Raw genomic sequence first — 129,930 nt, 5'->3', positions numbered from 1 at the left:
ATCGACCAATTTCCAGTTGAGGTGAAACTCAGAGAGCAAAGCAGTGGAAACACCCAGACTGGATCTGAGGGAAATAAACAGAAAATGCTCAGCAGTCAGGCAGCATCTGCAGAAATAGAAACAAGAGTAAAATTTCATGGTGAAGATCCTTCCCCAGAACTCAATTTCTACCATTTTGTTGAAAGGTTTTATAAAGTGAAACATAAACGCTATTTCTCCTTACACAGATGCTTCCTGCCCTGTTGTTTCCAGCATTTTCTGTTTTCAAAGTTCAAAGTTATTATCAAATGTTACCATATACTACCCTGAGATATATTTTCTTGTGGGCATTTTAGATTATTTTGGATTTCCAGCATCTGCAGGTTTTTTTTTGATTTTCATGTGGAACAAAGAATAAATCTTATTAATTTTGCTATATCTGTGTATAAAAGGTGATACATTACTGAAGGAGAGTTTTATTACTGGTACCATTTGTGCTATACTGACTTTGATTGACAATGTAAATAACTGGGTGAGCCTTTGGCTTCAGCAGTAAGTCAAGAATGTTCAAACCTCACTCTGGCCAGTCGCAGTGAGTGAAGTGATGGATGAATTTTAAGGTTTTTAAAGTCTGTCCCGAGCCTTGTGGCCCATCAGGCCGGTGCTTATGCCGGTTTCTGTGGTGTGAAGCGACTGAGAGTACAAGACTCCCTCCCGGATAGGACGCCAGTCTATCGCGAGGTTAACCCCCAGCATTTGCCAGTACCCATTTTCAGCTGAGTGAGCTGGAGCAGTGTGTGGTTAAGTGCCTTGCTCAAACACACAACCAGCTGCCTCGGCCGAGACTCAAACCCACGACCTTCAGATCATGAGCCCAACGCTCTAAGCACTTGGCCACGTGCCACACGATGGATGAATTCGCCAGCTGATTAATAATCTGTTAGGCCACACTTTGAACACAATGATCAATGGTCAACAGTATGTTGGTAGGGAAACAACAACCTTGCACTCAACATCAGTAAGACCAAGGAACTGATTATGGACCAGGAAGAGGACGTTGATGGAGCACACACCAGTCCTCATCAAGGGATCAGCAGTGGAAAATGTGAGCAGCTTCAAATTCCTGGGTGCCATCATCTCCGAAGATCTATCTTGGCCCCAACGTATTGGTGTAATTACTAAGAAGGTAGAACAGAGGTTATATTTCATTAGGAGTTTGAGGAGAGTTGGTATGTCACCAAAGACTTGCAAATATCTACAGATGTACTGTGGAGAGCATTCTAACTCGTTGCATCACTGTTTGGCATGGAGGGGCCACTGCACAGGATCAGAAAAAGCTGCAGAAAGTTTATATTTGCCAGCTCCAACACGAGCACTCGCCTTCCCAGAATCAAGGACACCTTCAAAATGCATTGCCTGACAAAAGCGGTATCCATCATTAAGCATCCCCTACCTCTGACATCCGAATACTCATTGCTACCATCAAGGAGGAGGTGCAGGATCCTGAAGACACACGCTCAATGTTTTAGGAACAGCTTCTTCCCCTCCACCATCAGCTTTCTGAATGGACAACGAACACATGTACACTGTCACTACTTTTTTCTTTCTTTTTTGCACTATTCATTTAATTTAAATGAGTAGTATACATGCATATATGTGTGTGTGTTCTATTGTAATTTATAGTTTTTTTAAAAATGTTTTGCATGGTACTGCTGCTGCAGAACAACAAATTGCACAATATATGCAGTGATATTAAGCCTGATTCTGATTTGTGTGATATGGTGGGAGGATTTTATAGACTACAGAGGATAAAGATCCATAAAATGAGAAAAGTTTGGGAGTGTTTATTCACATTTCAATGTCTGACTGGATAATCAACATTCAGAGTCTGAAGTCCAGTCTCCACTCACTGTGACTGATCAGAGTATAGGATGACATTTAAGAAGTATCATCATGAGCATTTGAACCGAAAAAGCAAAAGAAACTATGGACAGAGTAGTAAAAAATGGTTGTAGTATAGATTAGTCATTCAGAAGTCAGCCGATTAATACAGAGATGAGGTAAAATCTTTTACCACAAGGTGGGCGTGAATCTTTAAATCTTCTTCCTCAAAGGGCAACACAAAGTTTTTCTGAGTATTTTTAAGACAGAATTGAACAGATTCTTGATAAGAAAGCAGATGATAAACTGAAATGCAGGGTTGAGGTTGCAATCGGATGAGACAAGGCAGACCAGGCTTGGGGATTACTCCTAATCCTAGTTTGTATGGTCACTTATTCATCTACAAAGTGCACTGCAGTTGGCTAGTTAGGCTTCTCCAATAGCCTCTTCAAAGCCTGGGATCTTTACCAGCAAGGATGTTGGAAGCAACCCAAGTCAAATTCTTCCTGATGAACTGTGTTATCTTTGGCTCACTAGCTTTGTCCCAATGCTCTTCCATTTTTCAGTAGAGTCACAATTATTAGTTTGGATATCAAGTATGTACAACTGGCATTGAGTTTGATTCATCCCTTCATACCCAAGCACATGAGACTAGATATTCCTTGCACCAATGGGTTGTGAGCATTAGAACCCCTTCGACTGACTTTTAACCCCTACCTGCAGCATGCTAATATCCACCGGCCCTCAACACCTTGTGAACTCAAGTGATCACAAAGCTGTTTCCATAGAGGATGTGACTATTCAGCCCATTGAGCCTATGCCAGCTCGCTCCAATCCCTTTCCAACACTAATTTTCACTTTAACCTATTCTCACATTTCTATCAGTTTTAACTTCAGATTCTACCACATAACCTGAACACAGGGCAAATCTAGAGGGCAATTAAACTAACAACCCATGTGTCTTTGGGACATGGGAGGAAAATGGAACACCCAGATGAAACCTACGTGCTCACATAGAACAATGACAATATAGCACAGTACAGACCGTTTGTCCCACATTTTAACCCACTCCAGGATCAATCTAACCCTTCGCTCCCAGATAGCCCTCCATTATTCTTTCATCCATAAGAGTTTCTTAAATGTCCCTAATGTATCTACCACTACCCCTGTCAGCGTGTTCCACACACTTACACTCTCCATGTAAAACCTACTTTCAACTTCTTGCCCTATATTTACTCCTATCACTTTAAAGTTATGTCCTTTCGTATTAGCCATTGCTACTGGGGAAAAGGCTGTCCACTCTATCTATACCTCTTATCATCTTATAAATCTCTATCAAGTTGCTCTCACCCTCTTTCACTCCAAGGAAAAAAGCCCTAGCTCGCTCAACCCTTCCTCAGGCTCTCTAATCCAGGCAAATCTCAAGTCAAGTCACTTTTTATTGTCATTTCAACCATAACTGCTGGTACAATACACAGTGAAAATGAGACAACGTTTTTCAGGACCATGGTGTTCCATGAAACAACACAAAACCTACACTGAACTACATAAAACAACACAAAAACTACACTAGACTACAGACCTACCCAGGACTGCATAAAGTGCACAAAACAGTTCAGGCATTACAATAAATAATAAACAAGACAATAGGCACAGTAGAGGGCAGTAGGTTGGTGTCAGTCCAGGTTCTGGGTATTGAGGAGTCTGATGGCTTGGGGGAAGAAACTGTTACATAGTCTCTGAAGTCTCTGAAAATTATACATCCATCCTGTAATGAGGTGACCAGAACTGAACACGATACTCCAAGTGTGGTCTAACCAGAGTTTTATAGAATTGCAACATTACCTTGAAACTCTTGAACCCAATCCCCGACTAATGAAGGCAACACACAACACGCCTTCTTAACCACACCATCAACACGCATGGCAACTTTGAGGGTCTGTGTATATGAACCTCAAGGTCCCTCTGTGCCTCCGCTCTATTAAGAATCCTGCCATTAACCTTCTACTTTGCCTTCAAGTTTGTGGAAACATGTGCAAACTCCATACAACGCTGGAGGTCCTGACCGAACCTGGATCTCTACCCCTCTGTGCTATCCATTTGCCAATTAACTCCATAGTTTGGGAGACGTATGAATCTAATCAGTCTTGCAGAATGTTGAAATAGGTGGGCATAATACTTCTTTGCACCACTGATTGGGAAAGGTCCGACAACAAGAAAAGCTGGTAGAATTGCCATCACTTTCCCAGTATAGGAGGTGATAGGAGTCACCAATAACCTTCTCAACCCGCGATTCTCAGTCCTTATATATCAAAGTATTTCTGAAGTGTCTGACCTTTCAGATGCATCGTCCCTCCAATACAGGAGTTCCAAACTTTTTTATACCATGGATCCTTACCATTAACCAAGGGGTCCTCGGACCCCAGTTTGGGAACCCCCGGTCTAATAGTTTAACTACAGTTCTATAAATAACTAAAAGTGATTTGTGATACAACATAAATAATAAAGTGTGCATATCAATTCAAAGGCAATAGTTGTGAGAGCATGTCTGGCTTGTTTGTTTTGATGGACAACAGATTATGTAGCTGTTAAGTGATTTACACTGCATGTAGTAACAGTTTGTGATTAATAAACTTGAAACACAAGCACAGTTTCAGAATTGCAAAAGCTTTAAATTGCTGAGAGAATCTGTTAATCCTAGGGCATGTGACCTTGTCCAATGCAGTAAACCAAGTTTCCACAAAAACATACCCAGGTAACATTGTAAAATTGAAACCAATATAATCTACAACTGATGGTTAAGCTTCAGAAACCAATTTACAGGTGGCTAATCAGGTATAAAGAGCATCTCAATGACATCACAGAGATAATTAGAAATATAATGTTATGACATGAATCAGCATGATGTGTCTCCTTATGCTTGTTTAACACTTTTAATTCATTTCCCAGATATATCCAGAAAGACGGTTATTGTGTTCGTCTTGTAGACCGTATCAGGTACAGTATGTGATGGGTTCTGTACAAGATTTTAACCCAAAGCTCCTTCACTCTGTTACAGATGTGAAATGCAAAAAGCCGCATTTGCTAAGTGATCGATGTGTGCAATTTCCATTCCCAGAAACCTGAGTATCATCATCTCTTCCCGTTCTTTCAAGGAAAGTGTTGAAGGAATCTTTGTATTCTGACATTATCTAATTTGTTTGCCATTATTAATAAACAGATGAAAGTCAGATGTTTCATTCTGTAAATTGATTTCACTTTATTATATGAACAAATTTAACTCCAATTTTGGGATTGTGATGTCTAATTAGTATCAAACGTGTTAACAAACTCTTTTCCATAATTTTTTATTATCTATCATATGTCAAAGCCAAAACTACTTTTATAATAGAATTGCCCTTGGACTTATTAATCATTATTGGGCATGTAATTTTAATTAAAATGCATTTGCTGCTAATATCACACAACTAGAATCTGGTCTCTAAAAATTATAACCAAAGGTACGCCATCCTATTTGTGCACTATTCTTTGTCTTCTATATCCATGCTATTTGCAGAAATTTCCTAGAAATTCTAGGAATATCTGAGACACAAGATATTTTGACAATTTTAAATGATCTTCTTTAACTTCGCAGTGCCATATTAAATCCCATTTACTCAGAGATTTTCTGTAGCTTGTTAACATCAGAAGCAGAATCAGGTTTATTGTCATTGATATACAGTATGTCATGAAATTTGTTGTTCTGTTGTAGCAGTACAGTGCAAGGCATAAAGGTAACTATAAATCACAGTAAAAATAAATAATGCTGAAGGGGGATAGCGAGGTAGTGTTCATGGGTTCAGGGACCATTCCGAAGTCTGATGGCAGAAGGGAAGAAGCTGTTCCTAAATCGTTGAATGTGGGACATTCCAAACCAATTTAAATCCTTTTTTACCATACACTTTTTTAGCAATAGATTAATTATTAGCATTAGCAATGCTTTGGCCAGTGGACAGTGAGCTGACAGGAATAATTCGGAAGCAATTTAGGGCTGAGTGGACTATTCTAGGTTAGGGGCTAAGCTCGGATATTTTACTTAATGTGAATTTCTGTGGATAACTCCCTTTTTGGGAATGACACCCACTGCCTTCACTACTTGGCATGTTCATCTGCATTGTGCCTTTCCTGCTCACAGATGGGAAATAGTGGTCCGATATACATGGAAGGTGTATAAAGTCACTGGAGCATTGAATATACATGAATATACATGGAAGGTGTATAAAGTCACTGGAGCATTGTACATGGAACTGGGATTGTTAAGTGCCAGGTCGGCTTGGTAAAACTAAGATATGAGCTCATGTGATTGGCTCATTGCTCCAAGGATCAGGTATTTCATCTGTTTTCCATGGGCCTGTTTAAAGGACACGCAGTTGAATTTTCTAATCTCACGCAGTCTTCACAAACCCCCCAGCTCTAAAGCATGACTGTAAGAATTCTTGTCAGATATTAGATTTTGAACTTAGGAACTTTGGTAATAAATGTACCTTGAACCTTGAATCTTCAGGACACGTCACAATCTTCATCCGCTCACCAACTTATCCCTCATCCTGGCAACTGTTTGAAGGCAGACAGCTCATGCCCAAGTTGTCATACTTAACACTCGATAAGTTTTGGAGAATAGATCAATGGACAACCAATTTCTATCTCTGTAAGATTTTCTGCACCCACCTCTCTACTCTCAGCTCATCCTTGGTTTCATGCCTCTGAAGCCAAGATCTTCAGCTCACTCCAGGGCAGCAGTTCTCTTCCTCTGAAAAGCTGCTTATCACAAACTCGAGTGGATGTGACCTTGTTCTCACTAAGTTCAGTTGACCCATTACAACCAGGGTCTACTGACCCCTAACCACAACTCCTTGATAAGTACTGCCTTTATTTTAAAATTCTGATCCCTTCATACCATAGGAGTAGAATTAGGCCATTTGGCCCATCAAGTCTGCTTCACCATTCTATCATGGTTGATTTATTATCCCTTTCAACCCCATTCTCCTGCCCTTTCTCCCCATAAACTTTGGTGCCCTCACTGATCAAGAATATATCAGTCTCTGCTTTAAATGTGCCCCATGACTTGGCCTCCACAGCCGAATGTGGCAAGGAATTCCACAGATTTGCCACCCTCTGGCTAGAGAGATTCCTGCCCATCTCTGTTCTAAAGAGTCATCCTTCTAATCCAGGAATTCCCAACCTTTTAATGCCATGGATCTATACCATTAAGCAAGGGCCTTGGGGGCCCCATGTTGGGAACACCTGCTCTAATCTGTTCAGACAGAGCCTGTGCCCTCTGGTCACAGACTCTCCCACTATTGGAAAGATCTTCAACGTCCACTCCATCCAGGCCTTTCAATATTTATTGAGGTTTCATTGAGATACCCCACTCATTCTTCTTATGCCTCCATGTTTCCATAACTGTCTTTGCAGCTCAAAAATCATCGTAGTTCAAATTCAATTTATTATCAAAGTACTGCGTGTGCTATGTACTGGAATATGCACTGTATTGTATATACAACCTTGAGATTCATCTTCTTGCAGGCAACCACAGAAAGATAAAGAAATACACTAGAATCCTTGAAAAAAACACACATAGCAAAGGCAGAGTCCCTGAGAGCTGGTCTACAGGCTGTGGAGCTGTTCAGCATTGAGGCTAGTGAAGCCATCCATGCCAACCCAGGGGCCCCGACAGTCGTAGGGCAACAACTATTCCTGAACCTAAGACTTCTGTGTACCTCCAGCACAGAATTACTAATATTCTCCAATTTTCTTTAATTCCCCCAGTGGCAGCGGTGGCTACAGCAGGCAAATCTGTCTTTTTTTTATTCTCTCTTCCCTGTAAAGTAAAATCTACCTCAAGACCTAGCTGTAAGCCATCTGTCCACATATCTCCGTATGTGCCTCACTTTTGTTTGATAATGCCTGTGAAGTGCCCTGGGGCTTCGTGTGCTATTTAAATACAAATGATTGTCGTCATTAGTGACTAGTGGCATTCGGCCACACTCAGTAGCATTTTAAAAGATGTTTTTCCTTTTTTTTGTGTCTTCAGCTGTCTTCACTAACAAAGTCATTTTAGAATTCTGGCCCAGAACTGTGTTAGGAAGTCCTGAAAGATTGTGGCCATGTTACTTGATCTCAAACAGTCAATAAATTGTATTTATTTTTTTTATTCAGAGATACAGCAAGGAACAGGCTCTTCCGCAGCACTTCCCCCAGTTTAACCCCAGCCTAATCACAGGACAATTTACAATGACCATTAACCTACTAACCGGTATGTCTTTGGACTGTGGGAGGAAAACTGAGCACCCGGAGGAAACCCACGCGATAATGGGGAGAAAGTAAGAACTCCTTCCAGATGGCGCTGGAATTGAACTCTGAACACCGATGCCCTGAGACTCAATACCGCTGCACTAACCACTACGCTGGCATGGTGCCCCAATATCAAAAGGGGATGGGTTCCACTGGCAGCCGGTATCAGGTTATCCACAAATGAGCAGAACAAAGGAGACACCACAGTGAACGAGGGGTGATTGATAAGTTTGTGGCCCTAAGGTAGAAGGAGATGAGTTATACAGCTCTCATTACATGCACATGCAGTTCAACTCTTTGAGTGGTTATGCAGAAAGATTGAAGTTAATAACTCATCAGGGGTGATTGATAAGTTCGTGGCCTAAGGTAGAAGGAGATGAGTTATTAACTTCAAACTTTCTGAATAATCAAAGAGTTGAACTGCATGTGCATGTAACGAGAGCTGTATAACTCATCTCCTTCTACCTTAGGCCACAAACTTATCAATCACCCCTGCTGTGGACACTTTCTGGAGGTCCAAGATCCGTATGCTCCACGACCGCTGGACTAAGTGTGTAAATGTAGGAGGCGACTATGTTGAAAGATAAATGTGCTAGGTTTTCTAAAATTGACCCCTTCTACCTTAGGCCACAAACTTATTAATCACCCCTCGTACAAAGAAATCCAAAGGTCCAGATATTCAGCAAAATTAAATTCAAGCTATTAACTTTTAAAATGTGATTGCAGTAAAACAAATATCTCACAAGAAAATTTAAAACATTTTTATTGAAATTGGTATTCTGCTTTCGATCAACAAGGGGAGGCATTGCCTGAAACATTTATACATACACCTGTGTTATAGAATTCTCCACAAAATTGTTTAATCCAGGGGGGAAAATAATCACTTTATTCTAAGTGACATTTACCAGACTTAGCGGATTTTGGCTACTTTTTATTCCCCCTTTACTGCTTTCTCGTTTTAGAGACCCAGATCTGACTCCAGACTTTGTGAAGCATTAGAACTTTTAATATCATTCAGCACTAACTTAAGTCAATATTCTAAGCTGGGGATCAGGATTGTCCATTGTCACATACCCAGTTTTGTAAGGACAAAGTCACAAACTAGTGCTGAATAACTGCTTATGGTGTCAAATATATCCACTGTCTTGTTCATAGAGTTAAATCCATTGGCTTCAACCTGTCGAGAAACATGAATTATAATACTTCACTGGAAATTAGTAAAGCAAAGATTATTTAGTTACTTGAATTCCAACAAATGGATTAAAAAAACTTTTTAAGAATAGAAACTTTTATTACCATTGTATACCAAACTATATCAATGATTCTTACAAATGTGGATCTTTGTAACTTTACAAGAGAGAAAGATTAGTACTGGAAAATTGTTATCTACTCTGGGTACTCAATGTAAGTTTAAAATAAAAGAGGAATTTTGGCATGGATAAAAAAGAAAGCATTGATGCTGTTCATTGATCTTTTTTTTCATTTCTGACATCAGAACAGTTGTCTTTACTGAATTTACGCCGGATACTTTCATTTCCCGTATCATTCTGCCACATATTCTAAATAAATTACTAAATGCTCTCACTTGAGAGAGCATTTAAGGCTCATTCCTACCACTGATAGCTTTATATTGAGACATTTCAATCAACTGGCAGAAGGAAGCTTTAATCCTATTAATCTGATTCCGTTTCAAAGCCAAGAACCAGAGAAGAAAGGATAGTGTGGTCACCTTCTTTGGCCCATCAGTATTGTAAAATCAAGGAGAGGACACAGAGGGCGACCCAAGTTATACCCATGCCTCTTTGCACAAGATTCTGACTGGAGGAAGGGATAAAATTGACACAGAGAGACTGCATCAAAATTCTTCACCCTGCCAGTTCAAAGTTAGTTTATTATGAAAGAAAGATTTGGTGCCTTAGCTCCACAGTTATATAATATTGTTTTTAGTTAATAAAAAGGAACTAAATCTGAAAATGTCCCAAATTGTTTTCCAAAGATATTTCTTTAAATTATTAAAATATTTAATTGGATAACAAAACTAAATTCATTATAGAATAGAAATTAAATAGCAATGATAAGAAAATTAAATAGAATTGATAAGAAACCAAAGCACAAATTTCCCTTTATTTTTATTATAAGATTTAAAGAAAGAGGTCTTTGACTTAACAACAATAAAGAGCAAACCATCTACCTTGGTGAGACCCAACACAGATTGGGGGACCACTTTGTTCAACACCTAAGCTCTGTCCTTCACCAAAGGCAGGCTCTCCCAGTGGCCACCCTTTCAATTCGTCTTCCCATTCCCATTCTAACATGTCTGTCCATAGCTTCCTCCAATGCAATAGTGAGCAATACCTCATATTCCATCTGGGTAGCCTCCAACCTGATGGCATGAACACTGATTCCTCCAACTTCCAGTAATTTCTCCCCCTTTCTCTTTTTTCCACTCTCCATTTAGGTCACCCTCTCATTCTTTTTCTTCTCCTCACTTCCCCATCACCTGCCTCTGGTTCCCTTCTTCCTTTCCAGTTTTCCATGGTCCACTATTCTTTCCTATTAGATTCCTTCTTCAGACCTCTACCTCTTCCACCTATCACCTGCTAGCTTGTACTCTTTCCCTTCCCCCCACTATGTATGTTGGTGCCTCGATCTACATATAAAGTGTGCTCAGTCATCTGCCTGTGAGTTTGTGCGTGTGAATGCATGCATCCGTGCACCACAGACTGGTTTCCAATCATCTAGGAGCATTTTGTAACTGGGCCACTGTCTTTGCATGATCAAGACTGCAAGTTAGCTTGCATGCAAAGACTGTCACATCTTTCACCCTCCACTGCAGTGGAAGTAAGTCGCCCTTAAATCCAAGGGATTGCCTAAAGAGAGATGAAGAAGAATCCACAAAAATGCTGGGAGATCTCAGCAGGTCAGGCAGCATCTATGAAGAGGAATAAACAGTTGTTATTTTGGGCTCAGACCCTTCAAACAGTCCTGACGAAGGGTCTCGGCCCAAAATGACTGCTACTTATTCCTCTCCATAGATGCCGCCTGACCTGCTGAGTTTCCCCAGCATTTTTGTGTGTATTTCTCTGCATTTCCAGCATCTGCATAATCTCTCATATTTAGGAAGAAGAATCCATCTATCTTCCACAGCCTCGATTAGTGAAAAAAATCTGTCATAAACAAATCTTATTTTTTTTAAAAATGGATCAGTGACAATTTTCTAATTAAATCTGTACCCCACCCTCCAACAGCTCTAGGTTCTTGGGTAAAAATGTTAACATACTTACCATAAGTGTGTACTCCCCAGGTACCAGAAGTCTATAATATTCTCCAAGGTTATTAGTTTGGAAAGGGATGAGATTCTTCCTGCCAAATACATTTACAATTGCTTTGGAAACAGGATTTCCGGCTTCATCAAAAACTCTGCCCTTTACTCCTGGAAGGTAAGAGTGAACAAAATTACTTTTTATATATTGCAACACCCTAATCATGCACCAGTAAAATTTGAATGCCATTGGGTAAACCACCAAAATGAGAGGTTTCTGCTTTCAGATTCTTACTGCATATTCTGAACCAAATCTTCCAAACTTATAAAAAAAAAGATGATTATGGTACAAATAGAACTGTTATTCTTTGCTGAAAGTCACCAATTCTCTATAACAGATTATCATTACTATGATGTCCAAATTCAGCAACATATTACAAATTTGGGTTGGTATTTTTATTCTCTAAATACTAGGACAGAGAATCATAGAGTCAAGTAGCAGGGAAACAGAAGACCGTTCAGCCCAGCTCATCCATGCCAACCAGATGCCCCATCTAAGCTAGTCCCATTTGTCCGTGTTTGGCCTATATCTCTCTACCAGGGGTTCCCAACCTGGGATTCCCAACCTGGGATCTACGGAGCCTTTGCTGAACAATATTGATCCATGGCATAAATAAGGTTGGGAGCCTCAGCTCTAAGCCTTTCCTATGTATGTGCACATCCAACTAAAAGCATTAACCTCTGTAAAATAGCCCTAATTCTTCAGGCCAATAATTTTTCCAAAGAAAATTTTTTGAACTGAAACATTAACTCTAATTTTATTTTCTCCACAGATATTTCCTGAGATCCAAAGTATTTCCATAATTTCTGTTTCTATTTTAGATTTCCAGCTTTTGACATTGTTTGGTTATTTAATTCCAATAACAGCAACACACATTTATGATTATGAGGACACGCAGTCCCCTTTTATTGTCATTTAGTAATGCATGCATTAAGAAATGATAAAAATGTTTTACACACACAAAATGCTGGAGGAACTCAGCAGGTCAGACAGCATTTATGGAGAGGAATAAACTGTTGACGTTTTGAGCCGAGACCTTCGCCAGGACTGGGAAGGAAGGGGCAAGGAGTCAGAACAAGAAGGTGTGGGGAGGGGAGGAGTGCAAGCCGGATAGGTGAAGCCAGGTGAGGTGGAAGGTGGTTGGGTGGAGAAGGGAGGGAGGGGAATGAAGTGAGAAGCTGGGAGTTGATAGGTGGAAGAGGTAAAGAGCTGAAGAAGGAATCTGATACAAGAGGACAGTGGACCAGGAGAGAAAGGGAAGGAGGAGGGGCAGCAGAAGGAAGTGAGGAGAAGAGGAAAGGTTACAGGGGAGCCAGAATGAGGAACGGAAAAAGAGAGAAAGTAGAAATCAAAGTTCATGCTGTCCGGTTGGAGGCTACCCAGACAGAATTCATAAATTTATGAGCCTACCAATTATTTCAGCAATTTGATCTAATGAAAGATGTCACACCTTGAGAGTTCCTTCAAACTAAAACATTCGGTACTGACCAAGGAGACATGATGTCAGAATTTATGCAACCCACCAATCAATCCCCAGATCTCTCTGTGTTTATTTCTTCTGCACGCTATTTAATTATGGTAGCTGGATTGTTGTATCATTGTCATAAACTTTCTGCTAGGCAACTGGGAGGTCTTGTGTTTTGATCATAGTCCCTAATTTATTGTTACACCAACAATTAACCATCACCAGTTAAAGACTGTTCAATGGGCAGATGCAGTCAAGTTACATTCTGATGCATTAAACTCCACAGTAGTTCCTCCGAGCGACATCTTGCAGAGCGGGAACCATTTGAAAACTACAAGTCTCGTCAGAAGTGAGTCACTGTTTGAGCCGATGAAACAAAAGGATGTGTAAGCTGAGCGGTCATTGTTGGAGTGGGGCATTGTTAGAGTGATCCAGCTTTGGCTCAACAGGCTTGGGTGAGAACAAGCTTGCACAAGCACAGATGCAGGCTCTAAGTAAGTTTCCAATATGTTTTCTTTTCTGTAAGTACTTAGCTAGTGAGCTGAGAATGGGTCCAAAGTTAGTGGTATGTTCCTTGTGTGGGATCTGGGAACATTGGGAGACCTCCAGACTCCCTGATAACTACATCAGCAGGAAGTGCACAAAGCTGCAGCTCCTTAGAGACCGTGTGAACGAACTGGAGTTGTAGCTCGATGACCTCTTGATACAGGAGAATGAGGAGGTGATAGATAGCAGCTACAGAGAGGTAGCCATCCCTAAGTTGCAGGAGGAGGTAGCTGGGTGACTGTCAGGAGAGGAAAAGGGAATAGGCAGCCAGTGCTGAGTACCCCTGTGGCCGTTCCCCTCAATAATAAGTATACTACTTTGAATACTGTTTGGGGGTGGGGGGGGAAGCAGCTTACCAGGGAGACACCGCAGCAATCAGGTCTCTGACAGTGAGGATGGCTCTGTGGCTCAGAAAGGAAGGGAAGAGCAGGCAAGTTGTAGTGATGGGGATTCTTTGGTTAGTGGAACAGAAAAGAGATTCTGCGGACAAAAACAAGATTCAGGATGGTTTGTTGCCTCCTGGGTGCCAGAGTCAGGAACATCTCGGATCGAGTCCACGGCATTCTTAAGTGGGAGGATGAGCAGTAGAGGTTGCAGTCCACAACAGTACCAATGACATGGGCAGGATGGGCAACAAGATCCTGCAAAGTGAGCTCAGAGAGTTCAATACTAAGGTAAAGGGCAGGACCCCCAGGACCGCTCCCCATGCCACATGCTAGTGAGGACTGAAATAGTGAAGATCATATAGTTTAACAAGAAGCTAAATTGTGGGCTAAATTATTATTTAAAGATAATAGGAAAACATCCTACAGGATTATATGACTGTGGTGGTCCAGAGACAGTCCAGCATGTTTTGCTGAGCTGTAATCGATACAAAATTGAAAGAAGCATATTGTTCAAGAGGCTATCTGGCTTAAATTTATTTTGGTTTTCTACTAAATCTTTGTTTGGCCATCAAGAGAATCAACATCTGATTGAAGAGTCTATCATTCAGTTTATACGTGAGACTAGGTTGTATTGGAGAATTTGAGTTCCTTGAAGTTCTATAATTAATTATACATCCTGCAGAGGGCTGTAATATGCCTAGATGCATCTAAACAGGAAGAAGAGGAAGAAGAGGAAGAAGAGGAAGAGGAGGAAGAGGAAGAGGAAGAGGAAGAGGAAGAGGAAGAAGAAGAAGAAGAAGAAGAAGAAGAAGCAGCAGCTGCGGAGTTGGTGCAGGAGGGAGGACTTCAGATTTTCAGATCATTGGGCTCTCTTGCAGGGAAGGTGGGACCTGTACATAGGAGACGGTTTGCACCTGCATGGTTGGGGTGGGATGTTAAACTAGAGTTACAAGGGGATGGGGACCAGAGTGCAAGAACGGATAGTGGAGCGGTTGTGGAGAAAGGTGTTCTTAAGACTACATACAAGGTCAGGGATCAAAAGGCTCAGTATGGTGGGACTAATGTCTCAAGTTGCGTATATTTCAATGCAAAGACTATTGTAGGAAGGCAGATGAGCTTAGGGCTTGGATCAACACCTGCAATTATGACATTGTAGTCATTAATGCGATTTGGTTGCAGGAGGGGCAGGACTGGCAGCTCAGTGTTCCAGAGTTCTGTTGCTTTAGATGTGATAGAGTGAGATTGATAGAGGGAAAATGTCACTGCAGTGTGCAGTCAGGACAGTCTTGGAGAGCTCGTCTAGTGAGACTTTATGGGTAGAACTGAGGAACAAGAAAGGTATGACCACATTAATAGGATTATATTATAGGCCACCCAACAGTCTGCAGGATTTAGAGGAGCCAATTTGTACAGAGGTCACAGACTGTTGCAAGAAACATAAGGTTGTAATAGTAGGTGATTTTAACTTTACACATATTGACTGGGACTCCCATACTGTAAAAGGACTAGATGGGAAAGAATTTGCCAAATGTGTTCAGGAAAGTTTCCTTAATCAGTACATAGAAGTCCCAACTAGAGAGAGTGCGATACTTGATCTCCTATTAGACAATGAGACAGGGCAGGTGACAAAAGTTTGTGTAGGGGTACACTTTGCATCTGGTGATCATAATACCATTAGTTTCAAGGTAGTTATGGAAAAGGATAGGTCTGGTCCGCAGATTGAGATTCTAAATTGGAATAAAAGCCTATTTTGATGGTATCAGAAAGGATCTTGCAAGAGTGGATCTGAACAGGTTGTTTTCCAGCAAAGGCGTACTTGGTAAGTGGGTTGCCTTCAAAAGTGAAAATTTGAGAGTACGGAGTTTGTATGTTCCTGTCAGAATGGATAACAGAACAAGGGAATCTTGGTTTTTGAAAGCTACTGAGGCCCTGGTTAAGAAAAAGAAGGAGCTGCTTAGTAGATATAGGCAGGTAGGAACAAATGAGATAGTTGAGCACTAAGAGAAATGCAAGAGAACACTTAAAGTGGAACATCTTCTGGTCAAGATGGCGCCTGTGTACAACGCTCCTTTGGTCAACAACTTCTGGGTAGATCATGAAACCTTATATTTCACTTCTTTTATATCTTTTACGTTTGCTTTTTGTCATGAATGTGATTCTGGAATTGTTGGAGCTTATGATTTGCAGTTTGGCAATCGTTTGGGTATTTCAGAGCTCTGCAGTCTCCGAGGGTATTCCAGGAGGCAGAGGCAGCGTGCAGGAACCTTGAGGTGAGAAGGTTGATGTTCAACCTTCGTTCAATGGAGCTGATGTTCAACTCCCATTTCACTGATTAAAGCTTCCATTGTTCACCAATTAAAGCAACAAGGGAGATTGAAGCATCAGCTGTCTGCCTTTTTATCGCCAGTGAAATCACTCTACTATGGAGAGGGGAGACTGCCTTTTTATCATTGGTGAGATTGCTCTGCTACAGAGAGGGAGAATGTTGTCCAGCTTTTCTGCATTTTGGATGTGGACTTGGACGGTGAACTTTTTTTTTTGGTCTTTTTTTTCGTATTCTGTGTTTTTCACCCAATCTTTCTTGATTTTTTTGTGTGCAGGGGAGGGGGAATTGGGGGGTCGATGTGCCTGTTCCATTTTTGTTCATTTTTCTGTACGGGGAAGAGGGATTTAAGGGGTTGACGATCGTGCTGCCATTCTTTTCTATCTTGGTTTCATTGCTATCTGGAGAAGAAAAAATTCAGAGATATACAGTATACTTTGAAAATAAATGAACCCCTTGATCTTTGACCTTTGAGAAGGAAATCCACAGCCATCTGTCACAATGAATTTCACTGGATCACCAGCCTCCTGCTAAAGCAGTTCCTCCTCATCTCTGTTCCAAAGGGGCATCCTTGTATTCTAAGGCTGTGCCCTCTGGTCCTAAACTCCCCCACTATAAGAAATGTCCTCTCCATGTCCACCCTCTCTAGGCCTTTCAATATTCAATAGGTTTCAGAGCAAATCTGATTGACTTTTTAACTAACATAGCATTAGTGGGAGGCCAAGTGATAAACCCCTCGACAGCTTCATAATGGTGCCATTGTAATTGAAGTTGTGCCTTTGCATTTTCACCCAAGTTCACCTGCCAGCAGATTGGCCACAATTTCACACTCATTATTATCCCTGAACACAAAAAAAAACAGGAGAATTTTCCCATTGGGAGACATTAACAAAAGCCTTTTTTTTCAATCACCTACTCCCTCTCTCCTCCCCATCCTTTGAGAATTGTAACAATCTGAATGAACATGTACCTAGATGGGCTTGCCTGACAAAGACGATGAGTGCGACTTTGTTCTGTTCCCAGAAGCGAGGCAGTTGTGAAGCTGGTGGGTACTTGCAACATGACACTTCAATTGTCACCTCAAAGCACTGGCCCCACACATAATTGTAGTCTTGCATTCCACCTAGTGATAAATATTGAAAACTATCAGCCCGGCATATCTGAAGTCAGCACAAATAAATCTTCACACACTCATTGCTTTGAACTGTAATCTTATTAAAATCAGGTAGTAGCTTATGAGATGCGATCTGCAGCCAGGTTAAGTGAATATTGAAAAATCAGGGAGTTGGCGAGCTCAGAGATTGAACCTATTTTGAAATACTTTTTCACAGTGCCACTGAAATTGGGAATCACCTTTATCTCTCTTTAGACTGAACCAATGCGTCAGGTACAATTGTGCGATCTTGAACTCCTCAGCTCTCTGAGAACCAGCTCTTTGTGGTCCACGCTCATTACTGCCGTGCTCTTTTGTGAAAGACTGCAGTTGGCGGCAATCGCTTCCCTGTTTAATGGATTGTTTTGATGGCATTGTGCACTGGCTCCCTAAATTGTCCAAAAGTTGAGGCCTGATGGCCTAAACAATCAGTCTGTGAGTCTAGGGAGTCCACTGGAAGCAGGAGGCCCAGGGGTGTCTTGTCGTGGGTTTGGAGGGCTGTCAGTGTATGAGTGGGGAAAGGGACCTGTTTTTACTGTTGTTGATATGTTGCTGTTGTCCTACCAAGCATTGTGGGCACGCTAAGTTGGTGCCGGAATGTGTGGTGACACTCGCGGGCTGCCCCCAGCACACCCTTAGGTTGCACAGGCAACACACATCAAAGTTGCTGGTGAATGCAGCAGGCCAGGCAGCATCTCTAGGAAGAGGTACAGTCGACGTTTCAGGCCGAGACCCTTCGCCAGTTTGGACAGTTTTAGTGCAAACTCAATTTGGAATTCATAAATGCCAGAGCAGACCATCTTCCTGAAAAAAACTCAAATGACCCAATGAGGGTCAACGAGAATCCAGTCATTTTAGGATCAAGGATCAAAGGTCAAGGGTCAAACATAAAGGATCAGCTTTATTCTCCAAATACAAATTATGGTTACCACAAATAATAAACACAAGAGCTTCTGCAAATGCTGGAAATCCAGAGCAACACACACAAAAAGCTGGAGGAACACAGCAGGTCAGGCAGCATTCATGGAAAGGAATAAACAGCTGACACATTTTGGGCCGAGACCCTTCTTCAGGACTGGAAAGGAAAGGAGAAGATGCCAGAATAAAAAGTGGGGGAGGGGAAGAAGGACTTGCTAGAAGGTGATAGGTGAAGTCAGGTGGGTGGGTGGGAAAGGTAAAGGGCTGAAGATGAAGGACCATAGGACAGAGAGAAGGAGGAAGGAGGAGGGACATCAGGGGGAGTTTTAGGCAGGCGAGGTGGAGGGGTGAAAAGGCAAATTGGGGAATAGAAGAAGAGGAAAGGGGTGCGGAAAAATTACAGGAAGGAGAACTAGATATTCATGCCATCAAGTTAGAGGCTACCTAGGCAGAATATTTGTTGCTCCTCCACTCTGAGAGGGGCGTCATGACAACAGAGGAGGCTTTGGACAGACAGCTTGAGTGCGAATGGGGATAGAGATTAAAATAGTTGGCCGCTGGGAAATTCTGATTTTGGTGGATGGACTGAAGGTGCACGACAAAGCAGTCCTCCATTTTATGTTGGGCCTCACCAGTGTGGAGGAGGCCGCGCCTGGAGCACCAGATACAATAGACAACCCCAACAGATTTGCAGGTGAGGTGTTGCCTCACTCTGGAAGGACTGTTTGGGGTCCTGAATGGATATAAGGGAGCAGGAGTAGTACTTTTGTCACTTGTAGGGATAGCTGTCAGGTGGGTGATTAGCGGGGATCGGACGAATCAACAAGGGAATCACAGAGCAAAAGGTCCCTGTGGAAAGTGGAGAGCTGGGGTGGTGGGGAGGGAGGTAAAGATGTGTTTGATGGTGGGAACCCATTGAAGATGGCGGGAGTTGTGGAGAATGATGTGCTGGATGTGGAGGCCCATGGGGTGGTAGGTGAAGACAGGAGGAACTCTGTCCCTGTTAAGACGGTAGGAAGATGGAGTAAGTGTGGATGTCCAGGAAATGGAGGGGATGCTGGTGAGGAAGGTGGAGGAAGGGAATCCCCGTTCTTTGAAAAAGGAGGACATCTCTGATGTCCTGGAAAAGAAAGCCTCATCCTGGGAACAGATGAGGCGGAGATGAAGGAACTGAGAAAAGGGAATAGCATTTTTACAGGAGACATGGTGGGAAGAGGCATCGTCAAGATAGTGTGGGAATCAGTAGGTAGAATCATGGGAATTGATTGATATTGGCTTTCTAAATCTCTCGATTCCTTAACCCTATCATTCTGAAGTATGATACAAGAGATGTGCTAATTCATCATACTGACAAAACTGTAAAATTTTAAAATGTCATGACTGAAAATCTTCAAGAACTTGTAATAAACAGATGTGTTCCACAACGGTGGCTATGATCAGGTGTTCTACATAAATTACAAACGTTTGTACATAGTGTCTGTGCAAAGTGAGAGTGGGCTCACTTTCATAAACTTTAGTTCTGAGGATTATTTGTTTGATTTGTTTGAAATTGTTTGCACAATTTGTTCTTTTTTTTCTCAAATCGGGTGTTTGATGGTCTTTTTAATGGGTTCTAATGGGTTTCGTTGTTTTTGTGGGTGCCTGTAAGAAGACGAACTTCAAGGTTATATATAATATACATACTTTGATAATAAATGTACTTTGAACTTTGAATAACTTGCCTGCGATGCTGTACCACTTGGCTCCATTTGTTACTCCGTCCATGAAATGCATCTTACATAGATTTCCTTTATACATCGTATAGTGGTTGAAGGAATATACTTTGGCCAAGTATTTAAACACATCATCATCAGGACTTCGAGTGTAGCTATTGTTACCTGTGAAGAATAATGAAAAGAAGTATTTCATATTAATTACTGGTCTTATGGACATGACTATTTGTCCCACTCCTTTCAGGGAAGAGGTTATGCAGCACCCTCGCCGGGACAACTAGAGTTACTTTCTCCAAGCCATTAACACCTCCACCCATTAACCTGCCCCACCAATCCCCACCACCACTACATGCACATCACCTAGCATCACTTTATGTGCATACAATCAGTGTATGTATGTAACAGTAACAGTTACATTGTGTTTTTTTAGGATTGCTTTTATGGTTATATTTATTGTGTTTCTTTAATTGTGTTCTTTATGTTTATTCTGTTTTTTTTATGCTGCATCGTATCTGGAGTAACAATCATTTTGTTCTCCTTTACACTCGTGTACTGAAGAATGACAATAATCTTGAATTTTGAAGTTTTTGTCCTAGAGAAAATTAAATAGAATAGAAGCAGATTGGATTTTGGCAAGAGAACAAGAGACACGCACTTTCACCCAAAGTAAATAACACTGCAGCGCAGTCAAATTTGACTCAGCTGAACAAAAGGGCTTCACTGATAAAACAATAAACACAAGAGATTCTGTAGACGCTGGAAATCTCGAGCAACACACATACACACTGCTGCAGGAGTTCTGCAAGTCAGCCAGCATCTATAGGGGGCACTAAACAACTAATGTTTTGGGTCAAGACCTTTCAATGGGACTGGTCCAGACTGTTTATTCCTCTCCATAAATGCTGCCTGACCTGCTGAGTTCCTCCAGCATTTTGTGGGTGGTACACTGACAAAATCACACCAGTGTAGGACCAGCCGGTCAGTTTATTTACACCAGATAGTATTTATCAAAGAAAATGTATGGACCAGAAATAGACCATTCAGCCCATTTTATCAGTGTTGGCCATAATTATCATCTGGAACGTGATAATTGCTACATTATGAGAGCGTCATGTGAATCTCCAAAGGTTACAACATCCAATCAATAAATATGCTTGACCATCGGATGGAGGACAAATCGGGTTCCATTTCTCAATAAGGAAGTAATTTATCAACATTCCATTCAATGCTCACATTTCATGACGAGCCTTTATTTACAGATAGACTAAAATAATTCCTATCTATAATTACTGGGTCACCATTGTAAATGCAGCAGCAAATTTGCACATAGCAGTGTGCCTCAGACATGGAGGTGTGCGAACAAATAATTATAATGAGTAATGAATAAATATTAGTACATGTAACGGACTTGACCGTCTTCCTTGGATCTTCCGAAGAAGAAGAGGCGGCCGAGGTATATTGTCTCATCCAAAATAAATAACCCCTGCAGCAGTACTGGCTCAGTCAGACTGTGTGCATTGTGTACTCCAGAATGCTTCTCAAACACAAAGAGACAACTCTCTGCTCCTTCTCAAGGATGTGAGGGATATTTGAGGAATGAGTGGCAGTCCCTCAAGGTTGGAGATGGTCTTTGTCTACTAAAGCTAAGAGTGGAAAATGCATGTACAACATTTCTTTTAACATGAAGTGTCCTTTGCACATGGCTACAACAACAGCCTTGAGGTCTTTATCCCTATGGCAATGAATTCCAAGACAATGGAGATGCACAGACTGTCACCACGCAAAGACATTCTTCTCACATACACACGTACTTCTGCCTACACCCTCTTTGAGCCTTCTGCTCCCTCAACTCCACCTCCTACATTCCCTTCCTTGCCCTCTATCCACTTGCCTCAGCCTCCTCCCTTTGTTTTCTCCTCTCTTTCACAACACATGTCAAGCTGGTAGGCATGAAGTTTATTACCACAAATGCGTAAACCACAGACCCTGTGGCTTCTCTGTTTACCGATCAGACTCTCTTGTGACAGGGACAGAGGGATTCACGTTACAGATCAGGGCATGGAGTTCAGGCAAGTAAATTGGTTTGAGGTGCAAATCAGCCAGATTCTTTCGAATTTCAAGGTTGTATAAAGTATACATACTTTGATAATAAATGTACTTTGAACTTTGAGTGTATGCCCTCAGGTTTCTGTACTTCCTCCCTGGTGGTAGTAACGAGAAGAGGGCATGTTCTCGATAATGAGGATTCTTAATAATGGATGCTGTCTTTTTGAAGCATCACCTTTCAATGACGTCCTTGATGCTGGGGAGGCTAGTGCCCATGATGGAGCTGGCTGCGTCTACAAACCTCTGCAGCTTTTTCTGATCATAAGACACAGGAGCAGAATTAGGCCATTTGGCCCATCGAGTCTGCCCCACCATTTCATCATGGCTGACTCAATTTTCCTCTCAGTTCCAACAAATTCCACAGATTCACCATTCTCTGGCTAAAGAAGTTCCTCCTCATCTCCATTCTAAAAGGACGCCCCTCTATTCTGAGGCTGTGTCCTATAGTCTTCAACTCCTCCACCACAGAAAACATCCTCTGCACATCAACTCTATCAAGGCCTTTTACCATTCAATAGGTTTCAATGAGGTCACCCCACATTCTTCTGAATTTTAGGTAATACAGGCCCAGAGCTACCAAATGCTCTTCATATGACAAACCGTTCAATCCTGGAATCATTTTCGTGAACCTCCTTTGAACCATCTCCAGTTTCAGTACATCCTTTCTAAGATAAGGGGCCCAAAACTGCTGAAGTGAGGCCTCACCAGTGCTTTAAAAAGTCTCAACATTACATCCCTGCTTTTATATTCCAGTCCTCTTCAAAGAATTCCAACAGATTTGTCAGGCGGGATTTTCCCTTGAGGAAACCATGCTGACTACAGCCTATTTTATCATGTGCCTCCAAGTACCCTGAAACGGTATCTTTAACAATTGACCCCAACATCTTCCCAACCACTGAGGTCAGACCAACTGTCCTATAGTTTCCTTCTGCCTCTTCCTCTTCTTGAAGAGTGGAGTGATATTTACAATTTTCCAGTTTTCCAGGACCGTTCCAGAATCTAGTGATTTTTGAAAGATCATTACTAATGCCTCCATAATCTTTTCAGCCACCTCTTTCAGACCCTGGGGTGTACACCATCTGGTCCAGGTGACCTATCTACCTTCAGTTTTTTCAGTTTCCCAAGGACCTTCTCTCTAGCAATGGTAGCTTCACACACTTCATTACCCCTGACATCTGAAACTTCCTCCATACTGCTAGTGTCTTCCACACTGAAGACTGATGCAAAATACTTGTTCAGTTCATCCGTCATTTCCTTGTCCCCCTTTACTACCTCTCCAGCATCTTTTTTCCAGTGGTCCGATATCCACCCTCGCCTCTCTTTTACACTTAATGTATCTGAAGAAACTTTTGGTATCCTCTTTAACATCACTGGCTAGCTTACTTTCATATTCCATCTGTACCTTCTTGATGACTTTTTTAGCTGCCTTCTGTTGGTTTTTAAAATCTTCCCAATTCTCAAACTTTCCACTAATTTTTGCTCTATTATATGCCCTCTCCTGGGCTTTTATGTTGGCTTTGACTTCTCGTGTGAAGACGTGGATGTGCCACCTTGCTTTTAAAATATCCCGTGTATTGGAGTCTCTTCACACAACCTGTCAGAATGCTCTCTGTGGTATATCTGTAGAAATTTGTTAGATTCTTTGGTGACATACCAAATCTCCTCAAACTCCTAATGAAGTATAGCCACTGGTGTGCTTTCTTCGTGATTGCATCAACATGTTGGGCCTCGGATAGATCCTCTGAGACGTTGATGCCCAGGAACTTAAAGCTGTTCACTCTTTTCATGGATGACTCCTCAATTAGGACTGGTGTGTGTGTGTGTGTGTGTGTGTGTGTGTGTGTGTGTGTGTGTGTGTGTGTGTGTGTGTGTTCCCTCAACTTCCCCTTCCTGAAGTCCACAATCAATTCCTTGGTCTTACTGACATTAAGTGCCAGGTGGTTGATGCGACACCACTCAGCTAGCTGATCTATCTCACTCCTGTACGCCTCCTCATCACCATAAAAGACTGTGTCATTGGTGAATTTATAGGTGGCCTTTGAGCTCTGCCTAGCCACACAGCCATGGGTGTAAAGAGAGTAGAGCAGTGGGCTTGAGGTGTGCCTGTGTTTATTGTCAGTGAAGAAGAGATGTAAATTTCTGATCCACTCTGATTGTCATTTCATGATGAGGAAGTCAAGAATCCAGATTCACAGTTAGGTACATAGGTCCAGGTTTTGAAACTTGTGGATTACCTGCAGCATTATGAGCATTGTTGCTTTTTAACTCTAAAACATAAAACTAATTGAAAGCAAAAAGACAGGAGCCCAGGAGAACTTGTCCTAGCTTAGTTTTCACTTCAAGCAAGGCAAAGGACATGCTGGCATAATGTTAAATGCCATTCAAGTACTATTACAATTAACCTGTAACAAATTAAACAAAGAATGCTTAATCAAACAATATATTTACAATATTACTCAAATAGTACCGAAATATTAAATACACAACACTCCTCCCTGCTCAGCTGTAAACTTGAACTCAACATAGAATACATCTCAATATATGTATATTTTTTCTCACTCTTTATGAGTGGTGTGTCTGTGTATTTTCCCTCAATCTCAGGTCCTCTACCAGAGGCCGGGGAGCTTGAGCGTTTGGCACAATATCCCTGCAGTTCCTAGTAGCGCACTCTCCTGGACGGAGATCTCAGGTGTTCTTCCCAGGATTTGTTGAAGCCATTCTCCAAGTCCAGGAGTCACAGCTCCAAGTGCTTCTCTTGCCACTGGGATTACTCTGGCTTTAACCTTCCGCATCCTTTCTATCTGCTCTTTCAAACCCTGGTATTTCTCCAGCTTCTCATATTCCTTCTTCCTGATGTTGCTGTCATTCGGGATTGCCACATCTATTACTATTGCTTTCTTCTGTACCCTGTCCAATATTACTATGTCCAGTTGGTTGGCCAGTACCTGCATATCAGTCTGCATTCAGAAGTCCCACAGGATCTTAGCTCTGACATTCTCCGCCACCTTCTTGGGTGTTTCCCACTTGTATTTGGGAGCGTCCAGTCCAAACTCAGCGTAGATGTTCCTGTACACGGTTCCTGTAACTTGGTTGTGCCGTTCAGTGTATGCTAATTCCTCCCTGATACTATGTGCTGGATGGTTTCAGAGGATTCCTTGCACAGTCTGCATCTCGGGTCTTGTCTGGTGTGGTAGTCCCCTGCTTCTACTGCTCTTGTGCTCAGCGCCTGTTCTTGTGCAGCCATGAGCAGTGCCTCTTGTGCTGTCCCTCAGCCCTGCCATTTCCAGCCATTACTTATGTCAGCCACCTCTGATATCTGGCGATGGTGCATCCCATGCAGTGGCTTGTCCTGCCATGGCCTCTGGTCCTCTGGCTCTGCTTCACCCACTTCCACTTCCATGTCCCCTGCCTGCTGTCTGAGGTATTCTCCTAGCAGGTCACCCTTAGGGGCCATCTTACTGACAGACTCATGAATGTTTCACATCTGTTCCAGGACTGTGGCTTTGACATTTCCAAGTCCCTGTCCTCCTTTATTTCGGCAGGTGTACAGTTGCTCGACATTGGATTTTAGATGGAATTCTCCATGTATTGTTAGTAGCTTCCAGATCTTTGTGGACCATTTTAATTAATTTGTCATTCACTACTGGTGTAAGCCTTATTTCTTGTGTCATGTTAGTTTTCACATTGTAATTCTCAAGGCTAGCTCATCCTGCATCACCCTCATCATAATCAGATTTTTTAATCAGCAGCATGCAGATTAGCACTCCTTTTGAAACAGCAACTTGACTTCTTATCTTTATCTCTTCCCTTTACAGTCCATTTATTTTTATCTCCCTGACATGCTCTTTCTATGTGTCCTACTTTGTTGCATTTACTGCAAGTGTTGCCTTTAAACCCGCATTGGTCTGGAGCATGTGAGCCCCTGCCACAACAGTAACATAATTTGCTTGGCAAGGCCAGTTGCTGCTTAGGCACAGCAATTTTGCTCACACTCACTTTCATTCCTGACAGCAACTCAATTGCATCTCTGTCTGCTGTTTCCATTGATACAGGTATTTCAACTGCTCTTTTAAATGTAAATTGTGCTTCAGTTAGGAGTCATTTTGAATGTTTTCTTGTAAGATTCCACAAACTAAACCATCTGTCAGTGCATTATTAAGCTCACCTCTGAACTGACAATGCTCAAACAACTTCTTCAATTCAGCCACATATGCTGAAATGGACTCCCTTTCCTTGTGGTTCTACCTATGAAACCTAAGGCATTCTGCAATCGACAATAGTTTCAGTTCTAAATGTTCCCACAGTTCTTTCATGATATCAGCAAAGCTCATTTCAACTGGTTTGGTTGGAGCAGTCGAGCTTCTAAGCAAGCAGTATGCCTTTATACCCAATGTACTCAGCAAAATTAGCATATACTTCTCATTGGCTATTTAATTTGCTTCAAAATACTGCTCAATTTGCTCAGTATATATGAGCCAGTTATCCATTGTGCAATTGAATGCATCTATTTTTCTGATGTAGCCAGCCATTTCTGCCTTTTTTAAACTCAATCATCTTTTCTTTAGTGATGAAAATGTACTCCTCTGAAGATAAAAAACGCGCTGTGCTTTTTTTAAACTCGAACGTCTCACTGCAGTTCAACAGGTAGGCAGTCGTCTCAGGTTCATTTAAAACCTTCTCATCATCGCTGTTAGTTTTGTGACTCCAATACATAAAACTAATTGAAAGCAAAGAGATGGTAGCCCAGGAGAACTTGTCTTAGTTTAATTTTTACTTTAAGCTAAGTGATAGACATATCACTTTGTCTATCAAAGTGATAGACATATACATATGACGTGGTGGTGTGATGACAGATGTCATTTACATACAATTACGTATAATGTTAATGATTTATTTAACCAAACAAAGAATGCTTAATCAAACAATATATTGACAATATTACTCAAATATTAAAACACAATAGGCATGTGGTATATAAGCAGCCTTCACAAGAAAAAATTAAATTTTTGACAATTTTTACAAGAAAGCATACAACTGGGCAAAACAATGTTCCATTTAGTACAAAGCGACCAAAGTGGTTGTGTTGCTAAACTGTAGTGATTAGGCTCAAGAACCAAATGGTTGAAGGGAAGTAGCTCAAGTTAGACCATGTTAGACTAAGGAATTCCAGGAGAATTGGTGAAGGAACAATAAAGGACAAAGAATTAGAATTTACTGTAATTCTAATAGACACTATGATCAAAGAGGCAACACAGGTACTACGGGCAGGAAGCTCTCATTCTGAGCGATGTCGTTCCACCAGTTTAGAGTTGCCACTGAAAACAAAATTGGATACTTATTGGCACCCTCAGAGCAAAAGTCATGCACAAATCAGCAAATGTTTACGGCTGGACAAATCTTCTTTTTTCTAGCTTTTAGAATTTGAGAAATCAGGTTCCTTTGTGAAGTGTCACTGTTACTTTCACAATGGCTCCGGCACTTGCTTTTCTCGTCTCTTGCTGGCTTGTTAACATGAGGATATATTTTTCTCAACACGCTTTGCCAGCCACTATGGCATCTTCAGAAGGACTGTCAGCTCCGAGTCAGGCAAAACTTCAAGCAGTCCGGCTACATTGTGATCACTGGCACGTCAGCAGCAAATGAAAATGATGTTCATTTTGGACATTCTGCTGTGTGTGTCACTGGGGTCCAGGCTTAGTTAGACGTGAGACAGACTCTCAACAGGAATTCAAAATTACCCGAACTGTTCCGAATTGACACACGATCAAGCCTTTCATTCAGGCTCCTGATCAGCACATCCACATAATCTTACAATCGTCTCTTGACACTGTCAGCTTTTCCTTCCGTATACAGAAGGTTGTTATCTCTGGCTTCCTCCGCTGGGTATCCCGTGGTGATTCATCACCGTCTGCACGCTTTTCACTGCCAAGATATGCATGGCTTCAACATCAGACAAACTGACAGGCTCCTTTTTCAAATGCCCATGTTAAAGTATTCATCTCTGCCATGGGAGTTTGGGCAGTGGGTTGGTGTTTGGATCTGTACTCTTACCCATAGGGCGCCTCAGGTTATTAAAAGTGCTTCTTATAGAATCCCACAACTTGTCACTGCTCACAGCTAACTCGCCTCAGGTGCAAAAGTTGTCTTGTTTGCTTTATCATTCAGGTTCTTTAAATGAGCTTCTAGACTTGGCCTTTCATGCGGCAATGGGGCAAGTCATTTGAATCCCATTGTAATCATTTCATTCACGATATACAATGCCACACAATAGGCTTAAACTTTTCTCGTGGCAGGGCAATAATTTGGAGATCATTACATGGAGCCTACTGTTTGCTATGCACACAGTAACCTCCTGCCTACATCCGAAGGGGAAATTAACCCATTCAGCTTTAACCATTTGTGTGGTCAAATTTATATTGCTTTGGCTATTGCACCTTATGATTGACTGACTGATTGTCCATCGTATCCAACAGTAACAGGCATAAAGAAACCTGTGCAGGAGAGTTTTTAAAGTGGAAAAGCCCTTGCACTGTGGCAGTTCTGCTGCTTTGCACCCTGTAAAATGTCACTAAAAGTAGGCACTGTTATATGGAAGTTTGCTTCACTCCCCTGATAATTCAGTTTGGTGGCATCTGAAACCATGTCCTCTAAGCAAGATTTTAAACGGCTGGCTTTATCAATTGGTACTAACAGAAGGAGATTCCACGTCTGACATCTTGAAAGTGTAACTGTTTCAAGCTAACCCACAGTTAACTTAGTCAAATAAACTTGTGCAAAACTACATCAGTAATCTGTTCCATCTTGAAAAGGAATTGCAGTATGATGGTGGGGTGGAGGCGTACAGGAGTGTGATAGGTCAGCTGGTAGAGTGGAGTTGCAGCTGCCTCCTTGCACTCAATGTCAGTAAGACCGAGGAACTGATTGTGGACTTCAGGAACAGGAAGTCGAGGGATCACACTCCAGTCCTCAAGGAGGGGTCAGCAGTGGAAAGGGTGAGCCGCTTCAAGTTCCTGGGCGTCAACATCTCTGAAGATCTATCCTGGGCCCAATATATTAATGCAATTACAAAGAAGGCATGCCAGTGGCTATATTTCACTAGGAGTTTGAGGAGAGTTGGTACGTCACCAAAGACTCTAGCAAGTTGCTACAGATGTTCTATAGAGAACATTTTGACTGGATATATCCCTGCCTGTGACGGAGGCGCTAATGCACAGGACTGGAAAATGCTGCAGAGGGTTTTAAACTCAGCCATCTCCATCATGGGTGCTAGCCTTCCCACCATCAAGGACATCTTCACAAGGCAATGCCTCGTGTTGGCAGCATCCATCCTTAAGGACCCTCCCCATCCAGTACATGTCCTCCTCTTATTACCTCAGGGAGGGGGGCATGGGGGGGGGTGGGGGAAACAGGAGCCTAAAGACACAGACTCGAAGTTTTAGAAACAACTCCTTCTCCTTTGCCATCAAATTTCCGGATGCTCCATGAACCCACGAACACCATTTCATTATTCTGCTCTCTTTTTGCACTAGTTATTGCTTCTTAAGTATTTCTTATTGTAATGTTTAGTAATTTATGTATTTTACTGTACAGCTGCCACAGAACAGCTATTTTACAACACACTGTATGTCAGTGAGAATAAACCAGATTCTGAATCTGAGCAATGATCCAAGGGTTCTGAAGCTGAATTTCTTAAAAAAGGGGACTATGGGACTCCTAAATGGCACCCCTCCCTTCACCTGGAATGGTGGGAACACCATTAACATACTACATGCAGAAATACTGTATATCACTGTTCATCGCTGCTTGATCATAACCTCGGAACTCCCCACCTAAGAGAAGCACAAAAGCACGTTCAAGAAATGGATTGCAATGGTCTCAAGAAGCTAGCTCACCACCTCAGCGCCTTCTCCAGAGTAACCAATACCAGTGAAGCCCACGTTTCATTAATGGTTAAAAACAGAGTTCATTGAGTACAAACACACTCAACACAAAGAACAAGTGAGTTAACTTTTGCAATAGTAGGAACCTTATTAATTTTTACAAGTCAGTCAAAATCAAGTCATGTGTCTGAGTTAAATCGCATTCTGTGCATTAGACGCACCTTAAACCAACTCAAATACTAAATCTGTAAACCGTACCTTGATTGTTATTATCATAGGGGTAAGCTGTCACTATAGCTCCTCCATGTAAACTGGCTGACAACACAAATGGCTCACTGTGTATCCATCGTGTCACTGCCTCTGTTTCTGGCTCAAGGGGTGAAGTACTTTTTCCAAAAATGTCAGGAAAATTTCTGTTTAAGTCCATGTTATTGCTGTTGTATCTGAAAAATAAACAAAAGAAGGGGATACTTTTGCATTTCTTTTCCACACTGGTCGACATACACTCAGTAGCCGCTTTATTAGGTACACCTGTCGTTAATGCAAGTATCTAATCAGATAATAATGTGGCAGCAACTCAATGCATAAAAGCATGCAGACATGGTCAAGAGGTTCAGTTGCTGTTCAGAGTGAACATCAGAATGGAGAAGAAATGTGATCTAAGTGACTTTGACCATGGAATAATTGTTGGTGCTAGATGGGATGGTTTGAATGTCTCAGGTACTGCTGATCTCCTGGGATTTTCACGCACAACTGTCTCTAGACTTCACAGAGAATGGTACAAGAAACAACAACATCCAATGAGTGGCAGACTGTGGGCAAAAATGCCTTGTTCATGATAGAGGTCAGAGGAGAATGGCCTGACTGGTTTGAGCTGACAGGAAGGTGACAGTAACTCAAATAATCACACGTTACAACAGTGGTGTGCAGAACAGCATCTCTGAACGCACAACACGTCAAAAGTGGACGGGTTCCAGGAGGTACCTAATAAAGGGGCCACAGAGTGTATCCTCTTATATTTACAGATAATTTTGTGTAGTTGCATGGGGGGGGGGGGGGGGGGAAGATAGTGAAAGAATATGCAACATAAAATTAATTTTACATTCAGACCTGGTTATTCTATTGAATTGTAAAGTTCAATTTTCTTCCAGAATTAAACTAAGTAGAATAATGAATCCAAGCTCATTACATTATTTTATCTCCTCATAGTAACGGGACTAATAATGGAACTCCATCTTTTATCTCGTGACCAATGACATTGGTGATGCCTAATTTGGAGTATTGTGTGCAGTTTTGGTCTCCTACTTATGGGAAAGATGTAAATCAGGTTGAAATAGCACAGGGAATACATATAAGGATGTTGCCGGGTCTGGAGGACCTGAATTACAAGGAAAGACTGAATAGGTTAGGATTTTATTCCTGAGGACATAGAAGATTGAGAGGGAAGATGAAAAGTTTAAGGGGAACATGAGAGGAAACTTCGTTACTCAGAGGGTTGTGAGAGTGTGGCAAAAACTGCCAGTACAAGAGGTGCATGCAAACTCGATTTCAATGTTTAAGGGAAGTTTGGATAGATACATGGGAAGGGAGGGGTGGTGGGCTATGGTTCCGGTGCAGGTTGATGGGGAGGCAGACAGTTTAATAGTTAAATAGTTTTGGCATGGACTAGATGGGCCAAAGGGCCTGTTTCTGTGCTATACTTTTCTATGACTCTATAACTAATTTAACATGCTACAGAGTGAAGAAGCACATTAGTAACTCACAGCTTGTTGAAGGTAACAGAAGTTGCTCACTGAACTATGTAGACTTCCTTCAAATAGTAAAACACCAACCTTAGGTCATCATTATAAGGGTGAAACATTCAATACAGCAGCATATCAGGACGTTGTGCAGCTAATCAGTGCATTAGGATTATTGGCAGTGTGAAAGAACAGAGGGATCGTGGGTTCCAAGTCTATAGGTTCCTCAAAATTGCTGTGCAAATTGATAGGGTTGTGAAGAGGTCTATGGTGTGTTGGCCTTCATTAGTCAGGGAAGTGAGGTGAAGAGCAGTGAGGTAATGTTGCAGCTGTATAAAACTCTGGTGAGACCACACTTGGAATATCGTGTTCAGTTCTGTTGCCTCTTTATAGCAAGGATGTGGAAGCTTTAGAGAGGGTGCAGAGATTTACAAAGATGCAACCTGAACTAGAGGGCATGTCTTATGAAGATAGGTTGAGTGAGCTAAGGCTGCTTTTTCCCTTTGGAGTGAAAGAGAATGAGAGGTGACCTGATAGAGGTATACAATATGATAAGAGGCATAGATAGAGTGGACAGGCAGAGACCTTTCTCCCAGGGCAGAACTGGCTCATACCAGTAAGCATAATTTCTGGAACTTCTGGTAATGGTCCCCTCCCCGCCCCCACCCACTCCACTTTTCTTCTCTCACGTTATCTCCTTTCCTGCTCATCACCTCCCTCTGGTGCTTCTCTCCCCTTTCCTTTCTTCCATGGCCTTCTGTCCCCACTTATCAGATTCCCCCTTTTCCAGCCCTGTATCTCTTTCACCAATCAGCTTCCCAGCTCTTTACTTCATCCCTCCCTCTCCCAGTTTCACCTATCATCTTGTGTTTCTCCCTCCTCTCCCCCACCTTTTAAATCTACTCATCTTTTTTTTTTCCTCCAGTCCTGCCGAAGGGTCTCGGCCTGAAACGTCGACTGTACTCTTTTCCAGGGATGCTGTGATGCTGCCTGGCCTGCTGAGTTCCTCCAGCATTTTGTGTGTGTTGCTATAATTTTAAGGTGATATGAGGAAAGTATGGGGGGGGGATGTCAGAGAGAGGTTCTTTACACAGAGAGTGGTGGGTGTGTGGAATGCCCTGGGGGTGGGCTGGTAGAGGCAAGTACATTAGGGGCATTTAGAAAGCTCTTAGTTGGGCACATTGATTATAGAAAATGGAGGTTTATGGAGGAGGAAAGGGTTAGATTGATTTTAGGGTAGGTTAGACGTCCAGCATATCATCATGGGCTGAAAAGCCTGTGCTGTGCTGTAATCTCCTATGTTCTCTGTTCCAGGAGGACTGAATTTGTAAAACATTCATCCAGTTGATGATGCATGGTTCTTAGAGGACTTAAGGGTCAAAGACAAACCAACTCTCATGATTTATGTTTACCTCCGAATCAGACACAAGCAGATTAATCATAAAATTCAATAGATCCTGGTAGCGTGGGAGAAAAGTGTACCCGGTTCCCCAGACGCACAAACCAACAGAATAAGAGCTAAATGTCCTCACTGCAATCCTAAATGTGGTACTCTGTATTCTTGCCTGCAGCTCTCTGTCACACAGAACAGAAAGAGAGAAGCAGCCCCTTGAGATTCCTCCACCATTCAGTTCGGCCATGGCTGATCTGATCCTGGTCTTTCTGCTTGTTTCTCACAACCCCCCGTTCCACTAAAGCCCAGAGTTTTCCATCTATTTCAGCCTTATCTAGACTTAGTGATTCAATCACTGCAGCTGTCTGGAGTAGGTAAATCCAAGGATTTACAATCCTTCTGAAAGAAAAAATTCTCCTCATCTCTGAAATAGATGGGTATCCTCTTATCCCAACATTATGGCCCATTGTTCTCGACTCCCCACAATTCCCTCAGTATTTACCTTCACCCTCATTTATGTTTTCAATAAAATCACCCGTAATTCTTCAAGATCATTGACTTTTAAGGGGCACATAAACAGGCAGGGAATTGAGGGGCCTGGACCATTTGCAGGCGAGTGTGCTGTTTAATTGACATCATGATTGGCACAAATACCGTGGGTCAAAGCTTCTGTCCCATGTTGGACTGTTCTGTGTCCTAATTTTTTTCCCCGCACTAGATATCTGGAATCAATCAATGAAACCATCCCTGCATGGCCTCCGTCAAACCTTAACCTTTCTCCAACCCATTTAACTATTTAGTCAAAGACACATCCATCTAAAACTTTAAGCTCAGCATGACATCTAAAACTTCAAACTTTGACAAACTTCTATAGTTGTGTGATGGAGAATATATTGACTGGCTGCATCATGACCTGGTACGGAAACACCACTGCCCTTGAATGCAAAATCCTACAAAAAGTAATGGATGCAGCCCAGTCCATCATGGATAAAGCCCTCCCAACCACTGAGCACATCTGCATGAAACGTTGCCGTAGGAAAGCAGCATCCATCATCAGGGATTCCCACCACCCAGAACATGCTCTCTTCCCACTGCTGCCAGCAGGAAGGTGGTACAGGAACCTCAGAACTCACACCACCAGGGTCAGGAACAGTTATTACCCCTCAACCATCGGGTTCTCGGATCAAAGGAACCTCAACGTTACTTGCCACATCACTGAAGTATTCCCACAACCTATGGACACACTTTCAAGGACTCATCTCATGTTCTTGATATTTATTGTTTACTGATTTATTATTATTTCTTTCTTTTTGTACCTGCACAGTTTGTTATCTTTTGCATACTGGTTGAACACCCAAGTTGGGGCGGTCTTTCAGATTCTGTTATGGTTATTATTCTATGGATTTATTGCAAGTCAATGAATCTCAGGGTTGTATATGGTGACATATACAGTATATGTACTTTGAACACGCTGGAGGAACTCAGCAGGTTGGGCAGCATCCGTGGAAATGATCAGTCGACATTTCGGGCCGGAACCCTTCGTCAGGACTGAAGAGGGAAGGGGCAGAGGCCCTATAAAGAAGGTGGGGGGAGGGTGGGAAGGAGAAGGCTGGTAGGTTCCAGGTGAAAAACCAGAAAGGGGAAAGAGAAAGGGTTGGGGGAGGGGAAGCAGGGAGGTGATAGGCCGGAAAGGTGAAGAAGGAATAGGGGAAAACACAATGGGTAGTAGAAGGAGGAGGAACCATGAGGGAGGTGATAGGCAGCTGGAGGAGGGGGCAGAGTGAAATAGGGATAGGGGAAGGGAGGGGGAGGGAATTACCGGAAGTTGGAGAATTTTATGTTCATACCAAGGGGCTGGAGACTACCTAGACGGTATATGAGGTGTTGCTCTTCCAACCTGAGTTTAGCCTCATCATGGCAGTAGAGGAGGCCATGTATGGACATATCCAAATGGGAATGTGAAGCAGAGTTGAAGTTATGACCCCAGCATCTGCAGAGTATTTGAACTTTGACCTTTGAGCACATCCACTTAGTCATATGCCAATGGTTGCTAAACTTTCTCTGAAAAAGATGGACAGGTTACCAACAATCATGGGCGATACCAACAAACCTGCAGCAGCTAATACTGAAGAAGACACAGAATATTTGTGCAGCAAAACTGTTTAATTAAAATCTCACTGAGTCAAAAATTCATGAAACAGAACAAATCAAAAATCAAGCAGGAAAACATCGTTGACCTTGTTGATTATTGGAGTTTAAACATAAAAAATAGACAAAGAAAAAAATACTATTAAATAAATTATAAGAATCAAGATGCTGGAATATTTAAGAAAACATTACCGTCCATGTGTGCCTGAGCACTTGCCAACATGCGAAATTTCAAACCCATCTGGGTTCATTGAGGGAAGAATGTGGATCCTCATACTGTTGATCAGGTCGGTGATGTTTGGGTCGTGTCCATAACTTGTAACCAGGTAATCAATCAAATGGAGCAGAATCTCCCTGCCAACAGGCTACACAAATCAGAACATTAAACATGAGAAAAACAATATTTCCCCTGAGTTCCACTGTCAGTTTCAATGCAGACAACGTTTTCATTAAAGTGATTATTGAGTTAGCCCCCCACCCGTTACACCTCTAACCATAAGTTCTTCTCACAATAAACCTGCAATACGTTACATCAATATTAGATATGAAAGAATAACCTGGGGTAAGGTTCAAGGAGTAACTGACCATAAATTCGATTTGCTTTTCCTCTAAAAATACCAAAGGCGAAGATCGTCATACAATTTAGGAGCACCTACACTCAGTGGCCACTTAATTAAGTACAACAGTACACCCGCTCATTAATGCAAATATCTAATCAGATAATCATGTAGCAGTGACTCAATAAATAAAAGCATGCAGACATGGTCAAGAGGTTCAGTTGTTGTTCAGACCAAACATCAGAATGGGGAAGAAATGTGATCTAAGTGAGTTATACTATGGAATGATTTTTGGTGCCAGACGGGGTGGTTTGAGTATCTTAGAAACTGCTGATCTCCTGGAATTTTCATGCACACCAGCCTCTAGAGTTTACAAAGAATTGTGCAAGAAACAAAGAAAAAACACCCAGATGGCATCAGTTCTGTTGGCAAAAATGCCTTGTTAATGAGAGAGATCAGAGGAGAATGGCCAGATTGGTTCATGCTGAGAGGCTGAACCAGTTGGGGTTGCCCATGGTTGCCCAATAGCTGTCTATTTGAGACAGAAGCCAGCACACAGGCCTGGGCAGTACAATATGGAGAGCAAGCTGTTGCTCATGCAGCAAGCTCCCCTCCTCACACAGCTGATGACTCCGAAGGAATGGCAGAGACCGATACAGCTTGGTACCAGTGGCACCGTAGGAGTTGCCAGTCAGTGTTGAACTCAACGTTAGAAGTCCAGCTCTGTACTTTTCCTTGGGGTTTACTCCCGAAGCCTTCCCCATGAGTGGGTAGAGCCTCAAGGCAGCAGAGACTTGAGATCAGAGTTTTCCTTCTCCTAGATTACTATTATTATGATCATGAGGACATGCAGTCCCCTTTTATTGTCATTTAGTAATGTATGCATTAAGAAATGATAAAAATGTTTTTCCAGAATGATATCACAAAAACATATGACAAACCGACTTAAAAGCTAACAAAAACCACATAATTATAACATATAGTTACAACAGTGCAAAGCAATACAGTAATTCAATAAGAACAGACCATGGCACAGTAAAAGTCTCAGAGTCTCTCGAAAGACCCATCATTTCATGTAGACGGTGAACCTCCAGCGCCACCAACTTGCCGATGCAGCATCCCGGAAGCATCCGACCTCAGTCCGACTCCAAGTCCGTCTGAAAAACTTCAAGCCTCCGACCACCTATTCGACACAGAGCACCATTTCCGCCGATCAATTCGACCCCGGCCCCGGCAACAGGTGATACGCAAAGCCGAGGATTTGGGGCCTTCTTCTCCGGAGACTCTTGATTGCACAGTAGCAGCGGCAGCGAAGCAGGCATTTCAGAAGTTTCTCCAGATGTTCCTCTGCGCAACCACAGCAGACAAGCCCATCTGCCCAAAACAACTGGTTTTAAGGTGCCAGTCACCCACCTTTGCCCCTTCTCCTGCTAGCAGAAACAGTTCTGCCAGGTTTAGTAGCTAAGCCACACATAAAGGCCAGGAGCTGGACTTAGTTGTCAGTAGCTATTTGTGACATACACCATTGGGAGCATTTAATAGGTAATGGGAGTTTATCCTCACTTGTTTCCCCAGCTAGGACAACCTGACAAGCTGACAGGAAGGCAACAGTCAAATAACCACAGATTACAACAGTGGTGTGCAGAAGAGCATCTCTGAATGAACAGCACATCGAACCTTGAAGTGCACGGGCTACAGCAGCAGAAGACTAAGAATATAGATTCAGTGGCCATCGCTAGGTCCAGGAGGTATTTAATAAAGTAGCTACTGAGTGTAAAAGGCAACATTTCCCCTGAGTTCCAGTGCCAGTTTCAATGCAGACAATGTTTTCATGAAAGCGATTACTGATTAATGGTAAAGTTGTTCTCACAGTAGAGCGGCGACATGTTACATCAATATTAGACACAACAGTATAACCAGGGAGAAGGCTGAAGGGGTGACTGACCAGCCACCCCTTTTGCTTTTCCTTTGAAAACACCAGTAACAAAACTCACCTTGCAACTTAAGAGCACATACATAGATGCGCACGTGAATGTGTGTGTTTAACATATGCATTGAAAAGGAATCATCCATGAGCAAGCCCTGGCTTTCCCAAACACAAGAGATACTGCAAATGCTGGGAATCCAGAGCAACACACACAAAATGCTGGAGGAACTCAGTAAGTCAGGCATCATCTATGGAAAGGAGGAGTGAGGAGGAGAAGATGGCAGCGCGAGGGCAGCGCGCGCGGCCTCTCCGGTGATGGATATCTGTTATCTGTCAAGTAGGGGACCGTGCACAATTCTGATTTGATAGAGACGGACATGAGAGTACGGAGGAACATCTGGAAAACTTCTGAAATGCCCGCTTCGCTGCCACTCTCACTGTGTGGTAACCGGAATCTCCGGAGCTGAAGGCCCCGAAATCCACGGCTTTGCTTGTTTCAGTGGCCGGGGCGAGGTCGAAGGCGCTCGGCAGAGGATGGCGCTCGGGAGGCTGTATCGGAAGGGCTGGTTGGAGGCTCGAAGTTTTCGGACAGATGGACTCAGTGTCAGCTGTGGTCGGCTGCTTCCAAGGCATCGGCAAGTTTACGGTGCCTGGAGGTTTATGGCAGGGAGTTTCTCCCTTTTGCCGCCTGCTATCGGGGACTCAGGAGTCGATCGACTTGGGGACTTTTGAGACTTTTTTTACCGTGCCCTTGGCCTGTTCTTCATCAAATTATGGTATTGCTTTGCAATGCTGTAACTATATGTTATAATTATGTGGATCTGTCAGTGTTAGTCTTTGGTTTGTCCTGTTTTCTATAATATCACTCTGGAAAAACATTGTATCATTTCATAATGCATGTATGCATTTCTAAATGACAATAAAAGAGGACTGAGTGTTCTCATAATCTAAAAAAAAAAGAGTAAACAGTCGAAATCCTGTATCAGGACTTCCTTTTTGGTGTAAAGTGTACAAGTTTGAGATTAAACGATAAAGGATTTAAAGGATAAAGCAAAACAGAGGAAGATCCAGGGGATCTGATCTTAACATTCAGAGAGTGAAAAGATGCTGTGTTTTCCCCATGCAGACCATTGGAAGCCAGAACTCTCTTCTCTATAAGGTTTTTCCTGAGAGGGTATGGTGGTTGATTTACTGCCCAGACCCCTGCTCATGATGCATGCATTTGAGTCCGGCTTTGGCAGCTGTACAACAGTATTCTACTGGATAAGGATTGCCCATCTAGTTCAATACAACTTTCTGGGAGGGAAATCTGGCCTGGCTTTCATGTGACTTCCCTCTGAAACAACTGGCATGTTATTTAGTTCTGACACATTCAATGATCACTATCTCTTAGCAGCAGTGTCTAAATGTCATTGGGTTAAAACAAATTAAAGAGTTAGACTCATAGATTTTTATTAACTAATGGCATCAAAGAAAATTTGCTCCTTCTTGTTACAGATTCTGCATCAGAGGAACAATATTGTAATTTTCAGTCCTTTAGGAAAACTGGCAGAATGGGTAAAAATTAGATAGCGAACATTTTGGGCTGAGACCCTTCATCGGGGCATTCAACTGTATACACGTATGCAGCCAAATGAAACAACGTTTCTCCAGACCAAGGTGCACAACTCAGTACATATAACTCACACACAAAGTAAAGTAAAGGCATTCATTAGTCTTGGTAGACCATGGATCTGCACCTGGAAAGTCTTCACTCTCCAGGGTGCAGGCCTGAGCAAGGTTGTATGGAAGACCAGCAGTTGCCCATGCTGCAAGTCTCCCCTCTCCACGACACCAATGTTGTCCAAGGGAAGGGCATTAGGACCCATACAGCTTGGCACCAGTGTCGTCACAGAGCAATGTGTGATTAAGTGCCTTGCTCAAGGACACAACACGTTCCTTCGGCTGGAGCTCAAACTCACGACCTTCAGGTCGCTAGTCCAATGCCTTAACCACCTGGCCACGTGCCCACAACTCACACACAACACAGAGAATAATATTTCCACAAATAAATAATAAAATATGTTCCAGAAGACTGACATTTAGCAGTTATGCCACTGGCACTTCATGAGTGATGTCACCTGGGCGGTGCAGGGAGATCAGTAGTCTAACGGCCTGGGGTAGAAGCTGTTTCAAATCTTAACAGTCCTTATCCTAATGCTACAGTGCCTCCTGTTTGATGGTAGGAGGTCAAAAAGATAGCAGAATGGATGAGAGGAATCCTTGACAATGCTACAGGCCAAAGTATGAAAGCAAGAAGCAGATATGAGAATTGGGTTTTAGGCTGATGGTGACACAATGAGATTAACAACTACAGTGATGAATATCACTTATAAGAAAGTTTTCTATGAATCAAAGTTCCATTGAATTCAAGGGTTCCCAATCTGGAGTCCATGGACCCCTCGGTTAATAATAGGGGTCCATGGTATAAAAAAGGTTGGAAACCCCTGATTCAATCGGTCTTCACCGTATCAAAATACTTTGTTAGTATTTCAATATTTTAATTCAAAAACGAAGAATGTGGAATAACATTAATCGCCCTAGTGTGTGTGTCCTGGGCATGTTTAAAGTGAAGTACTGGGGAAAAGAGGAAGAAGGTGGAGTGGAGAACATTGCCCAATTGTTGAACTCATTTTTTAAACAATTAGTGGGTAAAGACAGTGAAGAACTGATCCTCAGGAATTCCAGCATTAGGAAGATAAAACTCAGAAAGAGTCTCCTTCTGGACAGAAGATCTTTTCCTTTCTGCTATTGTGGACATTTCTGGTCACCGAACTTTATCATGTATTTGAGAGCCTTAACGAAGGTAGGGGGAAATTTAATGGGTATGCTTACAGGGTTGAGACTCCATCGTGGACGGTCCCAAACCCAGCTGCAAAAGGAGGAGGGTGGGGCATGGGGCTAGCACCCCCATCCCATAAGAAGCAGTGCCTCAGAAATGCCAACCGAAGCTTCAGAGACCTCATCCCTGGGTGAGGAAGGATCTTTGAAGCTGGGCTACACCTGCGGACAATTTGAATGACTAGCCCAGTAAAGACAACTCCATAGAGCTGCTGTTCGTGGCCCATGCCTCAGTAGGGGTGATGGATCTAACCTGCAGGGTTGAGATATTCAGTTGCCAAGATAAGCTGGAGAAGTTTCATCACAAAGAAGGTTGACAAGAGATTTGGAACAAAAATCATGAACAGATCAGATGGGAAAAAAAAAATAGAAGCCAGTACAGTAACAAAGGTCGAAGAATATAGATTTAACATACAAGAAGAACATAGCAAGAGATGTAACAAGAAACATTTTAAGCTGAGAAATATTTAATTAGGAACAGGATCTCACCATCTGTAAGGGCGATGGTAACAGAATCAATGACCACTTTCAGTGTGGAATTAGGAACACGTTTGAGAAGGAATTGTTTATAAGCTGGACGGGAAAGAATGGGGGAATGGCGACTGATTCAATTTTTCATGTTTGGAGCCAATAATATCAACAGACTGAATGGTGCATTTTGTGCCATAAACATCCCTTGATTCTACAGCAATATATTTAAAGTGCTGTTAATGTACTCATCTATTAATAATCAGGTGTATTATCTATCTATTTATTGAGATTCATTCATTGATTGAGACAGAGCCCAAATAGAACCTTCCGGCCCTTTGAGCAACACCACCCAGCAATCCCCCGAACTAACTCTAGCCTAATTCGGGAAAATTTACAATGACCAACTAACCCACCAACCCATAGGTCTTTGGACTGTGGGAGGAAACCGGAACACCAGGAGAAAATCCACACAGTCACAGAGAGAATGTACAAACTCCTTCCATTGAACCGGATTACTGGTACTGTAAAGCGTTGTGCTAACCACTACACTATCCTACCGCCCTGATAGCTTTGAAGTCTACGTGGAAATCAAAATCCCTCCAAATAGACTTCCTTGTTCTCCAAAAAAACATTTAAACTTCACTGCAGACCAATTTTTTTTTCTTTAAAAGGCACAGATGTGACCAAAAGTCATTAAAAAAAAGCTTCAAATTAGTAGAAGAAACTCAGAGTCAATTCATCTACCATAGTTAGCAGAAACACTTTCTCATTCATTACAAATTAGTCTACCTCGTTTCCATGGATATTTCCGATGTATTTAAATTCAGGAATGCCAACTCGATGTTGGTTCGGGTGTCCTCCGATTGCAATAACCAACAGTTCCCGTCCTGATGGACAAGAATTTATACAGACAAATTAAAAAAACGTGATTCCACACTACTCATCTAGCAGGAGGACGTTAATTAACACTGAACTCCAAAAACAAAGTACGATTTAAAATATAATATGAAAATAAGAATAGGTTGGTTGCTGCGTTGTCCCTGTCCCTGTATGAAATAATATTTTGTCATATAACATGAATGTCTAGTTGTATGATACATCACCACCTTAACAGTGTAAATTTTTTTTATTTTATTGAGGTAAGCTTGGAGTAGGCCCCACCGGCCCTTCGAGCCGTGTCGCCCATTAACTCCCGATTTAACGCCAGACTAATCACGGAACAATATGTAATGACCAATTAGCCTAGCAACCGGGAGGTCTTTGGAAACTCGAGCACCCGGGGGAGAACGTACCAATTCCTAACAGGCAGCGGCGGGAATTGAACCCGCACCGCCTCAGCTGTAAAGCGTCGTGCCGACCGCCACGCTACCGCGCAGCCCGAGATAATATCCTGAAACCCCGTTTCGACTTATCAATTACCCAAGTCGTACGTTTTTCAGGTGTACAGCCTTCAGCATTACCCACTCAAACCCAAACATAATACATCTCTCTAGGTATAATGAAGGCTTCACCTTGCGCAGTTTTTCCAATGCTGTAAAGATGAGTAATTCTTGAGAAATTTATATGCACGTCGTGAAGAAACTTCTCTAGCAAAGACGTGTGATGGTATCTGAAGTCCAAACTAGCGTAAGAATAATGGTGAAGTATAAATGAAAGACAACAGACTGCACACATCCAGAATGCTCCCGGTCTCGGAGTCATAAGTACACAGCCAGGAGCGAGTACCGCCTGTAACAGAAAGAGAGGGCGCGTTTTAATTCCATTTTTTTTCTATTTCCTTGTAGCTTCCTACAATACTTCAAATATCCATAATTCACCTGTCTATAATTCAATGTCATCGCATTTAAATGGACTTTACATGTGAAATGTCACATTATTCTAATCATCTTCGGCCAAGTAGTTGGATTTGCGTTGACATCGTATGACTCTCATTTTTCTCCCCTCTAAAGGTATTGGTTAGAGACTAGCCGGTCACAAATGTCCCGCAATGGATCTTTCGGTAAAACTATTCCAGGCGCTCTGATATTTACAGTAAACATGACATTGCCCGTCAGGCAGGCCCGGCGTTTCGAAGCTCGTGTGCGGCGGCGTAGCAAGGATCCAAAGCTACAATGATCCATTGTCCACGACCACAATGTCATTAAAGAGGAATATCTCAATGTCACTGAGGGAGAGGTTCTACGCGAAAAGAAGGCAAGTTTGGGGGCCGTCTGGCCCGACGCAAATAATGAATAGAGAGAACGAAAATAATGGGAATATTAAAGTTAGTGAAATCTTTGAACTAGTAGGGCTTGGCCTATAACGCCACAAATTACCATTGGCGAGGTGGGGGCGGATATGCCGAGAACAACTGACTTCTGAAATAAAAGCTCAAGCAGGGTCTGAGGAAGGGCGTACACAGTTAACGTGTCAGATCGTCAGAACTGGGAAAACTCTAAAGCAACCACAAAGTGCTGGGGAACTCGCCGGCATCCATAGAGGAAAATAGCAGCCGCTTCAAAGTATTGGAAAGAAAGCGGAGTTTTAAAAAAGTATATATAAAAACAGTCAGTATATAAAAAGTGAGTTGGGAGCTGTAAGAGAGGGTGACAGATGGATCCAGGTGAAAGTGAGGTGAAGGAGGTGTATTTAAGATGGTTTAATACTCGATGATCTTTTTCTCCCCAAGTAAGATGCGATTCATAGGTTAAGCCATTTCTTGATCCGAAGAGAGATCCAAAGACCGAGAGATCCAAGACAAGCCTATACTGGGCTGCCCCATTTCCACTGACACCACCTCCCCCAATAACCAGCAGCACCACAACCCCAGACCCCGACTCGGTACGGTGATCGCCCAATTTCACTATGATACCGTACTGGGTCTGCCACCTTATTGGACAGTCGGGACAACCAATCGCAGCTATGTAGTTGCTACACGGGGAGGGGGAGCGGGAAAATAACAATGATTGACAGCGGTATTAAGCAATCCGAAACGCGAAAATTAGGATTTCTTGGTTAAAACGACCAATCGTATTTAGCATTTCTAGTTACCAATGGAGCAACTGTGATCACTCGTTGAGTTCATTTATTTGGCAAATAAATTTCTTCCCACGTAAAACAACACGTATTCAACACAATAGATGAAACACTGCGCTAAAAGCTCCAATATATTATTCTAATATTGTGTTACTTTTAATGAATTATTAGCTAAAATCATAGGAATCCATTTAACTGTTGGTTGCTTGTCGTAACTGTTGCATTTTAAAAATGAATCAGGAACTACAATAGGGAAGAAACCATAATCTTAATAACAACTTATTAAGATGCAGCGAGCAAACTTTAAGGTTGTTGGAAATCCTCGTGTCAGTGTGTGTGGAGGGAGCTGGATAAACTGGAGGGCCGGAGTAAATTGGTCAGTTTCGCCACGGTGACTTATTGTTTGCCGCCCTTCTGGTGGTTGGAACATTTATTCCCGCCCGGGTTTCCGTCGGCCTCCCCGAATGCTGGTTACTAGTAGCAACAGGACGCTGTAAACAGATACAATGTTTCAGCGAGTGGACACGGGCGGGTGATCAGCTTGTCGCGTCAATTGGAACATGTAAATGGTAAGGCCGAGATAAATTTGAGGCGGTTCCGTGCAGAGCGCTGTCACCGTGAAGTTTCAAGCGCCGCTCTTAACAGCAGAGCGCAAAACAAAAACCAGGGCCGACACTGTAGGAGATCCCAGAATCTGCACTCTCCTGTAACCGCTGTGTAGTGGAGTGCGCGGCCTTTATGGATGAAATGTTAAACCTGTGCGTTCAATCCGCAAGATTTAAACAGAAGCGGACGCAGGCTACCTGGCCCCGTCATTCAGGATCAGTATGGCTGATCGGTACAACACACACAAAATGCTGGAGGAACTCAGCAGGCCAGGCAGCATCTGTGGAAAAAAGTACAGGCGACGTTTCGGGCCGAAACCCTTCGGCAGGACTTTTTTTTCCGTAGATACTGCCTGGCCTCTGCTGAGTTTCTCCGGCATCTTGTGTGTGTCGCTCGGGGTTCCAGCATCTGCAGATTTTCTCTTGTTTGTGAATGGCTGATCAGTCCCGGGTCTCGACTCCCCTTCCATGTCAGCGCCTCATAACCTTGGATTCGCCAATCTTCCAAAATGTATCTACCTCTATTTTAAATACTTCCAGTGACGCCCTTGACAACCCTTTGGAACAGAGAAGTTCAGAGCTTCTCCACGCTCTGAAATTACTGTGCACCCCAGTTTTAAATAACTGCCCCCTTGTACCAATGTACCTTCACGTGAGACTCTCGCACTAACGATTAAAGATTTAACTATCAGCTTGATATGTCACATGCACAACACACTGCAACATACGTTGTTTGCGTCGACGACCAGCACAGTCCGGGTGTGTGCTGCGGCAGCCCGCAAGTGGTCGCCACGCTTCCGGCGCCGAAATATCATGCCCGTACATTGAAACACGCAATGAGATGTGTGATTTGTATTAACAAGCAACACAACCGAGGGTGTGTGTTTTGTCGCATATCCCCGTGCCTACAATGCTTAGCAGAACAACACAGAACACACCACCAGCAAAACAAGCCCCATTCCTCCCTCCCATCTCCACACACACACACAACCCCAGGGCAGGTTTCCAGCCCCCAGTGGACTCAGACTTACAGTCTCTAGGCTTCGGCCACCCCGCTGGACTCACAGAGATTCCGGTCTTCCAATTTGACCCCCCCCCCGATCCTCGATCCTCGATCCTCGATCCTCGATCCTCATTGTGGACCCAGTGCGCGCCAATCACTGAACATTAGGCCTCGATTATCGCTAATGGAATAATCCTGAACATGAGGGCATAATCATTGAATCAGTATCCAAGCCGTTAAGAGTGGGGTCAGGTAACACATCGGTGGCAGAAATTCAGTACTCTATGTTCTTTGCAGTTGTTGAGACGTTGTTACGGTATTTGCACACCTCCCGTGCAATAAAGGGCAAGTTACTCAGAATCTCACCGACGCTGTCGAGTCATGGAGCACGCCAGAGAGGAGGAACAGAACGAAGAAAGTCAGCACCAAACCTTGGCTGAGGTAAGTAGGGGATAAAAAAAAGTTTTAAATGATCGGGTGAATTAAATCTTTCCTAGCAATCAATTTGAAAGTAATTAATGTCCAGCAAGCATTTAATCTCACACATTGGAGATTCTCCCTTTGGTCTCATCCCCCCTCTCCTACCTTCTCTGGCATCAATCGTAAACGTTAAATCTTTTTTCCTACACACAAGCGGCCAGAGCCGCTGAACCTTTCCAGCGTTTTTCCACGTCCCATCCCCATTCTGATGTGTCTATCCATGGCCTCCTCTACGGTAAAGATGAAGCCACACTTAGGTTGGAGGAACAACACCTTATATTCCATCTGGGTAGCCTCCAACCTGATGGCATGAACATTGACTTCTCAAACTTCTGCTAATGCCCCACCTCCCCCTCGTACACCATCCGTTATTTATTTATATACACACATTCTTTCTCTCTCTCACCTTTCTCTCCCTCTGACCCTCTGACTATACCCCTCGCCCATCCTCTGGGTTTCCCTGTCCCCAGACGTCCTGTCCCATGAACCTCTCCTATCCCTTTTGCCTATCACCTGTCCAGTTCTTGGCTCCATCCCTCCCCCCTCCTGTCTTCTCCTATCATTTTGGATCTCCCCCTCCCCCTCCCACTTTTAAATCTCTTACTAACTCTTCCTTCAGTTAGTCCTGACGAAGGGTCTCGGCCCGAAACGTTGACTGTACCTCTTCCTATAGATGCTGCCTGGCCTGCTGCATTCACCGGCAACTTTGATGTGTGTTGCTTTCCAGTGTTTTCTAGTTTTCATTTCAGGCCCTGTGGCTTGTAGGACCTCCGGATCAGGAGCTGGTTTCTGGGTCCAATTAGCCACTCCAGGTAAAAGGAGGGCTTCCTGCTCACTAAGCCTGGCTGGACAAAACCCACCAACTACAGTCAGTTTAACTCCGCGCCTGGCTCCAGCCATTGCTGCCAGTCACCGACAGCAAATGCTCGCCGTTCAGCTTGGGGAGCCTATTTACCTTTTGGTGACACGATTGCTGAGTGTGGAAGTCTTCTCCTGTGTAATAATCCCCAGCTCATTTACTGGGAAGCGACAAAGCTGCAGAATTCCGTCCCCTTTCCTAGAAAACCAACACCTATATGTAACAATCTCAGCAATTTGGAAATCTAAGCAATTTCCTTGATATGCAGCATGCCGCAAAGTCAGCAACTGTAGAAAGGCCCTTAGGCACGTGTATCCAAATGCCTTGCAGGACGGAGGTACAGGAGCCTCCAAACTCTTACCACCATGTTCCAGACCAGTTGCTACTGCTCTTCAACCATCAGGTTCCTGAGCCAGCTGGGATAACTTCACTCCCCTCAACGCTGAACTGATTTTACAACCTACAGACTCTCTTTCAAGGGCTCTACAACTCATGTTGTCAGTGTTACCTATCCATCTATTTATTTATTTGCACAGTTTGTCTTCGTTTGTACATTGGTTGTTTGTGTGATTCTATTCTTCTTCCACATTCCACTGTACGGAGAAATGAAAATGAATCTGAGGGTGGAATTTGGTGACATATACAGACTTTGATAATAAATTTACTTTGAACTTTGAAATAACTTGTCAGTTGTTTCCGTAACTCAAGAGCGCCCTTTCGGTGGCCTACTTCCCTTGGATGGTCCAAGGCTCGTGACAATTAAATGCTCTCATTTCCCAGGAGGATCCAATTATGCTGGGAGCTGGCGTGTTTCCTACAGCTTTATCTGAAGAGCAGCTGGCAGCAGCCACAGAGAAAGCACGACAAGACCTCTTTGGATCTAGTAAGATCTTTCACCTAGATGCCATAGAGAAGAAAAATTATGTCATGTCGGATATTATAAATAATCGGGCTGAAGAACAGTGAGTATATTGGCAGATGCGGCCATTTCAAGAGAAGGTTTTAGATTACCTGAAAATATGATGTGCTTTTTTTTTTGCTTAGTGATGTGATAACCAACTTACATTGTTGCAGTGTTGGTATTGTTTTATACCACTCTCAATTTATACTTTATTGTCGCCAAACAATTGATACTAGAACGTACAATCATCACAGCGATATTTGATTCTGCGCTTCCCACTCCCTGGATTACAAATTGATAGCAAATATTCAGAATTTAAATTATAAATCATAAATAGAAAATAGAAAAATGGAAAGTAAGGTAGTGCAAAAAAACTGAGAGGCAGGTCCGGATAGTTGAAGGGTACGGCCCAGATCCGGGTCAGGATCCGTTCAGCAGTCTTATCACAGTTGGAAAGAAGCTGTTCCCAAATCTGGCCAATTTGGAGGCAGGTTCATTGGAAAAAAATGAACTCTATTTTGGAGACTATTGTAAGAAAAAGGATGGAGAAAGAAAGACGAATTCTGTCGCATTGATGCTGAATGTTCCAGGTCAGGGTGGGGAGGGGAGAATATTCTGCCATGTTCTTGTCCGACCACCGCCGGTATTTGTGCGCACATTGTGGTGCTACAACAAGCTTGCGCTCTAGGTCAGAAAGACCAAGGAGTTGATTGTGAACTTCGGGCAGGGAAGTCGGGAGAACGCACACCAATCCTCATTGAGAAGTCTGCAGTGGAAAGGGTGAGCAGCTTCAAGTTCCTGGCTGTCAACATCTCAGAAGACCTACCCTGGGCCCAATGTCTTGATGCATTCAAGAAGAAGGCAGGCCAGCGGCTATACTTCATTGGGAGCTTGAGGAGATTTGGTACCAAATTTATGTACCAAAGGCTCTAGCAAATGTTTATAGAAGTACCGTGGAGAGTAATCTAGTTGTTTGCCCCCCCCCCCCAACCTGGTGTGGAGGTTCCAACACTCAAGATCAAGAAAAGCTGCTCAGCCAGCTCCATCATCACATCCTTCCCACCTTCGAAGACATCTTCAAATGGTGGTGTTTCACAAAGGCACCACCCATTATTTAGGAGGCACAGGAGCCTGAAGGCACTCTCTCAACATTTTAGGACTAGTTTTTTTCCCCTCTGCCATCAGATTTCTGAATGGTCCGTGGACCCAAGAACCCTACGTCACTACTTTACCCTCTTTTTGCACTTATTTATTTGTATATTTGTTATTGTAACTTGGTTCCTTAAGCTCCCACTACCTATTAAATGCTCCCAATGGGGTGCATCTCAAATAGCCTCTGACCATCGAGTCCAGCTCCTGGCCTTCACATGTGGCTTGGTTTCAAAGCCTGGCGGAACCGTTTCTACTGATCAGGGAGGAGGCAAAGGCACCTTAAAACCAGTCGCTGTGGGCAGAAGGGCAAGCTGTCGTTGGCAGCTCAACCAGGAGAAGGAAAACCTAATTCAAACCCACCCCCCCCCCCCAGCTGCCCTGCGGCTATACCCACTCGTGGGGAAGGTTTCAGGTGTAAACCCCGAGGGGAAGTCTGGAGCTGAGGTCCATAAGGCAGTCCAACATTGAATTCAACGCTGACTGGCATCTCCTGCAACGCCACCGGTGCCGAACTGTATCCGTCTCTGCCGTTCCTTTGGATTCATCAACTGCATGGAGAGGGGGACCCTGCTCCCTGGGCAACAGCTTGTTCTCCATACGTACTGTTGGGGCAGTACTGCACAGATAGCTAGAGTGCAATATCCATGGTTCACCCCGACGAACAGAGGGCCTCAGTATTATAACTTAGTTATTGTTTTATTGCACGATATTGCATCCATAAAACAATTTCACGACATATGTCAGTGACAATAAACCTAATCCTAACCCCAGAGTTATCAGTGTCCACCAGAAATATCCTAGCTCCCCATTCTGAGCTGGTTCTTCACAGACAGGATATCTCTTACAGATAATCTTCAGACTACCACACTTTAGAGGATTTTATTCCGGATGTGAAAGGCATCATAGTTTACAAAGAGCAATTAAACAATACTTAAGGTTCTGTATCTGAGATGTTGAATCTCTATTGGCATCTTCTTTCTACAGTTATGAGAAAGGAAAGACTCTCGTTAACATGGGACTAATGGAGGAAGCGATAATTTCATTCAACAAAGCTCTTAATTTGGATCCTCGGAGGGTAAGAAGATTAATTTTTCCTTGGTGTGGAGGGGGGTTTGGGTCAGGAGTAAGATCCAGAGCACCAGTATGACGCAACCAACATGTTGATGAACGAAGTTATTATTGTCATATGTACCTAGGTAGAGTGAAAAACTTTGTTTTGCATGCCATCCAGGTAGACCACTTCAGAATCGGAATCAGGTTTAATATCACTGGCATATGTCATGAAATTTGTTAACTTTGTACAATGAAATAAGTACAATAATAGAAAAAACTGAATTACAGTTAAATATATATTAAATAAATATTGTAAAAATAGAAGTTAAAAAGTAGTGAGGTACTGTTCATGGGTTCAATGCCCATTCAGAAATCTATTTGCAGAAGTTACGAAGCTGTTTCAGAATCACTGAGTGTGTGTGTGTGCCTTCAGGCTTTTGTAGCTCCTCCCTGACAGTAGCAATGAGAAAAATTAGTACCCACGATGGAGCTGACTAACTTTACAACTCTCTGCAGCTTATTTCAGTCCTGTGCAGTAGCCCCACCTCCCCCTGCCTCATAGCAGACAGTGATGCAGCCAGTTAGAATGCTCTCCATCTGTAGAAATTTGCGAGTGTTTTTGGTGACGTACCAAATCTCCTGAAACTCCTCAGGAAACATCTCCATTGTCTTTGTAGCTGTGTCGATATGCTGGGTCCAAGTTAGATCCTCAGAGATATTAAGACCCAGGAACTTGGAAATTGCTACAACAGCGCAGAGATATAGAATATTGTTGGTAATTCTTAGAGTGATAGAATTTAGATTTTAAAAAGTAGAATGGTTATAACAGAAGTTTGTAATAATAGATTATGATAGAGCATATTTGCAGAGACCAGTCTGCAAAGAGTCACTGAGCTCCGGCGTCAGCTCACTTGTATTCCAAGTAAGATGAAAGATTAGGGGAAATATTTTATTCATTCTGGATTAGTAGCCTGTTGACAGTGCTTAGTTATAGTAAATGAAAATTGGTAAGTACTAAAACCACCAGGAAGAGGGTACAGGAACCTCAGGACTCACACCACCAGATTCAGGAACAGTTATTACCCCACAACCATCAGTCTCCTGAACCAGAGGCTACGGCTTCACTCAGTTTCACTCGGCCCGTCGCTGATCTGTTCTCACAATCTGTGAACTCACTTTCAAGGACTCTACAACACACACAAAATGCTGGAGGAACTCAGCAGGCCAGGCAGCATCTACGGAAAAAGGTACAATCGACGTTTCGGACCGAAACCCTTCGGCAGGACAAACTCTTCAAGGACTCTACAGCTCATTTTCTCTATATTTATTGCTTATTTATTTATTTATTGTTATTATTTTGGTGTTTTTCCTCATTTTGTATTTGCTCAGTTTGTTGTCTTTTTCACACTGGTGTTTTATCCGTCCTGTCAAGTACAGTCTTTCATTGATTCTATTGTGTTTCTTGAATTTAGTATGAATGCCCACAAGAAAATTAAGACCATAAGACATAGGAGCAGAATTAGGCCATCCGGCCCATTGAGTCTGCTCCGCCATTCAATCGTGGCTGATTCTTTTTTTTTTTTCTCCTCCTCAACCTCAGTTCCCAGCCTCCTCCCCGTAACCTTTGATCCCATGTCCAATCAAGAACCTATCAATCTCTGCCTTAACTACACCTGACCTGGCCTCCACAGCTGCATGTGGCAACAAATTCCACAAATTTACCATCCTTTGGCTAAAGAAATTTCTCCTCATCTCTGTTTTGAAAGGGCGCCTCTCTATCCTGAGGCTGTGCCCTCTTGTCCTAGACTCCCCCACCATGGGAAACATCCTTTCCACATTTACTCTATCTAGACCTTTTAACATTCGAAAGATTTCAATGAGATTCCACCCCCCCCCCAACTTCATCCTTCTGAATTCCAGCGAGTACAGACCCAAAGCCATCAAACGTTCCTCGTATGATAACCCTCTCATTCCTGGAATCATCCTTGCGAACCTCCTCTGGACCCTCTCCAATGCCAGCACATCTTTTCTAAGATGAGAGGCCCAAAACAGTTCACAATACTCAAGGTGAGGCCTCAGCAGTTCAGCAGTGCTTTATAAAGCCTCAGCGTCACATCCCAGCTCTTGTATTCTCAACCTTGTGAAATGAATGCTAACATGAATCTTAGGGTTGTATATGGTGACATATATGTACTTTAATAGTAAGTTTACTTTGAGCAGTAATAACTGGAAATTTGATGAATAACCAATCTCCAGAAACGCCAAGGTTCTGCGATGCCGGAAATCCAGAGGAACACACATAAAATGCTGGAAGAACTCAGCAGGTCAGGCAGCATCTACAGAGAGGAATGAACAGTTTAGGCTAAGAGTCTTTGTCAGGACACTATATTTGTCTTCACTTTCTTTATTCTGATTCAACATACCAACGTACATGTATCAACTGAATAATGTTCGTTGTAAATGTAGTGAAATACTAATTGGTCGCTTACAATCTGATTTCTGGTACTTGTTGCAGAAAGAGTTTTATTCGAGAAAGGCTGAGGCATATCTCTACATCGGGGATTTCCAGTCTTCTGTCCTGAACTACAGAATGGCCAGCAACTTGGATCCAGCAGATGAAAGTCTTGTGTCAACGATAAGCCACACTTTGTATATACACGTGTGTTCATGGTTTTATTTTTCTAATTTTTGTTAAAGTTCTGTTTCATGATTATCTGTGTAAGTTGGAGTAAAGAACAAGATGGAGCAGGGTGAAAGAAGATTCCATATACACCAGTACCGATCTGTTGGTTTGAATGGAACATTTCCAACCTGCAAATTAATTGGTGATTGTGTGATCTAAAATCTAATTCAGCTCCAGCTTCCGCTGAAATGCAATTCATTTCCAGTCCCATCATGATAGGAAGCATGACAAAAGACCCAAGAGAGTTCAGTGGAGATTTGCGAGAATGGTTCATAGCCTGAAGAATCTCAGTCACAGGGATGGATTGGAGAGGCTGGAGCTGATTTCTTTGGGGAAGATAAGGATGAGGGGAGACTTCATTGAAGTTCACAAAATAAGAAGTCTGGACAGAATGGGTGGGGGGGGAGCTGTTCCCTTTGGCAAAAGGGTCAAGGACGAAGGATCACAGACTTATAAAACAAATCGGATGAGAATTGATAGTGACAAAAATGTGTGTGGTGAATCTGTGGAATTCATTGCCACAGACAACTGACGAGGCCAAGTCATTGGGTATACTTAAAGAGGAGGTTGATAGGTTCTTGATTAGTAAGGGTATCAATGTTTACGGGGAAAAGGCAGGAGAATGGGGTTGAGAGGGAAAATAAATCAGCCATGATGGAATGTTAGAGCAGACTCAATGGGCCAAGTGGCTCTTTGTCTTTTGGTAATAATTTCTTACATATAACACAAAAAGCTCCACAGTCTGTGGGTTGGAGAAAGGCAGTACATGCTCCTAGAAAGTATTAGTAAAGGGTCTCAAAGGTTACAGGGAGAAGGCAGGAGAATGAGGATGAGAGGAATAATAAATCAGACATTATGAAATGGTGGAGCAGATTCAATGGGCCAAATGACCTAATTCAGCTCTTGTATTTTATGGTGTAAGAAGGAAAATATTTTAATGCAATGTGTGGTTGTAACCTGGACAGAACTACCCGCTGTTGTGGCAGAGGCAGGTTTCACGGTGGCCATCTAGAGGGAACTGGGTAAATGTGTGGCGAGGAAACATTTGCTAGGCTCCAGAGAAGGGATCAAGGGGGTAGAATTAGTGAGTTACTCCAGTGGATATGATGGGCTGTTTAATCTCCTCTATGATATAACCACTCTATGATTCTATGAGGATAGTTTACTAACTCCATGAGGCTTTCAGAATCAGTCAGCTGAGAATGTAGATTTTTGGAGGAAAGTATAGGGGGATGTCAGAGGCTTTTTTTACAGAGCGTAGTGGGTATGTGGAATGCCCTGCCAGGGGTATTGGTAGAGGCAACTACATTAAGATCATTAAAGAGATTGTTAGATAGGCACATGGATGATAGAAAAACAGAGGGTTATGCGGGAAGGAAAGATTGATCTTACCCTTAAAAGGTTAGCACAATATTGCGGGCCGAAGGGCCTGTACTGTGCTGTAATGTTCTATATACTATGCTCAATGTTCTATATACTATGCTCTATGTTCTAGAACATTTAGGGGGGGGGCAATAATCCCAGGATTCAGGACTCCATTCAGCACTGAGATTAAGAGAAATATCTTCACTCAAGTTCTTAAGAGTCTGTTGAGTTCTCTAAAGTGAGGTTGAATATATTTAAGATTGAGATTAATAATACGTCAAAGGCCATGGGGATTAGAAATCAAGATCAACCTTTTAAATGGTACCTCAGGACCGATGGGTGGCATGATCAACTCTTGCTTCTATTTCTTATGATTACTGTTTGTAAATGAGGTTGAAAGAGTACGGAGGAAATTTACAAGGATGTTGCCAGGTCTGGAGGACCTGATTTAGAAGGAAAGATTGAATTGGTTAGGACCTTATTCCTTTTGAGGGGTATAGATAGGGTAAATGCAAACAGGCTTTTTCCACTGAGGTTGGGAGGGACTACAACCAGAGGTGATAGGTTAAGGGTGGAAGCTGAAAATTTTAAGGGGAACCTGAGGGGAAACTTCTTCACTCAGAGGGCTGTGAGATTGTGGAACGAGCTGCCAGTGCAAGTGGTGCATGCAAGCTCAATTTCAAAGTTTAAGAGAAGTTTGAATAGGTACATTGATGGTAGGGGTATGGAGGGCTATGGTCCCAGTGCAGGTCGATGGGAGTAGGCAGTTGAAATGGTTCAGCATGGACTAGATGGGCTGAAGGGCCTGTTTGTGTGCTGCACTTTTCTATGACTCTTTTCATTGCACGGCGTTGACCAGACCCATGGTGCAGCTGGTACAGCTGATGTCTCACAGCTCCAGTGATCTGGGTTCGATCCTCATCTCTGGTCCTGTACGTGTGGAGTTTACGTGTTCTCCCTTTGACTGCATGCACTCCCTTGGGGTGCTCTGGTTTCCCCTCACGTTGTGAAGAATGGTTTTTGGGGGGCTAATTGGCCACTGTAAATTACCCCTAGCATGCAGGTAAGTGGTAGGTCCATGAAAAATTGGTGAGAATATCAGGAGAATAAAACTGATGTAGGATTAATGGTGAGTATGGACTTGGAGGGTCATAGAGTCTGTTCTGTGCTTATTGACTGTGGTTCAATGTTCTTCCTGCTTCAGAATGGAATCAAATCCCCTTGCTGTCAAATTACAAATGATCTCATTTAAATTACCTACCATGAGATAAGAAAGTTTGATGGCTTTGTACCTGTACTCATGGAGATTAGAAGAATGAGGGTATCTCATTGAAACCTACTGAATATTGAAAGGCAGAGATACTGAGTGGACTTAGAGAGGATGTTTCCTATAGTGGGAAAGTGAGGGACAGCCATAGACTAAAGGATGTCCATTTAGAATGGAGTTGAGAAGGAATTTCTTCAACCAGAGGGTGGTGAATCTGTGGAATTCATTACCACAGATGGCTGTGGAGGCCAAGTCATTGGGTATATCTAAAGCAGAAGTTGATAGGTTCTTGATTAGTCAGGGTGTCAAAGGCAGGAGAATGGGGTTGGGAGGGAAGCTAAATCAGCCATAATCAAACAGTGGAGCAGACTGGCCTAATTCAGCTCTAATGGTCTAAAGTTAACATTTACACCATTAATGGAATGATATTACAACTGGTCATTCAACCTCGTACTTGTGATTTTAGTTGATGAAATGGCAGGATGTAGACATTCACAGTGCACAGTAGTGTAGTGGCTAGTGTGTTGCTTTACAGTGCCAGCTATAAGATTGGAGTTCGATTCCCGCCACTGTCTGTGTGAGGAGTTTCTATGACTGCATGGATTTCCTCTGAGTGCTCTATTTTCCTCCCACGTTCCAAAGACATACGGTTAGGATATAGGGTTGGGGTTATGTCCTAGGGTTATAAACTATCAGGTTAGTTGTGGACATGCTATGTTGGTGTTGGAAGTGTGGTGGCGCTAGTGAGCTGCTCAGAGTTATCCTTGCTGATTTGATTTGATGCAACGATGCATTTCACTGTACGTTTTGATGTAGATGTAACAAATAAGGTTAATCTTTAAAGTGATCGCATCATTGACTGTAGGATTTAAACACTGAAAGAAGTGCATGGCATTCTGTCCATTTTATCGTGCTAGGGTCACAGGGGGGTTCTAGTCCATGAGCACTGACTTCCTTTTCTTGTTCTCAAGGGTCAATACCTGTTTGAAGTCAAAATGTACAGCGAGGCCTTGGAAATTTTTGCCCTGGCTTCAGAACTGAGACCTGCAAATCAACATTACCACATGCGAAGGTGATTCATTGTCTTGATGCTGTTCCCTTAATCAGGCTTAAGATGCCCTGCTCAGTGAAGCCAGTCTTGGTCAAAAGCTATAATGATATTACCAGCGTTGTTATATGGACACGACATCGAATCTGATGAGCTTAGCCACCATAAATCTTACAGCTTTAATTGCAGCCGTTTGCATCTGTCAGGGCGTTCCCAACCTTTTTTTTTAATGCCATGCACCAATACCATTAAGCAAGGGGTCCGTGGACCCCTGATCTACCCCCAGAGAAAGCAGGATCTCCCAGGGGCCACACATTTTAATTCCACGTCCCATTCCCATTCTGATATGTCTATCCACGGCCTCCTCTACTGTAAAGATGAAGCCACACTCAGGTTGGAGGAACAACACCTTATATTCCGTCTGGGTAGCCTCCAACCTGATGGCATGAATATTGACTTATCTAACTTCCATTAATGCCTCACCTCCCCCTCGTACCCCATCTCCCTAGGCCTCCTGTCCCATAATCCTCTCCTACCCCTTTTGCCTATCACCTGTCCAGCTCTTGGCTCCATCCCTCCCCCTCCCGTCTTCTCCTATCATTTTGAATCTCCCCTTCCCCCTCCCACTTTCAAATCTCTTACTAGCTCTATCAGTTAGTCCTGACAAAGGGTCTCGCCCGAAATGTCGACTGTACCTCTTCATAGAGATGCTGCCTGGCCTGCTGCGTTCACCAGCAACTTTTATGTGTGTTGACAGAAATAATATATTCTTTTTAGACAAATATTACTTCATATTTTGATAGATTAGCGAATCATGGAAAGAACTGTGAAAGACAAAGGACTGTTATTTCTTTCCTGTTCGGATGAAAATGATAGCCGGTTTTCTTCATGTTCTGGTGTGTGTACTTTTAAAGCAGCAATTACAGCGATTCTCTGTGGCTTTGATGCGTGCAACTGACAAGACCAGAAAGCTGTGGTTAGCCCTGGCAAGCCAGCGTTTGATGACCATGTCTCACTGCTCAGGATCTGTGATTGCTGAGGCTAGAGAAGTGCCAAGGATGTGGCATGTAATGTATGCTAATCTGTTGTGGATTTGCTTGGACTGAGATGTAACAATGTTTGGGATTCTCTGCACAATTCCCCAAAGCTTACTACCATTGTGGAAATGCCAGATTCCTCACATTGCAAGTGTGTCCTTAAAACACACAATAGCATCTTAATAATCTACTTCTGATCTAGCTTGTCTTCTTGTTGTGAGAGAAAATCTTCACCATGAGGTCCTGTATCTTAGACTGTAATCGTAAAGCACTTAATAACCTTGGCTGGCAAAGATACATCAACTTTGATTTTAAATAAATCTATTGAACTATAGAGCAACACACACACACACACACACACACACACACACACACACACACACACACACACAATGCTGGAGGGACACTGCAGATCGGGCAGTATCTGTGGAAAAGAGAAGGGCCGAGACCCTTCTTCAGGACTGAGAAGGAAGGGGGAACGATGCCAGAATAAAAAGGGGAGGAGGGGAAGAGGCTGGCTGGAAAGTGAATTATTGAGCTATTACCTATTGATCTGTGGGGCAGATATTCACACTTCTACCACCAAAAAGTCAGAGGTGACTGACCAAGAGTGAGCTGTTCACATCCTCAATCCTCTTTGACCGTCTACAACATACTAAATGTGGTGGAATGTTCTCCACGAACCTGGATGAGCCTGGCTCCAGAGCTATCCATATTTAATGACAGCCACTATTAAATTGTGACAAAAATGAACACAGGACATTAAATTAATGGTGAATTGGAAATTGTTTTCCAGTATCGCTACCCTGCTTGCATTGGGAAGGCTTGAAGACTGCCTCCAATATGTCACCAAGCAACTTGAGGTTGTGCCTTCCAATGCAGATCTCTACGTCCTTCGGGCGAGGCTGCAAGACCACTTTTCCAATGTAAGTGCGATGCTTTAATGGTTCATATAATTAGTCTTAGTGTTTCTCTGATGTAATAGTTCTTTCTTCTCCCGTGGCGCCCTAGTGTTGTTAGAAATTCATTGAGCATCCCATATTGACTTCAAGAAGATAAAAGTGAGATGCTTTCATGAGCCCATCTAGTGAAAGTAGCCATTTCCAGGAGTTGGATTGATTGGCCATTGTAGGTGAGTGAGCTATCCCAGAATGGACATATCAAGACCCTTGTCCAGAGGTGCTACACCTCCCTGGACACCCCATACACCCCGCAGGATATAGACCCAGTAACTGAAAGAGCGAGAACGCTTTCTGAGTCAAGGTGTTTTGAAACTTGAAGATTGTGGTGTCCCCATATGTATCTAGCAAGGTCAACTCACAGATTTGGGAGGTGCTGCTGAAGTAGCAGATGGAAGTCATCAAGGACTCCCACCATCAAGGCCATGCTCTCTTCTCACTACTACTTTGGTCCCACACCACCAGGTTCAGTAACAGTCATTACCCTGCAACCATCAGGCTCCTGAACCATCTTGCACAACTTCACTCACCTCAACTCTGAACTGATTCTACAACCTACAGACCCACTTTCAAGGCCTCTTTACAACTCATGTTCTCAGTATTACTATTTGCACAATGTGTCTTTTGCACATTGGCTGCTTGTCTTTGTTTTCCATAAGTTCTGCTGTATTTTATTTCCTGTAAATGTTGGCAAGAAATGAATCTTAAGATAGTAAAGCGAAACCACAAAGGATTCTGCCAATGCTGGAAATCCAGAGTAAAACCCACAAAAGGGGAACTCAGCAGGTCAGGCAGCATCTATGGAGAGGAATAAACAGTTGATGCTTTATCTGAAACCCTTCACCGGTCTGAAGTGTTGGCTGTTTACTCTTTTCCATAGATGCTGCCTGACCTGCTGAGTTCCTCCAGCACTTGGTGTGTGTTACTCAAGATAGTACAGTGTATAAGGTAACATCTATGTACTTTGATAAAAAAGTTGAGTTTGGCTTTGAGTAACTAGAGAGCATTTCGTAGATGGTGTGCAGTATAGCCATAGTGTGCTAGTGATGGAGCTATGGTTACCAATTACTTGGCTACTTAGTTGCAGCTGGCATCAAGTTTGGAGTTATTCTTGTCCAACCTGCAGAAAGTATGGGTTCACAACCCTGATGTACCATGTAGTCAGTGGAGCATTCTGAGGATGTGAATTACCAGTGGTCAGACACTCAACCTTTGACCTGCAGCCGCTGGGAGAAGTGTAAAGTTCAATTAACCATTTAAAATCTGACATTGATATACTTTTGATAGCCAGTGGTATTAATGCCTATGGAGTTGCAATAGATGAATGGAGTTAGGAACAGGTGGAAAAGGCTGGGTAACCTGTTTTTGCTGCTAATGTAATCCCCCTTGTTTGTCCTCCGCTTAGTCATAGAACCCAACAGCATAGAAACAGGCCCTTCAGCCCATCTAGTCCATGCCAAACCATTAGGCTGCCTGGTCCCATCAACCTGCACCCAGACCATCACCCTCCATATCCATCCCATCCATGTACTTATCCACATTTCTCTTAAATCTTGAAATCGAACCTGCATCCACCACTTCTGGCAGCTCATTTCACATTCCCACCACCCTCTGAGTGAGGTAGTTCACCCTTCACCCTTCACCGTTAACCCATGACCTCTAGTTCCAGTTTCACCCAACCTTAGTGGAAAAAGCCTGCTTGCATTTACCCTATCAATACCCCTCTCCCCTCATTCTCCTGTGCTCCAGGGAATAAAGAGATTGGGGGCTATGCCATATATTTTTGAACTGAATTCACAGCAACGTTTTCTTCCTTCCCTGTCAACAGGTAGTTAGTTGTTACCGGGACATCAGTCACGCTCTGTCCCTGGACCCCTCCCATCCAGAGGCGGTTTCATTAATGGCTACACTGAAGCTAAGAGCAGAAGAGGCGAAGGCTCGGGCGGTGAACAAGGCGCTGGAAGGCAATATGAATGGAGCATTCCATTGCATTAACAAAGCGATAGACAACAACCCTGTTGAACTTGACTATTACATCTTCAGGTAAAGTAAACAAACTGTAGATCAATCAAAATCAAAATGTTACAGCTGCTGAAAGTCCGAAGCAGAACAAAAAGTGGAAATATTGGTTGTGTCCATTTTTGTGTGAAGTTTCTTATTGACTCTGTTGTGCTTCACTGCACCTATTATGAATGCCTGCAAGAAAATGAACCTGAGGGTAGTATATTGTGACGGGTAATTGTTCTATTGTTCCTTTCCGTGCCTCGTGGTTCATCAGGTGGCAACCTTGCTGTATTTTTGTCTTTTTTTAACGAGGCAGAGTTGCTTGCTCGACGCTCACCCAGCACGGGTGGAAAGCTGGCTGGATTCGAACCCGTGACCACTCGCATCGAAGTCCGGTGCGGATGCCACTACACCACCAGCTGGCTGATTGTGATATATATGCACTTTGAACTTTGAAATATTCAGTGTCAGTCAACAGCTGTGGAGGGGACACTTTTAATATATCAGAGTTCCAGTTCTGATGAAAGATTACCAACAAGAAATGGGTTCTCTCTGATCTACAAATTTATTTCCAGCATACAGAGTTGGTTGTGCACGTTTACGAGTTTAAACAATAAGCTATGATATGAACATAATCAGCTTTATTTGCCCTATACATATTGATGTATTAGGAATTAGCCGTGGTGTGTTGGTAAGGGCGTGACATGCAACAGAGAACAACAACATTCAACAATTATAAAGAATAGAGAATTATATTAAAAATGAAGCTAGATGTTAAAGTCCAGATGTGGAATAAAATGTGCTTAAATATATAAATACCCACTGATAATCCCAGGTGCTTACGCTTGTATCTTGTTCCACATAAATACCAGGAAGGTAAAAGACGTCCATTCCGAAGTCTTGTTAAGGTGGGCGCCACGGCAGAGTAGCGTGACGTTTTTACACCTTGGGACATCGGAGTTCAGAGGTCAATTCCAGCGCCATCGGTAGTGAGTTTGTACGTTCTCGCCGGGTGTTCCAGTTTTCACCCACGGTCCAAAGATGTACCGGTTGGTAGGGTAATTGGTCACTGTAAATTGTCCTGTTAAATCGGTGGGCTGCTGACCAGCACGGTTCGTTGGGCTGGAAGGGCCTGTTCTGCACTCCATCTCTGAATAAATGAAGAGGATTGGGAAGAGGAGATTGTTTCTCAAACTTGCCCTGCCGTTCAATGAGATCATTAATGACCAATTAATCTACTAACCGTGCATCTTTGGACTGTGAGAAGAGACCAGAGACCCAAAGGAAACCCATGCATTCAAAGGGAGAACATACAAACTCCTTACAGATGACGCCAGAATTGAACTCGGAGCTCTGAGCCCTAACAGCTTCGTGCTAACCGCTACACTATCACAGTGTTCTCGTACTCCCCATTCTCGATTTGTAGTTTCACTCCACTTCAAATCCTTTTTAGCATTGTAACCGCCTCAGTCTGTGGCAAAGATAAAGATTAGCTTTACTTATCACTTGTACACCTGAAATTTACAGCGAAATGGGTCATTTTGCGTCAAATTAAATCAGCGGGGATTGTGCTGGAGGCAGCCGACGTAGCCCGCCCACAACTCACTAACCCTAAACCGTAAGCATTTGGAGCACCGGCAGGGAACCCACACAGTCGCGGTGAGAACCTCCAAACCCCTGACGGAGACTGGTGGGAATTAAATCCCGGTCTTACATCTGTAATAGCATCACACCTACTGCACCGCTTTGGAGAATGCAAGATGAGTTAATGCAATCTGTCCTCAGAACTTAGTGCTCTGTTATTAATGCTCCTTTGGAATCTCCTCGAGACACAAAGCCCAGAACTGAATGTAATAGATTTTAAGCAATTGAATAATACTTTCCTTCTATTTTTAATTTGCCCCCGGTGCCTGCTGTTTGGTAGAAATAAAGCCGAGCACCTCATTAGTCTTTTTGAAAGCTCTGCACTTGTCAGCTCGTGTTGAATGATTTCTGATCTCAGGTTCGCAAACCATTTTTGCTCCTCTACAATTCTCATTCTCTCTGTAATTACTTGATTAAATAATAATTGTTCAGAACTTGAAGTGGGGGGGGGGTGTGAATGGCATTTGGGGGTAAAAGGTTAGGGAGTCGTTGCAGCAAGTGTCTATCTCACCTGTTGATTGAAAGCCGCTCCCCCATGCTAGCTAGTGATTGGTCTGTTTAAGGAGCCTTGCAGCCCATCCCACTAGCTGCTGTTTTAGCTGATGACATCACAGTGCCCGTAGAGTATATATGTAATGCACTAAAAGCGTGCGGTCACTCTTGCTCACTGGGTCAACATGGACCATGTTACAGATGGCACCATGGAAACAGTAGACAGTGAAGGTGTGCTGCAGTAAAGAGGGCCAGGGTGCACACTTTAGATAAGTATTTATAACAGAGTGTAACTTGAAGGGTTTACTGAATGTTTAGTGTCTGTCTTGACCTGTAACTTACTTGCCGATAGTGAGTATCTTCACTCCCCACTCACCGAACCTGCAAAGCTGATTTCACACAACGGGGCAAACGTTAATGCTGCGCATGGCCTACCGAAAGAGCAATGGTATAAAGCACAGATTAAGTCAGAGTTAGTGACCTTCCTTACCCATTCAACAGTGGATCATTGAATAATGTACGTTCACTCAGTGCCCACTATACTAGCTACCTCCTGTACCTAATGGAGTGGTCACAGAGTGTATGTTTGTGATCTTCTGTTGCTGTAGCCCGTCCACTTCAAGGTTCGATGAGTTCTGTATTCAGAGATGCTCTTCTGCACACCACTGTTGTAATGCTATTTGACTTAATGTCACCTTCTTGTTGGCTTGAACCAGTCTGGCCATCCTCCTCTGACCTCTTTCGTTAACAAGGTGTTTTCACCCACAGAACTGTCACTCACTGGAATTTTTTTCATGTTTCACACCATTCTCTATAAACTCTAGAGACTGTGGTGTGTAAAAATCCCTGGGGATCAGCAATTTCTGAGACACTCAAGTCACCCCATCTGACACCAACATTCTTCTGTCAAAGTCACTTAGATCACATTTCTTACCCATTCTGATGTTTGGTCTGAACAACAACTGAACCTCTTGACCTTGCCTTCATGCTTTTATGCCCTGATTGCTGCCATCTGATTGGCTGTTAGGATATTTGCATTAATGAGCAGGTGTACCGGTGTACCTAATTACTGGCCACCGAGTGTACGTTATCACTCAGACTATTGATGTGGTACAAGGAGTCATTGTTTTTCAAGCCGTGCATTTTCAAACTTTGAGGTGATTTAAAACTGAAACTTGGCAAAGCTGTGGATTTAAAGCAGAAGCCAAAGTTCCTTCACTGCATTCCTGCATCATCAGTTTTTAGTTTGTTTGTAAAGGGCTTGCAGGTTTGGTCATTGATTGGTGCTATTTGCCAACCACGGAGAACAAGTCTTAACACAGTCCACCACACCAATATCAGCCTTTCACACCTTATCTTCTTATGGCATTAGCTGAAAGGTTAATGCTGTTCTCTCTCCTCAGAGGTCGCCTGACCTCAGTATTTCCAGAATTTTAACCCTTTTACTTGTAGCGATGTATTTTTGTAACTTTACGACCTTCCTAACGTGGTGGGAATTGTTGGAGTAGAGTACTATGGTGAATTTTGCAATGACGCTCTGATGGGAATTGAGTTTACACAGCCAAGGATCGTTTAACGTCGAACTGGGGTGCATCGTAGTTTAGCAGTTAACATAACCATAAGACATAGGAGCAGAATTAGGCCATTTAGCTCATCGAGTCTGCCCCACCATTCATTCCATCACGGGTTATCCCTCTTAACCCATTCTCTTGCCTTCTCTCCGTAACCTTCGATGTTCTTACTACACAAGAAGCTATCAACCCCCACTTTCAATAGACCCAGTGAGTTGGCCTCCACGGCCGTGATGCTGTGACATCACTGGTGAGCCGCCCCTATCCGAAAGGAGTTTGTACGTTCTCCCCGTGACTGTGTTGCTTTGCTTTGGATGATGTAGTGTCTACCCACATACCAAAGACGTAGGGGTTAGTAGGTTAATTGGTCACATTGGGTGGTGTGGGCTTGTTGGGCCAGCTGGGTCTGTTACCATGCCTCTTCCCTAAGCTAAAAAGTAAATAAACTCCTTTTTGTGCTGTATGACTCTATACCACAGGGAGGGGAGAGATTGCAAATCCTATTCCCATACTAAATGTATGAACTCTTGTTTTGAAGATTTATTCTTTTAAATCAGGGGTTCCCAACCTGTTCCCAACTCAGTTAACTGTAGGGGTCCATGGCTTAAACAAATAGTTGGGAACCCCCAGTTTAAACTATAACCCCACCACTGCAAATGTCATAATTCCACCCCGTGTTCAACCTACAGGGGGACCCTATATAGAAGGGCCAAGAATTTCAATGCAGCCATTGATAACTACCTCCTCGTCTTGGATAAGGTAAACGACATGAAAGAAAGTGAGACCTACCTGGAGACCCAGAGGCAGCTACTTCTGACCTACAATGACTTTGCTGTGCACTGCTACCACAGAGGGTTTTATGAAGAGGCAGTCCTTCTCTTGAACCAGAGCATTAAGGAAGAGAAGCAGGAAAAAGGACTGTACATCAACCGTGGGGGTAAGTGTAATTTCTTCCGTCGTATAACGTCTGCTGACTTTTGTAGTAAGGGAGGATGTTTGAGACCTGTAATGGTCCAATGGACCGCTTCAGAATGTATCAGCCCATGCAGGCGAGAAATGGGCCTTTCAGTTGTCATAGCCGTAAAGTTGTGGTTTTACAGCCAGACCTGCTTTTCTACCACTCACTTACCAACCCAGTGTCCCAGGAAGAACATGCAAACTCCACACAGAGAGCACTGAAGGTCAGGATTGAAGCAAGGGTGCTGAAATTGTGTGGCAGGGGCTCCCACACCTGTACCGATCTGCCACCCTCTGATTTGCGTTTAAGTGCCTTCTCTTTCAGATTCAGCTTCACTTATTTATCACACGTACCTCGAAGCATGCAGGGAAATGCGTCATTTGCTTTAACAACACAATCGAAGGGTGTGCTGGGGGCAGCCCACAAGTATTCCCACATATTGCAACACCAACGTACCATGCCCACAATGTTCAGAAGAACACACGTGCTGGTTGACTGTATTTTTCAATAAAACAGACCATGCTGGAAATACTCAGCAGGTCAAGCAGCATTTGTGGAGAGAGAAACATAGTTAAAATGGCAAATCTGTCTCCAACACAGGCACCAGTGCTAGGGATTACCAAGTGTAACGCTGCTACCGTACCAGTGACCCAGGTTCCATTCTGTAAGGGGTTTGCGCTTTCACCCTGTGACCACATGGATTTCCTCCAGATGCTTGGGCTTCCACCCATTCCAAAGTTGCGTGGTTTAGTAGGTTAAATGGTCACATGGGTGTAACTGGGCTCATTGGGCCAGAAGGGCCTGTCACCGAGCTGTTTGTCTAATTAATTAGAAAATGTATTTATTTAATGAAGTAGGTAGATATGAAGGTGGGTAGATAAAAGGTGAATGGCTTTGACTCCCTGGAGAAAGATAACCAACTGTGCTTTTATTAGCTACTTATTATTTAGGCTTTAATAATTTTAATAGTTTAGAGCGCAGGCATGCTTTATAAATAAAGGAAAAAAAATTCCAGTCCTGATGAAGGGTCTCGGCCCGAAACGTCGACTGTTTACTCTTCCCCGTAGATGCTGCCTGGCCTGCTGAGTTCCTCCAACATTTTGCACGTGTTGTTGTTGTAAAGAAAAATTCCATTTTTTGTGACGGCCGTTCACGTACTTTGACAATGGCGCGCGCCGCAGGGACAGGTGAAGGAAGGAGGAGGATGGCACCTCACTGGCTGTTCTGTAAGTGCAGCCGGCTGCCCCTGCTGAGATAACTCGGCCACACAGGAGTTTAGGGAGCCAGGTTCCAGAGGAAGACCGTGGAACAAACAGTAGGGCACAGGATAGAGGGCTGGAAAATCAAAAACGTGAGAAATTCTGTAGCTGCTGGAAATCCAAAGCAACATGCACAAAACGCTGGAGGAACTCAGCAGGTCAGGCTCTGGCTTCTTGCCTCTCCTCACTTGCTCGTCAACTCCCGCTTGTGCCCCTCCTCATTCCCTTCCTCCTGTGGTCCAGTCTCCTCTCCTATCAGATACCTTCCTCTCCAGCCCTTTACTTTTCCCACCCATCTGTCTTCACCTATCACCTTCTAGCCATTCTTCTTCCCCTCACACCACCCCCATACATTTTTTTTATTCAGGCATCATCCTCCTTCCTTTCCAGTCCTGAAGAAGGGTCTTGGCCCGAAACGTTTGCTCATTTCTATGATGCTGCCTGAGCTGCATGTGGGCCAAGTGGCTAAGGCATTGTACTAGTGACCTGAAGGTCGTGAATTCGAGCCCCAGCCAAGGCAGCGTGTTGTGTCCTTGAGCAAGGCACTTAATCACACATTGCTCTGCGACGACACTGGTGCCAAGCTGTATGGGTCCTAAGGCCCTTCCCTTGGACAACATTGGTGTCGTGGAGAGGGGAGACTGGTCTTCCATACAACCTTGCCCAGGCCTGCGCCCTGGAGAGTGAAGACTTTCCAGGCACAGATCCATGGTCTTGCAAGACTAACGGATGCCTGAGCTGCTGAGTTCCTCCAGCGTTTTGAGTGTGCGTTGGGATGGCTAGCAATCAGTGAGCCAACAAAGATCTGCCTCAAGTTCCAGGCAGATGACAATTCATCAGGTTCCATGACTTGGGACTACAATTGGTAAACTGGTTTAGTGTTGTCACATGATAAACTTCGTCCATCGTGCCATCTATACCGATCATTTCGGTACATCAACATAGTACAGCGGAAAAGCAACAACAGAGTGGAAACTATTGCAGAGAAAGTGCAGGCAGGCAAAAATGTGCACAGCTACGACGAGGTAGATTGTGGGTTCAAGAATGAAAGGGTTAATGAATGACAGAGCACCTACGCTCTGTCCGCCAGAGAAAGCGGGATCTCCCAGTGACCACACATTTTAATTCCACGTCCCATTCCCATTCTGATATGTCTATCCATGGCCTCCTCTACTGTCAAGATGAAGCCACACTCAGGTTGGAGGAACAACACCTTATATTCCGTCTGGGTAGCCTCCAACCTGATGGCATGAACATTGACTTCTCAAACTTCCGCTAATGCACCACCTCCCCCTCGTATCCCATCCGTTATTTATTTAAATACACACATTCTTTTTCTCCCTCTGTGTCTCTCACTATACCCCTTGTCCATCCCCTGGGCTTTTCACCCCTCCCCTTTTTCTTTCTCCCTGGGCCTCCTGTCCCATGATCCTCTCATATCCCTTTTGCCAATCACCTGTCCGGCTCTTGGCTCCATCCCTCCCCCTCCTGTCTTCTCCTATCATTTTGGATCTCCCCCTCCCCCTCCCACTTTCAAATCTCTTACTAGCTCTTCTTTCAGTTAGTCCTGACGAAGGGTCTCGGCCCGAAACGTTGACTGTACCTCTTCCTAGAGATGCTGCCTGGCCTGCTGCGTTCACCAGCAACTTTTATGTGTGTTGCTTGAAATTCCAGCATCTGCAGATTTCCTCGTGTTTGGGTTAATGAATGAGATGTGTTTGATGGCTCTGGGCCTGTACACACTGGAGTTCAGAGGAATGGAGGGGAGGGTCTCATTGAAACCTACCAAATATTGAAAGGCCTAGATAGTTCAGATTGACATGAACCCTCAATGAAGAGAAATAAATGTTTCACAATTGTTAGAATACATATAAAATATTATATATTCTGTGCTAGGGTAAGCAGTCATTAATTCTGAATAGGCGGAGAATGAAGAATGAGAAACCTATTGACTATTGAAAGGCCTAGATAGAGTGGACATGGAGAGGATGCTTCCTAGAGAGGGGAAGGGTAGAACCAGATGGGACAGTCTTCGAATACACGGATGTACCTTTAGAGCAGAGATGAGGAATTTCTTTAGCTGGAGGGTGGTGACTCTGTGGAATTTATTGTCACAGACGGCTGTTGAGGTCAAGTCATTGGATATATTCAAAGTGGAAGTTGATAGGTTTTTGGTTAGTAAGGACATCAAATAGAGGGCAGGAGAACGGGGGCTGAGGGGGATAATAAAGCAGCCATGATTGAATGCCAGAGCAATGTCCAATCACTTGATGGGCTGAGTGGCCTAATTCTGCTGCTATATCTCATGGTCAAGAATCCATTATTTGATGTTTAATCACCACCTTTGTAGTTGTGTTGGGTTGCCAATGCAAGTCCTTCCCAAACTCTTCATAATCAGCGGCACCAGAATGATGAAAGGTCATCGATGTGGAACAAACGGCCTTTCAAGCATCACAGATGCTGCCTGACCTGCTGTGTATTTCTTCATTTCCAGCGTCTGCAGTGTTGTGTTTTTACTCCTTCCAATTAGTTTCTAGAAATAACAGAACGCAAGCACCAATTCAGTCAAAACGTCAGTTTGTCACTTTCTATTCTATCTGCACCTTTCAAAGACAAAGAACATCATCCCTGATTTCTCAAAGCTGTTGCTGCACAGATGAAAACAATTTTGCCACAGTGGTTAGTTCTATGACAGTGCAGAGCAGCTTACACAAAAATACAAAGGGAAATATCTTAGACAGACATACAATTACTGTCTGAACCATAGGAAAAAGGCACGAAGGTTTTCTTGAATTCTCTTTAATCTATTCAAAGTCCACCTGATTTTTATTTATGACACCCTTAACTCGTGTATTAAAAGCAGGTACAGAGTTAGACATCAAGCTTCAGCCACCATTTGTTGCCAATCTTTTATTTCAGTTCCAGACTGAATTAATTTGCCTTTGGTTCTGCTAGTGACCGAACATCCATGTTATCTGTGACCCAAGTGCTAGTTGTTAAATGCAGCAGTGGGAGAGTCGCAGATTGGAATGCTTAATTAAAACAAACACTTAGTGGCCACTTTATTAGGTACACTTGTACAGATGATCATTAATGCAAATGTCTAATCAGCCAATCACATGGCAGCAACTCAATGAATAAAACCATGCAGACATGGTCAAGAGGTTCAGTTGTTATTCAGACCAAACATCAGAATGGGGAAGAAACGTGATCAAAGTGACTTTGACTGTGGAATGGATGTTGGTGCCAGATGGGGTGGTTTGATTATCTCAGAAAGTGCTGATCTCCTGGGATTTTCATGTACCTAGAGTTTACAAAGAATATGCAAAAAAAAAAATCCAGTTCTGTGGATGAAAACACCTTGTTAACGAGAGGTCAGAGGAGAATGGCCACACTGGTTCAAGCTGACGGGAAAGCAACAGTAACTCAGATAGCAATCGGAGTGGGGTGCAGAAGGACATCTCTGAATGCACAACAGCTAAACCAAGATTAAACAGTCCCCCTTCGCTTCTTCATGGTAGTGACTGCTCATTAATCTCTGGTAGCACAGTGTGACTGTGAAGCACTGAGCTAGGTAAGTTATTGTCTCATGTACCAAGGTTTAATGAAAAGCATTATATGCTATCTGTACAGATCATTTCATCACAATAGTGCATTGAGGTAGTACAAGGGAAAGCAATAACAGAATTGTTACAGCTACAGAGAAAATGCAATGCAAGCAGAGAATAAGGCACAAGATGGTGACGAGGTAGATTATGAAGTCAGGAGCCCATCCTTATCATACAAGGGAACCATTCAATGGTCTTGTAACAGTGGGACAGCAGCTGCCCTTGAGTTTGGTGGTGTGGCTTCAGGAGCAGAATGAGGTTCAATATCACCTGCACATGTCATGAAATCTGTTGACGTTACAGCTGCAGTACAATGCAATATGTAATAAGAGGAAAAACTAAATTACAGTAAGTGTATATACACACACACGGGGTGATTTGATAAGTTTATGGCCTAAGGTAGAAGGAGATGAGTTATTAACTTCAAACTTTCTGTATAATCACTCAAAGAGTTGACCTGCAAGTGCATGTAACGAGAGCCGTATAACTCATCTCCTTCTACCTTAGGCCACGAACTTATCAATCACCCCTGCTGTGGACACTTTCTGGAGGTCCAAGATCCGTACGCTCCACGACCGCTGGACTAAGTGTGTAAATGTAGGAGGGGACTATGTTGAAAAATAAATGTGCTAGGTTTTCTAAAATTGACTCCTACCTTAGGCCACGAATTTATCAATCTGTGTGTGTGTGTACTAAATTGTTAAATTAAATAAGTAGTGCAACAATAGAAATTTTAAAAAGTAACAAGGTAGTGTTCAATGTCCATTCAGAAATCGGATGGCAGAGGAAAAGAAGCTGTTCCTGAAATGTTGAGTGTGTGTCTTCAGGCTCCTGTATCTCCTTCCTGATGGTAGCAATGAGAAGAGGGCGTGTCCTGGGTGATGGGAGTCCTGAATAGTGGACATGACTCCTTGAAGATGTCTTGGATACTACGGCGGCCAGTGCTCGTGGTGGAGCTGACCAAGTTTATAACTCTCTGCAGCTTATTGCAGTCCTGTGCAGTAGCCCCCCTGTACCAGGTGGTGATGCAGCCAGTTAAAATGCTCTCCATGGTACATCTGTAAAAGTTTGGCTTTTGCATCTTCCATCTAATGGGAAAGAGGAAACAGGAGAACATTGTGCGTTGTAAATAGAGTTGCTGCCTGACCTCTCTGGTGACGCAGGTTCAATTCTGACCCCGGGTGCTAAGTTTCTTGGGGCATCATTGTAGCAAGCAGTTAGGGGAATGCTATGCCAGCACCAGAGACCCTGATCCAATTCCCAGTGCCATCTGCAAGGAGTTTGTACACTCGCTCTGTAACCGTGTGCTTTTCCTCTGGGTTCTCCAGTTTCCTCCCACAAGATGTAGGTTTAAAGGTCAAACCGGTATAATTGGGCATTGGGCTCTTTGGGCCAGAAGGGCCCATTAGTGTACTGTATCTCCAGAATACTAACATCCACATCTCACTGGTCATAAATCTCTAGTAACCTCAAATAGTGTCACACTGATATCATCAGCACTTTTCCTTCCATATGGGCTAATATTAACCATAATCACTAAGAGGAGACTTCAGATGTTTTCTCCCCACATATTATAAAACTACTCAAAATGTATTTGACTAGCCATTAAATAGAGTGAGTCCATCTTCTTTGTTTATCCTTAGTAATGTAAAGGGCTTTTAAAAATGCATTTTAAAAAAATATATCATTCGATCATGTCAGACTACTTTGCTTAATGAGGTGTCTGGTTCACTTTGCTTCAGATTGCTTCCTCAAGCAGTGTAATCTGGATTTTGCACTGCTGGACTACGAACAAGCTCAAGAACTCGACCCTGAGGACTGGCGCATACAAATTCGGATTGCAGCAGTAAATAACGAGAAGGGCCTCCTCAGCCACCAGAATAGGTAAGGTGTTCAGGATCCGAGATTGTTCATTGTCATTCTTCAGTACACGAGTGTAGAGGAGAATAAATGATTGTTACTCCGGATCCAATGCAGCACTTAAAAAAAAAAAAAAACACAACAAGCATAAAGAACTCAATAATAAAAAACAAAAAAGGGCATAATTGAAGTTTGCAATTGTGAAGAGACTGTCCAGAAGCTTATTCTGTAGAGGGCTGATGATACTGTAAACCTCTCCCAGTGTGTCCTTGGTGTTAGCACTCGGAGTTGGGGGATGTAGACAGTGGTGATGAACACTGCAGTAAATTCCCTGACCAAACAAAAAGGCCGGCGTTCAACTGCATGGTGTTGTTGCCGAGGAGTAGCGACTGGCCACTACAGGAGAGTCCGTGCTCCAGCCCTTGTCATCTTGCACGCAGAGTCTGCCACCTCGCAGTTTCCCTGACCATTACTGGTTCTGGCACTTGGGTGACATGGAGCTCGTGAGACAAATATGCTGTTTTAACCTTCTTGTAATGTAGATCTCCCAGTAACGGACCATTTACACCTCAGACTTCAACTACTGCACAGAGTCTTGTCATCTTCAGAAGTTTTCGGATGACTCTGCCATAGTTGGATGCATCAGCAAGGGAGATGAGGCTGAGTACAGGGCTACGGTAGGAAACTTTGTCACATGGTGTGAGCAGAATTATCTGTAGCTTAATGTGAAAAAGACTAAGGAGCTGGTGGTAGACCTGAGGAGAGCTAAGGCACCGGTGACCCCTGTTTCCATCCAGGGGGTCAGTGTGGACATGGTGGAGGATTACAAATACCTGGGGATATGAATTGACAATAAACTGGACTGGTCAAAGAACACTGAGGCTGTCTACAAGAAGGGTCAGAGCCGTCTCTATTTCCTGAGGAGACTGAGGTCCTTTAACATCTGCCAGATGATGCTGAGAATGTTCTACGAGTCTGTGGTGGCCAGTGCTATCATGTTTGCTGTTGTGTGCTGGAGCAGCAGGCTGAGGGTAGCAGACACCGACAGAATCAACAAACTCATTCGTAAGGCCAGTGATGTTGTGGGGATGGAACTGGACTTTCTCACTGTGGTGTCTGAAAAGAAGATGCTGTCCAAGTTGCATGCCATCTTGGACAATGTCTCTCATCCACTACATAATGGACTGGTTGGGCACAGGAGTACATTCAGCCAGAGACTCATTCCACCGAGATGCAACACAGAGCGTCATAGGAAGTCATTCCTGCCTGTGGCCATCAAACTTTACAACTCCTCCCTTGGAGGGTCAGACACCCTGAGCCAATAGGCTGGTCCTGGCTTAATTTACATATTACCATTTAATTATTTATGGTTTTATTACTATTTAATTATTTATGATGCAACTGTAACGAAAACCAATTTCCCCTGGGATCAATAAAGTATGACTATGACAGCAGTGCCCAGTCACTGTGGCTTGGAGAGACATTTTCGGGTGGGATGATATCTACAATTAGGAAAGAGGCCATGTGGCCCATCAAGCCTATGCCAGCCCTCAGAGCACCCCATCAATCCCATTTCCCCACTAGTTCTCCCAACAGTCCCAAAGACTTTCCCCAGATTTTACCTCTCGCCTACACTAGGGGGCAGTGTACTGTTGCCTAACAGCAGAGGAATTCCACGTGCTGACAGTGCAAACCCCACACAGACAGCAACTAAGGTCAGGATTCGTTAGGGCTCTGAGGAAGCAGCTCCATACCAGGCTGCTACCTGTAAATCTGCTTTTTCTTTTTAACAAAATAGTTGAAGAATAGCTGTGACGTGGATGTAAAAGATCCTGCTTTTCTTCTGAAACGTTAGTACAGAATCCTTTACATCCACTTCAGAGAGCACGCCGGGTCTCAGTTTTAACTCTTGTTTTTGGGACGTAGTAGTATAACGCTGTCACAACCCCAGCAAGCCAGGTTCGCTTCCATCCCCTGTCTGTAAACTTTGTACGTTCACTCCATAACTGCACGGGTTTCCTCCTACATTCCAAAGACGTATGCCTACAGGTTAATTGGTCACATGGGTGCAATCGGGCAGTGCGGGCGCGTTAGGCCGGAAGGCCCTGTTACTGTGCTGTATCTCTAAATAAAACAAAATGAGCTTCTCATCCAATAGATGGCACCTCTGACAGTGCCACACTCCCTCAGCACCACACCGGCACATCGAGCTAAGCGAAGGGCGCTGCAGTGGGATTTGAACTCCCCCTGAGGTAGAAGTGCTTGCTATGGAACAAGAGCTGACTTTGCAGTAGGAAGAAACAGTTAAAAGACTTTGGAAGAGTTGAGGTCCCACTTCTAGGAATGCGACGAACAGCCTCACAGTGCACTCACAGCAGAAAACCAGAAACAATTAGATCTGCCCACATCACTGAGGAACTACAAACTGTGTTGACTAAAGTCACATGCTGCATGCCGCATGCTTGAACCAGTGCTCCAATCTCCCACTTTCTCACTCTGACAAGTGTTTCATTGTGTATGAGAATGGCTGTTCAAGTTCAACAGTTAAATTGATTCGATTTTCCCTTTGTTTATTTCGGGCCAGGAATTACCAGGAAGCCGACGAGCGATTCACGACTGCCATTGAAGGCAATCCGTGCATGTCCCAGTACTACCTCAACAGGGCAAAAACTCGCCAGATACTGAGGCATGTCACTGGTTCACAGGAAGATGCCGTCACGTCATTATTGTTGGACATAAGAAACAAACAGGTAACAATTCAGGTCAGATCTATTACAAACAAGAGAAAATCTGCAGATACTGGAAATCCAAACAACGCACACAAAATGCTGGACCTGCCAAGGGGTCTTGGCCCGTAACGTTGACTGTACTTTTTTTCCCATAGATGCTGCCTGGCCTGCTGAGTTCCTCCAGCATTTTGTGTGTGTTGCCCAAATCTATTGCATCCCATTTTTCTAAATCATATCGTTAATTAGCTTGCTAACATTGCCTTGGGTATCTCCTTGTGATTAAGCAGCACCTTTCATGGCTTGAGGATGTCCCCAAAGCTTCTGACAGCCAATGAAGTGAGGAGTGGGATGACTGTAATCCAGAGAGTGCAGCAGCTGATCTGTGGAATGGAAAGCTCCCCCACAAGCCTCAGTATGGTGGTCAGCAGATAATTAGCTGCTTTCGTGATTGAGGTACAAGTATTACCACAGTCTTCCCTGTCTTCGAGTGTCCTCGGCTTCAGATCATCTCAGTGGGGAAGTCAGAGGCCTAATGCCTGCAAATCCACTGGAGGCAGGAAGCCTGTAGGCTGTCCTGGGGTCAGAGGACTGTGTGCAGGGTCTATTTTTCTGTATGTTAAATTTAAAATGGCTTCTTTGTTATGTTATAATCGGGAATGCTTCTTTGTTATGTTAAACGCTGAGAAAGCTTTGCGCTAGCAGCTTGTTGAGGGGTGATAAGAGGATGTTATGAACCAATTGGGATAGTTGTTATGACTTTGGTGTATCTGGAAGATTTGTATGCGTGGGGTTTTGGGGCAGAAGGCGGGAGAGAGAGAGAGACAGAGGGTGGAGCAGGTGCTGTGATGTCCGCTAACGGGGTCGGACCCCGAGGAGGGTGTTCGGCGAGGAGACTGACTCGTGTGGAGCATCTGGTCGATCACTGTTGTTGGTCCCAGGTGGCCAGTCGAGGTGGTCCGAGGGGTCGCAGGGTGAAGAAGGTGGTCCTTGAGCTCCAACTGTTTTGTGCACGAAGAGATTGAACCTTGATAAGTGTGGTGCCTTTTATTTTCCTTTTATATTTTACTCTCTATTAATTATATAGTTCCAGTAATATCTATAAACTGTAAATCACTTAATTGCATCTGGTGTATTGTCTGTTATTTGGGCGGGGTGGGGTACCTCACACAGCATCCACACAAACTATTACCCAGTTTGGCGGGGCCAAGGCGGTTTTCCTAGACAACAGCGAGTCGAGCGACCCTGAGGCTGGCCGGGGTGGGGCGGGGGGGGCTACATTGTGGGGGCTTGTCCGGGATTGAGTCTGCTGGTATGCTGTGTGGGTGCCCTGTTTAAATCTGTAATGTATGTCTCTGTGGGTTATTTGCTGGTGATTGCTGTATGCGTTGTGGGTGCGGTCTTTGTTCGAGTTCAGGCTGGCATTGACGAGTTGGAGGTGGCACTTGGGGCTGTCCATGCGGTTGGGAGAGAGAGGAAAGAGTGGTCTGATTTGGAGGTAGGGTCTGTGAATAAATATTCTAGCTCTGGCAGGCTCTGCCTGGCATTTGGGATAGTGTCCACCCCAAGAGGGGCGGAGGCATGCGAGACGTGGGCAGAGCAGATCTCTCAGTTGTTAGATGAGTGGCAGTGATTGGTTGAAAGGTTAAGTAGGCGGGCTGGTGATGGTGTTCGAGCTGTCAGGTCTTGAAATCCAGCACTACCATGATCATGGAGAGTATCCTAACTAGTTGCATCACAGCCTGGTATGAAAAGGCTACAGAAAATGGTGGATACAACCCAGGCAAAGCCTTCCTCAACATTAAGTACATTTATATGGAGTGCTGACATAAGACAGCAGCATCCATCATTGAAGACCCCACTGTCCAGCCCATGCCATCTTCTCAGTGCTGCTATCAGGCAGGAGGTACAGAAGGCTCAGGTCCCACACCACCAGATTAGGGAGGAGTTATTACTCTACAGCCATCAGGCTCCTGAACGAGTGTGGATAATTTCAGTCACCAGTACTCTGAACGAATTTCTATGACCTTAACACTCATTCCCAAGGACTCCTTATAACTCGTTCTCAGTATTGTTTTTATGCGCACAGTTCGTCGTCTTTCGCGCATTGGTTGTTTGTCAGTCTTTGTTTATGGTACAGTTTTTCCATAAAATTTTATTTTCTTTTTTCCTGTAAATGCCTGAAAAAATAAATCTCATAGTATATGGTGACCTCTACGTACTTGATATTAAATTTCCTTTGAACAATGATTACTGGCCATTCACTGTACCCACCAATCCACCTCGTCCCATCTGTGGAAGATGTGGTGGGCTCCACGTTGGCCTCAGAACCCACAGACCTAGAATACACTCAAACACTTCTTGCAATTCATTAATATCTAATTAAATGCCAAAAATGCTAATTGTAAATTATTTACTATGTTTTTAAAAGTTGGTATCTACATGTGTAGGAGTTATGCATGTTTCAATGATGTCATCTCTCATTCTTCTAAAATCTGAATAGAGGCCAAGCCTATTCAGGCTCTCCTTGGGTAACAGACTTACCATTCCCAGGAACTAGACTGGTGAATCCCCTCTGTATTCCCTTTAGATTCTGATTTATTTATCACATGCTCATTGAAAGATAAAATGAAATCCGTAATTTGCATTAACAACTGACACACTTAAGGATGTGCTGGAGGCAAATGTCACCACACTTTCCGGCACCGACATAGCATGCCTACAATGTCCACCAGAACAGCACAGAACACAACAAAATGCAAGTTCAAGTTCACGGTTTAATTGTCTTTCAACCATGAAAACCTATGGATACAGCCAAACAAAACAGCGTTACTCTGGGACCAAGGTGCAAAACATAATACCAACAGTCATACACAACACAAGTCACAGATGGCTCATATAAGATGGTAGCACAAATATCAGTAACACACAGTCATACAAAAACTAAAGTCCAAGACCTTGAGTCCATGAATATTGCAGCAGTCTGTAAGACCCAGCAAGCAAAAAACAAATAGAAGAACAAGACAGGCCCCTTTCCTCTTTTGCGCCCTCCCTCCCACCCACGCATACCTTCAGGATAGGCCTCCAGACCTTGGCCATCGGGTTTCGACTTCCGCTCACCCTCGGGCTTCGATCTTTGGTATCGACCATCATTCCCCGTCCCCCACTGGACTATGGTAAATACGTATATACACATTTATGTAGGAAGATCAAAATTGTTCCTTTATTTGAATCTAACCCTGTTAAGACCATTGGGAACAGTATTAGGCCATTTGGCCCATCAAGTCTGCTCTGTCATTCCATCATGGCTGATTTATTAAACCTCAACTCCATTCTCTTGCCTTCTACCTGTAACCTTTGACACCCTTACTCATTAAAACCCATCAACCTCTGCTTTAAAAATACCCAATGACTTAGCCTCCACAGTTGTATGTGGCAATAAATTCGACAGATTCACCAGCCTCTGGCTAAATAAATTCCTGTTCATCTTTGTTCTAAAGGGACATCTCCGTATTCTGAGGCTGTGCCCTTTGACCTAGTGAGGTTCTGGCAGTAAATGGATTAATTCCTCTCTAATATCTTCTCTTTAGATTATCCCTCTTCTGACACACCTGTTCCCTGGAAAATCCGTCGATGAGATTATGGCCAGTAGAATTATGGAATCTGCAAGATTAAAGTTAAATACCAGCCTTCAGGCAGCTGCAGCATTAATCTCAAAGGTGCTTCAGCAGAGGTGATGTACTGGTTTCAAGATAGTTTCTTGAAAGTGGCATTGCAGATAAATAGGGTTATGAAGAGAGCACTTGGTACATTGGTCTTCATAAATCAGGGCATTGAGTGCAGGAGCTGGGATATTACTGTTCAAAGGTACAAGTTAATGTCAGAGAAATGTATACAATATACATCCTGAAATGCTTTAACTTCGCAACCACCCACAAAAACAGAGGAGTGTTCCCAAAAGAACGAGCGACAGTTAAATGTTAGAACCCCAGAGTGAGGAGACTAGTGCCCATGATGGAGCTGGCTGTGCTTACAACTTTCTGCGGCTTTTTCTTAATCCTGCGCAGTGACTGCAACCCCCCCCCCCCCCCCATACCAGACTGTGATGGAACCAGTTCGAATGGTAGTTGGGATCATGCAGAAAATTAGGTTGGCAAGGTCGAGATGGGCCCGTTTTAGTGTTTGGCTCTATAACTCTACAAGTACACTGATGTTATTTCAAAGTTCCGGGTATGCACTTGTCTGAGTTCCTTCTGTTCCTGTGGTCTGTCAGTCATTGTTACAGTCTCCCTTTAAATTCATTCACCCCACGTTCTCAAAGTTAAGAACCTGCTCGTCCTTTCCATTTCTTCACCCTCCCTGCAATCTTCCACATTTTGTAAGCTAAACTGGACTGGTTTCCAGTGTCACCCTGCACGATAGCCCATGCTGCAGTGTTCTCGTGGAAGAAACTGAAAATCAAACAAAAAATTGATACTGGAAATATGAAATGAAAACAAAGTGCTGATCATCAGACATAGGAGCAGAATTAGGCCGTTCAGACTGACGAGACCGCTCTGCCATTCAAACATGGCTGATTTGTTTTCCTTCTCCACCATTCTCCCCATTACATTTAACACCCTTACTAATCAAGAACCTGTCAACTTCTGCTTTAAACATACCCAATGACATGGCCTCCACAGCCATCTGTGACAATGAATTCCACAGAATCACCATGGAAGTTCCTCCTCATTTCTGTCCGTTAGTCTTGAGAAAGTTCACTCTCCAGGGCGCAGGTCTGGGCAAGGTTGTATGGAAGACCAGCAGTTGCCCATGCTGCAAGTCTCCCGTCTCCATGACACCAATGTTGTCCAAGGGAAGGGCATTAGGATCCATACAGCTTGGCAACAGTGTCGTCGCACAGCAATGTGTGATTAAGTGCCTTGCTCAAGGACACAACACGTTGCCTGGGCTGGGGCTTGAACTCACGACCTTCAGGTCGCTAGTCCAATGCCTTAACCACTTGGCCACGTGCCCACACAAGAGTGTCCTTGTATTCTGAGGCTGTGCTCTCTGGTCCTAGACTTTCCCACTGTAGGAAACATCCTCTCCAAGTCCATCCTATCCGGGCCTGTCAACATTCGCTTTTATGTAGAAAACATTGCAACTGATTTGTGCACAGCCAGATCCCATTAACACCAATGATCTTTAAGGCCCATTCCAGGGTCTTGAGATTAAAAATCTCTGCAAGTCCTTTGAAGTAGAAGAGTTCAATCAAGGCATCACGTGCTGTTGCAGGTGAATATGGAATCTGGCAGCACTCTATGTGGGATAAGTGCCTTGATTAATGTATTTCTCTCAAACACCACCACTAAAACAGATGATTACCTCAATCTGGGACACTGACTGTCCGTTTCCTCCACACATGCTGCCTGGCTGCCTGACCCATTTTCTCCACAATTTTGTGTGCTACTCCAGATTCTAGCGTCTGCAGTCTCTTGTGATTCCTCTGAAATGCCAGTGTTGGGATTTAGATTTCTCCTTCCAATTTAAAAAATAAAATAAAATAAAATAAATAAAATCCCTCCCCTCTTTGTCTGTTCCCCTTTCTGGCCTCTTGCCTCTTCTCACTGGCCTATCACCTCCCCCTGGGTACCTTCCTTTTCGATCCTGAAGAAGAGTCTCAGCTCGAAACGTCGACTGCTTATTTATCTCCGTGGATGCTGCCTGACTTTTTGAGTTTCTCCAGCATTTTGTGTGTTGTTTTGGATTGAATAGTCTAGGTTTGCAGAACATTTACAACACAGGAGGCCAGTCAACCATTAATATTGCTGCTGTTACTTTGAGATTTGGGAAGCAACCCAGAGATTTTACTATAAATTCTAAAACAGTGAGGTTACAATTTATGAACACTCTGTGCTGTAGGGACTATCACTTGGGGTATTTGATAGGGAAGTCTGTCAGATAGTTTGGGTTGCAATGCAAATTAGAATCCTTTTAATTTTTTTTGCATGTAATAGGTTGTTAGAGTTCACAGGATACTGATACAAAAATCATATTACTCTATTTATTTAGATTTACAAAATGAAAATGTTGGATGAACTCAGGCGGCATCTGTGGAAAGGAATAAACAATGGTTTGGGCTGAGACCCTTCATAAGTCCTGATGAGGGGTCTCGACCCAAGATATCGACCATTTTTTCCTCTCTATAGATGCTGCCTGACCTGCCAAGTTCCTCCAGCATTTTATTCAAAGTAAATTTATTATCAAAGTACATATATGTCACCATATACAACCCTGAGATTCATTTTCTTGCAGGCAATCCCAATAAATCCATAGATTAATAACCATAACAGAATCAATGAAAGACTGCAACAACGTGGGCATTTAACTGGTGTGCAAAAGACAAGCTGTGCAAATACAAAATAAACAAATACAGTACATACATAGATAAGCAATAAGTATCAAGAACATGAGATGAAGAATAACTCTGTGTGTGCGTGTCTTCCTCTGGATTTCCAGCATCTGCAAAATATCTTGTATTTATTTATTTAAATTTGCTCAAGTAGAACTGACTGAGATTCAAACTTCATTTATAATGCACTGTATATCCAAGCTTGATCACTGAAGGTTAATTCATATGGACTGAAACAAAGGTCAAAAGAAAAATTACTATTAACCATAATTAAACTGGAAATGAAGTAAATTAATTTGAACTTCTGTTTACCTTGCAGACATTCTTTTCGAACAGTACCGAAGGCTCAGAGTAATAAAACTTTTGAAGCAGACAAAGAGGGTCAGAAGTCAGCCTCTGGCTTTGTGCCCTGCATAAATGAAAAAGATCTTTATGACGAAATTATAGCACGAAGGAATATGGTAAAAATTCCAATTTGGACAATTGCTCTTTGAGAAACACTCTTGCCAGTGCCAAAAACATTATAATTTTCCAACAAAAGCTTATTAACTGTAAGTAGAATAGCCAACGTGTTGTCTCATTTCCAGGCAACAGGCTTCAGGAAGTATGTGGAGTAAGGATGTATTGCTGAGGCTTCATAAGGCCATGGTCAGATCACATTTGGAGTATTATGAGCAGTTTTGGGCACCATACCTCTGTTTTAAATATATCCAGTGACTTGGCTTCCACAGCCATCTGTGGCAATAAATTCCACAGATTCACCACCCTTTGATTTAAGACAAACGTCCAGAGGAGGTTTACAGGAATGATCCTGGAAATCAAAAAGTTAATGTATGATAAGTGTTTGATGGCTCTGGGCTTGTACTCATTGGAATTTAGGAGAATGAATGAGAGGGTATCTCATTGAAACCTAGGGAATATCGAAAGACTTGGATAGAACAGACATGGAGAGGATGTTTCCAACAGTGGGAGAGTTTAGGACCAGAGAGCACAACCTCAGAGTACAAGGATGTCCCTTCAGAACATTGATGGGTAATTTTTTTAGCCAGAGGGTGTCGGACCTGTGGAATTCATTGCCATGAACGGCTTTGAGGCCAAATCTCTGGATATATTTAAAGTGGAGGTTGATAGATCTGTAGATAGTAAAGGAATCAAAGATTATGGAGGGAAGGCAGGAGAATGGGATTAAGAGGGAAAATAAATCAGCCATGATGAGCTTTGGCAAAATGGCCTAATTTTGCTCCTGTGTCTTATGGTCTGAAAACTGGCTGGATGTACAAATGGATTTTTAGATCCTGCATTTCCAAATGGGCAGAAACATTCATGTGCAAGGTCAGCAGCTTGTATCTACTGTTAACATATACTACCATTTCCTTTAACATAGCTAACTCAAGAAATCAAGAAGTCCCTTCACGAGAGGAAACCCCTACAGGTTAACAGACCAAGGCTTCAGATGGTACGAAAGCTGACGGAAAATGCCTCCCAGACTTCAGAAGATGCATCCCAGGGAAAACCATACAAGTGGAGGAAGTTTGGCTCCCTTTTTGCAGGAGGGACTTGAGCACTTTCTCCTGATTCCAGTCAATTGTTTTGTTTGTTTAGTAGAATGGCAATGTAAAATTTTCCCAATACAAGCTGTAAGTGTGCACACACAGTGTATACAGACTCACACAACTGACTAAACAATACGTACAAAGTACTAAAACTAGTAAGAAAATTCCACCTCATTTACATAATATATTCTACCTCCAGCACTGGCTGGTGTGGAGGGCAAGCTTGCAATTTAATTCTATGGTTGCTGAATTTCAAAACTGTAATCTCAGAAACATTCTCCAACCTATCACACAAGTCCCGTACCCCATGTGAAATGGTACAGAATATTAAATAATAAATCTTCTCTCTGTATTTATGGGGGAATAAGTTTTGAATGATACATTGTATATTGAGTGCGTTGTATTGCTGAAATATTCAACTCACAATATCTGTTACAGGTAAAGGCTGCTACAAGATGTTCATGCTATTCCTCACTGAAGTGGAGGTACTTCCATTGTAAAGATTAACTGTATTTGTCACATACTGTACATTGGAACATACAGGGAAATATGTCACTTGCGTTGGGGATGTCCTGGGGACACCCTACAAGTTTCACCATGTTTCCAGCACCAACATAGCATGCTCAGAACTCACTAACTCTAACCGTACACCTTTGGAATGTCGGAGGAAACCGGAGCGTCCAGAGGGAATCCACAGAGTCATGGGGAGAACGTACACACTCCTTACAGACAGAGGCGGAAATTGAATCCTGATCTTACAACTGGTACGCTGTGAAGCATTGTGCCAACTGCTATGGTACCATGCCACCAATTGTCAATAAAACTTGGTCTTTACACTTACAGCTTGACTTCATGCACATAAATACTGTGTCACTGTACTCTGCTAACTGCATATTTCCCTGAAGAAATTATTATGAGAATTTGCTGTTATAGGTTCTGTTTCTTCCACTCTAACTTCCTGCCTAATTATGCCAGCCAATAAACTGGAGTATTATGTTTATAAAGCTGGTATAAGTTGCAGGGATTTTCCTTTTGAGAAGAATGGTTCACATTCCCATTCAGATATGTCCATACATGGCCTCCACTACTGCCATGATGAGGCTAATCTCAGGTTGGAGGAGCAACACTTCATATACTGTCTAGGTAGTCTCCAGCCCTTTGGTATGAACATTGAATTCTCCAACTTCTGGTAATTCCCTCCCCCTCCCTCTATCCCTATTTCACTCTGCCCCTCCCCCAGCACCTACTATCTCTCTCATGGTTCTGCCTCCTTCTACTACCCACTGTGTTTTCCCCTATTCCTTCTTCACCTTTCCTGCCTATCACCTCCCTGCTTCCCCTCCCCCACCCCTTTATCTTTCCCCTTTCTGGTTTTTCACCTGGAACCTACCAGCCTTCTCCTTCCCACCCTCCCCCCACCTTCTTTATAGGGCCTCTGCCCCTTCCCCCTACAGTCCTGATGAAGGGTTCCAGCCCAAAACGTTGACTGATGGTTTCCATGGATGCTGCCCGACCTGCTGAGTTCCTCCAGCATGTTGTGAGTGTTGCTTTGACCCCAGCATCTGCAGAGTATTTTGTGTTTGTGGTCCAAAAGTAGGCTGGTTAGCTGCAAAAGAGGAAATAGGAAGCAGATCTTCTCTCAAAATCACAAAGATCCACAAGTCCTTATTACGGATGATCGTAAAACGCAAAGTTGAAGGCTCCATAGATGTTGGTATATTCCTATTCCAGGATCAGGATTCAAGTTTCAAGTTTATTTTTCCTGTGTACATTGAAACATGCAGTGAAATGCGTCATTTGTGTTCTCAATCAGCACACCCAAGGGTGCGTGGGGGGAGGTGACAGCCTGCAAATGTCGCCACTCATTCTGGCGCCATGCTCACCGTGCTCGGCAGAACAACCCCGAACACAGGCAGCAAAGCAACAACACAAAACAAGCCCCAATGCCCTCTCACACGCACAGTCCTCTAACCCCAAGACAGACCATCTTCTGCCCAAAACAAATCTACCCTTACAATTTCAGACATCTCTATTACAGTAGTTACACAAGCATTTCACTGCCCTGTTCAGTGTATCCCAACTATTCAATGCTGTACATAATAACCACGATTCTGCTGATAGAACCTCACTGTGCACAAATTTCAGTCCCATTTCCTTCAACAATCACAATCCACAATCTCGAGAGAAGATCTGCTTCCTATTTTTTGTACTCTATTTGCTCTGCTTTGGGACTTCCTGTTTGTTCTGGAATGCTTTGGAACTTCCTGAGAAAGATGCACAAAATGCTTTGTGGACAGAGCAGTCCTCTCTTTTCTTCCTTCCAAGTTGTAGGAACCATGGAGCATATTATCAACGTTTAGCAACACACACTAATATCAGCAGGTCAACCTTTTCAGCTACTGACATGAAATAAAATACTGCAGCTGCCTGAAGTCTGAAACAAAAGCAAAGAATGCCAGAACTATTGGCAGGTCAAGCAGCATCTATGGAGAGAAAATCACTTAACATTTCACATCAACAAGCCTTCTAAAGAACTAGAAAAGAGAGAGTGCAAGAGTGTTTTCAAGACACATCTTGGTCAGTGGGTACAAACTCTCGCACAGGTTTCTTAAAAAATAAAAACAAGCTGCCATTTGAATAATTTTATAAAGAAGTATTGCACGCTGATAGTTTAGAACCTATAAATGTTGGATATGGCCCACTCCATGATGGGTAAAGCACTCCCTGCCATTGAGCACATGACATGTTGTCACAGATAAGCGGCATCCATCATCGGAACGTGCTCTCTGCTTGCTGCTGTCATCAGGAAGAAGGTACAGGAGCCTTGGGACTCACGCCACCAGGTTCAGGAATAATTATTACCCCTCATCCATCAGGGTCTTGAACCAGAGGTGACAACTTCACTCACCCCATCACTAAAATCTTCCCACAACATATGAACTCACTTTCAAACACTCTTCACTTCATGTTCTTGAATTTTATTGTTTATTTATTATTATTTCCTTTTTTGTCTTCTTACTTGTACAGTTTGTCTTTTGCACTCTGGATGTCTGCCCTATTGCGCGCAGTCTTTCACTGATTCTACCATGGTTATTGGATTTTTTGAATACGCCCACAAGAAAGTGAATCACGGGGTTGTAGATGGTGACATATATGTACTTTGATAATAAATTTACTTTGAGCTTTGAACTAAACATGTTAATACAAGGTCAGAAGATGATTAACTACTGACTTCTCCTTTTGGCATAGATCCATTCAAACAAGAGGTGGAGAGGGTGTGGACAATGAAGGGATTGTGGAGTGGAGTCCAGTATTGTCCAGTAAGCAGTCAGTGCCAGCAATTAGTGACAGTAAAGAATATTGGAATTGTGAGATGCAGTAATGTTTTTTTTCTCTCCTTTCCAGAAATCAGTTGTTTCAGATCTCCAGCAAATACATTCTGCATCTTTGGTTCTCTCTCTAACCTTGGGCACCAGAAATAATATTACCCACTCCATCTTGGTTTCCGTTACCCTTCCTCTTCCGTTCTACATCTAAAACATGCTTGTTTTCTCTTTTTTCCAGTTCTCACGAAGGGTTCTTGATATGGAACATTAATTCTGCTCCTCTCTGCCTGACCTGCTGTGATCATGTCTTCCCCCATTCATGTCCCAGACTGCACAGGGAATCAGAACTAAGGGCTCAAGTACTTCAGTCCAAGCTCTTGCTCCAGTTGTGACACAAGATTAGAGTTATAAAGGTTTAGTGTGGAAACAGGCCCTTATTTATCACATTAGAATCAGAATCAGAAACAGGTTTAGTATCACCTGCATATTTCATGAAATTTGATAACTTTATGGCAGCAGTACAATACAATACATAACAATGAAAAAACGGAATTACAGTATATATTAAATACTTAAGTTAGTGCATAAAATAGAAATAAAACAGTAGTGAAGTAGTGCTCATGGGTTCAATGTCCATTCAGAAATCTGATGGTAGACGGGAAGAAGCTGTTCCTGAATTGTTGAGTGTGTGCCTTCAGATTCCTGTACCTAACGAGAAGAGGGCATGTCCTGGGTGATGGGGGTCCCTAACGATGGATGCCGCCTTTTTCAGGTATCATCTCTTGACGATATCCTGGATACGACGGAGGCTACTGCTCGTGATATAATGGTGGTGATGGTGGGGGGGCGGGGGGGGAGGAAGAGGAGGATTTCATCGAACTAAGTTTACAACTCTCTGCCGCTTACTTCGATCCTATGACAGATTCGCGGGCACCCCCCATACCAGACGGTGATGAAGTCAGTTAGAATGCTCTCCACGGTACGTCTGTAGAAATTAACATCAAAACATACAGTGAAATGTGTTCATTTGAGTTAACAGCCATCCGTCACAACTCAAGGATATGTTGGGAGCAGCCCACACAATCATGCACCGACATAGCGTGCCCACAATGCTCAACACAGAACGGAACAGGACACAGCAAAGCAAGCCCTTCTGCTCCCTCACAGTCAGCCCTTCAACTCCAGACCAGGCTTCAGCCATCATACTTGAACTTCCGAATTTCCGACTTACCTTCAGGTTCCAACCTTCGGATCAACCCATGGCCTAGCCGCTGACGGACCTGGACCTCCAGGCTCAAATTCCAGGTGTGTTGACTGACCAGCCCTTGTGACTCCCTTGGTCCACTTTGTCCATAATGACCAAGAAATCTATCCAAGCTAATCCCATGTGCCTGGATTTGGCCTATATCCCCCTAAATCTTTTCTATCCATCCATCTCTCTAAATGCCTTTTAAACATTGAAAGTGTACCCAGCTGGAGAGCATGTGAGTGAAAAAGTGGCCTCCCAAGTCAACGTCATCATTACGCCGTGTCATATAACCTGGGCAAACAATCATTATTCTTGGCAAGATTTTCTACAGATTTATTGATTTCTCCTGGTAAACAAAATTCGCCCCCCCGCCCCCCCCCCGCTATTCCACTCAGACCTTTTACCTGTCCCCCCTGGGTCCCCTCCTCCTTCCTTTTCTCCTATGGTCCACTCTCTTCTCCTATCAGATTCCTTCTTCTCCAGCCACCTGGCTTCACCTATCACCATCCAGGTAGCCTCCCTCCCCTCCTCTCCTTCACCTTTTTATTCTGGCGTCTTCCCCCTTTCTTCTCAGTCCTGAAACGTTGACTATCTATTCACGTCCATAGATGCTGCCTGACCTGCTAAGTTCGCGCGTGCGCGCTTTTGTGTGTGTGTGTGTGTGTGTGTGTCTCTCTCTCTATCACCTTTTTCTGAGCAGTGTCTTTACAAGACGGCTGATCCCAGCCATTATGCACCAGCAGCTCATTTGACCATCCATCACCTGCTCGCGTGGCTAAGCAGGTGCTACACCTTGCCCAAGGGTGACCTGCAGGTTATCAAAGTGATACACCTCCTTTGGTAGAGACACATCTCCACCCCTCAAATACCTTTAAAATTTAAGGTGAGAGAGAAAGTTTTAAGTCCTCTTGTTTTAGACTCTCCTGTGTTGGGAAAAAGACAGTGGCCATCCACTTTGCTCTGCCCTTCATGATTTTATAAACACCTATGAGATCACACTTCAACTCGCATAGTTAGAAACTCAACAAATTCTTGCACGGATTCCTCAAACAATAAAACAAACTGGCATTTAAATTATTTTATAAAAAGAGTATTGCACGATGACTATTTAAAAATTACTTATAAATGTAAGCATGCCAATACAAGGGCAGAAGATGATTGACTTTTACTGATTCCTCCTATTGGCATAAACTCACTCAAAATATAAAGGATCTGAAAAATGAAAGTATTAAACAGAACCATTTCAGAATGTACAAACATATAACATATTAGAGTATACACATTCAGATTTAGTTTTTTTTAAACCATCTAGTATCACAGAAATTGTCATTTTACTGAAAAAAAGCAGCTATTCAGATTTACATTAGAGTAAGGTGAACACCAGCTCCACCACAGATGGTCCAAAGCCCAGCTGTGAAAGGTAAATTGTTAGTCACCCCATCCCACTGAAAAAAACCAATGCTATAGAAACACCAATAGAAGCTCCAAAGACTGGGAGAGGAACGATCTTTAAAAGTGGGCTACACCTGGGGACAACTTGAAAACCTGTCCCAGGACAAAGGACTCTGACGAGCTGCTGTCAGCGGCCCATGCCCCTGTAGGGGAGATAGGCTTCATAAAAATGTGAGCTCCAATTATGAATAATCACTTTGAGAGTATTATACACTGGGCACCAAGTATTTCGTAACTGTTTAAAAGGAAGATTAACCTGACTGGTCTAAGTTGGTCATACCTGCCACGTGTGGCAAGAGAAAACACATCCAGCTTATGAAGAAGCCACAAAAGAAGTGGAAAGAGAACCTTATTCGGCCACAATACAGAGGTGTTCACTATCATATGCCACTTCCCAAGGTAAGGGCGCACACACAAATACACTGAAGATCATTATATCAACAAAACTGCAACCTTAAAATAAGTACCTTGAACTGCCACTGTTGATGTGCCAATACTGGGTGGCAAATATTTCTGCTACATTTTGGAATATAAAGTACACCTGATTGGAAACGGATAGCTAGGAATGTGTGTGTTATGATCGACTTCTGTCAAAGCATCACAATGTGTTATGGAGCGGGCAGGGACAAACATGTAACTGGAGCTTCTCATCTTCACGAGCTTAGTGGACGAGAAAGCAACTCGTGGCAAATTGTTACACAATCTCTTGGAAAGGTAGTAGCTCTTGTGGGATTTGCTCACGCAAGCCTGCTCGATCTTCAGACAGGCCTCCCAAAACTACACTCTTCAATTGTCTCCTCATTCAGTCTCCCCCACCCCCCCGCCGTTATTCCTGTCCAGTTTTCAATCCCCTTCTGTGAAGCCTCTCCATCGTATCCCACTCCCAAAGTAAGGAATACTGACTGTCCTCATCACTCGCCATGTGAAAAATATAACTTCAAAACATTTCCCAGGTTTCACCTCAGTGGTACCAGTGGTTAGAAGCTACTGGAGCAATTAAATATCTGACAACCCATTGGCCGACGTCAGATTTCATCTATCTACAGGATAGAAATCCTTCATATTCAATGTACACATTCACTTTTGACATGAGCACAGATGACTGATTATTAAATGTACCACATAAAAATAATAACACTTGCCCAAAATTATTTCAATACTTGGATATTAAATAGTCTCCATGCAGGCTGTGGGTATATCTACACTCAATAATCTGGCTGCTAAGTTCCCAATTTTAGCAACATCAAATCAAGCCACATACCTCTCAATCTTACTATCTGCCCTCCAGGAAAAAGTACTTATGGGGACTTGAGAAATGGAGACTCAGGCCAATGCTCCAGGAACCCAAGTAGGTGGGTCTGTTCCTACCCTAGGATGTCCATAATCTTGTGGCAATGGTCAGAGATCAAAGATCTCTGTCCTCAAGATTTGGGCAGGACTCTGTGGATAGTGACTCTGTGTGCAACCATCTGCCAACTCACCGATATACACCCATGACTTTTCGTGCCATCTTACTGACCCCCATACAGTCTCACTGTTAACATCCCTCCACTTTCTCTGCGGGAACGGTAAACTGGGCAGGATTATATGTAAAACTAGCCTGCTGCTTGTACAGATGTTGTTTGGCCTGATGTTTGCTTCCAGCTTCGCTAGCTACCTCCTGGAGCAACAAGAGGTATCTCTGAAACTGGACTTAAAGCCAAGAGTATATCAAGTTACTTATACCAGATAGTAAATAGATTCTTCTCCCCTATACAATCTCACTGACATACAAGGAAGACTCTTATGCAAATATTTAAACTAATTTCCTTTGGAAGCCCAGTTTGTTTCAGATTTATAGCAACTGTTTATCTGGATGCCTGCTCAGGATCTCTTCCTAAAGAGCAATGCTACTTTATGTAATGCAGGCAATTACCAGTCTACACAAGCTGGCAGTCATATCCGCCTGCCTGATTGGACTAACCACTTCCAACTGAGGCAAGACTGATCATTAAGGAATTCAGGAACAGCTACACTGTTCCCTTCAGAGAAGGGAATCTTGCCTGTGTGTAACTGACCAGCCCCCATGAGGACCACACTGTGTGTGCTGGGGTCTGTGTACATTCTGCTTTCAACATCTGCAGAATCAAGTGTTTTTGAAATGTACCTCACTGGCTGGCAGCCCGTCAGAACATCCTGGAGACAGGGGTGAATCCACCTTGCATCATCCCATTCCTGAAAACCTGATTCAGGGTACAAACCAGGATTCTGATTTTGCATACACATTGCACCCCAGATTCTTAATGAATACAGGATATTCCATTTCTTTTTCCTGAACCAGTTAAACAATTTGATATATCAAATAATTTAAAAAATAAAGTAAACTTTCTAATTTTGAAAGTCAGGAATAAAGTCCTTAAAACAGGACATTAATTCAAAAGTTAAATGTAAATCACCAAATTATTTAGACTGACAAAGGACATGGTCTTCCCTTTCTATCGGCCAGGAAACAAAGGGGTCTCTGAAATATTGCCATGGATGTTTTGACAACATTCCTTATAAGCTGAAGTCCAGCTTGGTAGATACAGTCTTGCAGCCAGTTTGAGAAAACAGTTTCTCGTCCTCTGGGAAGAAGTTCATGGAGTTCACCACTTCTGCGATGATCTCTTTTCTAGGCTCGATCCCCCTGGAAATCATCTCGCTCTTCACGCACTCCTTCACATGTTTCTGCTTCAGGGGCAGAAATGGCACAAAATAATCGACTAGCTCTTCGTTTATGATGTCGGAATTCCAGAACCCACCTGGAAATAAACACAGATACACATTAAGCTAACAACTCAAGACCAAAGAAAACAAAAATCCACTGCACCGCTTGCAATGTCCAGGAGTAAATCAGCCATGTTTTAAGTGTAAAATAGTAGAAAAGGCTGCAGGTTAAAAATCAAAACCAAAGGCTTTTTAGCTGAATTCACATAGCATTTGAAGCATAACCATTGATCTGACAGTGCACCAGTCCATCATGCCACTGACGTTTAGGGCAGCAAAGAAGGTCCTCTATTTCTGTCTGTATAGGATTCTTCATTGCTGTTTCTGTAACAATTGATTTTTGACCAGTTAAGGGTGTTACCTCTGAGCTCAAACCCCGCTCCCCCCCCGAACCTGGAGGACCAGTGGACCACTCTGAGTCTGGCTTCTACCCTTTGACCTGTTTGACATGGATGTCCCAACCAAAAGCCAAAGCACAAGGCCCTGACTCCAGCCAACACAACTCATTGAGGCACACAAGCCTCCAAACCCAACGACAAGGTTGTGGTCCTCTTGGAGGATCAGACAATGCAATTTTCAGTAAATATCATCCAAGAACTTATGGCAATAAATAAAATCTGAGAATTTATGAAGGGCTATAAATTGGGATGTGAATATTGAAGGTTTCATGATATTTAGGAAAGTAGGAAAAAGTGGAGGAATGATGGTCTTTGTGAATGGTTAGATCTAGGCCCATTGCCCTCTCCCATCAGATTCCTCCTTCTTCAGCCCTTTATCCCATCCACCTATGACCTCCCAGCTTCTTACTTCATCTCCCCTCCCCCACACCCACCTACCCCCTCACATGCTCTCTCCCATCATCTACCAGCTTGTACCTGTCCCCCACTTATTTTGGATTATACTGTGGCGAAACCGGAGGTGACATCATCACATGCCGCGATATACCATAGACAATGAATTTACCTTTGTTATACTGTAACATAATTATCAACCTTAACTTTAACTAGAAAATAGTTACAAACAAATCATTTAAAGCGTAGACCCAACAAAGTCAAATAAATGCCTTAAGGGCAACACACTCTGCTTCTAATTGCTACATCAACTCATTTGGTCTCACCCGGAGACGTTTCCTTTATTCCCACCTGACTTCTATCCTATGGACAAGCTGCCTATTCCAGGCATCAGTCATTCTGACATAAATTGGGCAGGCTAAGCTTAAATCTGCTGGAATTTAGAAGAGGGATCGGATGGGGAGTGACAGGTTGCTGCCGATTCTCAAAAATAAAAGTGGCACTACAGACAGAAAGTAACATTGAAACATCAGCTGCTTGTCTCCCCTCACTGTGGGGGAAGTGATACCTCAAGGGAGGGAGACTGAGGGATGTCGAACTGTAGGGATGAACAGTAGGTTTTGATGGACTGTAGGTCAGCGTCTCTCTGTGGGCTTTGCTGTTGTTTGCACAGTGGGAGTGCTGATGCTGTCTGCTAGATGAGTGGGGGGGGGGAGTTTAATGCTGTTTGCTGCTGCTTGTATGTGGGAGCAGGAGGAGGCTTTAGGGCTCTTATGTTTTTCTGTTGTTCATTCTTTGGGGTTTTTCTTGTTTCGAGGATGTCTGCAAAGAGTAAGAATTTCAGGTTGTATATTGTATATATTCTGATATTAAATGAAACCATTGTATCCTGAGGGGCCTTCAGGGGCCCGATATAGGGGAAATGTTTTCTCTTGTGGGAGGAGAAATGGTCACTGTTTGACAATATATTATCACCTATTTAAGACAGAGATGAGGCCACATTTCTTTCCTCAATGTATCACTTTTTCTTGGAACTATCTTCCTCAAAAAAAAGTTCATGGAAAATAGGGAAGAATAAGGAGGTGTTATATGGTCAGCACAGACAGCAGAATGAATGCCTGTCTCTGGGTGATTCCACTCTTTCTCAGGGTTAATACTGGTGCCTGAGGAGGTCAAATGCCTTTTTACATAAAGACTTACTGTTTTTGTTATTGAAAACAGCACTGGAGATGTTGGACTCTAGATCTTCCAGCTGAATTTCTTCCCGGTCTTTGCCATTCTTCCAAAATTCCAGCACCATCTGATTGATCTGCTCGCCTCCTGCATTGCTGATTACAAGACACAATCACACACAGTGAGCTGAGTGCACACTCTCAATAGCTGTTTATGGCAGAGGCCACAAACACCCAGTCATAAACATAAACCGGGTTGTTAAGAGATTGGGGGGCGAAGACCAGATACGTGGCCCAAGGTCACATTGAAACATTTACAAAGAGTTACAGGGAGAGGTTGACCAGGCTAGCCTTATTCCTTGGAACAAAGGAGAAAGAGAGATGATTTTGTTGTGCATTTACTATTTCAGTTATATTGAAGTAATCTTGCATAGATATTGTTTAAGTATTCTTGTTCATTTAAATAATTAAGGGTTATATGTAAAAATGTTAATTGCATACATCATCACACTACGACATGATACGTGTGCACCTCGCTTAAACTCGAAGATAGACTCACATTATTGGACTTCCTTATCTTCCTTTGAATTAATTTAATGTTTTGAAGTTACAAAACATAACAATCTTATTTATTTATTGAGATACAGCATGAAAATAGGCCCTTGCAGCTTTTCGAGCCAGACCACCAAGCAAACCCTGATTTAATCTTGCCTAATCACATGACATTCACAATGACCAATTAACCTATCAAACAGTTTGTCTTTGGACTGTGGGAGGAAACTGGAGCACCTGCACACAAGCTTATAGAAGTGTTTAAAATTTATGAGAAACATAGATAAGGTGGATGGTAACAGGATTCCAAAAGGATTTCAAAACTAGTGGCCATAGATTAAGTGACGGAGGTGGGGGGGGGGGGGGAGGGAAGGAACGTCGATTCAGACCGTGAGAGGCCTGCATCGGGCATTTTCATGCCTTACAAGGCGCAGATTGGAAGTCTGTGTGGGGCGCCACTCCTCGCACAGACTAGAGCAATGTATGATTAAGTGCCTTGCTCAAGGACACAAACACGCTGCCACAGCTGAGGCTCGAACTAGCGACCTTGAGGTAACTAGACGAACGCCTTAACCACTTGGCCACGTGCCCAACACAAAATACCAGAATTCAGAGGGGGAAGATTTAAAAAGGACATTAAGTTCAAAGTTCAAAATAAATTTATTATCTAAGTACATATATGTCGCCAAATATTTCATGAAATTCATTTTTGCAGGCATTCACAGTAGAACAGAGAAGTACAATGGAAATGAAGAACTACACACAAAGCCTGACAAATTGTGCAAAATACAAAATGAAACAAAGATAGACAGACAGATAGATAGACCATACAGAGAACATGAGTTGTAGAGCCCTTGAAGCTCAATCAGAGTTGTGTTCAGCGATCGGTTCAGTGTTGTGGTGAGTGAAGATGAAGAACAATGTTTTCATGCAGAGGACAGTCATCAAGATCTTATTCAACTGGTTGGTTCTGAGATATTTCATTAGTGAAAAGTTAATGAGCCCAAAGACACAGAGTAGAACTTACAGGCTGCTGAAGTACCCTGTACTGAGCTCAGAAGGGATTCTGAGCAGTCTCTAATCCTCTGCCACCAGGTTCGTGTTTCTAGTTGTTGGATTAGGGTGAAGAATTATTATTTTTCTAGTAATTTTCCTTGTAGTTTAGCTTTTTTCCGCTTGTATTTTTACATATAATCCCCTTTGTCATTGTTCAGTAAACCTAGTAATTGTAGTATAGCTGATCCTGTAATTTTTTTTTAGAAGCTTCTCAGTTTTTCTGGAGCAGATGTGATGCCACTTGATTCTGGTATTTTATAGGTTAATTGTTATCACTGAAATGTTGTTTATGTCTAGACTGAGTATCAGACAGCACGACTTTGAGTTAGTCTTTTAATTGTTTGCTATTGTAACACTTAATAGAACAACTGGAACCATCAAGTTTTATAACTCATTGTTGTCTTCCAAAGAACCTCTGATCAATATCACCAGATCCAACGTAGCGTAACATTTAAAACACATTTTATATGTGATCTGGCCGTTTCCAAATGCAGTTTTCCGAGTTTGTGAAGACTACATTTTGAATCACCACAGGAATAAGTCAACAATCAGTAGCTTTTAATATTTACTGTGGTAAAACTGAAAAGATGGTCAAGAATGTTGCCAGAACTACAGGGCCTGAGTTATAAAGAGAGGTTCATCATGCTGGTCTTGTTCAATGGGACACAGGAGGATGAGGGGTGATCTTATAGGAATCTTTAAAATTATGACAGCATAGGTAAGGTAGATGGTAACAGTCTTTTCTCCAGGGGTATCAGAGTTCAAAATTAGGGGACATATTTTTAGGGTGAAAGGAGAAAGATTTAAACGGGACATGAAGGGCGGCTTTTTTCACGCAGAGGGTGGTGATGGTATGGAGTCAGCTGCAAGAAGTGGTTGAGCATAGTATGATAATTTAAAAAGCTCTCGGGGAAGTAGATGTAGGGGTGAACTTAGAGAGAAATGGGCCAAATGCAGGAAATTGGGACTATGGGTTGGGTACCAAGGTCGGCCACACACCCATTGGGGCAAGGGGCCTGTATGTGTGCTGTACTTGTCTCCGAACATAGAACAGCTCAGTACAGGCCCTTCAGCCCACAATGCTGTGCTGACCTTTAAACCTACTCTAAAATCAATCTAACCCTTCCCTCTTGTATGGCTCTCCATTTTACTACTATCCATGAGCCTAAGAGTTTCTTAAATCTCCTAATGCATCTGCCTCTAGCACCACCCCAGCAGCGCGTTCCACACAGGCAGCACTCTCTGCATAAAGAACTTGCCTCCCTACACATCCCCACACACTTACTTCCCTCCAATCACCATGAAATTATGCCTCTTTGTATTGCCCATTTCCAACCTGGGGAAAATAAATCTTTGGCTATCCACACAATCTATGCCTTTTATCACCTTGTACACCTCTAATAAGTGACCTCTCATCATCCTTCGCTCTAAAGAGAAAAGCCCCAGCTTGCTCAACTTGTCTCCATAAGACACGCCTCGAGTCCATGCTGCGTCCTGGTAAAATCCATTAGCAGGATTAACATGCAATGCAGCATCAGCTGTTATAAAATCAAATCTCAGGGTTGTATATGGTGACATACACGTACTTTGATAATACATATACTCTGCAAAGAACTGCTAAATACCATTAAAAAAGTAACACTAGTGAAGGTGTATAAATCACACCAGAGGGCACAGCCTCAGAATAGAGGGACGTCCCTTTAGAACAGAGATGAGGGGGAATTTCTTTAGCCAGTGGGTGGTGAATCTGTGGAATTCATTGCCACAGACGGCTGTGAAGGCCAGGTCACTGGGTATATTTAAATCATAGGGTTGATAGGTTCTTGATTAGTAAAGGCATCAAAGGTTACGGGAAGAAGGCAGGAGAATGGGGTTGAGAGGGATAATAAATCAGCCATGACTGAATGGTGGAGCAGACTCAATGGGCTGAATGGCCTAATTCTGCTCCTACGTCTTATGGTCTTATAAAATATTTACCGTAATTATTCCAGAAAAAGCAAACAATAGGAAAGGCTGGTGCTCTTTCCTTAGGATTGAGGTGGTTAAGGACTGACTGGATTAATCCCTTGAAGGTTAAATGTTTTCCTCTGTGCTTTAGAATTTTGTTAATATTGGGTTATGGTAAGTTCGCAGCACTTAAGAGACGTGGAAGGGTCATAGAATACAACAGCAAAGAAACAGGCCCTTTGGTCCATTTAGTCTGTACTGAAATATTAATCTGACTAGTCCATCGACATGCACCCAGACCACAGCCCTCTCATCCACGTACCTATCCAAATTTCTCTTAAATGTTTGAAATCAAACCCACATCAACTTACCTTATAAAAATAAATATTGCCTTCCGATAATTTGTTCCATACATAACGTGTGAGTTTCCCAAGAAAGGTTTGATCGCATCGATTAGACCAGGATGCATTTTATCCATTTCATCAAAGATAAACACTGATCTGCTGCAGTCGCTCAGGTTACCGGCGATCCAAGTCTTCAGCTGCTCCTGAGAGTGTAAAATGAAGCAAACGTTTACAATACTGCATTGGCCAGTGAGCAGTAACTAGGGCAAGGAAACATGACCCCCTGTAATCAGATGAATATACAGAAAACCAGGTCATTTCTCTCACATCAAGCCAGTCTAACAGACAGAAACTACGCTGAATTCTCCCAAACTTCAGAGGGAAAAAAAACGTTAATGTAATAGGTGAAGGATAGGCAGATATAAAATGTGTACATAAAATCCATTAAAAAAGATTAGCTTCATTTGTCACATGTAGAGTACTGTGCAAAAGTCTTAAGCTTGGGTGCCTAAGGCTTTTGCACAATACTGTATTTGCCAACGCGGAGGGGAGAGTGAGTTTGTAAATCAGGCGGGAGCAAAGGATGTTTGGAATGGCGAGGGGGGAGCACCACGGGAGGGGTGTGGGACAGGTGGCAGAGAAGGAATGCTAGGGGTGGGGGTGGCACAGGTGCAGACACGTCTAGCCCTGAGACACCAGGCAAGGACATTTCATTCCAAGCAACTGGTTTATTAATTGTTACAGAGCATCTCTGGTGCTCCCGCACATTCCCCTCTCCTTTCCCCTTTTCCCAAACATGATTCCCCTCTCTTTGCCCCCTTCCCACTCTCAGTCCACAACAGAGACCCATATCAGAATCAGGTTTATCATCACTCACATGTCAAGAAATTTGTTTTTATATATATTATACACACACACAGATATATATATCCTGTACAGTGAAATGTATAGTGAAATACAATGTCTTTGTGTCAAATCAATTCAGCATGCCTCTGGAACCAACACAGCATGCTCATTACTTACTAACCCTAACCTGTATGTCTTTGGAATTTGGGAGGAAACGGGAGGAAACTGGAGCACCTGGAGGAAACCCACGCAGTCACAAGGAGAACGTACAAACTCCTTACAGACAAGCAGCAGGAATCAAACACTCTCACAGCCGTCACTGTAAAGGGGTGCGCTAACTGTACGCTATCATGCCGCCCTCATTTACTTTATTACAGTACGGTGATTGTTCTGGATTATTCGGGAGCTATGGAATTATGTGAATATTGCAGATATTAATTCAAATAAGCAGTCTTCAATTCTTACTGTAAATTGCAATCCAATAACCAGTCTGAAGTTAAAAGGAGGCTTGCAAACAAACAGCAATATCTACAGTACACAGACTGCTGGCCCACAGCAAGGGTTTGGCCGCTAGTTGGGTTTGCAAAGTGAAGTGACCATGAGATGTTCTTGCATCAGCCAAACCTAAGACAATGGGGTTAGCTGAATTGGCCTGCGTCAAACCCGGCAACTACGGGCTAAGTTACTTTGCACCCTTCTTCCAGGCATCAAGGAGGTCAGCCAGACCAAACAAAATTTTGTCACCTAACTTATCAAAGATGGTCATAAGGTTGTTTACTCCAGCAATAACTGGGATATTTGTATACTCAGAGAAGCCCTCACAACACTAATCTTGCACATGTGATTCTCTGTCCTCAGAAGCTTTCTGATAATGTGTGAATTATTTTGTCGCAACTGTAGTGTATTATTACTGAAATATTAAAGGAGGGGAGGAGAAGATGGCGGCGCGACGCAGCGTGCGCGGCCGCTCCAGAATGATATTGGTATTTGTAAGTAGGTACCATGCACAATCCTGATTTGATGGAGACAGACTTGAGAAGCACGGAGGAACATCTGGTGAAACTTCTGAAATGACCGCTTCACTGCCACTGCTACTGTGCGATCGAGAATCTCCGGAGGGGAAGGCCCCAAATCCTCGGCTTTGCCTATTGCTTGGCGGCCGGGGTCGGGGTCGAAGCGCTCGGCAGAGATGGTGCTTGGTGCTCGGTGTCGGAGGGCTGGTCGGAGGCTCAAAGTTTTCGGACGGACTCAAGAGGCGGCTGTAGTTGGGTACTTCCAGGGTGCTGCATTGGCAAGTTTGCGGTGCTGGAAGTTCATGGCAGGGAGCATTTTTCTTCCTTCTACCATCTGTGTGAGATAATGGGACTTTCGAGAGACTCTGATACTTTTACCGTGCCCATGGTCTGTTCTTTATCAAATTACGGTATTGCTTTGCACTGTTGTAACTATACATTATAATTATGTGGTTTTTGTCAGTTTTTCAGTCTTGGTTTGTCTTGTGTTTCTGTGATATCATACTGGAGGAACATAGTATCATTTCTTAATGTATGCATTACTAAATGACAATAAAACAGTCCTCATAATCTAATCTAATCTAAAATATTTGAGTAAAATGTACTGTACTAGAAAGGAATTATTGGTCAGACATAAAATATTGAAGTAAACAATGTCATTGTAACTAAGGAAATTCTATTGAATCACTGACTGTTACCTTTGATTTTAAGGGTACAACACTATGATGTACTGAGAGTTTGGGAGGGTCTCCAGGAGAGTGTCTGCTTGTTGCGATGAATAAAAACTTTTATATCCCACCAGCTTCTCCAGTGACTTAGTCACAGTCACAATGGCGTCCCTAGCAGTCACCTATTCACCAGATTGTCATCAGGGAGACGCTACAATTCCATTGCCACCAGGACTCCAAAGGTTCTTTCCTGTAGCCATCCAGCTTCTCAACAAAACTCACTGAGAAGGTACCTAATAAAGTGGCCACCGAGTGTACTTCAGGAGTGCTCGTGACGGTGTTAGTCTTTGTAAAAAGCCTGTTAGAAACACTTCAGGGGAGGCTTGATCGTGTTATGTGAGCCTCCGAGACAACAGGGCAGTGCAGGACTGGGTAGCCAGCCAGGCAAATATACTACTTTAACTCGTACAACATAACTTTCACTTCTGATGGTACATGGTCCACTGCAGTACGAGAGCAGGGAACACAAAGGAATACTGCTGAAATAACATCAAAGATTACCAACCCAACAACCTAACTACTTTGGCCATAATGACCAGCCATAAGTGTATAAACAACCCTCACCTTGTACAAATGGAGCTGGCCAGCATGGGGAAAGTGTAAGGTGGGCACAAACTGGTGCACGTAGATACTTTTCATTCCTTTCCGGTACAAATTCCTCATCAACAATGAGGTGACGTAGCTTTTCCCAGTCCCCGACCAGCCATGGAATGACAACACAAGCGGCTTCAGTGGTGCCTGGTTTTCTGTAAACTTCTTAATGGCGCCAACAATCACCTCTCGGGCTACATGCTGCCCGTACACGTGACGGCACAGATCAAGTTCCAGACCTGGAGGGAAGAAGGGTTCACAAAGAATGTTAAATCCGGAGACTATATTTTATATATGCTCTGTGGCCACATTATTAGGCAAGCCTCTCACCTACTTGTCAATGCAAATAATCTGATCAGCCAACCATGTGGTAGCAACTCAACGCACAAAAGCATGCAGACATGGTCAAGAATTTCAGTTGTTCATACGAAACAGAATGGGGAAGAAATGTGACCTGTGACCTTGACTATGGAATGATTCTTGGTGCCAGATGGGGTGGTTTGAGTATCTCAAAAACTCCAGAACTCTTGGGATTTTTATGCGCAACAGTCTCTAAGGTTTACAAAGAATGCTGCAAAAATACAAAAAAACATCCAGTGAGTAACAGTTCTGTGGGCTTAATGAGAGAGGTCAGAGGAAAATGGTCAGGCTGGTTCAAGCTGATAGGAAGGTGGCAGTAACTCAAATAACCATGTTACAACAGCAGTGTGCTAAAGAACACAACATGTCAACCCTCAAAGAGGATGGTCTACAGCAGCAGCTGGTTCCATTCCTGTACCCAATAAAGCAGTTATTGAGTATACATTGTTAATCCATGTCACTATTAACAATTTAAAGATTAGCTTTATTTGTCACATGTACATCGAAACATACAGTGAAATGTGCTGCTCATGTCAACGACCGACATAGTACAAGGACGTGCTGGGGGCAGCCCGTAAATGTCGCCTTGCTTCTGGCACCAACATAGCAAGCCCACAACTTACCAACCCTAACCCATACGTGTTTGGAATGTGGGAGGAAACCCACGGGGTCACGGTGGGAATTGAATCTCGCTCTGCAAAGTGTTGGAGAAAATCAGCAGGTCAGGCAGCATCTATGGAAATGAATAAACATTTCAGGCCGAGACTCTTCTTCAGGTTTCAGGTCTCGGCCCAAAACTTCAACTGTGTATTCATTTCCATGGATGCTGCCAGACCTACTGAGTTCCCCCATCATTTTGCGTGTATGTGTGCTACTTGGACTTCCAGCATCGGCAGAATTTGTGTCTGCAAACTGTTTCTATTTTCTCATTTTTACATCCACACAGATATGCTGCAGCATGTTGTAATGAGTGCTTTTCACAAGAGTGTATCCCAGTACCCAAATATCAGAGGCTGAAGAATTTAGATACACAAAGCCATAAAAGGGATTTTGATCTAGCTTAGGCAGCTTATCTCGTGAGTAACTGCAGACTCTAGGTGTAATTCAGACCTTTGTTATAATCAGCTTCAATGGCCTTGAGATTGGGGGACAAGGTTCATTGTTCCTAATCACTGTGCAGTGAGTTGTGCTGGAAATGCATCGTGTAAAGGTCTGTGGCTGTTAACGTGACACTTCACCGTGCCAGCTGCAAGATCAGGGTTCAATTCCGGCCACTGTTTACGAGGAGTTTTTACGTTCTCCCCTGGACTGTATGGATCTAACCCTCCTAGAGCTCACGTTTCCTCCCACACTCCAAAGGCATACGACTTAGGGTTAGTAGGTTGTGGGCACGCTACGTTGGCACTGGAAGCCTGGCGACACTTGCGGGCTGCCTCCAGCACAATCCTCGCACTGTGTTGGTTGTTGATGTAAGTGACACATTTCACTGTGTGTTTCAGTGTACATGTGACGAACAAACTTAAACCTCCTTAAAAGCAAATGGTTTGGCCACTTGTGCACACACCAAAGAACACACATTGACTACAATACTTCCTGATTTCCTTTGGTTGAAACCACATCCCGTGAACATGTCAGGGGACTTGAAGCATTTTTGACCCCATGTTCAGAAAATGAGTGAAATGTTCTACTGTTCTGAGGGACAGAAGCTATGGATCGAATCCAGCCTGGACTTTCCCCAAGGGAGAGAAGCCATGGATCTAACACAGCCTGTAATCTCTCTGAGAGAGAAAATCCATGGATCTAACAGCCTGGACTCTCTCGAGGGAGAGAATCCATGGATCGAACACAGCCTGCACTCTGTCTGAGAGAGAGAAGCCATAGATCTAACCCAGACTGGACTCTCCCTGAGGGACAGAAGCCAGGGATCTAACCCAGCCTGGACTCTCCCTGAGAGAGAAAAGCCATGGGTCTAACCCAGACTGCACTCTCTCTGCGAGAGAGAAGCCATGGATCGAACCCAGACTGGACTCTTCTGCAAGGAGAGAAGCCATGGATCTAACCCAGCATGGGCTCTCCCCAAGGGAGAGAAGCCATGCATCTAACCCAGCATGGACTCTCCCTGAGGGAGAGAAGTCATGGATCTGACCCAGTCTGGATTATACACGAGTGCACTCCCACTCCTCGTGAGCAGATTTTAAAGTGCCACCAAACAGATCTTGCAAATACATCATTCATAAGCAATTGATCCAATTGACAAATATGGGGAGCAATAGAATAAGACTTTGAAATTTCTGTCAACGCACTCAAAATGCTGGAGGAGCTCAGCAGGTCAGGAATTACAGCATCTACCGCGGGGAATTAGCAGTCAATGTTTCAGACCAAGAGCCCAAAATGTCAACTGCTTATTCCCCTCCGTTGATGCATCCTGACTTGCCGAGCTCCTCCAACATTTTGTGTGTGTTGCTCAAGATTTCCAGCATCTGCAGAACCTCCTGTGTGTCTGAAATTTCTGCACAGTTGCTCCCTCTGCACTAATATTTGGGACTAGTCTCCAGTCTGGCAGAGTGGCCGTGCAGGAAGCTATTTTGCAACCAGCACCATCCCGTCCATCAGTCTCCCTGGTGTTCCTGTGCCTTGAGAAGCAAGAGTGCATTGAACATAAGAAAATAAAAAATAGGAGCAGGAGTCGGCCATCTGGCCCATTGAGCCTGCTCCCCCATACAATAGGATCATGGCTGATCTGACCATGGACCCATCACTACCTGCCTTTTCCACATAACTCTTAATTCCCCTACTAAGCAAAAATCTATCCAACCTTGTCGTAAATATATCTACTGAGGTAGGCTCCACCGCTTCACAGGGTCCGAATCTGACGGAGGCCAGAGGCCTGAGAAGTCTCGGGGTTAGAAGACGGTGTATGTATAGGAACGGGGCTTGTTTTGCTGTTGTTTTGTTGCTTGTTGTGTTCTGGTTTGTGTTGGTCCTCGAAGCATCGTAGGCACGCCATACTGGCACTGGTACATGCGGTGACACTTTGAGCTGTCCCAGCACAGCATCAGGCTGTGTTGGCTGTCAACACAAATGAAACAATTCACTGTGTTTCGATGTACACGTGATAAGCGAATGGATCTTGAAAGGTATTGAAATATTGAAATGTTTGTCTGAAGAACATGGATTCTTGGCCATGATTTCAGAAGAGTTCACAGTTTTTAGACAAATACGCTAATTTCTTGACCACAGAGGAGATTTACCTGGCGCTGCCTGGATTAGAGAGCGTGCTTTATGAGGATAGGTTGAGTGAGATAGGGCTTTTCTTTGAGTGAAGGAGGGAGGTAATTTGACAGAGGTATACAAAATGATAAGAGGCATAGGTCACATAGATTGCCAGACATCTTCTCCCAGGTCAGAGAAGATGGTGGCGCGCAGCTGTTCCGAATGATATCGATATGTGTAACTAGGGGTGCTATGCACAATCCGGATTTGATGGAGACAGCCCTGAGAAGTGCAGAGGAACATCTGGAGTAACTTCTGAAATGCCTGCTTCGCTGCCGTTGCTACTGTGCGATCGAGAATCTGCGGAGACGAAGGTCCCAAATCCTCGGCTTTGCGTATCGCCTGTTGCCGGGGCTGGGGTCGAAGCGCTCGGCAGAGATGGTGCTCGGTGTCGGACAGCTAGTCGGAGGCTCGGAGTTTTTCGGATGGACTTGGAGTTGGACTGTGCTCGGATGCTTCTGGGATACTGCATCGGCGAGTTGGCGGCGCTGGAGGTTTACCATCTGCATGAGATGATGGGACTTTTGAGAGACTTTGAGACTTTTACTGTGCCATGGTCTGTTCTTATCAAATTATGGTATTGCTTTGCACTGTTCTAACTATATGTTATAATTACGTGGTTTCTGTTAGCTTTTAAGTCGCTTTGTCATGTGTTTTTGTGATATCATTCTGGAAAAACATTTTATCATTTCTTAATGCATGCATTACTAAATGACAATAAAAGGGGACTGCGTGTCCTCATAATCATAAATGGCTAATACGATGGGGCACAATTTTAAGGTGATTGGAGGAAAGTATGGGGGGGGGAATGCCAGAGGTAAGTTTTATAGACAGAGTTGTGAGTGTGTGGAAGATGCTGCCAAGGGTGGTGGTAGAGGCAGACACATTAGGGGCATTTAAGAGACTCTTAGATTGGCACATAGATGATAAAAAAAATGGAGGGCTATGTAGTAGAGAAAGGTTAGATTGATCTTGGGTCATAATAATATCATGGGCCAAAGGACCTGTACTGTGCTGTAATGTTCTAACTTCACCATTTCCCAGCCACCCACATCAGAATATCTACCCTATTCATTTTGCACCCCCAGCATCAAGCAGACACACTGCAGACTACCGAGTCCCAACAACATTTCGCTGGGGCCCCACACAACAGTTACCCATTTTCGAGGCTGGCCTGTTCTATGACGTCCGCAACAGAAGGACACTGTGATAAGATGCTTAGGAGAACCTTATGAAAAAGCAGGTAGTAAATTCAGTGCAGCAAATTACCGTCCCATTTGTGTTCCCTCAATCAGTAAAAGTGAGTAACCGCCACTCATCAATCTCTCTTACAGTCTCCAGAATTTTCTCTGGCTTTGATTCAGAAGCAGATGAATTCTACAACAGAGGAAAACGGCTCTTAAAGATCACTACACCAAGGAACTGTATCAATACCAAGGTCATTTAGAGACAAAGGACAGAGCTCCCAAAATCTGAAGGGAAATCTTGTGGATGACACATACCAGTCACTGGATCCAATTCATCGCTACAAGATTTCTTCAAGAAAGAGTTCTAAGCCAGTTCATTAATTATTACGAAGTCAGGACAATTTGTCATATTTAAATTCTGGTTCATAAACAAACTAAGCAGATCCTGCTAACTATTCCTGACCCTAAATAACACCACTGAACTTCTTACTAGTAACATTAGAGATTTGGACTTATTTATCACTTGTACATCAAAACATACGGTGAAATGTGTCATTTTCATTAACAACCAACGCACCCAAGGATGTGCTGGGGGCAGCCTGCAATAGTTGCCTCATATTCCAGCACCAAAATAGCATCCCCACATTATCAGAGTTAGGCATTGACCAGCAGCTTAAATGGAACCACTGCATCAATTTGGCCCTTTAAAATTAAATCACTAATGTCGGCTCAAACCAGGGATGAGAGGAAATAGCAACAAGGACCCTCAAAACTCCCAGCAACATTCAGAATCAGTCTGCTGGGTGGGTACCCCTTCCACTACCATTCTACTCTGTGGCTGTACACTATCAACAGAACAGAGGAGATCTGAGATCAGATGCAGATTCATTTACTTATCACCTGTGCAACAAAGCATAGAGTGAAATGCCTCATTTGCGTTAATAACCAACACAACTTAAGGATGCGCTGGGGGCAGCCTGCACACATCACCACACATTCAACACCGCATGTTCCACAAAATAACACAAGCAGCAACAACAAAACTAAGCAAGACAGCAATGGCAAAATAAGCCCCTTCCCCATCCCTCCCATCAACCTATCATCTCACACACCCAAACACCTAATTTTTCCCAAAGATAGTGGAAAGCCTTTGGGGAAATCCAGAGACAGGTGATTTTACTGATGAACAATCACCCTTCAAACTGTTCTTTCTTTCTTTTTAAATCTTTTTATTGAATTAGTACACAAAAGGTAAACCATATAGGCACTAATACACTGTTGCAATATAACTTTACAAGAGATATTAATACACAAAAAGTTAGTATAAACAGTTCAGTTTAGATACAAATTAACAAGGTAATATAATAGTATACTAATTTTCATACATGTCAATAAGGAAAAGAAAAAAAAAACCAAAAAAAAACCCCCCCAAAAAAACCCACCGTGCAACTAATCTAAAAAGCAAAGCAAAGCAATGGGCTAACTAGGTATCAAGTAGAGTTAAACAACTTAAAACAATCACGTCCTCAAACCCGACCTCCATTAAAAACAGTTAAAAAGCAAGAAGGGAATGTAAATATAGACAGACAGAGAAAAAAAGTTACATTAAATGAAAATGTTGAATAAAAGATCTCCAGGTCTGTTCAAATTTAACCAAAAAATCATAGAGATTACTTCTAATTTTCTCCAAATTTAAACATAGTATCGTCTGGGAAAACCAAAAGAACGTAGTTGGAGCATTGTTCCAAACTGTTCTTATGGTCATATTATTGATAGAGCAGACCCAACTTTCTACCAAATTAATCCTCCACCCCAAAAAATCCTCCTTGCTATCTTCAGAAGTTTTCTGATGACTCTGCCATAGTTGGATGCATCAGCAAGGGAGATGAGGCTGAGTACAGGGCTACGGTAGGAGACTTCGTTACATGGTGTGAGCAGGATTATCTGCAGCTTAATGTGAAAAAGACTAAGGAGCTGGTGGTAGACCTGAGGAGGGCTAAGGCACCGGTAACCCCTGTTTCCATCAAGGGGGTCAGTGTGGACATGGTGGAGGATTACAAATGCCTGGGGATACGAATTGACAATAAACTGCACTGATCAAAGAACACTGAGGCTATCTACAAGAAGGGTCAGAGCCGTCTCTATTTCCTGAGGAGACTGAGGTCCTTTAACATCTGTCGGACGATGCTGAGGATGTTCTACAAGTCTGTGGTGGCCAGTGCTATCTTGTTTGCTGTTGTGTGCTGGGGCAGCAGGCTGAGGGTAGCAGACATTCGCAAGGCCAGTGATGTTGTGGGAATGAAACTGGACTCTCTCACGGTGGTGTCTGAAAAGAGGATGCTGTCCAAGTTGCATGCCATCTTGGACAATGTCTCCCATCCACTACATAATGTACTGGTTGGGCACAGGAGTACATTCAGCCAGAGACTCATTCCACCGAGATGCAACACAGAGCGTCATAGGAAGTCATTCCTGCCTGTGGCCATCAAACTTTACAACTCCTCCCTTGGAGGGTCAGACACCCTGAGCCAATAGGCCGGTCCTGGACTTACTTCCTGGCATAATTTACATATTATTATTTAATTATTTCTGGTTTTATATTGCTATATTTATACTCTGTTCTTGGTTGGTGCAACTGTAACGAAACCAAATTTCCCTCGGGATCAATAAAGTATGACTATGACTATGAAAAAAAACGATAGTCTTGAGAGTGGTATAAGTACTTATCTGCACCAAAGGAAGAATAAACTGCCTCATTACGATTCATTTTAAAAACAGTCCTAAAATTATTAGATGTTCATATAAAGTAAAAGCAACGGCTGAAGAAGCAAAGTATTTACATTTCACGTTTCCTTCCTGCTGTCAAGAGGATAACGGTGACCGACCGTCTCGGTCATAAATCCTTTTGGTTTAAAGACTACTTACTATCCAGTTTAGCCTGGAAGGCGCAGACGCAGGAGTCCGAGACTTTACAGTACATCGATCGGAAAGGGAAGGTCACCTCCCAGCACAGAACACCGGGAACGAAGGGGCAACAAAAGAACCAAAGCCCCAACTTCCACCTCCTCAGCTCCATAGCTTGACAAGTTGGCTTCGCGCCGCCTAATACGCGTACGCAGTCGCGGGGCCGGTCGCTCTCTATGACGTCACAGCCGCCCAGCGTCGCAATGACAACGATGAGCGGAAGTCGGTTCGTTGTCACTGAGGGGGCCCGTTCGCCCTTCGTTTTCTATCCCGCACAACAACAAAAAGACGAGCAATCGACCTGCTAGCAGCCATTTCGTCTAGAATTTACACTTAGAATTTATATGCAGTTGAATGGTGACTTTTGACCAACGTATTGGGCAACAACCTGCAAGGAAGGCAAAGGTTAACTGAAAGAAGTGGTCCCCGGTTAAGTGAAGGAATGGCCGGATTTTGAAACTCCACAGCCCTGTCACTTTTACTTGAAATGGTGGTAGATCATTCTAGAGCCACCGTGAGGAGGAGGTTTCAAGAACATCCCCAATTTAGTAACATGACTTGAGAAACTCAGTTACAGAGAAAGGTTGAATAGGTTAGGACTTTATTCCCTGGAGCGTAGAAGAATGAGGGGAGATTTGATAGAGGTATATAAAATTAAGGGTGAAGGGGGAAAAGTTTAAAGGGAACATTGGGGGGGCTTCTTCACACAGAGAGTGGTGGGAGTGTGGAATGAGCTGCCAGATGAAGTGGTAAATGCGGGCGCACTTTTAACATTTAAGAAAAACTTGGACAGGTACATGGATGAGAGGTATATGGAGGGATATGGTCCGTGTGCAGGTCAGTGGGACTAGGCAGAAAAATGGTTCGGCACAGCCAAGAAGGGCCAAAAGACCTGTTTCTGTACTGTAATGTTCTATGGTTCTATGCGGCTGAGGCAGCGGTTCCCCAAATTATTTTTAAGTTCCCAGACCATATCCCCAGCTCCCTTTTGAGATATCTACATAAAAGCTATAAAGAATATTGATTTACGATGCACAGTTAAAGAAAATAGGAACTGCAAATTCAAAGCAGTGACAAATAATTGTAAAAAATATTCAAATCTATTTAACACTGCAGAAAATTATTTAATTACAGTGAAACATTTTCATAATTTTCAGAGTGTGCATTAGAGTTCAACTATTCATATACACTTTTTTTTAGTGAGCGTCTATCGGAAGTTATGGGGGTAGTTCTAGTGCTCGCTTCTTTCTGGCTGATTTACCTTAGATTTAGCTTTGGGGGGTATGGGGGGGTGGTGGGAGGGGCTTCACTTTTTAGTTTTTTTTCTTCTTGGGCCACTTACATTACCGAAGTATTGGTCGCGTTCTCCTTCCCGTTATCTCTTGTTTGTTCCGTTCCCTTGCCGGGTTCGTGGGTCAATCCTATTGTCAATCCTTTTTTTTGCGGGTTGACTTTAGGGTTTATGGAGTCTACTATTAATTTTGTCTCTTGGAATACTAACGGTCTTAATCATCCAATAAAAAGGAAAAAAGTTTTTAAAGTATTCCAGAGACTTAAAGCACATGTTTTATTCTTACAAGAGACCCATGTGCGGAGGGGGGACATTTTTTTTAAATTCTGGAAGGCTCAACACTTCCATTCGTATTCTAACGCTAAGATTCGAGGAGTTTCTATTTTTATAGATCCCTCAATCACTTTTGTACAACACGATATTATTTCTGATCCAAATGGTAGATTTCTATTGGTTAGTGGTCTACTCTTTAATAAAAAGGTAGTTTCGGTTAACATCTATGCTCCGGAATGGACTGGACTGTCCGGAATTTTATAAATCATTATTTAATTTGTTCCCGAATTTGAATGAGTTTTCACTAATCTGGGGTGGGGATCTTAATACTTGTTTATCCCCAGTTTTGGACTGTTTGGCTCCTTTACGGACCTTACCCAATAAATCTGCAACCTTGATTAACTCATTCCTTTCAGATTCCGGGTCGACGGACATTTGGTGTTTTTTGCATCCTCAGGAAAAAGATTTTTCTTTTTTTTCACATGTTCACCATTCCTATTCAAGAATTGATTATTTTTTTATTGACTCTCGTCTTATTTCTTCAGTGGTTAAATGTGAATATGACTCTATAACCATTTCAGATCATGCTGCACTTAACCTTTCTATTAAAATGCTGGCCAATACACAAAATAATAGACAATGGCGTTTTAATTCGCTGTTGCTTCAGGACTTGGATTTTGTTAACTTTATGAATGACAGATTGATCTCTTTTTTACAATCAACTGTACAGAAGATATTTCTATGAACATCCTTTGGGATACTTTTAAAGCTTATATTCGTGGTCAGATCATCTCGTACTCTGCTGCTTTGAGGAAGAGGTTGAAGCAGGAGGAGCTGGTTATTGTGGACAAGATTAAGGAAATTGATAAGAAATATGCTACAGCTCCCTCTGAGAAGTTGTATAAACAAAGAACTGAACTTCAAATGGAACACAGTTTATTAATTTCGTCCTCGATTGCAAATCAATTAATGAAAACGAAGTGAATTTTATGTACATAATGACAAAGTTGGTAAACTGTTGGCTAATCAGTTGAAGACTAATTACACTAAATTTCAAATTAATCAGATCTATAATCAAAAAGATCAACTGATATTTGATCAAGCTGAGATTAATCAACCCTTTTTTGATTTTTATCCCTCCTTATATCAATCAGAGTCTCCACGAGACTCTAAATATATGTATCACTTTTTAGATAACCTAGATTTCCCTAAGATTTCACAGGATATATCTTCTATGCTAGACACTTCCTTTACCACTGATGAGATTAAGAATGTTATTTTCTCTATGAACCCGGGGAAAGCTCCTGGCCTTGATGGGTTTACCGCGGAATTTTATAAATTTTTTGCATCCTCATTAATCCCTTGGTTATTTAGGATTCTGGAGGCCTCATTAAAACTTGGTAAACTTCCCGAATCCTTCTATAGAGCATCGATCTCTTTAATATTAAAGAAGGATAAAGATCCTGCTCAATGTGCATCTTATAGACCAATATCCTTATTAAATGTTGACTCTAAAATTTTTTCTGAATTATTAGCAAACAGATTAGAAAAAGCACTTCCTTATATTATTTCAGAAGACCAAACGGGTTTAAAGGTCATTACTCTTTTTATAATATTCACACACCGTTAAACATTGTTTATACCCCCTCACAAAACGATCCTGAGTGCATTATTTCCTTAGATGCTGAAAAAGCCTTTGACAGAGTCGAATGGCCTTACTTATTTAAGGTGCTTGAAATGTTTAATTTCAGCCCGAAATTTATATCCTGGATCAAATTGTTATATCATTCTCCTATGGCCTCAGTCCGTACTAACTCTTTAAGCTCACCTTTTTTCCCTCTTTCTCGAGGAACTAGACAAGGCTGTCCTCTTAGTCCTTTATTATTTGATATTGCATTAGAACCTCTTGCAATTGCTATTCGAGAATCTCCAAATATTATTGGGGTAACTCGGGGCTTAAAGTCCCATAAAGTATCACTCTATGCTGATGACTTACTTTTATATATTTCTAATCCTCAAAAATCTATCCCCGCTGCTTTAGATTTATTAGCACAATTTAGTCTTTTTACCAGTTATAAGTTAAATCTCAGTAAGAGTAAACTTTTCCCGATTAATAAGCAACTTCCCTTGTATCAGAACCTTCCATTTAAATTGGTTAATAATCATTTTTCATATCTTGGGATTAAAATTACCTGTAAACATAAAGATTTATTTAAAACTAATTTCCTACCCTTAATTGATCATATTACTCAACTTTCATTTAAACCGTCTCCATTTTATTTAACTTTGATTGGTCGTATTAATGCTGTTAAGATGTTTATTCTGCCAAAATTTTTATATGTATTTCAGGCACTACCGATTTTTGTTCCAAAATCCTTTTTTGACAAAGTTGACTCTAAAATTTCTTCATTTATTTGGCAAAATAAAAACCCGAGACTGGGTAAAATACATCTACAGAAAGCTAAGAGAGATGGAGGTTTGGCATTACCTAACTTTAGATTCTATTATTGGGCAATTAATATTTGACACATGAAATTTTGGTGACTTGATCAAGATACACTATCCATTCCTAGATGGGTAGTATTGGAATTACAATCTGCTCAAGGTTATGCACTTGGCTCCATTTTAGGTTCTTCTCTTCCTTTTGATTTGAAACGCCACAAACCGGTTTGTAACCTGATAGTTAAATATACCTTACGTATTTGGTTTCAATTCCGGAAATTTTTCGATCTTAATCAATTTGGGCTTGCGATTTCTATTTTAGGCAACATATTCTTTCCCCCCTCTTCCACGGACCGTGCTTTTCAAATTTGGAAGACTAATGGTATTTCACGGTTTTTGGATTTATTTTTAGATGGTTCCCTTATGTCTTTTGAACAATTATCTAACAAATATAACTTACCAAGAATACATTTTTTTTAGATACCTCCAAGTTAGAAATTTCCTAAGTACTATACTCTCCTCCTTTCCGACGCTACCTCCTACATATATTTTAGATACTACAATTAACCTTAATCCATGTCAGAAAGGTGTAACGGCTATTATTTATAATACTATTATGAAACTTAGGAAAGCTCCATTCGATAAGATTAGGTCAGATTGGGAAAAGGAATTGGGCTTTATTATTTTGGTGGATGACTGGGCGCATATTTTACAACTAGTCAATACTTCCTCTATCTGTTCTAAACACTCCCTAATTCAATTTAAAGTTGTCCATAGAGCACATATGTCCAAAGATAAATTAGCTCATTTTTATTCTCATATTAACCCTCTTTGTGTCAGATATCTTGGGGAGATAGCCTCCTTAACTCATATGTTTTGGTCCTGTCCTACTCTGGAAACTTTTTGGAAAGACATTTTTAATATTATTTCAAAGGTATTGAATATAGATATCTCTCCCCATCGTATTACTGCTATCTTTGGATTACCTAAAATTTCCAGTAATCTTTCTCCTTTAGCCCATAGAATGATTGCATTTCTTACTATAATGGCAAAAAGATGTATTTTTCAACATTGGAAGGAGACTAATCCTCCAACTACATTCTTTTGGTTTTCCCAGACGATACTATGTTTTAATTTGGAGAAAATTAGAAGTAATCTTTATGATTCTTCAGCTAAATTTGAACAGACCTGGAGATCTTTTATTCAACATTTTCATTTAATGTAACTTTTTCTCTCTCTCTGTCCATATTTACATTCCCTTCTTGCTTTTTAACTGTTTTTAATGGAGGTCGGGTTTGAGGACGTGATTGTTTTAAGTTGTTTAACTCTACTTGATACCCAGTTAGCCCATTGCTTTGCTTTGCTTTTTAGATTAGTTGCACGGTGGGTTTTTTTGGGGGGGGGGGGTTCGGGTTTTTTTTCTTTTCCTTACTGATATGTATGAAATTTAGTATACTATTATATTACCTTGTTATTTTATATCTAAACTGCACTGTTTGTACTAACTTTTTTTGTGTATTAATATCTCTTGTAAAGTTATATTACAACAATGTATTAGTGCCTATATGGTTTACCTTTTGTGTACTAATTCAATAAAAAGATTTGAAAAGAAACAAAAGTAGTTTAATTACTCACTATTCCGTTGCTTTTTCACCTTTCAATGAGATGGATGGGCTTGGTGTAGTGATATCACCTTCTCAACATCAGAAAGAGTCTCAGATCCCACATTCAGCAATTTGCAGTGTGTTTTATTGCTTTGAAAGAAGTTGAGTGACCGCATTGAACTGCACTCCACTAAATATGATATTGGAAAGGCAATAAAGAACATCTTGACCTTTTTCCACAGTGCAGGCTAGAGTTCAGAGATTTCTTTCTGCAGCCAAAAATCTTGCCGTTATTTTTTGAGCTTCAGCTTCAGCTCAGTCATTTTGCAATGACACCAGTTCTTCCTCGACCCTTCCTGTTAATTCCTCATTACAAGTGCTCAGGAATGGGTTCAGTTTAATATCAGAGAATGTATATGGTATACAGCCTGAAGTCCTTAGCCTTCGCAAACATCCACGAAACAGAGGGAAAAAAATCCCAAAGAACGAATATTCGAAAAATGTTAGAATTCCAAAGCTCCCTCCCCCTCCCAGGCAGCAGAAAAAGCATCAACGCTCCTCCCTCCCCCCATTGGCTCCAGCGAAAGCATCAGCACCCCCCCCCACCCACCCACCTTGCAAGCAATAGCAAGTCTGCAAACACCATGATCTAGAGTCCATCAAAAACTATTGTCTACCCCTACACTTTGACGTCTCAGACAGACTCTCTCTCACACTTTAGAGACAGACATATCACCCCAGCCTCAGCCAGAGGGGAGGCCAACAGCTCCGCAGGTTGTCCTAACTCGAGAATCAGCAGAGTCCTGCTCACCATTAAGAGAGGGAAATGACTCGAGCGCAGATGCCTCTGACAGTTGCGCCAGCTGTCTTGATGTTTCAACCTCCCACGATGCTTCAGTCAGCAACAGTACCGAGGAATCGGGTTGCTCACGGGTCTGAATGCTGCGGGCACCTGTCTTCCAAGTCACTCCTGGATTTCATTACCTAATCTGGAATTTGGATCGAGGGAAGATCCTGGAATCTCTCTAACATGTCTTTTCGCAACTCACCAAGATGGGCACCGTATGCTTGAAGATTATCATCTGATACTCTTTCTTTCTCTTCCAACTCAGAAATTGGGAAAGGTCGCGATGGCCAATAGGGTTATCCTGGACAAAAATGCGGAGACGACTTATTTGACTTTGATAAGAATCACATCATTTCCTTGTAATTGAAGACTGACTTCATTAAACTTCACAAATAATTCTAACAAATAAGCAATGTCATGCCCAATATTCTTGAGTTGATTACTAAATGAAACACTTGAGTCGTCAAAGAATTTTATTACAGTTTCAACAGCATACGAAAGCATCTCAGGCAGTTTCCTTTTGAGAGTCACCTGACTTCTGTGTGCAACAGCAAATGTTCAAACTGTTTATAATTCTCAATACAAAGCTCTCGAAATAGTCGAGAACTGAGAGTATGGGGCTTGATTTTATTTACCATTATGATAACAGCATTTAATGATCTGTGCAGTCGATCAGTTTTTGTGACAAGGTTGGCTGGGATGGTAAACATGTTAGGTACAGTTTTTTTTCAAAAAAGTAATAACCCCGTGATGGCATCTTGCCATTGATGGTGCCCCATCTGCTGGTCAAGCAAGAATGTTGGTGAGCAGAATGTCCTTCTCTTTGAAAAATGGCACAACAACCCAAAGTATTGACTCCTCTTTTGTATCTGTTTTGAGTGCCCTTGCAAATAACAACTCTTGAATCAATGCTTTTGATTTTCATGAAGTGAACATTACCAAGAAGCAATGATTTGTTGCCAGGAAAAGTTGAATCATCCAAACACAGAGCAAATTCTCTTGTCTTAACTATATTGCACAATTTGTCTTCCACGTTCTCAGAAATTTAATCTATTCACCTTTGAACAGAGTTCCTGCTGACCAGAATCACTAATTATTTGGACTGGTGACTAATGCAAAACTGTGCTCAAAACCTCCCTTACTACCGGCAGAATCAGCTCTTCCCCAATTGTGTGGGGCTTTCCAGATTTAGCCATGAGCAATGAAGTGTTGTATGAAGCACGCAAACCATCACTGTTTTGTTATGAAGTGCTGGCAAGCATGCTTTGAAGTGTTTTCTATTTCTGAAAGTTTTCAGAAAGTTACTGAAAATAAGCCAAGTTCTTGTTTGCTTTATCACAGTGTATTCTCTTCAAATGTTCAAGAAGGCTGGACGGTTTCCTTGCCTCAATTAAAAAAAAAACATTTTCACACAACAGACACTGGCTGTTGTTGGTTGCTTGGTGCTGGTATAAATCCATATTTCAAACACTCCACAGTATACTGTCTGCACTTCTTTTTCATTTGGTCTGATCTGTCATTTTTGTTATAGATTAACGACCACGGTCAGTCACCTAGTATCATGGCCCAGTCTGTGAAGTCCACATTCCGGCTCACTGTCCAATCCATCGACCCTTGCTCCAGGTTTTCCTGTCTACCCTGTCTCTGTTCCTGTTGAGCACTGATTCAGGCAGCTGATCCTCGTTGGGGCTGGCTGCATAAATACCTCCAGAGACAAGGGCGTGGCTGCTGGATTGTTCTTATCCTTACTCCTTGTATCCCTTCCCCTGCCTTCTGTTTCCTCGCCTGAAGCCCTGCCTTGTCTTGCCGGTAACTCTCGCCTCACCTGAAGTTCTTGTCTCACCTTGCATTGCCTGAAGCCTTGCCTTGTCTTGCTGGTAATTCTCGCCTCGTCTCGCCTGCAGTCTTGTCCTGGAGCCCCCCTGTATCTAGCTCCCTTCCTGTCCCTTGCCTCCGCCGGGTAAGTCAGGTCATCTTGCCGTTACCATGTGGTTGGTTCTGTCCCTTCCTGTCCCTTGCCTCCGCTGGGTAAGTTAGGCCGTCTTGCTGTTACCCTACGGTTGGTTCTATTCCCTCCTGTCTCTTGAATCCGTTGGGTAAGCCAGGCCGTATTGCCGTTACCTACGGTTGGTTCTGTCCCTTTCTGTCCCTTGCCTCCGTCAGGTGGAGAACTGCACCCTGCCCAGGTGATCCGCGCCCTGCCCAGGAGTACCGCGCCCTGCCCAGGAGTACCATGTCCTGCCCAGGAGGAGCTTCAAGACCCCAAGCCTCGCCTCAAGTCTCTAGTCTCAAGTCTCTGGTCTCAAGCCTCCCCTCAATTCTCTGGTCTCCAGCCTCGCCTCAAGCCTTTGGTCTCCAGCCTCGCCTCGCCTCAAGACTGGTCTCCAGCCTCGCCTCAAGCCTCTGGTCTCCAGCCTCGCCTCAAGCCTCTGGTCTCCAGCCTCGCCTCAATTCTGAAAACTCCAGCCTCGTCCTGCCTGCCAGCCAAGTCATGTCCTTGCCTAGTTCTGGGGTCCAAGCCAGAGGCAAGACCCAGGTTCTGGATCCTTGTCCAGTCTCTGACTCGGAGTCCAAGCCCGGGCTCCTAGCTCTCTTGTCCAGTCCTGTTCCGGGTTCCCGGTTTTCGTGTCCATGTCCTAGCCCTCACCCTGTATCATAGTCCTGTCCCTAGTACTTCAGTGTCTGTGTCTTGCACTTGGGTCCGTTCCCAGCCACTACCTCATGACACCTAGTAAGTCCAACCTCAAGCGCTGCAATCAATAAAAGGGAAAATTGTGACTTCATAATGATGACATCCATCTGTCTCGAAGGACATTGGAGAGTGCACTATGGGCCAGTCCATTGTAGAGTTGCAATGCCTGCTATGGCTGTACAGTCCAATTTTGGAGCGACAGGTCTTCCTGTAGTTTCTGCAAGTGAATGCTGTGCCAGGCTTTGGAGGTGCTGATGTCAATCCTTCCCTCAGCCATCTCTCTCTTTGCTTCCCACTGCTCTCCTGTCTTCTGCTCGCTCCTCTTCAAGCCTGCCTCCAAGCTGCTGCGGTTGGCTATCACGACTCCCCAGGTTGTTGGGTCAACATCCACCAGCTTTCTTGTTGCACTTACGGACGTCTTTTATAACGCAGAGCTGGTCTTCCAGTGGGTCTGGCCCCGGTGGTGAGCTCTCCATGCAGTACGCCTTTGGGGATCCGGCCGTCCTCCAGGTGGCTGACGTGACCAAGCCACTGTAAGCAACGCTGAGTGAGGAGGCCGAACATGCTTGCAATGCCTGCTTGTTCTAGAACGTTCTTGTTTGGGACGTGATCCTGCCATGTGATGCCCAAGATGCGTCTGAGGCAGCAGAGGTGGAATGCGCTCAGGTAGCGCTCTCGGTGAGAGTAGGTCATCCATGATTCGCTGCTGTACAGGAGAATGCTGAGCACATAGGCCTGGTAGACCTTCATCTTGGTGTTCTGGGTCAGCATGGAGTACTCCCAGACTCTTATTGCCAGGTGAGACATCATTGTTGCTGTTCTGGCAACCCGCTTATTAAGTTCGACTTCGAGGGAGAGGTTGCTTGAGATGGTGGAGCCGAGGTGGATGAGTTTACCTACCATGTCGAGGTGTAGTCACCTGTGCAGACTTTTGATGTGTTGTTGACGTCTTGACACATGATGTTTGTCTCGTTGAGGCTTGTAATCAAGCAAGTGCGAAGCAGTTGATAACACTCTGGAGGGCTTCCTCTGAGTGTGATGTCAGGGTGGCATCGTCTGCAAACAGCAACTCCATTATTAATACCAGCCACACCTTGGTCTTTGCTCTTGGACGTGCAAGGTTGAACAGCCTGCTGTCACTTCTAGTGTGAAGGTATACACCGTGCTCCGAAAAACTGAAGACATGGGACAGCAGAAGGGCGAAAAAGATGCCGAAGAGTGTAGAAGCCAGTCAGCAGCCAGGCTTCACGTCGCTCTTGATTGGAAAGGGACTTGAGGGAGAGCCATCAAGCTGGACAGTGCCTTGCTTGTCTTCCTGGAATGATATGATCCTCCTGGGGAGCTTGTGGGGATATCCAATCGTTTGGAGCAGTGTGAGGAGGTCGTTTCTGCTGACCAGGTGGAAGGCCTTTGTCAGGTCGATGCGGGCAATGTACGGCGGTTGTCTCTCCTCTCGGAGCTGGCGTAGTGGGAAGATCATGTCAATTGTCGACCGTCCCACTTGGAGCCCGCACTGTGATTCTGGATATACGTGAGCAGCCAGTGCTTGTAACCTGTTGGGTGCCACGCGAGCAGAAACCTTGCCAGTGACGCTGAGAAGTGAGCCGCCGTGGTAGTTTTTGCAGTCACCACGGTTGCCTTTCTTCTTGTAGAGGGTGAAGATGTTGGAGTTGTGCACGTCCTGAGGCACTGGCACTTCCCCCCAACACCGACAGAGACGATCAGGTAGGATGCCATCTCTTCTCGGAGCCTTACCACTTACTAGGCAACCGATTGCCTTGTTGTTGAGTTCATCAACAGGTCAAGTTCTTCCATGACAGGCAGTCTCACAATGCCCTTGAGAAGGCATCCGCGATGAGGTTCCCTCTTGAGTACAGGGGAATGTCGATTGCTCAGACAGGGGCTCAGCCTCCGGATGGCGGTGTCAGTGAGGAAAGCAGCGAGCTTCCCGCTGCAAATTCAATGCCATGCTGCCGCGGTTCCTCTGGCTTCTTCCCCTGCCAGAGGAAGGTGTAGCCCTGCTCTCTGAGGCTGCTGTCTGAGGGGACCCGCTCTCCTGCACCGTAGCAACGCCGCTGTTCAGCTTCTGGAGGCTGGCGGTCTTCCTGTTGTCATCGACGTGTCGTAGGTCATTGGAGAGGCCAGGACACATGCTCGTGATGTTCCAGCTCAACAATCATAGGATTGGAAACTTCATTTCTCTTCTTGGTTGTTCTTTGACTCTTCTATCTTGTTATTTCATGCTCATTATTTATTGCTATTTATTTATATATGCATTTGCTCAGTTTGCTTGCAGCTTACAGTTACTCTTCTATAGATTTGCTAAGCATGCTCGCAGAATAAGAATCTCAGGGCTGTATGTGGTGACAATGTATGTACTCCGGTAATAAATTTTACTTTGAACTTTGAACTATGCCTGGTGCAATGTTTGCTGTCTGCTTGTTAAGTTGATCCTCTGAGCTCCAAGCACCCAATGAAGCAGGCAGGCTGTGGCGGGTCAGCACCTTATTAGCCGGGGGCTGCCCAGCTTGAGGTGGGTGGTTGCTGACCAGTGGGACATGAAGGTCCCCTCCACCGCCGAAGACAGCCCATAGTGACCTACGCTGATCAGTGAGGGCTTATCGTTTGCCTCCCTGTTGGCTCTGCCGCTGTGAACAGTAGCTCTGGAGTGACCTCTCCAGGCCACAAGCCTGGGTGGATGGTATGGAGATCCTGGGATGCCCAGTCGTCAAGATCCTCTGCTCGGACTCACCGGTGTAGTCGAAAGGAAAGCAAAGCAATACACTTTCACCATAAGATCATAAGACATAGGAGCAGAATTTGGCCATTCAGCCCATCAAGTCTGCTCCACCATTCCATCATGGCTGATCCTGGACCCCACTCAACCCCACACACCTGCCTTCTCGCCGTAACCTTTGATGCCCTGACTGATCAGGAAACAATCAACTTCCACCTTAAATATACCCACGGCCTTGACTTCCACTGCAGTCTGTGGCAAAACATTCTACAGATTCACTACTCTCTGGCTAAAAACATTCCTCCTTACCCCTGTTCTAAAAGGTCACCCCTCAATTTTGAGGCTGTGCCCTCTAGTTCTGGATACCCCCACCATAGGAAACATCCTCTCCACATCCACCCTATCTTGTCCTTTCAAGAGGTTTCAATGAGATCCCCCCGCATTCTTCTAAATTCTGGTGAGTACAGGCCCAAAGCTGCCAAACACTCCCCATATGTTAACCCCTTCATTCCCAAAATCATCCTTGTGAAATTCATCTGGACTCTCTCCAATGACAACACAACCTTTCTGAGATATCGGGCCCAAAGCTGTTGACAATACTCTAAGTGCGACCTGACTGGTGTCTTATAAAGGTTCAGCATTATCTCCTTGCTTTTATATGTTATTCCCCTTGAAATAAATGCCAACATTGCACTTGTCTTCTTTACCATAGACACAACCAATAAATTAACCTTTTGGGAGTCTTGCATGAGGACTCCTAAGTCCCTCTGCACCCCAGATGTTTGAACCTTCTCCCCATTTAGATACGTAAACACGAGGAAATCTGCAGATGCTGGAATTTCAAGCAACACACGTAAAAGTTGCTGGTGAGCGCAGCAGGCCAGGCAGCATCTCTAGGAAGAGGTACAGTCGACATTTCGGGCCGAGACCCTTCGTCAGGACTAACTGAAGGAAGAGCTAGTAAGAGATTTGAAAGTGGGAGGGGGAGGGGGAGATCCAAAATGATAGGAGAAGACAGGAGGGGGAGGGATGGAGCCAAGAGCTGGACAGTTGATTGGCAGAAGGGATATGAGAGGATATGAGAGGATCATGGGACAGGAGGCCTAGGGAGAAAGAAAAGGGGGGAGGGGGGGAGCCAAGAGAATGGGCAAGGGGTATAGTGAGAGGGACAGAGGGAGAAAAAGGAGAGAGAGAAAAAGAATGTGTGTATATAAATAAATAAATAACGGATGGGGTATGAGGAGGAGGTGGGGCATTAGCGGAAGTTAGAGAAGTCAATGTTCATGCCATCAGGTTGGAGGCTACCCAGACGGAATATAAGGTGTTGTTCCTCCAACCTGAGTGTGGCTTCATCTTTACAGTAGAGGAGGCCGTGGATAGACATATCAGAATGGGAATGGGACGTGGAATTAAAATGTGTGGCCACTGGGAGGTCCTGCTTTCTCTGGCGGACAGAGTGTAGGTGTTCAGCAAAATGGTCTCCCAGTCTGCATCAGGACTCACCAATATATAAAAGGCCACATCGGGAGCACCGGACGCAGTATATCACCCCAGCCGACTCACAGGTGAAGTGTTGCCTCACCTGGAAGGACTGTTTGGGGCCCTGAATGGTGGTAAGGGAGGAAGTGTAAGGGCATGTGTAGCACTTGTTCCGCTTACACGGATAAGTGCCAGGAGGGAGATCAGTGGGGAGGGATGGGGGGGACGAGTGGACAAGGGAGTCGCGTAGGAAGCGATCCCTGCGGAAAACAGAAGGGGGGAAGGTAAAAATGTGCTTAGTGGTGGAATCCCATTGGAGGTGGCGGAAGTTACGGAGAATTATATGTTGGACCCGAAGGCTGGTGGGGTGATAGGTGAGGACAAGGGGAACTCGATTCCTAGTGGGGTGGCAGGAGGATGGAGTGAGAGCAGATGTGTGTGAAACGGGGGAGATGCGTTTGAGAGCAGAGTTGATGGTGGAGGAAGGGAAGCCCCTTTCTTTTAAAAAGGAGGACATCTCCTTCATCCTGGAATGAAAAGCCTCATCCTGAGAGCAGATGCGGCGAAGACGGAGGAATTGCGAGAAGGGGATGGCATTTTTGCAAGAGACAGGGTGAGAAGAGGAATAGTCCAGATAGCTGTGAGAGTCAGTAGGCTTATAGTAGACATCAGTGGATAAGCTGTCTCCAGCGATAGAGACAGAAAGATCTAGAAAGGGGAGGGAGATGTCGGAAATGGACCAGGTAAATTTGAGGGCAGGGTGAAAGTTGGAAGCAAAGTTAATGAAGTCAACGAGCTCAGCATGCGTGCAGGAAGCAGCGCCAATGCAGTCGTCGATGTAGTGAAGGAAAAGTGGGGGACAGATACCAGAATAGGTACGGAACATAGATTGTTCCACAAAGCCAACAAAAAGGCAGGCATAGCTAGGACCCATACGGGTGCCCATGGCTACACCTTTAGTTTGGAGGAAGTGGGAGGAGCCAAAGGAGAAATTATTAAGAGTAAGGACTAATTCTGCTAGACGGAGCAGAGTGGTGGTAGAGGGGAACTGGTTAGGTCTGGAATCCAAAAAGAAGCGGAGAGCTTTGAGACCTTCCTGATGGGGGATGGAAGTATATAGGGACTGGACATACATGGTGAAATCCAAAAAGAAACGGAGAGCTTTGAGACCTTCCCCATTTAGATAGTAGTCCGCACTTTTGTTCCTTTTCATTTCCCAACACTTTATTCCATCTGCCACTTTTTGCCCATTCTTCCAATTTGCCTAGGTCCTGCTGCAATCGCATTGCTTCCTCAGCACTACCTACCCCTCCACCTATCTTCAAAACATCCGCAAACTTTACCACAAAGCCATCAATTCCATTATCTAAATCATTGACAAACAATGTGAAAAGTAGTGGTCCAATATCGACCCCTGAGAAACACCACTAGTCACTGGCAGCCAACCAGAAAAGGCCCCTTGTATTCCTACTGACTGCCTCCTGCCTGTCAGGCATCCTTCTATCCATGCCAGTATCTTCCCTGTAATGCTATAGGATTTTATCTTGTTAAGCACTTTATATGTGGCACCTTATCAAATGCCTTCTGAAAATCCAAGTAATTGACATCAACTGCCTCTCCTTTGTCCATGGTTTGCTGAAAGTTGCTGACGAATCTAGGTTTTCCAAACCTCACCGAGGCCATTCTTCAGCTAGTTTGATTCTGTCCACTTGATAATCCTAGGGACTGACAATACTAAATATAGGACATACTCTGGGACCTGACAACATGTCAACTTGAAGTACAGTAGACGTGTTTCAGAGCTAGAAGAACATGTAACCATGTTGTTCCAGTAACGGTATCACATTTGCAACCACCCAATATCATGGAAAGTTGCCTAGTTATGGCCTGCTCACAAAAGCAAAGGAAATCCCATCTACTAATCTGTTGACTCTCAGTCATTAGCGAAATGATAGAAGCTGCTGTCGACAGTGTGATCCAGCTTATTCACCAGTAATCCACATATCAACACTCATTTTGGGTTTTCCAGGATAATTTGGCTCCAGACTTCATCAATGTAAAGCACGGGCCAAAGAGCTGAATTCTAGAGTTAAGTGAGAGTGACTGCCCTTAAAAATCAAGGCAGCATTTAATTTGAGCATGGCATCAAGATCTCAGAATTGGAATTATGATTCTGGAATCTTGATGCCATGCTCAAATTCCACAGCCTACAGCCTTTCAAGGACTCTGCCACTCCTGTTCTCAGTATTATTTATTTTGTTTTCTGTTTTCTAATGTGCACAGTTTGTCTTTTTCCCATTGGTTGTTTCTATGTCTTTGTGTATGGTTTTTTATTCATTCTATTGTACTTCTTTACCTTCCTGTAAATTCCAAGAAGAAAACGAATCTCAAGGTAATTACGTACGTATATAGTGATATATACACACTTAGATAATAAAGTGACTTTGACTTTGTAAGATGCCATCATGACTATAAGTCTATCGCCATTCTTTCTTTGTCACTGGGTTTGAATCTCCCAACAGAGTGGCTACACCAGGACTTCAGTAATTCAATGGACCAGCTCACCACTCTCTTCTCAAGGGCAATTAGGAAAGGACAATAAACACTGCTTTGCCAGGTGACATCCTGAGCCTCAAAATGAATTGCAAAGGAAATGGAACCATGTTAACAGCCACGTTACTGGTATCATTTGATGAAAGATGATTTTAATAATACCAGGATAATAAGATTATCAACTGTTCTCAATTTATCTGAGAGACTCCGGGAATTAAAGACTAATAAACTGACTGGAGGTTAATGTAAACTCTTGGCGAAAGGAAGGGAAGGACTCGCAAAGCCATTAGAAATGTTTGGGTTTCAATACATTCTTTAAATATTTGTTTGTTCATTTTTTTAAAATACTGGAGGTGTTGGGAGGTGGGTGCCTTTCAGCATGGCAATGGTGGATAAGGGTCAGAAGTCATGTTACAAGGTTCTACTATTAAATGCAAGTAAGTTTTGCTACGTTCATTAATAGTAACTATTTAAGCCCCTTCCATTCTCAAAGACCACGCTACCCACAGGATCTCAAAGCCATTGAGGGAAGTTATCAGAATTTCATGAGTAGGAGTGGGAGTGGTCTATTGACCCTTCAAACTTGCCTTGCCATCCAATATGACCGTGATTGACCATCCAAATTCAGCATCATCTTTCAGCCTTCTCCTTCTTTCTTTCTGATCCCTCCAGCCCTAAGAAAAATATTTTTGAAAGTATTTACTGATTTCAACTGCTTTCTGTGGTGGAGAATTTCATAGGCCCACTAATCTCAGTGAGAGGAAATTCCTCCTCATCTTCATCTTAAGTGGCTTATCCTTATCCTTAGATGGTGACCATTGGTCAACCATCAGACATGTTCTTCCTGCATCTACAGGTAGGAGCGGAATTAGGCCATTCGGCCCATCAAGTCTGCTCCACCATTTCAACATGGCTGATCTATTTACCTCTCAGACCCAATCTCCTGCCTTCTCCCCATATCCCTTCATCTGCCAAATCATCCTATTCTTACCCTCACTGGTGCGTGGTAGGCAGCAATCCAGAGGTTTACTACCCAGGAGGTTCCACCCTTCAGCCTTCTACCTCGCTCCCTAAAATCTCTCTTCAGGATCTCCTCAGCTTTTCTACCTATGTCGTTTCTGCCAATATGTACCAAGACTTCCAGTTGCTCACCCTCTCCCTTTCGAATGCTGTGGACCCAATTCAAGACATCCCTGACCCTGGCACCTAGCAGGCAACATTCCAGCCGGGTGTCTCTATTACACCAACAGAATCTCATCTCTACCCCCCTAACTATAAACTCTCCTATCACTACTGCAGTCCCCTTCACCTCTCTTCTCTTCTGAGCCACAGCATCAGATTCAGTGCCAGAGACCTGGTCGCAATGGCTGCCCCTGCTAGGTCATCCCCCTCAACAGCATCCAAAGTGTTATGTATACTCATTATTGAGGGGTATGGCCACAGGGGTACTCTGCACTGGCTACTCATTTCCATCTGCCTCCTGTAACCTAGGGGTGACTACCTCCCTGGAGCTCCTATCTACCACTTCCTCTGTGAACCGTATGACCTGGAGGTCATTGAGCTGCAGCTCCAGTTCCTTAACACATTTTCTGAGGAGCTGCAGCTCGGTGCAGCTGTGGTTATCCGAGTGGCTGGAGATCTCCCAGAATTTCCACATCTCACACAAAGAACACAACACAGCTGCTGGAGCCATTCTTTCTGCACCAACTGTACCCTAACAGATGAGGAATGCAGAATAAAGAAGAAGAAGACAAAATTTCCCTGATACTTACCTTGCCCCAGCCAGACCTTATCTATATCTGATGAGCCAAATCCACTCCAACACTGGCCCACTCACACAACGGCCGCTCCACTTGCCCCTGCCTCATTTTTATTCACCCCTTCTCATGAATCTGTTCACTGATTGGGCACAGCCAACTCCGAAAACTGCCACGAAGCTCTGCCTGTTTTAGTCTTCAATTGTGGACCTAAGTGAAATGGTTCCTTCTTCTCATGCTCCTGTTCACTGACTGGGTGCAACCAAATCCGATAACTGCCACAAAGTGCTGCCTTTTTAAATCTTCAATCACAGACTTAAGTGAAATCGCTACTGCTTCTCATGGTCCTGTTCACTGACAGTCCTGTTAGTATATATGTGAGATTTCTTCTCAATCTTCGAAACTCCAGTCAAAGAAAGTCCAATTGCCCTGGTCCTCTTCATGTGTCAGTCTTTTCACCCAAGAACCAGTCTAATGAACTTTCACTGATGTCCCTTCATGGCAAGAATATCTTTCTCAGGCAGGCTAAAACTGCACACAATGCTCAAGGTGTGGTCTCATGAAACCCTACACAGTTGCTCCTTTTCTCAAATCCCCTTGCTATGATGGATAGCATACCATAAGACATAGAAGCCGAATTAGGCCATTTGGCCCATCCAGTCTGCTCCACCATTGCATCATGGATGATTTATTATCCCTCTCAATCTTCCTGCTTTCTCCTCATATCCTTTAACACCCTTACAATCAAGAAGCTACCAACCTCCGCTTTAAATATAGCCAATGACTTGGACTCCACAGCCATCCGTAGCAATGAATACCACTGAGAGTCAACCATGGATATTGCATCCTAACTGTCTAGATACGCAAGCCTGGGCAGTACGATATGGAGAGCAAGCTGTTGCCCAGGTCGCAAGCTCCCCCTCTCCATGCAACTGATGAATCCAAAGGGATGGCAGAGACTAATACAGTTGGGTACCAGCAGCATCGCAGGAGTTGCCAGGCAGCGTTGAACTCAATATAGAACTGCCTTAGGGACTTCAGCTCCAGATTTTTCCCTCGGGGGTCACTCCCGAAGCCTTCCCCCTTGAGTGGATATAGTTGCAAGGCAGTGGAGGTTTGAGATCAGACGTTCTCTTCTCCTAATTCTTCTTCTTCAAGGAGTTTGTACACTCTGCCCATGACTGTGTTGGCTTCCTCCAGGTGCTCTGGTTTCCTCCCACATACCAAAGATGTACGGGCTAGGGTTAGTGAGTTGTGGGCATACATTTTTGGCACCAGAAGCATGGTGACACTTATGGCTGCCCAACATCATCGTCATTGATTTAATTTGGCGCAAACAACACATTTCAGTCTAAATTTCAAAGTTTTGATGTACATGTCACTAATAAAGTTAATCTTAATCCATTTTACTGCATTTGCACAGTCTCTCAATCATTCCACATGAAACTGGACCACCTTCTGCATTCTCTTTACAGCTCACTCTTCAGCTTTGTGTTAACTGCAAGCTTAGAAATATTATATTTATTTCTGACATCCATGTTAACAAAATGTATCATCAATAGTGAGACCCCACACCTCTTACCATTATGGTTTCTTTTATTTGGTATCATAACCTTGGTCTCAGACCTAGTTCTCTCACTCTCCTCCTTAATGAAAAATGGTATTATGTTGTGATCACGCTTCCCAAGTGACTCTAAATTAATCCTTTCTCATTACGTAGCATACATTCTAGGTTTGCCTGCTCCTTATATGTTTCCTCAACAACCTGGCCCAAAAGGCCAACACAAATACTGTCCAGAAATTCCTCTTTTGGAGTATTATTGCTAATATATTTTGCCCAATCTATCTGTAGATTGAAGTCACCCAGAATCAGAATTGTATACTTATTGCATATCCTGTCTAATACCATCCCCCTACATTACTACCATTGTTTGGGGATCTATATACAAGCCCACTTACATTTCCTGCCTCTTGATGATCTGTAGTTCCACCTAAAGAGTTTCCACTCAAGTGTACTTGCAGTTAATTTCTCCCTGGAACTACACACGTCTCCTCTGGGTGCTCCAGTTTCCTCCCACATTCCGAAGAGGTACGGGTTAGTAAGCTAATTGGTCACATAAGTGGGCTCGTTGGGCCAGTAGAGCCTGTAACTGTACTGTATCTCTTTCTAAAAAAAAGTAACTTCCACCAGTGAGTTTCCATATGCCACAATCCTGATATTTCTGCAGCTCCACGAGTTCACCAGTGATGAATGATTTGTAAAGTGCAACGGGTGGGTCTCTGGTCAGCCTATACTTATCACTGTCAAATAGTTGCCACTGTACGACCCAGAGAGGGCTGGCATTAATTGGACAGATCTACCATTGAGACAACACTGGGCCAAAGGACCTTCTGGTCTGCATCGATGACTTGTGTATCATGTAGCAGCTTTGGAGAATTTCTCTTCTTTCTCTCGATTGAGGGTTTTTTTGTTCCCCTCCCTGCAGATTCCATGGGTGTGTGAGTTGGTGTTTGGTGTGTGCAGGTTCAGTTGTTCATATGGCATATGGCAACTACAGCAGATGACAGGAGGACAGGCTGGGTGAACCACTTGGGCTTTACCAAGGATTGCATTGATCCAAAGTTTATTGACCAAAAGTGCAATTTATTTAGAGTAACAGGCCCTTCAGCCCAATAAGTCTACAGGACCTAATGTGACCAATTAACCTACTAACCCAATCGTCTCTGGAATATGGGAGGAAACCAGAGCACCCAGAGGAAACCCATGCATTCATGGGGAGAATGCACAAACCCTTACAGGCAGTGACAGGAAATGAACCTGGATCACTGATGCTGTAATAGCATTACAATAACCACTGTGTTACCTTGTAACGCCTATCTTAACAGCAAACTAGTGCAGACTTATGTCTACTGCTTAGGGTGGTGGGGTGGAGATACCTCTCTACCAGAGGAGACATAAGGTGCTCCTTCCCTCCACTAGCCTGCGGGTCACCCTTGGGCAATATGTAGCACCTGCTTAGCCCTCGATCAGGGTCACATGAAGCCATGGGAGCAGGTGGTGGATGGTTGTACGAGCAGCCAGTGCACATCACAAGTCCTTGTTATGCGCCCACTGACACCAGGCAGACAATCTCTGAAGAGTATTGATAATGTCTGGGGTCACTCAGCTTGTAAAGGCACTGGCCAGAAGAAGGCAATGGCAAACCACTTGTGTAGAAAAACTTGCCCAGAACAATCATAGTCATCCGCATGACACATAATGATGAAGATGACTATTTTGGATACAGTGGGAGTAGAGGATGGATTATCAGGGAAAAGTAGCAGCAGCATTCAAATAAATGGCACCAAAAACCAGTTTAATTGTACACAAAGTCAAGACAGGACTTCCCCTGTACAAAACCAAAGCAGATTGCCTTTTCTGAGGAGTAAGTTAAATAAAAAGGTGAAGCCAATGCAGTAGACCTGGTTTGCATGAACTTGGTGGGAGTCTCGGCAGTGTAGTGGCCAGCCTGACACTCTACAGTGCCAGCCGTAAGATCAGGGTTCAATTCCCACTACTGTCTGTAATTACTTCCAAAGATGCTGCCTGACCTGCCGAGTTCTTCCAGCATTTTGTGTGCGCTGTTTGTATGTTCTCCCCAGGACTGCATGGGCTTCCTCGTATATTCCAAAGGTGTTCCAAAAATTTGCCAAGAACAATCATAGTCATGAGACTATAGGCATGACACATAAGGTTAGGGTTAGTAAGTTGTGGCCATGCTATGTTGATGCTGGAAGCACAGCGACATTTCAGTGCTGCCCTCAGTACATCCTTGCATTGTGCTGCTTATTGACACAATCAATGCATTTCACTGTAGTAGGAACAATCACTCAAGGCAAGAATGAGGTTCTCCTGATGGGCTGTCTATTGGTTGGTCTTCAGGTGGCTGTAGAGACCGGTCTGGGATCCACAGATTATGAAGAGCTTCCAGGCCTTTCAATCCTGCCCTCTTCACCGCTCGTTGATGGAATGCAAGATGACTGAGGACCCTTCACTGCAGCAG

General features: G+C 43.4%; 3 protein-coding genes and 1 long non-coding RNA gene across 8 annotated transcripts; 1 reads left to right on the top strand and 3 right to left on the bottom strand.

The window, feature by feature from the left end:
* Nucleotides 1-8,975: 8,975 nt before the first annotated feature.
* On the bottom strand, nt 8,976-17,348 carry LOC140186071 (uncharacterized). The gene is made up of 3 exons (XR_011882775.1): nt 17,207-17,348; nt 11,478-11,626; nt 8,976-9,370 (listed from the first exon to the last, which is right to left on the bottom strand). It is a non-coding gene; the product is annotated as an uncharacterized lncRNA (long non-coding RNA).
* Nucleotides 17,349-17,687: 339 nt separating this feature from the next.
* Nucleotides 17,688-45,555, bottom strand: LOC140186412 (carboxypeptidase M-like). The gene is made up of 7 exons (XM_072240669.1): nt 45,469-45,555; nt 42,632-42,848; nt 41,910-42,007; nt 35,478-35,650; nt 30,264-30,448; nt 20,029-20,184; nt 17,688-17,737 (listed from the first exon to the last, which is right to left on the bottom strand). Exons 1-7 carry the CDS (start codon nt 45,553-45,555, stop codon nt 17,688-17,690), a joined length of 966 nt encoding a protein of 321 aa, XP_072096770.1.
* Nucleotides 44,640-83,364, top strand: LOC140186088 (tetratricopeptide repeat protein 16-like). 5 transcript variants are annotated; one of them, XM_072239956.1, is made up of 13 exons: nt 44,640-44,704; nt 46,041-46,184; nt 47,863-48,044; nt 50,120-50,210; nt 52,704-52,847; nt 60,376-60,590; nt 64,948-65,195; nt 71,826-71,967; nt 74,528-74,693; nt 78,260-78,402; nt 81,383-81,524; nt 82,448-82,519; nt 83,055-83,364. In XM_072239956.1, exons 2-13 carry the CDS (start codon nt 46,125-46,127, stop codon nt 83,121-83,123), a joined length of 1,674 nt encoding a protein of 557 aa, XP_072096057.1. In that variant the 5' UTR covers nt 44,640-44,704; nt 46,041-46,124; the 3' UTR covers nt 83,124-83,364. The 5 variants fall into 5 exon arrangements, with proteins under 5 accessions (XP_072096057.1, XP_072096056.1, XP_072096059.1 ...); XM_072239955.1 differs by having other exon boundaries at nt 82,448-83,116; XM_072239958.1 differs by lacking the exons at nt 81,383-81,524; nt 83,055-83,364 and having other exon boundaries at nt 82,448-82,468.
* Nucleotides 83,365-87,731: 4,367 nt separating this feature from the next.
* On the bottom strand, nt 87,732-108,375 carry LOC140186153 (torsin-1A-like). The gene is made up of 5 exons (XM_072240074.1): nt 108,174-108,375; nt 100,402-100,667; nt 97,278-97,453; nt 93,380-93,507; nt 87,732-91,423 (listed from the first exon to the last, which is right to left on the bottom strand). Exons 1-5 carry the CDS (start codon nt 108,322-108,324, stop codon nt 91,179-91,181), a joined length of 966 nt encoding a protein of 321 aa, XP_072096175.1. The 5' UTR covers nt 108,325-108,375; the 3' UTR covers nt 87,732-91,178.
* Nucleotides 108,376-129,930: the final 21,555 nt, after the last annotated feature.

This window comes from Mobula birostris, chromosome 22 (assembly GCF_030028105.1).
Source record: "Mobula birostris isolate sMobBir1 chromosome 22, sMobBir1.hap1, whole genome shotgun sequence".
NCBI lineage: Eukaryota > Metazoa > Chordata > Chondrichthyes > Myliobatiformes > Myliobatidae > Mobula > Mobula birostris.
Note: the sequence above shows the minus strand (reverse complement) of the source record. Positions and strands in the feature narration are given on the sequence as shown.

Coding starts and splice junctions, on each gene's coding strand:
- LOC140186412 (XM_072240669.1), bottom strand. CDS start 45,555: ATGATATTTCGGCGCCGGAAGCGTGGCGACCACTTGCGGGCTGCCGCA. Junction 30,449..35,477: donor TGCTCAGGCACACATGGACG/GTAATGTTTTCT, acceptor TTTATTTTTCAG/ATACAACAGCAATAACATGG. Junction 20,185..30,263: donor CTATGATAATAACAATCAAG/GTACGGTTTACA, acceptor TATTCTTCACAG/GTAACAATAGCTACACTCGA.
- LOC140186153 (XM_072240074.1), bottom strand. CDS start 108,324: ATGGAGCTGAGGAGGTGGAAGTTGGGGCTTTGGTTCTTTTGTTGCCCC. Junction 100,668..108,173: donor CTTCCAGGCTAAACTGGATA/GTAAGTAGTCTT, acceptor TCTTCCCTCCAG/GTCTGGAACTTGATCTGTGC. Junction 91,424..93,379: donor TGTTTTCAATAACAAAAACA/GTAAGTCTTTAT, acceptor GTTTATTTCCAG/GTGGGTTCTGGAATTCCGAC.
- LOC140186088 (XM_072239955.1), top strand. CDS start 46,125: ATGGAGCACGCCAGAGAGGAGGAACAGAACGAAGAAAGTCAGCACCAA. Junction 65,196..71,825: donor ACTGTACATCAACCGTGGGG/GTAAGTGTAATT, acceptor ACTTTGCTTCAG/ATTGCTTCCTCAAGCAGTGT. Junction 74,694..78,259: donor TGGACATAAGAAACAAACAG/GTAACAATTCAG, acceptor TCTTCTCTTTAG/ATTATCCCTCTTCTGACACA.